At 39.3% G+C, this 144,179-nt stretch overlaps 1 protein-coding gene across 5 annotated transcripts; it reads right to left on the reverse strand.

Moving 5' to 3' along the window:
- Nucleotides 1-3,572: 3,572 nt before the first annotated feature.
- On the reverse strand, nt 3,573-89,549 carry EFR3A (EFR3 homolog A). 5 transcript variants are annotated; one of them, XM_071803788.1, is made up of 26 exons: nt 89,415-89,549; nt 84,309-84,362; nt 79,200-79,289; nt 65,946-66,022; nt 64,034-64,161; nt 62,171-62,321; nt 51,410-51,531; nt 47,363-47,512; nt 41,198-41,335; nt 35,304-35,382; nt 34,306-34,441; nt 32,566-32,730; nt 28,840-28,951; nt 26,948-26,999; nt 25,209-25,381; nt 24,693-24,768; nt 21,801-21,962; nt 20,435-20,566; nt 19,855-19,922; nt 18,559-18,686; nt 13,164-13,252; nt 9,016-9,064; nt 7,949-8,052; nt 7,295-7,344; nt 6,462-6,556; nt 3,573-4,766 (listed from the first exon to the last, which is right to left on the reverse strand). In XM_071803788.1, exons 3-26 carry the CDS (start codon nt 79,210-79,212, stop codon nt 4,762-4,764), a joined length of 2,454 nt encoding a protein of 817 aa, XP_071659889.1. In that variant the 5' UTR covers nt 79,213-79,289; nt 84,309-84,362; nt 89,415-89,549; the 3' UTR covers nt 3,573-4,761. The 5 variants fall into 5 exon arrangements, with proteins under 5 accessions (XP_071659889.1, XP_071659888.1, XP_071659887.1 ...); XM_071803787.1 differs by having other exon boundaries at nt 3,573-6,556; nt 41,198-41,332; XM_071803786.1 differs by having other exon boundaries at nt 3,573-6,556.
- Nucleotides 89,550-144,179: the final 54,630 nt, after the last annotated feature.

Consider the following 144,179-nt stretch of genomic DNA (forward strand, 5'->3'; position numbering starts at 1 on the left):
GAGATAGCATTAATGAGGCCTTTGAATAGGGAGGGCTCAAGGAAGAGACACATTTATTACGAAGACTTTATCTCAAAGACTGACACCAGTCTTTGATTCTTACCCATAGGCTTTCAGCCTACTCGTGGCTATTCTTCAGAGGCAGCTCTTCATAGTCTGTCCATTTCTTGATGCAGCAGATAACCCCTCCACCTTCCTCACCTGTCGCTTCTGAACAGCTTGTAACCATCAATCACTGTTGGTTCCCACAGGTGTGGGGGCAGCCACAGTTGCTCTGGTAACACCGGGGTATAACCAGCATCTCCTACAAGAGCTGTGGCTCCCGGGGGGTGTCTCCACTGCCCTGGTGTTTCCCTGCCCCAGGAAATCCTCATGCATGCCCTTGTAAAAAGCCTTAAAAAAGGTAAGGACAAACTTTTTGATAAGGCCTGCAGTGACAGCGCAACAGGTAATGGCTTTAAACAGAAAGAAGGGAGATTCCAACCAGATATAAGGAACAAATTTTTTACAATGAGGGTGGTGAAACATTGGCCCAGGTTGCCCAGAGAGGTGGTGGATGACCCATCACAGAATGTCAGGGACTGGAAGGGACCTCAAAAGATCATCCAGTCCAATCCCCCTGCCGGAGCAGGAACACCCAGATGAGGTTACACAGGAAGGTGTCCAGGCGGGTTTTGAATGTCTGCAGAGAAGCAGACTCCACAACCCCCCTGGGCAGCCTGGGCCAGTGTCTGTCACCCTCACTGTGAAGAAGTTTCTTCTCAAATTTCAGTGGAACCTCTTGTGTTCCAATTTGAACCCATTACCCCTTGTCCTATCATTGGTTGTCACTGAGAAGAGCCTGGCTCCATCCTCCCGACACTCACTCCTTATATATATGTAAACATTAACGAGGTCACCCCTCAGTCTCCTCTTCTCCAGGCTCAAGAGCCCCAGCTCCCCCAGCCTTTCCTCATAAGGGAGATGCTCCACTCCCTTCATCATCTTTGTTGCCCTGCGCTGGAGACATCCCAGGCCAGGCTGGATGGGGCTCTAAGCAACCTGATCTGGGTGAAGATGCCCCTGCTCATTGCAGAGTGTTGGACTGGATGAGCTTTGAAGGTCCCTTCCAACCCAAACTGTTCTACGACTTTATGATTCACTAACATTTCTCAGAACAAAACCTGTTGCTATAAACTCTCTAGTAATCCAACTGCTCTGCTTTCTTCTCTATTCCCTGTTCTACAGGCTTGAACTCCATCACAAAAGTATTCCTATGCTTTATTCTAATGCTGGACACAAAAACACTTCCTGCGTCCTTCCAAATCATGAGGCAGGTAACTAAACCACATTATTTGATCTTCTTGTGAAAAGTGAATGGTGTGAGAACAGCAGGGGAAAATACCTGTGAATGCTCTTGGATGAGCACTTCATACTCTATAAACCTCTGGCTGCCCCTTCAGTATTTTTCCTCCATTAAACTGCAAAGGAGTAGAGCAGTGCAGAAAACAAAGAACAAAACAGAAACAAAACAAAATAAAAAATAAGTGAGAAATTCTATGTGTAGACAAGACTGTAATTAACTTTTTTTTTCCTCCCACACATTATGCTGTTCAGATAGAAGGCACATTGATATTTAAGCAAAATGCTACAACTCTGCAAAATGTCCATTTTTGTCCAGTGCTGAGGATGAGATCTGCATTACTCGTTTCAGAATTGCGATGTTCATCAGCCTTTTATCATAGTGACGAAAAACTATTTTATATTTTACAGCATTCATAAATAAAAATGGTAATTAAAAAGCCAGATAGTAATTAGGAGGAATGGGAAAAACTGTGAATTACGTGCATTGCTGCTTAACACAAGCTCATTTTTCTGATTGATGACAGCAGGGCTGCTCCACTGAAACCTGCATTTAAAATACACATTTAAGAAAAAACCCACCCCTTTCTGTTTATTATTAGAAACCAGTATTACATTCATGGTTATGCAAATACCACATGCATATATTCACTCCGAGATATGGTGAATTTTCCGACCGCAGAGATAGAGATAGAACATTCCGATTGATCAAGTAACATATAAATTATAATATAAATGTGCTGTTATTCAGCCAATGCCGTCATTACTTCCTTCGCTTTCTTTTTTCACTATCTTGTATTTCAGGAAGAATTTAACACCTATGTTGTTCCATAGAGTAATTACTATCATATGAATGGTCTTGCTAAAGACAAGTCTTATCTAGCTATGATTAGCCATATTTATTAATTCTGAGAGATCACTGCTAAATAATAAAAATAAGCAGAACAAGATGAGACATTGAACACAACTTTTTTCTTCTCTCATTATCACAGACACTTAACACTATATTTTTCAAAGATTTGAGGCACATCTGGCCAAAACTTAGTTGCTGCCCCAAAGTGAACAACTAATCTATTAATCACTAATCTAAAAAGAATTCCTACTTCATTAGATACTGATTCATTTTGACTTTTTAAGCAATTATTCTCTGCTTGTGAGTTGATAAAGCATTAAAGATGTGGGAACATGATTCCATAAATGACTTGACATAATTTAGGAAGACATGAACTCTTCAAAGCAGCCCTGCTCAGGTGTACTGGTTGTCTTGATCATTAGAACTGTAAGCAATGAATGATTTAAGTCATTCGAATAAAGGCAACACTGTGAAGAAAGCAAAACCTTTCAGACAGAAACTCTCCCAGTGCCCAGAAAGCGGCTCTTCACGGGTCACCTTTGTCTTGTCTCACAAGCGCAGTGGCTGCCACTTCTGTCCCTCCTCCTCTGGTCCCATCTGGTAGCTCAGGTGACAGAATCTCTTAGTGACCTCAATACCTTCTCTTTAGATCGAATTTAAAATAATCTCCCAAGTATAGCTACTATTTTCTTCCCGCCTTATTTCGAAGTATCCAACATGCTGCTCAAACCAACTCAGGCAACAAAAAAAGGACTGACGACCACATGTCGTAATAGGAGGTTCTGAGATTCGTGATGGGGAAGGGAGAAGCTGAGAGGGGATCATATCAATGCTTCCAAATATCTCAAGGGTGGGTGTCAAGAGGATGGACCAGACTCCTTTCAGTGGTGCCCAACGACAGGATGAGGCGTAACAGGCACAGACTGAAGCACAGGAGGTTCCATCTGAATATGAGGAGAAACTTCTTTACTTTGAGGGTGCCAGAGCCCTGGACCAGGCTGCCCAGAGAAGCTGTGGAGTCTCCTTCTCTGGAGACATTCAAACCCACCTGGACACCTTCCTGTGTGATCTGCTCTGGTGAACCTGCTTTAGCAGGTGGGTTGGACTGGATGATCTCCAGAGGTCCCTTCCAACCCCAACCAGTCTGTGATTCTGTGATAAGCCACAGATTATATAAAGAAGGCACTTGCTCTCTAAAATCTCCTAAATATACATGAAGTTTTAAGTAATGTCTACTAAAATCAGGATCAGAGGAACAAGGGAAAAAAAGACAATATAATCCTCTTTATATTATGATATATCTCATATGAGCTAGCAGTAGTTTAATAATGCTGCAATGCTGTAACATTTGCAAAAAAATAACTGACACCTTAGAAAATACTTTAAATTTTGATTTATTTTATTGCTTAAATATAGATTGCACAGTGTATTCTTACATTTATTGAAACTGGTTCATTACGTACAGTACAGAATATATGACCATCAGAATGACAGACAAATCAGCCCCACTGATTCTGGAAAACAGGCTGTTTCTACCTTTCAAAATTAACAAGGATTTAATTGACTTCAAAGTGACCCACTACCAAAAGCCATAATTTTTCAAAATGACATAATGAGAAAGAAAACCCAAAGCAAAAGCTAGAACGCACTTAAAGAGCTGGATATCAATTTTTAACCATTGTGACAGTGCTCAGTGTGTTGCAGATAACACAAGGCCAGTATGCACATGGAGCTTTTAAGTTCTGCAACTTGTCTCAAGAACATGAAGAGGTAAGTGAAACGAAGCAGCTTTATAGTGTACAACAGCATTCTTAATTCATTTGGTTTCATTCATCAGCTACATATTATAATAGCTACCAAAACAATCCATTTTACACTCACTCCCATCCCCCAGCTGTCAAGAAAGGCCGGAGTGAACCCATCATCAACTTACAGAGTCCCTGAATTTCCAGAAAGGAAGAAATTAAATATCATGTGAACACACAGAGTGTTTCAAGCTCTTCATTCCCTGCACAACACCTGCACAACACCTGCATTTCCCAAACAAAGCTCATTTGAACAGTGAAAACATGGAAACCTACCATTAGCATAAAAGAAAAATACTTCATAAACAGAAGAGAAAATGAAATGCTGAATCTAGTTATTTTCCCATGCAGCATTCATGCAACAGATTCTAAACAGAAATAATCCTGTATTTACAGCACGGTCTCCAAACTGCAAGAGTGCAAGCGAAAATACATTCTTATTTTTCTTACATACTTATTTTCTTTTCATACAAAAGTGCACAGTGATATTCTTAAAAAAATGACAGAGTGGATAAGTGTTTCACATTGTATACCTCGGTTAGATTCACTGTTTAAAAAATTACACTCTTTATATAGGCCACAAAACTATTATGTCTTACCTTAAAAAAACAAAACCCAAAAAGTGAAAACTAAAAGCTAGAGTCCTATTTTATGTGTAGGCTGTGGTCTGATCAGGCTGATACGCTGCAGCAGTAAAAATCACAACGGAATGCTGTAGATAAGGGGCTGTTTCGTCATCCACTAACAGCTGTGATTGCACTGTTAAACTGAAAAGAAGGTCTCAATTACCTTTTGAGTTTTGCGAATGCTTTCTGAAAGTCTCAGCACGTTATCTCATAGGTTTAAGTAGCTGGTTTTTCCATGATGTTATGTCGCATCAAGCTTCTAAAAGTCATTCAGTGGAATACTGTATTACAGCTCAGATATTAAAATCCGGTTTGCAGTGGGTTTGCAAATGCTCAAGACAAAATGAGCTGAGCTGATAACCATTTTGATCTTGGAATTATGCAAAGATTAATTCAGGTTGGGACTTCTGAAGGTCATCTAACCCAAGCTCTCGCTCAAAGCGGGGCCAGCTGAAGTGAGATCACGTTGTTCATGGCCTGATCATGATTTATCTGAACTGCTGCCTCACTTCAATGTCTTATATTTATTGTAGATATATGAGAACATCCATTCATGTTCATGCTGCATCCATCAGATTCAGATTAAGGAACTTCTTACTATTCATCAATGAAAGTTGCTTTTCTTTTTGCCTGTAGAATTTACTGAGTCATAAAGACAGTCCTGACAATTACGATCAAAAGCTCAATGATTTACTATGTCAATTTTACTTTATTTATATTTGAATAGCATACTCAGATACATAAACCTATGAAAGTTACCACACTTGCCTTATTTCTAGAAAGGTTTGAGAAATGAAACAAAAACGAACACAGACGCATCTCTAGAAATGCTTTTGCTTGAAAACGTATGTAACAAATTCTTTGTCGTCACATGGTTTCATCCAGTTTTCTTTCAATTTCTAAAATATCATTAAAAAGCTGTAATAAACTACTGAGATATACCTCACAGAATATATTTGTAATTTCTGTATTTATGATTTAAAATGCCCTCATTTTCTGCTATACTAAATATATCTCTTGTGTATTTATACTAAAGCAGACAGTAAAATACTACTGCATTTTCAAAAGTACAGTCTGTAAACCATACATCTTAAGACATGAAAAATATTGCACAATTCAGTGCTTCAAGAGGCGATTCCTCTCCTCTTATGCAAAGCAGTTAACTTTTAGCAAGAAACACAGGACATATACGGGGAGTACACATCTAAAAAGCATGTTATGTGATGCATCCAAAAAATACTTAACAAGTGTCCATTAATTCATCTACCATACTTGAACACATGTAAGGTATTGTTTGTTTTCCATATATGTCAAAATAAACAAGCTGACAAGCTATGACAGCATGAAAAATAGGGAGCTCAGGCTCCGTTGGTTACACTTGTTAAGATGAAGCAAGGCAAAAGCATTCTATGCAGATATATAATTGAGGTGGACAGGAGAAAAAAAAAAAGACAACAAACAAACGCTTTAAGAGGTTCTTCAGTTACGATGCCTCAAATTAAAGGAATTTAGAGAAATATAAATTCCTAGAGTAACTGAAATATTCATCTGTACGGCAAGACAAGTTTTTAATCTGACTTTTCCACGTACTCAAATATGAAAATGAAGGAACATATGAAAAAACTAGCTTCAAATATACTACAGAAAACAAAAAACACAATTCAGGACAGTTTCATGAGTTTAGCAAGAGTAATCTGGATTTGGCTCATGTCCATTGTTATTTTAAAGTTAGGTTAGATGAAATACACAATAAAGTTTGAAAACTCCTCTTGTTCTTTCTATTGTACTCTATTCTAAATCATGTCCAGCAGAGTTCAGAAGACACTTAATACACACAAAGATCTGGAAACTTCATCTCATAGACTGGAACAGACTGGTAATGAGCATGTCCAGCAGTAATGGTCATCGTTCCTGAGGGGCTAGGCGGAGGACTGTGTGAGAAGAACAATCAATATACATCATTTATAATTATAAGACTTCTCTCTTTTTGATAGCTTGATAAACGAATAGCTGAGAAACAAGAGTACAAGAGTAAACTACCCTCCCGCTTCTCATAATCTGTATTTTATGCTATCTCTGAGATGCTAATGACATAATCATGTCGATCATCAACTTCACTGATGTCCCAGAACTACAAAAACGAATTTTATTAGCAACAAATACTAATCATACTGCACAACGCTCTATAATAAGGTCATGTACTATTTTGGGTACTAATTTTCTAATTACTTTCCCAAAGAGACACAGCAATGGAAAACCAGCTGCATTCTCATATACTACTGCTATACATGGAAATAATATAAATATAATATGACATGGTTTCTGGATATTCTCCACTATCTAAAAAGATTTAAAATAGTAACAAGAAAATCAACATGACTGTTTTAGGTGAAGATTACTATTTTTCAGTGTACTGGTTTTGGTTGGGATAGAGTTAATCTTCTCTACAGTAGCTTGTGTGGTGCCTTGTTTTGGATTTGTGATCAAAACAGAGTGCCTGTGTGGGGCTTAGATGCCTACCAGGGTTAAACCACAACCTTCACTTAAGACAATTATTTTCTGCCTACTACATGTGTTTACAGACACTTCGACATGACCACTTGAAAGTAGTCACAGATGCTTTAAAGCTCATTTTTCATTCATCATATTCCTCTTGCATAAAGCCTTACCGAATGGTGAGTTCCAGTATCTGTGCGAGTCTATCATGAAGCAAGTTTGCCTAGGAAAAAAAGAATAAAAATTGAATTATTAACGTCTATATGTCAAACCATGCTAAAATGATTGGGCCAGGCCACACTCAGTGACTGTTTTCCATACCACCACATGGCAAATTTAGGCAGCATTTCCTAACTCAATTTCTTTTCTCACTATTGCAAGGATTTCAAGTCGTGAAGATGTGTGAGACTGAGTCAGCCTGCCTTGGACTATGAGGAATTATACAGCAAATTTGGTTGTTGGAAATAGGAGTTTAACAAACCTGAAATACACCTGAAATTCAAAATATAATGGGGTAAATACTGCTCCAGTTATCCCAGGATGAAATAGGAACAGACCATGAATCTAGATTTTACAGATAGTAAGGAAACCATTAAGATGAAGAATGTATGAGATTTCCATCCCTTTTCAAATGATCTAGGAGAAATCAACCCCAAAAGTTCCCAACACTGATAACAGTAGAGACAATAGCAGAAGACAAAGAACTGAAATTATTTAGAAGTAACAGAAGCAGCAACATGATAACCTAAACCACCTTTAGCCAGCACATCCCCATTAACGCTTTTACTGGTATTTTCAAGGCTGTGTAACATCTTCCAGAAACTCACTTTGGTTTCACATTGTGCTGCGATTTCTTCAAATGGAGCTTTTTGGAACTTTTCAATCACAAGGCGCCTTTTTTCTTTTTCCTGTTCTTCAAGTCCATTGTTATCTCAAAAAAAAAAAAAAAGACAAATGTAGTCTTTGTCTATGAAGTGATACCAAACTTTAAATGTGCACTGCAGAAGCAAACAGGTGCTGTATTTGAAGTGATGCAACCATAATAAAGCCTGCTGTGATCTGTCATTGCTTCTAAAGCAAAATGCAGATACAATTTCAGGAAGCTGGTTTGAGGACCTCTGTGCATTTTCTATTAGAATTTGGGAAAAGCGAGTTGAAGCTCCATAAGCTGAGTGAACCTACAACCAGCTGGAACTCTCCAGCATCCAATGAATTTAAGTACCTCAATTATCAGGCAGGTTTGTACAACTGTCAGATTGGATTATCGTTTAAAATGTCAGTGTCTACTGTTTAAAATGTCAAAGCCTAATCCATGCTTTTGACAGGATTTTGGTGGACTGAACAGCGTTAATTAGTAATTACTTAAAATGCTATGAAATAAGGAAACTGGATAATTCTGAGTTGTGGTATGTGGGTCAATTGTCATAAAAACATTCTTTTAAACAAATCAGATAGATGTGTATCACTATAGTAACTAAAAAACTGAGTCTTTTTTAAACCCACAATGTGTACCTTCCCGATCTATTTTCTGAATGCACTGCAGATGTGAAAATCATAATAAATAAAAAATATTTAAGTTGCTTTATAAATAAACACTCAATGGAATTTGAAATTCTACATTTTTTATAGCTTGGCCTGTAAGGGCAAATTTAACAGATGACAGCCACTTCCAGATGCTTTTCATTCAGTCACATTAGCTTCAGGAAATGAACAGCCTAAAACTATCAAGATACCATTTCAGAAATCTAGAAATAACTGAAGTTTTAAATAAATTTGCTAGTTGAATAGAAACAATTGTTATACTTCAACTGTTCTTCTAGCAACCCCTTTTTCTATAGCAATTCCACAGTAATCTAGAACTATGCTGCATAAACACAATTGTAATAAATCTTACCAATTGCTTTCTTCAAAGCTTCAAAGGTGATTTCTTCAGTATTATCAACCTAAACAAAAAGAAACAAAACCCCTTAAACCTCACATATAACAAGCTCCTAAAAAAATAAGGAATGTGATAAATACAGAAGGCTGAAATGGCTGCAGAGCTTTTTCTGCCTAATCAGTTTCTAATAGCTTTATCTGGTGTTTCTGTAACATCCAACAGATCGCTAATTCATATTTTTAAGCCACTGTCAATTAGTGAGGAAATTTATATCAAATGAAATCAAGGAAAACTTTCCAAATGCTGGTCAAGCTGCTCTACGGCACCAGCACTTTGGAAAAGGACTTGGATTTTGGCAGAACCCTCCTTCGGGTCAGGAATATGCTGCAGTGTTTCTACACTGTTAAGCCTTAGTACTGGTTCGTAGACAGCTGTTGTGAATAATAACAACTGCTTCCTGAGACTTAGTTGAGCTACCAGCAAAGTGATGCTAAAATACAAGATGGTTGTGGAGAGTGTGAAATGGTTCTGGCTTTAAGCTGACTTCATACCAGTATGAGCTCCAAATAATTTGGTGCTTATGTTATAAACATGGGAGCTAAAGGGCTCTTCGTAACAAGCTATGTCTGATGCACTGAGAAAATTTTTTCATTTAGTGCTATGAATATCCATGTGCTGCTGCAGATGTACTTCATTAAGAATTGCTTGAGGCTGCAAAATCACTGAAGATGCAGGAACATTTCTCTGAAGAGCTCCAGCTCACGGATCTTTGTGTTTCAGTTCTTTATAGACATAGAGTTTCTATATCAATAAGCACATTTAATGTGAAACTGAAGTGGTAATATTAGGGCAGAGTGCTTAGATGGCAGAACAGCATTCAGCCAAATATAACATGGTTTCTGCCTTCCTTTAACCCTTCAAAACTAACTACAATTAAACAGGCGGCACTTTTATTTTTCCTTATAGACACTAATTGTTTAGAACGGTCTAATATGACTTAAGATGAAAGATCTATAAGGTAGCAAGAAGTTACTTCACGCAATTCATAAGACTCTGAATTACTTAAGTTTTTTAATGCATTGACTTGACCTGCTGTAAATGGAAAGGCCAGAGGAAGCAGCTGTTTCCGTTTTACAACAGTGTTATTTCAGGAGACAGACCTGTAAATGATACTTTTCTGACAGATTTTACTAAATTAGCCTCGTATTCTCTACCTCTTAATATGAACAGCACGATTCCCTTTATGTCAAATATTTGCGGATAGGCCTAGAGATAAAGAGTATTCAGGTTTTGAAATAACACCTTTTATATAGCATTCATATTTGGTAAATATTACTTGTTTATGAGAGCCTTTCATGCTTCTAATTAACAACCATAGCAGTTGCTGCTATTAGCCAGCATTATATTTGGTTATTCACATCACAGAAGCACTGGCTGCTTTTACAAGTGTTTTCATCTTACAAATGCAGATAACTATGGGATAAACCACCTTCCTGAACAGGATTCACCAGTCGCTTTGCCACAACAAAAAACTTTGATTGTACCGACAAAATAATTGCATTGCTATTACATACAATAATAGATATTTTATGGATAAACACTCTTCTGCCTCAGGCAGTGATACCATACTTCATTAATCCTAAAGCTTCCATTAATTGTTTGTCCTCTCAATCATAAAGCCTTATGCTCTTTTTTCTTGCGGTTGAATTGTGCTGAAGTTATGGATGATGTCGTATTTATTAATCTACATAGCAAGAGAATCAGACTTAACATCCTTGTGGACTGTTTTTCTTCTTTTCCTTCTTTTCAACTACATTCAGTGCATCATGTTATGTTGCAAGTGGCCAAAACCACACGTTATGAGGGAAGAAAAATTAGCCAAATTAACAGAGCAGCATTACTGAAGGAACAGGCTGCCAGGGAGGTAGTGGAGTCACCATCCCTGGAGGTGTTGAAGAAACGTGTAGATGTGGTGCTTAAGGACATGGTTTAGTGAGGGACTTGGCAGTGTTGGGTTAACAGTTGGACTGGATGATCTTAAGGGTCTTTCCAACCAAAATGATTCTACGAAAGTTTTTCAGATGTTTACGATTTATGTATCAAGGTGTATCACGTTGGTTTTCTCTTCACATTGCAAACAAACATTGTAAGGTACACAAAAGAGGAATACTTTGTTTCATGTGTTTCTCATTAGTGAAATTATTGTTTTTAAGAGAGACAAATAGGAATTCATTAACCAATACACTGCACCACATTAAACTGAGAACCTATATGAAGATTTTGATCTATCTACAACTGCTATATCCTGCTCAAAAAATGTCTACACATATATGCTTAACATAACACCAGCAGAATCGTTTGAAACCTGAAATCGGAGCTCCTCTCAATTCTACTTTCAAGAGAGATGTTCAATCACATATCACATACAATACATTAAAGGATGCTAATGGTAAACACCCACATTCCTATTAGAAGCATTTACTTTCTTCAGAAAGCTAAAGATTGGGATAATCTGGCTTATTTTTCAAACACTTTTTTATTCTTTCTCCTCAAATTTTATCTAGTTTATCTGCATTCTTGCTAAAGCACAATACCAAGAAGTAAATACAGAATATCATCTGCAGTATCATCAGCACAAAGCAGAATGGAAAAATAATAATGATGCACAACATAAATCACTTCTGTCAGTGAATTTTTAATTGAGGCTTGCTCCTTTGCAACAGTTTAATATTGTATTTTTAACTAAAATTCAGCTTGACTCTGTCCATACATTCTGTTCCATGTCCCTAGCTGGCTTGTGCTTTAAGCTGGTCAAGGTAGGATTTACTTGCAGGAACAAACACCTCAGTTTCAACAGCTAATCCCCATCATAACCTGCAGAAATCCAATTCATAAAATTCAGCAGAACCTTGAAAAAGGTTCAGTAGAAATGGAAACTGAGTTTAAGAAATACCTCAAATGAAGTGTCAAAAGATATGGGATAATTTTAATTACAGTGCAGTCTTACTGAGTGATAATCAGCCTCAGATCCTGTGCCCCACACATGAACTTTTTGTTGCTACCTTACCCTTCTTGGCTCTTTAAAGAACTGTGTGTTAAACTCTCGGTGTAAGTGGCCTGTTTAGTCTTTACCTGCCCCTCTCAAAGACCGCAGGTCTCACAGAATCACAGAATGTTAGGGATTGGAAGGGACCTCAAAAGCTCATCCAGTCCAATCCCCCTGCCGGAGCAGGAACACCCAGATGAGGTTACACAGGAAGGTGTCCAGGTGGGTTTTGAATGTCTGCAGAGTAGGAGACTCCACAATCCCCCTGGGCAGCCTGTTCCAGTGTCTGTCACCCTCACTGAGAAGAAGTTTCTTCTCAAATTTAAGTGGAACCTCTTGTGTTCCAGTTTGAACCCACTAACCCTTGTCCTACCATTGGTTGTCACTGAGAAGAGCCTGGCTCCATCCTCGTGACACTCACCTTTTATATATCTGTGAACATTAATGAGGTCACCCCTCAGTCTCCTCTTCTCCAAGCTGAAGAGCCCCAGCTCCCTCAGCCTTTCTTTATAAGGGAGATGCTCCACTCCCTTCATTATCTTTGTTGCCCTGTGCTGGACTCTCTCCAGCAGTTCCCTGTCCTTCTGGAACTGAGGGGCCCAGAACTGGACACAATATTCCAGGTGTGGTCTCACCAGGGCAGAGTAGAGGGGCAGGAGAACCTCTCTGACCTACTAACCACCCCCCTTCTAATACACCCCAGGATGCCACTGGCCTTCCCGTCTCCCTCCAGACTCCAATCTCTGAGCCCCATACTGATGAACAAGACTCTCAGATACCTCAAATGATGCAGAGATACAGACGGAAGAATTTATTCGATCCCTCAAAATGCAAAGAAAATATTCTAGATTATTTATGCATAAAATATTACTTGTTTGGCATATAAATGTATTGCTTCCCCATATTCTGCAGTACTATCTGTAAAACACTGACAAAATACTCTACATTTTTATACAGCGAGATCAGTACCAGTGTCTTTGACAACCTATTTCTACAAATATATCAAAACCCCAAAGAACTTAATATTGCTAGATCAATTAGGTATTAGACTGCCTGGGAAAACTTTGTATTCCCCTCTCTGAAGATGCTGCTTTAAAATATCCTGTGATTTTCATACCTTATCCTCTGGGTTGTTGCCAGGCAGAATATCCACCTGAATAGATACCGTGTCCACAATGCTTTTCCTCCTGGAGAGTCTGTCCTCGTCTACAAGAAAAACAACCTTTTGTATAGCACTTGAAACATGATCAATCACATTTCTGGACATCAGATGCACCTTTGTTTCTATATGTCTGCTTAACTCAACATAATCTACTTTATCATTTGGATTCTCATGAAAAATGATCAGTTACTGCTCTAAATTATTAAATATGAAGGAAAACAACCTTTTTATTGTCCCTTCCCCCTCTCATCGCAGATCTTGCCAATTTTCCCTTAAATGCCCAGAATGGAAAAGGATGAGATGAGATCTTATACAAACACATATTAAATAACAGCGCATTATGATGTATTGCTGCAGAGTAATTTAAAAAAACCTAAACTTTTTTTTTGGCTGTGAAATTCGAAGATTAAGGACTTAATCTGAAAGTACTCTGAAGCAGAAAAGGGCTTCTTGGAAGAGTGACAGAAGAAAAACCATTTTCTGAATGGAAATGAACAACAATCCTCCTTTGTCCTTGTTGCCGCAAGTACCATATTCAGCGAGCCTAAAAATCTATTATTTGGAGGAAAAAAATATCTCAATTTCTAATTACATACAAACATTTTAGCAAGTCTAAGAAGTTGTCTTAACAAGACTAGCTGTGCTGATGCTAAAAGTCACAGAGCAATTTCATTAACACATAAGCAGATTATGATCAAATGATCCATCAGTTGACGAATCTTCCTTTTGTGACCGCATCCCTGAGACAATACACCAATAATCCTTTCTCTTTTTTGTCATTTAATATATTAACATAAGATTAAAACAAAACAGCAGAAATACTTTCACAGATGTGTCGTGAGGATTCTTGGACAAATGGAGACTTGAGTGACTTTCTCATTATCTCATTTACAAAACCACGTATTGCAATGTCACAGACTTTATCAAGATCAAGCCATTATTATTCGCTGACTTGCACTGCATAGATAGAAGTACCTACAGGCACTTGATACTAAGATAAGGACTGTAAAAGTCCTTTACCACGAGGTAATTTATGCTGGTTCTTCTGCAGCCTTTGTTTAAACCACTTCCAGCAAAGCGTTTTTGCAGTGCAAATATTGAGCGTGAACAAACAGAATTCATTCCAGCAGAGCTGAACACATTCAGCTTTCAAAACCCAAGAAATAACTTTCGGCAATCATACAAATGAAATGCCATTTTAAGATCAAGAGGTAGTGAACGAACAAGATTAGTGAAAAACACCTGAATTCGTGCTATCTTTGCCAGGTTCTCAGAGTCCCTGAGCATTTGAAGTGGCATTTTGAAGGATTTACTTAATTTTTAATCCCTGATGGCTCGTTGGTACATGGTGCAATACATACAGAGTCTGAGGAAAGCATCTTAGTTTTCAAGGGTAAACACAAGAAAAAAGTACATCTTTGCTGCCATCTCGCTGCTGTCTCTATAATTGACGTGCAAACACCACGAGACACATTTTTGGGACTGCTTTGGATAGAATTCATTTTTATAATGGACGCCTCATTATACTTGCCTAATAAAAATGCCCATTCTTCTCTAATTTCAACATATTGAGTGGGTAAAAAACTGTGAAAATGGTAATTTTTTTTCTGTTATATAATACAAAGACTGTCTCCACACACATGAAGGAGCCCAGAGGCACCAGGGCAGTGGTGGAGCCCCAATACCCACTGCCCCAGGTCCTACATCAGGGCTGTCCCAAAACTCTTGGCCTCATTGTCCAGGAGTAGCACCCACCCCATGGAGCAATGGGAGAAGCTCTCTGGGTCACCCCATTGGTGGGATGCAGGGGAAGAGCATCTTGGAATTGCACAAGGCTTACTATGGGGTGTTTAGGGTGGGGAAAAAGAGGATTGAGATGGTTTGGGGATAAGCAAGGGATAAGGGGCTAAAAGCATCAGACCAGGAGGACCAGTCCAACTGTGAGAAAGACTCTGGAGCCTGGGGGATGGACTGAGACCCATTTACCAGCAGCTGGACTGGGGCTGTGGGCCTTGGGGACTCATATGCCCAGGTGCCAGTGACTGGGGTGACTGGGAACCAGAGCCAGCTGGTGGGATGCACACAGGACGTATGCACATATACATGTCCCGCTAATGCAGCTTTACCCTGAACAGCCCGTGAGACTGAATCATCATTCTGTGAACAGCCATGAGCTTCTTCCAACTTTTTACCAACTTCTTGTAATTTCACTCAAAGAGCAAGTGTGCTGGTTTGACTGAAAATGGGTTAATTTTGTTTGTGCAGGTAGAGACCTTTCTTTTCCATAGCTAGCACGCTCATTATTTATATATTTATGTATTATATATTGCTTGAGAACAAGCAGATAAAACCCCAGAACAGAGTTAATGTTTTTAATCGCTCTGGTCTGAGCGCCAAGGATGTTCTGATTGCTCTGCCCACCGGTGTGAGGCATCGAGGAAGGGGGGCACGGATGGGGCAGAGCTTGACTGACACCCAGACTGATCAATAAGAGTATTCCATCCCATCAGCATCATGTTAATTATTTAAGGAGAGTTGGGATTTGCATCCTTCCGGTTTGCCTCTTCTGCTCTTTTCCTTGCTCTCTCTCTGGGACACAGCCCAGGGAATTTTTGGAGCAGGACTTCTAGTCCAGCTGTTTTGCCATTTTGCGGAGGCCTCTGAGCCTTTCTGCCTTTTTCCCTCCCTTTTCTCTCTCTCTGGGATCAGCTGTGGGACCAGGGGCTGTTTCCTAGGACTGGCTGCTCAGTGTGTTCGTGAGGAATTGCCTTGAGTATCTTTTATTTCTACTTAGATATGTATTTACTAGTAGTGTATTGGTATTTTGTTATTTTATTAAACTGTGTTTATTTCAATCCAAGTTTCTCCCCTTTTGATTCTCTCCCCTATTGGGGGTGGTTAGAGGAAGAGGTGAGTGAGTGGTTATCATGGTTGTAATGCTAGCTCAGGTTAAACCATGACAGTAAGTTAGTACCATGACAAAAACTATACTCATAGCCCTACTACCTGCTCTGGAAATTAAACCAGGAAGCTACCATATTGTAGAGCTCCAAATCAAGAGTAAACACACAGGCAAACCTTGCAGCAGCTAACATTGCTACAGGTATATCAAGGAGCTAAATAAAGACAAGCGGAAGGAAACACTAAGTACAACACAGTTTCTGGCCTAGAGGTCTAAAGGCCTTCTAAAAGTGAATTGTTTTTGGGCTGCACACGTCCCATACGCACATCACAGCTAGCAGGGGAGCAGGCTCATCTACAACTCATTTTTACCTTTTGACTTGTGTCTGTATTTATGAGGTTTTTTGCCTGATGGAAATAGAGTTACATCAAAAACATATATATGTGTATAGACAAAAAAATGAATAAACATACATTTAAATTATCAGCCTCCCTCCTACCCCAAATAAGGAAGAGAACAGGATACAAAAAGCTGCAAATATGAATGACTTTCAGACTGAAAAAAAGTACCAAAAACTGAATCACAGGCAGTATGATGGTTTTATGTCTGAGTCATTGATAAGCATTACCTCATTAATGTTCAGAAATACTAGAAATAAGTAGGATAAAATCTGGCTTTTTGGGTTTAACCATAACTTTTACAGCAGTATTAAAAAAATCCAGATCCATCTTTTACTAAAACTATTGTTATATTTAGAAAAACTATAGCATTATAATATGATAGAAATTCAATTATAGTAGGAATTAAACATTTAAGTCAAAACAAAAAGTTTTAGAATTCCAAAATATTCATTTTGGTCCTGATTTAAATAAAAACTTTGCAAGCCCAACATCTCACAGATCAGAGATTAAAGATCCTAATCAGACATGAAATCAGTTTTGGTTACTGTTCTTTGCAAAAGACTACAACACGAAAACCCCTTACCCATCTGATTCATATACTCTAAGGTATAACATCAAATTTGGCCATTTCTCATCACCTGAAGGGGCAGTTAAATCCACTTAACCTTGTTGGAACTTACATATCTGCCTGTGTAGGAATGCGTTTTTATGACAGCACCCAAGAAAACCCCAGGAAGGTCATTTGGATACAAATACACCTCATGTTCTAACATACATTTCCAACTTTTTCATTCCATTCTCATTCATTCACTCAAAGACAGTGAAAATCAAAAACATAACACTTCCTTGCTCGCTACCTACCTCTTCTGACAATGCTAAAATATAATGCTAAGTGTTTTTTTAGATGCCGGAAGAAATAATCTGTCAAATATAGCAACATTTTCCTTTTTAGAAGACGACAACCAGCAGAAAACCCAGACATCGCTGCTGTGTCTCTGAATATCTCACTATCTTGCCTGCGAGCACATGGAACAAAACCACATCTCTGTTCCGGAGAACTCATTCCCTCCCAGGCTTAAGAGCAAGCAGTGATTTCTCTGAATTGTATTGCAAGTGTGACAGATCTGGCATTTACTATCCATATATATTATGTGTCATTCTATGTGTGAGCTAAAAAAACCCCACAGGAATCACATTTTCCTGTTAGGGACTTTTATTTCTCAAAAAAGTCATGCTTCAGACTGGGATGTCCTATAGTCTATTATAATAATAACCAGTAACATACACCCACAAAACATGAATGGTTAGTAAAACAAATGCTTCAAATTTTTTTTTCAGTAAGTTGCTCGATTGGCTGTTGAAAATATATTAAAAGCAGAAAATACAGCATGTCACATACAAAGCTAGACATTCACATACTATTCATGCATCCTGGGTAGCAGAAACTCCAACCAATCTTCCTCAAGAATATGTTCATTGTATTACCTAACATTATGCTAGCATAGTTAGCTAATACCTGAAAACATGAATATTCTTGATTAAATTAACATCTGCTCATGGAGAATTTGACTAAGGCAAATAACAACTCAGCGCAAGGCCATGTGGCAACAGGATGGGATATATTTCATCCAGTGAATACCTAAAAAGGATAAAGTATGCTGACTTGTAGAATCCTTCCTCACCTGCTAACTCAAATTAACAGAGAAAAACACTAATAATCACTACTATCTTCTTAGGTATTTTTTTTAAAAGCAAAGACTTACTGAAAAAGAGTCAAAGTGGGTTTGAGATTTTTCTGCCTCAACTCCCTAATTTAAGCGAAAAAATAAATCTGGAAAGGACACAAAGTTGAAACTTCTTAGCAATAATACTGTAGCTAATATGAAAACAAAACCAAACCCAAAAACCCATCTTCAGCAAACAAAATTGTACTATGATTAAATTTTGTTGCCAAGTAGTAACAATAAATTTCATTGGTATGCAACACTTTAAAAAAAGCTCTCTTAATAACTGGTTCTTAGTAGTTTTGCAACTAATCATCACTTACCTGTTACTTGGGGTACATATGGAACTGACAATCTTTCCACACTGTATCCACTGCCTCCTAATGATTCTGCAATCTTGTTTGTCAGGAAAAACAAATTTTTTTCATGCTTCTCTAAGGATTTTGGAAGACTGTCAAAATACATATTTGAAGTTACTTTCTACCAGTAGAAATTTGCTCATTAAGTAAAATATTTTCCCAATGTCTGCAAGCAACCAAAACAGGTCAATGGTAATGATTCGATTAAATAAAACTTGCTTAGTTTTTTTCAGGAATGGATATACACCCCAAAATGAGTTCATTGAGTACCTCTGCAATATTTTAAATTACATTAAAACTTCTTGGTTATCTGAAATATGTTTCTCACCTGTTTTGCTATATCTTGAGAGATACGGTCTCTGTTAAATAGAAAAAACTGCCAAGTGACAGTATTTGCCATTTGCCAGCAGTGTGCCCTTGTGGTGAGAAGGTTAATGGCATCCTGACCAAGCAGGTGGAGGGAGGAGATCCTTCCCCTCTACTCAGCACTAGTAGGACCACACCTGGAGTATTAAGTCAAGTGCTGGGCTACCCAGGACAGGAGAGACATGGACTTATGGTCAAGGGTCCAACAAAGCACCACTAGGGTGGATTAAGGGACTGGGACATCTTTTGAACGAAGAAAGACTGAGAGAGCTGGGATGCGTCAACACGGAGAAAAGAAGGGGGTTATCAATGTGCACAACTACCTTAAGGGAGGGAGGGTAGAAAGACAACAGACCCAGGCCTTTGTCAGTGGTGCCCAGTGACAGAACCAGAAGCAATGAGTGCAAACTGAAACACAGCTGGTTCTGTCTGAACATCAGGAAACACTTTTTTACTGTGAGGGTCACCGAGCACTGTCACAGGCTGCTCAGGTTGGTTCTGGAGTCTCCATCCCTGGAGATATTCCAAAGCCATCTGGACATGGTCCTGGACAGCCTTGCTCTTGGTGACCCAGCTTGAGCAGGGTGGTTGTACCAGGTGGACTCCAGAGGTTCCTTCCAACCTCACCCACTCTGTGATTCAGTCAAAATGCATTCTCCTGTGGTAGCACTTACATCAAGCATCGTATTGTGCAGATGTAAGTCCCTTGGATTACAATAAAAAAGTCTGAAAAACAGAATTTTTGCATATACACAAAGCCTTGTGGTGTTCTGCCTATCCAGTACACTATTAAAGGCTGAATGGTTTTTCCCATATGCAACATATTTCAATGTGATTTTTAATAGTAAAATAAGTACTTCACTGTTCATTAAGTCACATTCTACACTTACTTACTTGCATTTGTCTTTGAAAATTGTTTCTGGAAGAAAATAAGATGCTTCCAGACTGCGAGTTTCAATCACCTGAAAAACAACCAAGACAAATGGAGTAGTCCCATAGCTATTTTCTCCAATGACCAAGTTGCTTAAAGAGGTTCTACTGTACCAGATTACCAGTCCTTCACTAACTGCTATCTCAGAACAAATGATGCCCTTAGAATGTCTTTTAACCACAGAAAGAGATTGTGGCACTCACCCTTTAGACTAAAAATCTGGTTCTCATGGGCTCATGCATGTCAGTAGTGTTTCACTAAGGCCAGTGAGGTTGTAAAGTCTTCTACCAGATGGGGATTTAGCCCATTATACATGTTACTATAAACAAAATAAAAATGCTATGCCTTGAGAGAAGAACATTTCGTATATAATTTCAGGAGTCAGCAAGTAATGCCATCAGAGATTGTAGACAAAGAGCAACGTGGGTGGACACAAATACAGGAGATAACACCACAAGAAATTATTTGACAGAAGTTATTTACCCATTTTACAGTCGAATGTGTATTGTTCTAAAGGACTTCAATAACTTAATCACATGTTACCTTGCTGACATGCTGACAAAAGGCAGGAACTGCAATCATCTGACTCAGAAAGTTTAGATATGCTGCAACCAATGCCATGACACCACAACGATTAAACATGGGCAGATTATCCTCGTTGATAATGGCAAGGTCCTGAAATACAAAGGACAGCATTATAGTCTCCAAAGTTAACAGGCTGTTCCAAATATATGGAACTCAAAATTATTAGTAGTAACACTAGCTGACATATGACAAGTATGTGGTATTACTTAGCATTTAATACCTCTCATTTTAAAATCTCAGTCTTTTAGCTCACCCCAAATCAGGTATATATTGATCCGAAGTTAGAGAGCTTGGAGGATTCAATCCCTACGAAGAGAAATAAATCTACCAAATGCAAACTTCTGTTCCTCAGAAAAAGAGTACAGGTTAATGACTGGCAGTCTCTTGTCCTTACCACCTGCTCATCACAACTTTATTTTACGAAGAAAGTATTTTAATAATAAAAATCACTCTTGTGAATCACAGATACAGTACCATAAAGGGAATTATTTAATGCTTATTAGCATTTCTATGTTTATTTAGATTGCATTATTTTTGTTCTAATAAAACGCATCATGACATCTTTATTAAGTAAGGATTTGGTTCAGTGATATATTTTAAAATTAAGATCGCCCTCTGCATTTCAGAGGTTTCATAATGCAGGTTCACATTAGGGTTATTCCCTATCAGGCTAATGACAGAGAGTGAACTGGGAATACAGGATGCAATTTCATCAAATTGCCATGGCCCATGCAAGCATTGGTTTTTTTGAATAATTAAATTTCAACACAGATAAACCTACTAAGTTACACAGTTTCACTGAGGACTGTATATAAGTATGAATAATGTTCGATCCTGTAATGGAAATGTTAAGGAATAAAGCTTGTCAACACACCGATAGGATTTTACTCTAAGATAAGATTAATTAGCTTACTTTGAAAAATATTTCCAACCAAGCAGTTAACCAAAAGCTTTCTTTCAAGGTGAGGACAGGCCATATATTTTATATGGAACACTAATGCAAGATTACAGGTTATAAAATTACCTTGTCAATCTGATAATGAATATATCAGTGAATCTAAGGAGTATTTCAACAAATCTCCACAGCTGTCTGTTTCCTGAAGTGAACATGCTGTAGAAGTTTGTAACAAATCTGATTAGCTGAAGCTTCCTTATTAATAAGTGTTATGTATAAAGTGCATTCCTTAATGGATCAGTCCAATTAAGACAGAATGGTGCGATTTCCCACTTTAAGATCGATATGGAAACAAAAAAAGTTACCCAAATCTCCAGTAACAAATATAAATTGTCAGTCAATGAACTCAACACTGATTCAGACTCGTACCTGCAAAGCAATAGCTAATCGAATGAGGTCAATAACCACTTCTTCATTGGCTAGTTCAATTGTGATCAGAGCCAGAGATGTAAACAGCAGTTCAAAGTTTTTTTGGACATTGTCTTCTTCTTTACAGCCCAAGTAGATGTGTCTGTACAACTGCTGACCATGCTATAAAAGACAAAGGAGGTAAAATGAGTATCAGAACCATAGATAATTTAGGTCAGAAAGGATATTTAAAGGTTCTCTAGTCTAACTCCCTACTCCAGAGAGAGTCAACTTTGATGTTAGATCATTTTAGACAGAGAATTAAAAAAAAATTATATATATATGTATACACATACATACGCAAACAAGTCCATGGTTAATCAAGAAGACCACTAGTGAACTATTGTAATAACAACTTCTGTATAAATACAGTACTGTTCTATGTAGAAAGGTACAGATGGGGAGGAAGATGATACAGAGAACTGCACATAAAAACTGCACCGTGTGTCAGACACTGGCATCTATTTGCTATTGTAAAACTCAGAAAGAAAATTGTCCATTTATGAAAAGGAGAGAATAAAAAGTAGATCCTGAAGCATTTTCAAGATTGTTCAAGTAAATAACTGAGGAGCGTCAAGGGTTCTGCTTAAGATGTTATCAGATGTGTTTGTTAAGCAAGTTTTCTTAAAAAGCAAATTGAGAAATAAAATCTATTATTTCAACACAAAAAAAATGAAAACACAGAAAGGCACACCAAGAAGCAGGTTTTGTGTGAAACACATGACAGTGCACCCCAGCATTCTTAATCTGCAGAGGATACAGGTCTGTATCAGCTGACACAGTTAATTTTCAAGATATAAAGGACTGATGCTCTATCTCTGGAAGTATTAGTTGAGCTCTAAAAGAAGACTCATTTTTAACATCTATTCCTCAAGCAGGACATACTCACTTAAGAAATAATGAAGGTGCTGCTTCTTATTAGACCTTATAAGCTTTTCTTATTACTTCTAAAATCATAGTTGTTCAAATATATATTTAGAAAAGATGGGTACAGAGCTATTAGCAAAGCATAAGCTTCTATGGAAGAAGCACAGTAAAGGTTAGTTGTTTAAAGAAACTGTATATTTGGAAAATAAAAGTAATGAAATTATTCATCCCACTGATAAAGAATTGCATCTAGATATGAAAATAAATTATTATGTGGATTTTCTTGACACGTAGTATCTTTCTAGAAGATTGCAAAACGTAAGTTCATTTCCTTGTAAAGAATCGACAGAAATAAACCTCCTGGCTTTGAGAAGGTGGACTGAGATGAAGAGAGTCTTGTGTCCATGCTTTAATTTGATCTTATTTTAGGTATTGAAAATCATAAGTACGATACACAATTGCCTTAGGATCCCCATCTAACATCAACCAAGCTGAGATAGTCATTCAAATCTTAATGGACTTCCGGATGTGCTTCCCCCCTCTCCTTTGACAACATGAGGAATCCATGAGGATCAGGCTGCCAACATACACATCTGCTCTAGGTGAGTAACATTAGGCTTACGATACACACCTGAAACAGTATCACATAGAAAATTATCGAATGGCTTCATTACACAGAGTTAATACATTTTTTCAGAAGAGTCTATAACCTCTTCCGGACCTGAGAAGAGTCTCTTTTCCTCTCCTGCTCTCTTTTCCAGATGACGATGTTAACAATTCAAATATTTAGTTTGACAATAAAAATGCTAATCTAGCAAAACCAGTAAATACACCTTACCTACAATTTAAAGTAGTTTGGATATTAAATTAATTAAAATTCAATTCAGTTTTTACAAAGATACATTACTAACAATTGCCAAAGCTGAAGTATTCTTTACATTTGTGTTATTCCAGTATTAACAAAAACAGGTATAAATATAGGGCAAGGAATAGAAACTGTACCAACTTAGCAAGAACATGTATCTTGCAATGTTACTTGAAACTTGCACGACTATTTTGCATATTATAGTATATGTAGTATTTTTGCCTGTGGACAAGTTAAACTGCAATTCTTCTGATTTTTATAATTAGAATATTAACTGAAGTCAACACTGAAGACACACATTTCTTATTTCACAGCTAAAAGAGAAATCAGCATGGAATAGCTGTGAGAAATGAATGTATTTTTTCAGGCAGGTAACAGTGATAAATGTTCTAAAGCCTGCTTGAGCTGACCTCACTCATATTTTTTACAAACATACGTAAACAATTTAACTATATTCAGGAATAACAGAACACATTAATAACTAGTTACATTTTTTTCACATATAAAATAAGGTCTTTATTATTAAGAATTAATTTCACTCCACATAAGTGTTCCTGCTCTGGCAAGGGGATTGGACTGGATGATCTTTTGAGGTCCCTTCCAATCCCTGTGATTCTGTGATAAGCATTATCTAAAAAAAATACCTAATTTTCTTCAGAACCAAACATACTCGAAAGCCAAAGAACACAGTGTCCTGTAAAACCAACCTTTTAAGAAGGTTCATTTTTTCTTCAAAGTTAACTTTCCCTGGCGTCTTTACTTAAGACATAAGACACAATTTCCTGTACCAAGACTTTGAAAAAAGGATTTTAAAATAAAAGATTATCTGAAAATACAACAACACAAAAAAACATACAAATGAAAAACTACTACTGAGCATAAATGAAGTATCTTTTCAGAATCATGGGGGTTTTCCCTGAAGGTATAAATGATAATTTTATCCCATGGAACCACCTCTTGAACATCTAGAGCACTGAAGTCAATGTTACCCAAAATCAAGTCATTTGATGGTGATCTCTGCAACTTGTTGCAAAAACACAGTTGTAGGAGAAAAACAAAGCAACTGGTTCAGTTACTCGATCTTCTCTCTAAATAGAAAGTTAGCTTTTTCATTCTATTACCTTTTTCATGAAGCTCACGTCTTGCCTTGAAATTTTGTCTCGTTTTATCTTTAGATCGGAAACATCTGGTATTATTCTACAAAGCAAACAAAAATGTCATTTCAGCAAAAAAGTTTAAAAGGAAGAGGATGTGAAATATATATCAACAATTCAAACAAATCCTGAAGCAATTTCCATTTTAATTATATCCATGTTTAACAATGATAATCAAATTTCAGTCGAAGAGGAAGAACCATAAGCAGAATTATGACAGCTACATATTTTTTTCTCCATATAAAATATCATATTGTGTCTTCCACAGTTAAACTAGCAGATATTTGGCATGGTTATTTAAGGTATCATGCATTGAGGTTTACCTGTAAAACTCTTGCCATTGAAAAATGACACTGAGCACTGTGCTTTTATTAGAAAAGTACATCAACATTTTGTATTAGGGAAATATTTAAAAATCAACAGTACTCATCATTCAGGTACTAAACCAGAATTTAAAGTAGGTCAAAGCAAACAAAGAATTACCGTATCCCTCGGAGCTTTGCTCTGTTGTCGTGCCGATCAATCAGATTATGCAGGATTTCCAACACCAGCTGCCTGAGCTCCGAGTCTTCCATGAGGGAAGGAGACAACAGCGGGTCCAGAAACGGTGGAGGAAGCGCGTTCGTGATCGTTGTTGCTTTGAATCCCGAAGTCACCTGTTCATCATTGGAAGTAAAATTGACGTGTCATTATTGCATCGTAAGAATGACTTACAGTTGTCGCTCGCTTTTCAGTGGGCACACTTTGGCACTCGAAAAGTGGATTCAAATTCAAGTTTTTTGGAAAAACAGCCATGAAAAGTTGCAGGGCATAAAAAGAAGATGGCAACGATTCCAATAGAGACTTTTTACTTTCAGAAATTGTTCTTTTGTACTATTATTTTTCGTAAAGAACACACGATGTACAGTGCTCTGTTCAGTACACGGAACAGGCAGGGTTCAGCAGTTTCTAATTCATTATTATGTGTGCAGACCACACTCGATACACCACAGCAAAAGCTTTGCTCTGAATACAAATTCATTCCCACATTTCTTCCACAATATTTATCAATGTCTGAGTAATTCATTAAGCATCAAAACTGAATTCACTTTCACATCTTTGTGCCATGATGGGATTTTACTTCTATTCTGAAAGAGGATCCAAAACAAAAATCAGTGTCAAGAATGTTAAATTCCTTCCACATGTACAATTTAAATCCCTTAATGCATATTTAAAGGCTATGCAGCACCCCAAATAATTACAGTTCTTACCGAATTCAATGAAAAAGTTTTAAGATGGCAAAATGAATACTGTCAGGAACAGTTCAGGCATAGCTGAGTCTATATTTAACAAAGACAATGTGCAAAATGACCCCCTGAGGTCCTTTCTAACATGTTTGCTGTCCTTAAATTGCAACTGTGAATGCTCAGCCCTTCTGCAAGCCAGAAACTAGGATTTCACATTCTGACTAGCAACGAACAGTTTAACTGATTTGCCTGACACCACATACAAATTTCATATCAAAGCAGGATAGAAACTCTTTTTCCAGGAAGGCACTCTACTGCTTTAGTCATGAAATCATTCTTTACGCTATTTCCCGTGCTTCAGTCACTGAACAGTTTTCAGCTTCTGCAACAAAATAGGTCAGGATTCTACAGGCAAGAGCCTCCTTTACTACCTACCTCTGATTCTTACCATGAGGATGTACTTCCAGAAAAAAACTCTTGGAATGTTTACAGTTGACAAATGTATTTGTGATAAAATATTTATTTATACCTTACCAGAAACTTGGGAATAATTAAAAAGGCAAGAACGACGTGGCCTGGGGCTCTAAGGGCTGCGGGGTAGGCCTCCATTCCTATGGTTTTGAAAAATATTAGCTGTTCTACTAATTGCAGTTTTTCTGGTCTCAGGGACAAAAGTGATTTCACTTTGATGTTGCCAGCATTGCCAGCAGAACTAGTCAACTCAACATACTCTTTGATGTCTTTTTGGACAGCGACAACTGATATTCACTGAAGTGCGCTAAAAGATGGAGGAAGATTTCTTGAGTTGCTTGTAGTGTACATTGGGAAAACAATGTCACAATTTTACCCAGTTGAACTGGTATTACATAGGTGAACTATGTAATATGATGATACCTTTAATTTCATAATACACAGTTGTAATACTATACTTATATGTATACAAGTAGAAATAAAGTGATACATTGTATGGTTATATACTGAACATAGAAGGCTTACCATAAGTAAAGATCTCAGTAACATGATTTGAATCCTCCTAGTTCCCAAATCTCTACAATTGGAAAAAAGTTGAAAGTCAGTTTCTCTGCATGTCTTCAAAATATTATTCTATTCCAGACATCATTGTAACAACAGTATTTTTGACAAGCGAATACAGCAGTCTTGGAAGGGATGCTGCAGGATCACAAAGAAGGGGCAAATACCTCCTACAGAGGTGTAATAAGAAAATGGTTTTGAAAGTGACATTTATAGAAACGCTTAAAAAACAAAGCACATAAAACTGAAATAACAGTGAATTATATATACATGAAGCAGATATAAATCTTCACATTTCTTTCAAAACTCTTTTTGTATCCAAGATGTTCAACTGCTAGATGCTAGATACTCAACTGAAGCATCACTCGGAATTTCTTCTGAATTAAAACGTGATTGAGTCATTTAAGAAACCAGGACACTTCTTGTTTACGTCAGGTCCCTAATATTTGAGACTGAAAAAATGTTATCTGCAATATCAGCAAGAAAACTGACAGAACCCTCAGTTCTCAGATCGCAGGAAGGTACACAGAACACCACTTAGCCTGTTCTTCATCTCATTTCGCACCTGCTGGTACTAAAAGAACTGAAATACCCATCGGTATATAGTCACATATGCGTTATTCTAGCAAGATCTTGCAAGATAAAAGTGCACTTGGAATAAATTGCACCATTCAAAGAGACTCTTTCAAGAAAATAATAAAGGTACAAACCCTTTTGTTCACCATATAGTGTAAGGAAAGAGAAAACCTCTTCACACAAGACGGCCCCTACATAACCATGCAAACTTCCAGTTTCACGGGCTGTAATTCTGGCTACATCCAGGTGGCAGCGTCAGCCAAATGTCTTGTGTAGCACAGAGTAAATTAAGTAACACAAGACTATCAGCAGGTAGAACGTCTGCTTTATTCAGAATGACATACGCACATAATACTAACATACTACTCAGTCCATGTTTACGAAGAATCCCATAGAGGAAAATTGTATAGATAAAAACCAAATGCCACCTCACAACTGGTATTTCAAGTACAGAACTCCAAATGGATCCACGTTTCCTTTCTAATGAGCAATAACTGCTTGCACAGATGGATTTCTATTGTCCATGGAACACTACTGCCCATACTGAAGGGACACAATACTACATGAACAATTACTAAGTCAAGAGAATGACAGGGACTTCCTACTTAAACTAGCAGGGGAGATCAGACATACCTGGTACAAAGTATCCATACACACCTGGAAATAGCTGCAACCTTTTTAGTGACCTTTCCCATAATGAGGAAAATCAGCCTTTAAACATAATTATTCATGTTACAGGAAAAAGTTACTACTTCAGAGGATGGCAGCTTTTAATTATGGGTTTATTACAGGAGTCTGCCCACCTATAGCTGTTTCCTATTTCTAAACAAATAAGCAAAATCTAAACCAAAAGAATTTCACTTGAATTTCTGCCATTTATTTCTAACCTGAAGTTAGCTTGTATAGAATGAAGAAAAAACAGAAAAACATATATAAATTATGCAGTTATTTGAAAAAATGTAGTATTAATTCAACTTCCCTCATTCACAAAAACACATATAAAAAGTTACAGAATCTACTATTAAGTAGATAATTTCAGAAACATTTGTACAGATGCGGAGAGAATAAAATCAGATATTTTCTAATCAGTAATGTCTTCGGAGATTCATTTCATACTGCTGACACTGTACCTGCCTTGATTCTGCATGGTATTTAATAGAGCTCCTAATGACTGAGAATTTGCATTTCAACTTTCTTATTTATTTAAAAACCTTTTTAATGTATCAGGATTCTAAAACCTAAATTTTTAATTGGAAATTTAAAAGGTAGTATATACAAACCCAAGGTGACTGGTATCCAGCGACTGTGAAGTCCCGAAAACAGGTACTTTTCCCATAATGAACATCATAATCTCTGACCTCTGGTAATCTGGGAGATTGCTTCCAAAAAATCCTAAATAAAATGGAAAGAAACCACAAAAGGAAAGAGATAAAGGTTCCTTCTCATTATAAGAAAAGCCTTATAAATACAAGGAAGACATTTACAAGGTCCAAATAGATGAAGAATCATAGAATCATTTCAGTTGGAAGAGACCCTGAGGATCATCGAATCCAACCATAACCAAACTCTAGCACTAGACCACATCCCTAAGAACCTCATATAAATGCCTTTTAAACACCTCCAAAAATAAAACTATGATTTGTTTTAGGGCATAATACTCTCATGTTCATCTCTGCTGAATCGCTTTATGGAGTCTTTTCATGACACCCACTTTCTTCTTCATATCCTAAAACTTCCTAATTTATCCTCCTTAAATGTTAAATATGTGGCATCTGTTAACTAGTGAGGAATGGGAAGTGTTGTTCACAGAACACAGTGTTGTTACTTTTGTTTGTCCTTGAGTCACCACTAAATATTACTGGTGTGCAAACAGAAATCTCAGAGCTACATGAGCATGATGTGACTATTACTTAGAGGTTGAAGGGACGAGCAGCTCCGGTACTGGCACGAGGGGTGGGAAGAGCCCTGTGGCTGGGGTTGGATTGTACGGTGCTTGGAGCTGGCAACGGCACAGCTCAGAAAAAGCAAAATGAAAGTGGATGCTGCTCTGGGAGTCTACTATTGATCATCCAGCCAGGATGACAACACTGATGAATTGTTCTTCAAGGAATCAACTGCCCTTGTCTTCACAGCTGATTCTAACTTTCCAGACACCACAGAATCGCAGAATCACAGAATGTTAGGGATTGGAAGGGACCTCAAAAGCTCATCCAGTCCAATCCCCCTGCCGGAGCACGAACACCCTGATGAGGTTACACAGGAAGGTGTCCAGGCAGGTCTTGAATATCTGCAGAGTAGCAGACTCCACAACCCCCCTGGGCAGCCTGGTCCAGTGTCTGTCACCCTCACTGAGAAGAACTTTCTTCTCAAATTTAAGTGGAACCTCTTGTGTTCCAGTTTGAACCCATTACCCCTTGTCTTACCATTGGTTGTCACCGAGAAGAGCCTGGCTCCATCCTCCTGACATTCACACTTTATACATTTGTAAACATTAATAAGGTCACGCCTCAGTCTCCTCCAAGCTAAAGAGCCCCAGCTCCCTCAGCCTTTCCTTACAAAGGAGATGCTCCACTCCCTTAATCATATTTCTTGCCCTGCGCTGGACCCTCTCCAGCAGTTCCCTGCCCTTCTTGAACTGAAGGGCCCAGAACTGGGAATATCATACAGCAGACACAAACAGGTCCAGGAAATTTCTGAAGTACGTTGAAGATAACTTCTTGGTGTAGGTACTAAAAGCGCCAACTAGGAAAGGTGCCCTCCTACATTTGTTTGTAAACAGAGAGGAACTCATTAATCACCACTCAGTGGTGATCGGTGGCTACCTTGGTCACAGTGACCACAAAGTAGTTGAGTTTCAAATTGTTGGAAATAGAAAAACTGCCAGCTAAATTTCAGCCCTGGAAATGGTGAAAGCACATTGCAGCTGCTGAAGGAGTGAGTTAGTAAGGTCACCTGGGAATCTCCTTTTGAAGGTATTGGGATCCATGAATCCAGGTCACATTTTCAGAGCCATTTATTAAGGGCGCTAGAGCAGGCTGTTTCTAAAGTGTCAGAAGTCAAGCAAGCAGGGCAGAAGGCTGGCTTGGCTGAGCAGGGACCTGCTCCTAGAACTTAGGCAGAAAATAATGGACATTGGAAGGAAAGGCAGGCAACTCAGGACTACAGAGATGCTGTTTGCCACTGTAAGGATAAAATTTGTGTGGCCAAAGCTCAATTAGAATTCAAACTGGCCAGCACTATGACGGATGAAAAAAAGGGCTTTTTAATATATGTTAACAGCAAAAAGAGGATCAGTGATAACATTGGTCCTTTGCTTGATGAGAACATTTACCTCACAAGTAGGGATAGACAAAGTAAACACATAAAATGCTTTATTCACCTGTCTTCAACACCAATGATGGGCCCTGAGATCCCCAGAGTCCTGTGCTGGAAGATGTGACTGGGGGGATGATCAAGTCCCAGCTGACTCTGAATTTGATCAAGACTTGCTGCTCCAGCTGGATGCACATAAGTCTCTATGGGGTCTGATGGGATTCATCCCAGGCTACTGCAATAGCTGGCCAATGTCATCACAGGATCTCTTAATTCTTTTTCAATGGTCTTGGGAGTCTGAAGAGGTCCCAGTTGATTGGAAGGTGATTGTTTCACTCTACACCACACTGGTGCAGCCCCACCTCAAGTACTCTGTGCAGTTTTGGGCGCCTCAACAGAAGAAGTCATGAAACAGAGGAAGGCGACAGAGATGGTGAAAGACCCCAAGGGCAAGGCTTAGGATGAATATGTGAGGTCACTCAGCTTGTTCAGTTTGAAGAAGAGATGGCTGAGGGGTGACAGTCTACAGCTTCCTCATGGGGGGCAGCAGATGGGGAGGTGCTGATCTCTTCCCTCTGGTGATCAGAGACAGGACACAAAGAAATGGAATGAAGCTGCACCAGAGAAAGTTCAGATTGGGACATAAGGAAAAGGTTCTTCACTGGTGGTCAGTCACCAGAACAAGCTCCCCAGGGAAGTGGTCACAGTACCGAGCTTGTCAGAGTTCCAGGAGGTTCAGACGACGGTCTTAGTCATGCGGCTTATTTTTAGGCACTCCTGCTAGGAGCCAGATGTGTTGACCCTTGTGGGTCCATTCCAACTTGAGATATTCTAGTCTAGTCTAGTCTATTATATTCCTGTGCACTAGTATAAATGTAACTTTGATAGAATGAAGCTTTACTTTAAATGGTTGAGTTGTGGGTTCTTTAGAGTGTTTTTGGGGGCTGGGAATTAACATCTTAATTTGGAGTTTTACTGTAACAGAGAGAAGTAATCTATTTCCTATTTGCTACTGCTCTAGAAAGCTTCAAGTCACAAGTAAAGGTATAGATTAGCGAATGTAACATTTAAGTTACATTCCCACTTATTCTTTAAGTAGAGGAATACACATCGTAAATGCACAGTAATATATATAGTTACCACAAAGAGAAAATCTGAAAAAAGGGGAGAGGCTATTGTAATTAAATCATTTACAGAAATTTCAGAATTGTGTTTTAAAAGTACTTCAGTTAAGTAATGGTAGCACAACTGGCCATTAGGTGTCATTGTTGCTGCTATGTTTTTAATATTGGCTTCTCCACATTTCCAAGTAGTACTGATTAAAACATACTACTGTATATGATTGCTTGCAATATGATTTTCATAAAAGGACTAATATTAGTTCTGTACAAAAGGTACAGAATGAAGTCTGTATTTCAAAGGCCCTATAATAATACAACCAACAAATTTATTGTAACTCCACCAGCATTTTTAATTTTCACTGAAGTTCTCGGCTATCTGCTCAGTTAACAATTGAAAGAACAGTCTTTCAGAAGTCAAATCTGTAAAATGAGCCTGAGATGTAACAAGTACAATCAGACATACCACACTTGCCATTATTCGTTTTTGATTCAAGCTGTTTTAATACCATCTCATTGAGGAAGGGGCAGAAGGGGAGGAATTTTAAGTGAGCCTTTGTTACTATCATTACTCACCAATTGTTTGAATAATAGCATTCTGGACAATCCTCTCATCACTCTCCTTGGAGCTTGTGCTGAAAGTGGCACTTTCCGCTGAACTGTGTCTGTCACCCAGCTCGAAGTCAACACTGATGCGCAAGTGCTTCAACAAGGTATTAAAAACCTCCAGAACTGTTGGGCCTGGAAACAACACATAACAATTATTGCACCTGCCAAGGGAAAGATGCCTTAAGAAAGCTGTTTCAATCCCTTTTCAGAAGAAATCAGATTAAGCTGACAAGAACAAGTGAAATACACTGTTTGAAGGATGCAGCCTCAGGACAAACTTTTGAAATGTGCCTGCTCTCTGATGTTTTAGAAATTATTTTGGAATACGGAAATGCAGTCAGATAAATAGGCGTAATCCATTACTATCAATTTGCACAGGGTATGGCTGAGATGGAGTTAACTTGCTTCTTTGCAGCCCAGGCGGTGCTGTGCTTCAGATTTTTGACTAAAATAGTGTTGACAACACATCAGTGTTTCAGCTGTCACTAAAGCGCTAGTAAGTGTCAAGGCTTTTTCCTCCTCTGTCCCTACAGAGAACAGGCTGGAGTGTGCAAGAAACTGGGGGGAACACTGACTGGGACAGATGACCCAGTGACCAAAGAGATATTCCATGCCATATCATGTCATGCTCAGCAATAGAAGGTAAGGAGGAGGAAGGGCAGCATTTGTTCATATGGCATTTGTCTTCCTGAGTAACCATTATGCATGTTGAGGTCCTGCTTTCCAAGAAGCGGCTAAACATCTGCTTGTCAAAGGAGGTACTGAATAAATTCCTTTGCTTTCCTTGTGCAAACAGCTTTCGTTTCACTCATTAAACTGTCTTTTATCCTGAACGGTGAGACTCCTCACCTTCTACCTTCTCCCTATCCTGTGGGAAACAGAAGTGAACAAATGGTTGTCAGTTGGAGTCAACCCACCACGCAGGTTTTGCATAGAAAATATAAGTGGTTGCTTATTAAGCATCAATAATGGATTAGACTGCAGGTCTTGCACCTGAATTTCAGTTATTTCAAAATCTGCTATTAAAATCCAGTTCTATATACTAAATCAAATACCGAGCTCTTGTTGTAATACAGTAAGACTTCACCAACCTGCGCGAGTAAGTGGGTCTTATATAAAATACAGGCTCAGACTGAAGTTAATGAAGCAAAGCAATAATGTTTCATCAGGAGACCACAGAAAAACAACAGCAGAGCACATGTGTGTATGTACCTTCCTAACTGCTCTTATTTCAAGGAACTACGCTACCTTAAGTGACATAATTCAACTTGTTTCAGTTGCTTCACAGTTACTAAGGCAAATATTCTCAAAGGTCATTCTACTCTTGAGTCCTGTATTACCACTCATCTCACAGCAGCTGTGTCACAAACTGATTCTTGATGTTTTTTAGTCACACACAGTTTTCTTGGACTTTGTGACTTCTCAGCAAACAGAAATTTCTGCCTTTTCACAAGGCTCTAAAAATACATCTACTCATTTATTCAATGCAAAGGACTATAAAACAGTCAAACTATGAAGTAACTACATTTGAGTAACAGTAAACCAAGGAACATTTCAAGTGTTTTATCAGCACAAAGGAGATAAAATGAATAAATACAAAACCTTCTCAAAACATATTCTTTCACTGAGTCTGAAAACAAAGCAAAAATGAGCACCACCCTGCAATTCTATCCTTTGATCTGATGCCTTTAATTTAAGAAGACTTACCTATTGATCCTTTAGCTGCTATTGCAACTGCTTCCAAAAGAACCTGAATAATGCCAGCACGAACTCGTGGTGAGTCCCTTTTGCGAACATCAAGGTGTCCAAGAATTTCTTGTATTACATGATGGGAATACTGTGCCTATTAAAAAACAGACAGAACAAAAGGCTTAATCTGTGACTTTCGTAAGAATAAACTCATGCACCATTCATATACAGTCATGACTGTGTTCCTACTCTAAAATATTCTGACTCATAAATTCACCTAAAGCTCAATCAATTAATGATTAAATACAGATTAAAAAAACCTACCATGACAGATGAAGCCACATGGGTCCATCCAGCCCAGTATACAAACGCTGACAGTATTAAAATATCCAGGAACACCAACAAGAACAGAGGAAGTGTGAAGTGGTACCTCATTCAGTAAACCTTACAAAAAAGTGCCACCGATATAAATGCTGAGAAAACTCAACTTTCTTCCATAAACCTGGAATTTTACGACTCTCTCTCTTAGGTGTCTGTGCTTGATGCAAACCAAGAATCAGACTTAGATTATGTTTAAAACAGACAAAAGAGGTTGTCCACTAGTAAAAAAATGAATTAACACAACAAGCTGGTTTCTTGGGTTGTAGATACAAACCAGCTGTACTGGCACAGAGAAATGACCAAATTAAGAGAGATTCATTTATCAAGCACAATGTTAGATCAGTATAGATATCCTGTTCTGGAGCTTCCTGAAGGGCTTTCCATTGAGATTTCCTTAATAGCTTTTTTCTTCTAGAAATGTACAGTAATTGAAAGTAAATCAGATAAATTCTGATCACAAACCACGATCAGGTTATTATTTGAAAAGTTTAAAGAATAAGGTTAACAAGTTATAGAAAGGGATTTTTTGGATTCTTAACTTAATCTATTGTTGCTGTGATGAGGTGAGAATTTAAACCTGTCTCATATGCTCGAAACACGTATATGAGGAAAAAAAAACCTAGAGAAAATCCTACCTGTATAGAATACATGATGATTTTGAAGCAGGAAACAGCAAATTCATTGGGATCCCATAGTCTATGATGGTCTAAATGCCTGTAACCAAAAATTAAGAGATCTGAAATAATTACATTCCACAGATATCATAAATGGCACCTGACAGGTTTTTTTCATTATTCACCTCAAAAGGATTATTTCCTTACACAAAGCTTCTAAACAATCACTTAGCAACTAGGTGAGAAAACTAGAACTTCAGAAAAGCAGCCGTTTTCAAAGTTTAGGATGTGATCACAATTCTTTTGGCTGTAACAAACTCCTGACCCTCTAGTTTCAGGAATTTAAGGAACAGCTATAACAAAGACATACAGTTAAGAATATACTGTTTCCATACAAAGTGCATGCATAAAAACTGCTGTGACATTATATGCTTGTTTACACGAATGAGACACACTAAATAGGATGGTTATATTGTAATAACTTGACAAACTTCTACTCTAAATAAGATAAAGAATTTGTTTTGAATCAGGAGCTACAAAATCATTATGGTTGAATGTTACATCCAGAATAGAGACTCTAAGGACTATTTTCATTTTCACAGTGGTTTCATGAATAATATATATGGAAAACAAAAGTGAGCTACTCTTTGTGTATGTACTCCATTATCACTCTGAAGCAGTTTACCATTTTCTGTAAGAAATATTAAAAGAGAATCAGAAAGATAAATCAATCAGTTTCTATTTAAAAGGGATAGGAAGCACTGATGAAAAACTTCTACAAGTTTTAAGCAAAGACTAGAAATTGTGCTAAAGCACTATGCTGAAAGATACGAACACAGCACATATCAGATTTTCCAAAAAGAAGATCTGGGTACCTGGAAAAACATGACAAAAATAAATGGTTTTTTAAATCTAAGATATTGATACAAGTAATTCGTGATGCCTTTTTATTGGAGTGATTTATGTAAGAGAAAAAAAATAATCGCACCACACACACACCAAAAAAAACCCCAAAACAAAACAAAACCAAACCCAACCAACCAACAACCAACCAACATAACAACTTCCTTACACAAACTGAATTTAGGCAGTGTTTCTAAATAGGGGACTCAGCTACAGAATCACTACTTGTCTGCCTTTCCCAAAGAAAGGCAAACATATAAATATGCTTCAAATCATAAATTTGCAAGCATACAGGCAAAGGAGTCAGTATCCTGAACACAAGAGGACGACTGGATGCTTCATCTTTGCCTGGAGTCTGGAGGTCTCCATTAACTCAAGGGCAGCTGCTCCCAGCGCACTGAGTGCACAGGTCTCCTTCAAGGTTGATTAAACCAGCTGGCATAAAGCTGCCCTCTCCTGTGCCCTAAATTATCTTACAGGCCATTTTGCTGAGCTAAAACAACACACTGCCATTTTGACACATTACTCACCTTTCAAAGAAATCCCTACAGGAAAGAATTTCAGGAATTTTAAAAGTGTTTGGTAAGATAACAGCATATTTGCATCACTAAATATTAAACTGGACTAGCTGTTGGGGACAGCTGCCTTTCTTGTGCACATTCCAAACACCCAGGTATATTTAATCCTGCCTCGGGGTAGAAAGACAGAAAATTACTTCTTTAAATCCGTCAAGGCTTAGAGGCTCATAATACATTATTCATGTCTCCTTTCTCCCTAATATCATTCCAGTACAGTACATCATTTCTTGTACGTGATAGCTCATTTTAGCTAACCTATTTTCTTTTTGTCTCATCAAATAGAAAATCATATTCTCCACTATCTTCTCCTGATTGGAACTGATCCTTTAATCTTCCAGGGTAGCATGTGCTCTCTGTTATCCTTGACAGCTCCTCTTTACGTGCCCCAAAGATTCATTCAGGCAGATTATGGTCAACTACATCTTAGATCAAGTTGTTTTGTTTTGTTTTTACATTTTCCTTTCAAAACAAGACATAGAAATCTTCAGGTAGCTGAACTGATGGGAAGACAGCAAGGGGAAGAGGACAGCTTTGGTTAAAGTCTTCTGTAATAGCTCAATGGGTGGCATACTTTATATATGGGAATTTTCCTCCTAAGGAAAACAATATAGGTTGCTGTAGGTGACATATTTTACTTATCATAATGCAGGCAGTCGATTTAACGTAGTTTTGTTTTTGTAAAAGATGGTAAATGGTATTTTCAGCTTGGCACACTTAGTTCAGTTAAAATTAAGTCACATCTTTCCTATTTTTTATCCCCATTTGTATTTCCTTTAATAAAGAAAACCTAAATAAGATTGCAAAACATTTTATTCCTGGATTAACAAATGCCAAACTCTGCCTTTCATTAAGAATTACTGCATATATGGAATAAATGTGCACAGTTAGGTTTCACAAATCAAAAGCAGCAGCACTGGTGCAAATTACTACTTTATGGAGTAAGAGCCACTAAGAGTCCCTGAATTCACTCATATTGTCACACAGGTCAGCAATTCTTACAGTACAAAATGATAAATTGATACTCATGATTAGAAAGCAGAACTGGGGCATGTATGGGATGATATAAAACAATCTCATCATGCATCGTGTTTGCTGAAAGAATCTTAAACACCAGTCTTTTGATATTGAAAACCCTTGCACAGATGACATGATAACTCACAAGAATGGAGATGCGGTGAGATGAACAGGGTGTAACTTGCTATACTTGGGAAGTTGTTTATATTCACTAGATTTCTGCATCCTTCTGGATCTGCCTAATGTATTCACCATTGCAAATTCATGCTAAGTCTGGATAGCTTGTGACTGTTGACGCAAAATACACATTTTTATTTCATACCATATTAATATAAAATTTTTGACTTCCATTAAACAGTTTGCCAGATTGATCTGTCAGATGTAATTAAAAATGAGAATCTGAGAGTTTCTCACTACTAAATGTAGAGACTCTTATAAGCATGGAGATTTTCTGCCAACAGCAAGGACAATTAAGGTCAATTCAAACCCATACCAGGAGACGAGCCAGATTTCAACTATCAGATTTTAATCCCTCCATCTTTCAATGTACTCTGACTCAGGATGCAAGCAGCACTATTTTCTCTGTTTTGCAAGGAAGCGATAGCGTGTGAACTGATATTCCAACGCCACAAGCCTTCAAGTGGGGCACTGAACCTGCATCTTCAGTGTCAGCGCTGTAGTAAAGTGGCCTCATCTTTTATTTCCAGAGCTTTCTTAAAGGCTGTGGAACTGTTGAAAACTGTTAGGAAAAACTGTATTCTAATCAAGTCAGGTTTTTCAATCAAATAAAGCGCAACGGACCCACTATCTCAAACCTTCATTGTACCAGTTCTGCTCATTCACAGTGAAGGTGATTAGATAGAGCACTCCCTTTTTGTTTAGGAAAAGTAGATGAGAAATTGCATTTTCCACATTTCTTGTTCTTCAAAAATACTAAGCAGCAGTTATTTATCAAAAAATACAGCAGTTATTTATAAAAAGTAAATTTATTTGGCCATTTTTCCTCAAAACAGAACACAGAAATGATGACCACAAAGACTCTCTATTCATAGAAGAGAGAATATATTCTGAATAACTGGTCATTATCTACTGATTTCAGCATACAAATGCAGCATGTAGCACACAGAGGTGCACAAAGACTCCAGCAGTTTTTCAGTATCATACTGAGTAAGAAAATAAATTAAGCTGGAAATTATATTTTGAATACATAAAGCTTTGAATCTTCCAAGGGAAAGGCAAGTATGACACCTTTTCAACTCCCAAACCAAGTGCTAGATCTATTCTAGGGAACTGGGAATTATTTGTAGGAAACTTCCCTGACACCAAAATTATTTAAAAGACTGAAGTAACGGCACACACTGATAAAAGTTTTCAAATAAGTCTCTAAAAGGAATTTAGAAATGGTAAGAAAGCAGCTACAGAAAGTCCGTCCAGACTGTGTAGCACAAAAACATTCATTTTATTCCGGTATTTTGGAGAAATACAAATTTTAAAAGTAGTAAAGTATCAAGGTTTTTTAATAAAACACAGAACTTTGTAACTGTTAAACTCTTATCAGATTGATATGATAGGTGGACTTGGAAGTAAAATAACAGCACAGTTCTTTGCATTTAATGCTTTGGGGTGAAAAACAAGGGGCTATGAAAGTTTTCTGGTTTGAATATCTACCTTAACTTCCTTTTGCATTTCTGTTCTTACTTAACAGTAGTAACTAAAAAATGGCTTTCAGTAGCTTGAAAGCCTTTCAGTGTATGAATGGAATATTTAGCTTTCATGGGAAGAACCAGGTCATCTAAGAGAAGACACTCCCCTAAGAAGTATCTTGAAAGATCTACGAGGAACAAGCAGCTCCTCCTCATCACCAGGAAAAGCCACAGTTTCAAAGCAGTACCAGAGTCCAGAGCTTCCTGCAAAGATTTCTCCTCGGAACACACCTACTTTGTAGACACCAGCAGAGGTGAGAGAAGCAGATGTAAGTTATTGTCTCAATGCCTGTAGCTTTTTTCACATCTTATTTTTTAAGTAAGCAACTGGGACAACGCGGAGAACTGAAAACGCTGGACCTGACAGTTAACACATCAGCTGTAATTTGTATTGTGTGCAATTTGTGCATAACGTGCATGCTGTGTGCACATCTGCTATTCACTACTAAATGAGCTGTTAAAGATATTCCTCACAGAATATCAAAACAGGTCTTGGAAGAAAACTGCAAGAAAATAGAAATTTTAATTTTATGCATTCATCTTTGCACAATATTCCTTTGTGTTACTTGTATTTTTCTTGGTTTCTATTTTTCTGGGCAGAGAAAAACTTAATGAAATATAACGAGAGAAAGTGTACAGTCTTACATCTGGGTAGGAACAACCCCAGGTCCAGTATAAGTTGGGGAACGACCTATTAGAGAGCAGTGTAGGGGAAAGGGACCTGGGGGTCCTGGTGGACAGCAGGATGACCATGAGCCAGCACTGTGCCCTTGTGGCCAGGAAGCCAATGGTACCTGGGGTGGATTAGAAGGGGGGTGGTCAGTAGGTCAGAGAGGTTCTCCTGCCCCTCTACTCTGCCCTGGTGAGACCACACCTGGAATATTGTGTCCAGTTCTGGGCCCCTCAGTTCCAGAAGGACAGGGAACTGCTGGAGAGAGTCCAGCACAGGGCAACAAAGATGATGAAGGGAGTGGAGCATCTCCCTTATGAGGAAAGGTTGAGGGAGCTGGGGCTCTTTAGTCTGGAGAAGAGGAGACTGAGGGGTGACCTCATGAATGTTGATAAATACATAAAGGGTGAGTGTCAGGAGGATGGAGCCAGGCTCTTCTCAGTGACAACCAATGACAGGACAAGGGGTAATGGGTACAAACTAGAACACAGAAGGTTCCACTTGAATATGACAAGAAACTTCTTCTCAGTGAGGGTGACAGACACTGGACCAGGCTGCCCAGGGAGGTTGTGGAGTCTCCTACTCTGGAGGCATTCAAAACCCGCCTGGACACCTTCCTGTGTAACCTCATCTGGGTGCTCCTGCTCCGGCAGGGGGATTGGACTGGATGAGCTTCCGAGGTCCCTTCCAATCCCTAACATTCTGTGATTCTGTGATTCACTGACTGCATCTAGGAGTCATCTATGAGACATGAATATCTTGAGTAAACAGTCTCACATTTAAAAGGCCAGCTGGGGCGATAACCCAACCAAATCATTATATTGTACTTCTAAAATCAGTACAATGTGAGACACATTTCTCCATTACTATCTTCAACTCAACAGACTAGCAACAAAGAGGTGAGAATAAAAGAAGGGCAATTTTTTGAAGAAAGATGAATAACTGTTAATAGAATAATTTGGGCTCAAAAGGAGGAATTTAATGTAACAAATATAAGGTGAAATTTAAAAACAATGTCTTAAGACTTTCAATGAATTTTCAACTTACGCGAAAACTGGTCTGACTGCATTGTTCATATTTCCATAGGTTGCTCGTCCCAGCAGTTCTCTGAAACAATTCTCAGCCAGCAGAGCAGGATTCTCCTCTTTCTCTCCTCCTGTAGGAGAGGATGGAGGGCCTATTCTGCTGAAATAAGACAAAAACATATTGATTTTACTACTGATTAATATTCAGCTTCCTTAATTTACAGCGTTCCTGAGTCACACTCTTATCTAGGCAAGAATCATATCTCAAAAATGCATCAAAGTAGAATTCAGAGTAAAACGTTTTATTCTCATATAGAAGCACTATATAGCTTTATCTGTTCATTCAGTACTGACCACTGTATTAGTAAATACGGATGTGGCAAATAGTATGGCTGCTAATACTGATTTGACTTGTTGACCACTACATTTTGACAAACTATTATCCATTTCTAATAACGAAGGAAGGCCATGAAGCCATGCAAAAAGTTAGGCAGAATCTTAGTCACTTTGTTCAGACTAATGATCTCATTCACCTGCCCACTACTGTGTGGGTGAGTGTTAAATAAAACTCTAATACTTCTGCAAGAAACAGATGGCTTGTGAGTTGAAAAAGATTCTGATTGAACTAATTAGAATGTTATCACCCACATCGGTACCTCTGACTTGAGGTGTACAAGTTAGTCACCTAACTGACTGTCTCCCAACATCACTATGAAGAGGATTGTATAGGGTGCTGGCAACAGGGGTTGCAGGGGCCTCTGTGAGGAGAGACAATTGTCAAGAAATTAAATGAATTTTCCATAAGTTGAGTTGGTTTCCCTGTGACAATAACCAGTGGGTGATCTCCCTGGCTTCATCTCCACCGATGAGTTTCTTCATCTGATTTTCTCCCTGCTTCTGTTGAAGGGGAGAAGAGTGAAAGAGCAGCTGGGTGGACATTTGGCTTTTACCAAGGCTAATCCACCACAAGGGCTGAAAAGATTATAATGTCTGCATCGGTACATACAAACCTCTAATTTGTAACCTTATTAAAATGTAACACTTGGTAGTATTCTTCACCTCTGTATCACTGGGCAACTGGACTCCCATAATTATCACATAGTATGTTACTAATCACTAGGAGAGCGAAAACAAAACAAAACAGCCCCCAAAACAAAACAAACCCACAAAAAACAAACAAACAAACCCCCCAAAAAACAATAAAGTCAAAACCAAATTACAATGACAACAGAAACAACAACAAACACCTTTCAGATTTGGAAATATATTTTTATATGCAGGTATCGATGTTAATCTCCCCATACTGTATTTATAAAGGTGGCCCTTGCTGAAGGAGGAATCTTCTTTCCCTAAAAGCATTACTCTGAAAAAGAAACAGGGTGACTGATTTCTTCAGTCTCAGAAAATAGTAACAATGAAAAAGCACAGACTGTCAGATTTTTAATCAGATAAATACACCATGAAGAGTGTTCAACTGTGGAAATTTTGCTGAGAAATTTGTTCTTTAACAAGAAGATTACAGTTATTTCAATCACAGAAATGTACTACTGATAGTAAAGAACAACAAAATAAAAATTGATGACACAATGGGAGGCAGAGAAAAAATACCTTGGAATAACTAAATATCTAAATCAGCACCTGCACAGTAAAAAGTGAAAGGTGGAACCTTGCCAGAAATCACTGGTTTCCCAGTTCTCATGTTTGATGCAGACCTTGGTAATGTTTTTTGGTTCATTTTTGGGCTGTTTCTGTGGGTTTGGTTTGCTTTGGAGTTTTTTTGCCTTTGGCCAAAGCCACCTCCCTTTCAGCAAACAGTAACCTGAATTACTAGAGCAAATTAAAGGCATTTGAAATGTATTTCTGAATTGAAATGCTTTCTACGTCACACCATTAAGCTGTTACTAACATTTCATTTAAATTGAGCAGCAGAGAGGAGGGAAACTGAGGAAGGAAGAAAGAAGGAAAATAGTTCCCCTAACGTGCAATATAACCCATCAAGGAATACTGTACCTATAGGTGGCAAGTATTTTTGTTGCACAAAACATATTATAGAAAGTGTGGATTCATGCATCTGCATTAACATGATGCAAAAATGCATTAAGAGATTTATTTTAGTTTGCAGAAATCACTACACTAAAACACTGATCATACTTTCAGTTCTGCAATGGAGGCTTGTGTGTGAAATCTGCTTAAAAGCATTCACTGAGAGCATCACCTTTAGTTGATGTTTGCTCTTCAGCATCATTAAACCATAGCTTTAGAGCATTATAAAAAGTCAAAAGCTGAAATGTCACTAGTCAAATGAACACATAACATCACAGTTGTAATATCTCTGATAGCAGAAGATCTTCTAGTGTTTCAAGACTACTGTAATCTAAAAGTTGCAATATCAAAATCCCATTGCCTCTGGTAACAACAGTTTTTCAGGAGTTACCATAACATTGCTAGACTGTCAGATTTTAATAATAAAAAAGCCCCAGGCACCCTGTTATATAAGTACAGAAAACCAGTTTTACAAATGATTAGACATTTAAAAGGCATGACAATTTGTATATAATCCACCATGAGTACCACGAAATTGCAGCTTTATCCGAGCGCTGTGCCCCTCAACCTCCCTGTTTCTTTTTTCCTCTACTGCCCAGACTCTGCTCCAGACAGACAGACGCCCCTCTCAGCACAGAGCAGGTACAAACCACAGCACAGACTGTCATTCTCATCGCTGTTTTGACACAAATTCCCCAGAACGCAGCAGCATGACAAAGGTGGGTGGGTGGGAAAAATCAGGCTGCAGAACACACACACTGACTTAGTCTGGCTGGAAGAATTCTAGTTAAAATGCAGTAAAAATAAGTTATCTTTTAAGCGTTTGTACAGGCAATTCAACAGAAGGAGACTTGTTAGCTTTGCTTGAAGTCTTATTTTAGAATAAACAAATGAGTTGCAACCCAGTCTTCCTAGTCTAAAATGTTAGACTGCATCAGAATGTTTAAAATTATCTCCTGTTGTCTGCAGCAATAACATTTTTGTTTTGAACTCTAACATCACATACCTCTAAGTATTTCTCTACAGGTTCCTCAGCATTACCAGATGAAAGACAATGAATATAAAACTACTCTTTTAACTTTTTATTTCTAAAGGAAAGCTTTGTGCAGCCTCTCAAGTTCCTAAATAGAAATGAACAACTCATACTCATTTGGTTTTGCTGACTTGGTTTTTAGACAAAAATCAGAAAACCTCTGACAAATCCACCTGCAACACTTACAAAAAAAAATTACTACTATTCCTCTGCATCCAGACTTTCTCTACTACCTATCACAAGTCTAGAGAAGTCAAACACGAAATGCATTTTGCAATGAAATGGGCAAGAACTAGTCCCTGTAACTGCTCCACCAACTTCCCTACGGGTCATCTCTATTGGAAAAGGTGGCAACAAGGATCTGGAAGGAGGGACATTTGGAAGTACAGCAGTTTCCACAGCAAACATTTAATCACAGGCTTAAACTGGCTCAGAGCAACTCAACATCTCATGCATGAGACTCCTTTATTACCACAAAACCAGGATTGGCCAACACAATGGGACAAGTGAACTAAGACTCAACCACTGCTTGTGAGCAGAGTAGCTACAGGAATGTCTGACTATGATTCACTCACCCTGAGAAAGAAATACATTCTAACCTAACCTCTAAAACAGAATGTATATAACATTACAGATATATTTGAAGGATTTGAAGTCTACAAGGGTTAGACTGTCCTTCTGCCTTAAATAAGGCTGGTACCTTACCCCGAAAAAATGTTACATGCGAAAAGGAAACATCGTTTCAAGGTCCAATTTCATTCATCCCTTCCCCATTTTAGAGGTGCACATATACTGACACATATGACTGACTTTTCCAAATTTCCTTCTAGAAACCTCAAAGCAGGGAGGGAGAGTCTTTCAGGCAATGCCTTATTCTATTCTGAAGTATGTACGGCAATTATATGATAATAAAGAACCATAGTGAAGTACAACTAAGAAAAAAAAAACAATCTGATTTTCAAATGTTACAGTTGTGAATTTGTCTGATAGTCACATAACTAGAATGTGCATTCAGATAAAGACAAGTAACATCCACAAATATAGTAATCTTTCAAAAATGTTTAAATATTAAATTCTTAACTCCAAAAAGTGTCTCATCTGACACGTACTCAGAAGAATCTTGAATTACTCTATTAAGGTTCCACAAGTAAACATTATACTGCTCTTTAAGGTAAGCTTTACCTATGTGTACTTCAGTTCTAACCAAAAATGATTATTATCTGGAATTTCTCAAATGCTGCTTTGATTCCATCTGCCAGAACAATATGCTTCTTACTCCTACTCTTCAAGATGCCTCTGTGCTCCACAAATATGAAGTCACATATAAAAGAAGATGAGAAATTCTTTGTAACATTATTTAAGGCCAGCAGATGAACAATTTAAAAGTATTGTTTTCAGCTTTTTTTGTCATATGTGCATCACACAAGGCCCCTACTTGCCACTTGGAAAATCATTAGTCTTTTCTCCAGTTCAATGTGAACTATAGAAAATGTTTCAAGTGGCCTGTTCAGCTATTTAATTAACAGTTGTTTTTTGACAGATTGGTTTTGCTACCACCACTACTGCATTGCTCAACAAATGATAAAAATGAGTCATGCAGTACGTATAAACTGATCTGCTGCAAGTGGTTGATCCAAATCCTATTTCAGTCAGTTTTTCCATCAGTAGTTAGTTTAATTTCGCTGTATAAAGTATATGCTTGAGGGCATGATAGAGAGTAACAGAAGCAAGGGCCCACCTGCACGTTGAAGCCCTCTAAGTGTGAGCAAAGGCTAACAAGGTTCTCCTTGTTCAAACAGCACTTTCAGAAATCTCTGTCTCTTATTCCGATAACTCTTCAGATGTAAAATCCATCTAGATATTTCTGTACATACTGTACGGGCCTTTGGTTATATGTAGTAAATATATAAAGAGTAGACAGATAATTATTGATTTTAGTCATTTTGTCCGAAAACTTACTTTAGAGAACAGACAGCTACTAACAGTTCGAAATAAGAAAAACAAGGCTGAGGAATGGGAAAAAAAACAGCAAACCAACAAATCAAAAAAGAGAAACCTGACAGATTTAGTAAGCTGAGTGTCATGTGACAGCACAAAAAGCGTGTTGTTACAGGAAGGCTGCTGAGCCTACTGACCAAGCAAGTTTTGAAGCAACAAGGGTTGGAGCTGAAACAATCACCTAAGCTAGTTTTGCGTGGCTGAAGTTGGTTTTATGGAAATTTCCCAGTGTTAGCAATAAACACTTTTTAAACCTACATAGTGTTTAGCTACAATACAGACATAGTCCAAAAAAATAGTGACTTTTCAATTGTACAAGGGGGCATGGGCTTAAACTCTGTCAGGGGAAATTTAGGCTGGCTATTAGAAAGCAATTCTTTGCAGAGAGAGCGGTCAGGCATTGGAATGGCTGCCCAGGGAGGTGCTGGACTCACTGGCCCTGGAGGTTTTTAAACTGAGACTGGACATGGCACTTAGTGCCATGATCCAGTAAAAGGACTGGAGTTGGACCAAGGGTTGGACTGGATGATCTCTGAGCTCTTTTCCAACCCAGTTGATTCTGTAAGGTAACTGGCATTTTCTCAACATCAATTATAACAGAGGCACACCTGGCAGGTAGGATAACCAGAAGCCACTGGAAACCAAAGAAGAGAAAAGCGTACACATATAAAAAAGTTTTAAATCCACACCTTAAGTAATGTTACAAACTGGACAGACAGTTGTTACTAATGGCTAAATAAGGAATTAAAATCTCAATTTTTAAGAAATGTAACTAGCAAAACCATTTGAGTAACCTACAAAGCTGTGTTTGTTGATCTCTCTACCTAACATTACAAAACTGAGTTTGCAATTTTTAAAATGTCTAAATATGGATATACAATTTCTGGAGCAATTTTTATACTGATAGAACCTAGAATAAGTGAAATGTAGGGAGTTGAAAACACTTAAAGAAAAGCAATACGAAGAACAGTCAGTGCAATCAGTTTTGAAAAGACTCAGCTAGTAAACATCAGTAGTTATTTCCAATAAAAAGCAAAGAAAAAGGTATCTCTCATAAAAACTAAGCCCAAAGATTGCTTAAAAAAACATACCAGTGACCAGGAATGAAAATACCTGTCAACATCTTCTATTTTGTGCATGTTAAACAGCAATGATGGTACTATCTTGTCCATGTGCTGAGGTTCCCATATGGTTGCTCGAAGCTCATCATTAACTGTTTTTCGAACCACTCCCTGGATGCCCCTGATTCCAGCAATTCGGATCCTAAGGAAGGAAAAAAAGGAGTTACTGAAAAGGAGAAACACAGCACCTCCCCGTCTGGCTGTTTGTTTGTGCAAGATTCACAAGATGAAAAGCAAAGGATATTTCTATCAACTTAAGCCTGATGCACAAAAGGAACAAAAGGAACCACGACTCTTATCCTAAAACTGTTTGAAAAAAATGTACTGAGCAACAGCAATAAAATGAGAAAAAAATTATCATTTTTTAAAAAAGACAGTCTCACTGTTGGATATTTTCATTATTTTGTTAAACAAAAATCACAAATCATAGAATGGTTTGGGTTGGAAAGAAGACGTTGAAGATCATCCACTTCGAACCCCCTGTCATGAGCAGGGACACCTTCCACTAGACCAGGTTGCTCAAAGCCCTGTCCAGCCTGGTCTTGGACACTTCCAGGGATGGGGCATCCACAGGTTCTCTGGGAACCTATTCCAGTGCCTCACCACCCTCACAGTGAAGAAAAATAGTTTGCAGGAGAATCTCTGCAATGAAATGAATAGCAAAATATTCTTTTTTGACATGGTAATAGTAAATCAACCATTATAATAAATGGTAACAATAGAATTTTACCTACTGAAAACAAGTAGAAGGGTGGTACAGCCATCAAGTGAAATAAGCACAAGCTTTACTAATATTTGCAATTATTTCTCTTAAAATACATTCCTCATTTTTTAAATGCTAATTTTTGTATGGACAACACATAACTAGCTAAACTAACTCTAAAATTTGTTTAGATTTGCATTTGTAAATACATAAATCCATAGCCTTGCTGTTTTCCAGCTATTTCTGAACAAAGCCATGTGCATTCAATATGGATCCAATACCATTCTAGACCTTCTAAGACAGTTTTAATAGGGTTGCATACAAAACAGGGATGAAGAGGGATGTACGAACAGCTAGAAAAGCCCTTGCTTTTGTTGTACTGCAACTACAGTGCAGTATCCAATATTAAGTTTTCAATATTAAGGATTTAAGATTAACATTTAAGACATGGAGCTTCCAAAATTCCATCACTGAAACATTTTTTTATCTTTTTAATTATTAGTCCTTAACGTCATCAAGTTTTGCTGACACTGTGGCTCTAGATACATTAAGTAACAGCTTCAGCCTCCCCTGTTGCAAGGGAAATCTCACCAGGTGAGATTCAGTTTCAGACTTGGAACTCTACATTATCTGACTTCATGTGCGGGTGATGCTCGAGTTTTCAATCAAGTCAGTCAGTTCTGTGGAACCTCAAGCTACACCAGTGAATGGCAAATCCAGATCACACAGAAACACACTGAGTGGTTGCAGTTGGAAGGGACCTCTGGAGATCATCCAGTCCAACACACCTGGTGAAGCAGGTTCACCAGAGCAGATCACACAGGAATGTGTCCAGGTTGGTTTGAATGTCTCTAGAGGAGACTCCACAACCTCTCTGGGCAGCCTGTTCCAGGGCTCTGGAACCCTCAAAGTAAAGAAGTTTACCCTCATTTTCAGAAGAAACCTCCTGTGCTTCAGCCTGTACTCACTGCCCCTCATTCTACTGTTGGGCACCACTGAAAGGAGTCTGGTCCCATCCTCTTGAGATATTTATAAGCATTGATGAGATCCCCTCTCAGCTTCTCTTCTCCAGGCTGAACAGACCCAGCTCGCTCAGTTTCTCCTCATAAGAAAGGTGCTCTAGGGGCCTAATCATCTTCGCAGCCTGCCGCTGGACTCCCTCTAGTAATTCCTTGTCCTCCTTACACTGGGGAGCCAGAACTGGATGCAGTACTCCAGATGTAGCCTCACCAGGGGATGTCCGGCTTCGAATCAGCTGAAGTACTCCCTATCCCCCATCAATGGTATCAACTGCTTGTGATATCTGCATATAGAATTGTAATCTGCAGTCACAGCTCATCTGTCTTGCTGAATTACCTCGGTACCTACAGTAAACCTGGTAAGCCAGTTCCAAGAACGATTGCTGTTCATAAAGATCTCTTTCAAAAGAGATACATTCAAACTGTCCAGGATGATATGGAAAAAACCAACATTCCTATACATTCGGTTAATCTGAGTAAAAATATTGGTCCACATGGAGGAAAGTGACTACATTTTTTTTGTACTGGAGTGCCATTAGCACTAATTTCATGTTCTTACCATTGTACAATAGATTGAAAAATGAGGGTCAAAGTACTGATGAAGGTCCAACATCAAATTTCAACACATACAAGAAAGGTTTCACTCCTCTGAAGAAGGCCCAGGTAGATACTAAAGCGGAGATTACATTCAAATCAAGGTCATGTATAGTCTTATGTCACTAGGACAGAATTCCTCCCTAAGGGTACATCAACATTGCAAACTGAAGCACAGGTAACACTGCAGGCTGACAATTTGAAGAGCAAAAGATTAGCACAGTTCTCTCACTCCTACAGCAATCACTGCTTTGAGGTATTTTACCTTGGGGTATCTTTATGTGTGGTAGATCATACTAGATGAATGAATCAGGGATGTGCTAGTCTCTTAATTCATTCCGTGTTCTAGTTCATGACCAATATAACCTCTCATTTGCAAGGGGCAATAAAAGTGAAAGTAGTATTAAAAGTCATGGGCCGAGCTTCATACCCTGTTTCCTTATGAAATGTTTTACAGTAAGTGAACAGTTTAACATTTTTGGTATAGTTTCACCAAGCCTAAAAAGGCAAAAATCTGAAAAAGCTCATTAAAATACTTCTGAATACTATTTGCAACCATCAGCTCCAGGTAAATATACGGCACCTGAGAGAAGTCCAAGTTCTGAGGTAGGTGCACACACGGGCATCACTCGTGACACCTCCTTAAAGAGTTTCCACCCCCTTTGCTCCCTCAATACAATTTACCATCCCTTCATTTCCTCCCCAAACAATTCACAACGTCATCCTGTAAAACCAATCATGGGAATAATCTTCCTAAAGGGAAAGGGGGTGGGACAGGAGGGAAAGTACAAAGGAATGAGGTGGATTTAATCCTAACCCTTTTAGGGACAACGTTTACTGCAGAACCCTACATATAGCAACAGGGCAACAAATAAGATGGCAGCAAATTAAAAAAACCAAGGAGGAAGCAACCAGGACACTAAAGGAGGAAGGAATTCTTTGTTCTGTTTTCCTAAGTGCTTTACACAGTATGCATTCTTTTTGAAAATACAGTTCGCAGATTTTTAAAGCTGCAAATTTTAAGAAAAATCCGTATGCATTGCAGCTAACATAACAGCATTACACCCAAAGGGTTGAATAAATGTTCAGCACATGGATTTTTCACAGTTGGCTGAACAATTTAATGCACAGAAATAGAAGGGGTGAGTACAATAGAGATGCAAACCATATAATCTGAAAAGCCTTGAGTTTTCTAAGATGCTCAGGAGTTAAATTGTGATTGACAATCCATATAAAGAACATATCACTAGGGGGAGCTGAAGTAAAAAAAAATCGTGGTGCTTACATAACTGTAAAAATTTGAAGTACTAATTTGTGAAGGCTTTTCAGTTGCACACACAGTATCATACTGCAGACATCTAAGAAAACTCAGTTTTTATAAGTAATTCTCAAATAGCAGATTCAAAATATGCTCTTGTTATTTGTATAAGTAGCCTCATTGAGTTCTCAAATGCAACTTGCACACATTTACAGTAATAAGTAGTGCCTTTCTGGAGTGAATCAATGCAATCCAGCAGGTATCATTCAGGTAAAATTTCACTTAAATATTCTAGGAGTTCTAGCCACTTAAGATGTACAATATTCAGTGCTATATAAAATGTCAGACAATCATTTTCTTCCTATGGAATGAACTATCCCATTGAATATCATAATAAAAGCTGCATTACAGACTGTATTAATGTGTTCAGATGGTTTTCTATAATACATACAGAACAGCACTTACTCGTTTTGTATTTCTGGATCGTGGTCACATGAATGACACATGGCACTGAATCGAGACACAAAGAAGTCATAGCGTCTGTGATATGAAGGTGTGTCTTCCTCAATGTTGGCAAATTTGACAAACTGGAAAATGAAATACATTAAAAAAACCTTTTGATATCAACTTTCCAAAAAAGAATAACAAATCCTAAGCTTCATTTAAGAGGTAACATAAAACACTGCATTAGGAAAGAATCCAGATTTGACAATACTTAAATATTTAGAGAAGAAAGAGTTAAATTAGAGAGTTTTCTTTTTAAAGCCTTTCCACTAGAACTTCATTTTAATTATGAAAGGGCGCAACTGTGTGAAATAAAAGATCCTACAAATTACAGAAACATCTAACACTTGAACAGTGAGTGTCATCAATTCACAGAACCACAGGATGGTTGGGGTTGGAAGGGACCTCTGGAGATCATCCAGTCCAACCCACCTGCTAAAGCAGGTTCACCAGAACAGATCACACAGAAATGTGTCCAGGTGGGTTTGAATGTCTCCAGAGAAGGAGACTCCACAGCCTCTCTGGGCAGCCTGTTCCAGGGCTCTGGCACCTCAAAGGAAAGAAGTTTCTCTTCCTGTTGTTGGACAGCACAGGTCCCACCTGCTTGACACCCACCCTTGAGATATTTATAAGCATAAATAAGATCACCTCTCAGCCTTCTCTTCTAAACAGACTCAGACCTCTCAGCCTTTCTTACAAAGATGGTCCAGTCCCCTAATGATCTTTGTAGCCCTCTGCTGGAGTCCCTCCAATAGTTTCTTTTTTCTCTTGGACTGTGGAGCCAAGAACTGCATGCAGAACTCCAGATGTGGCCTCACTAGGGAAGGATAGAGGGGGTGGATAACCTCTGCTGGTTACACACTTCTTAATGCACCCCAGGATACCATTTGTCTTCTGGGTCACAGGGAACATTGTTGACTCACGGTCAATCTGTTGTCCACCAGGACTCCCAGGTCCTACTCTGCAGTGCTGCTTTCCAACAGGTCAACCCCCAACCTGTACTGGTACATGGGGTTGCTCCTCCACAGGTGCAGGACCCTACACTTGCCTTTGTTGAACTTCATTAGGTTCCTCTCCACCCAACTCTCCAGCCTGTCCAGATCTCGCTGCATGGCAGCACAGCCTCTGGTGTGTCAGCCACTCCTTCCAGTTTTGTATCATCAGCAAACTTGCTGATACACTTAACAGAATCACAGAATCATTTAGGTTGGAAAAGACCCTCAAAATCATTGAGTCCAACCATCAACCTAACACTGCCCAGTCCACCACTAACCATGTCCCTAAGAACCTCATCTACACGTCTTTTAAACACCTCCAGGGATGGTGACTCCACCACTTCCCTGGGCAGCCTGTCCCAATGCCTGACAACCATTTTGGTGAAGAAATTTTTCCTAATACCCAATCTAAACTGCCTCTGGTGCAACGTGAGGCCATTTCATCCTATCACTTGTTACTTCAGAGAAGAGACCAACATGCATCTCGCTGCAACCTCCTTTCAGGTAGTTGTAGAGTGCGCCCCAAGCAATCACACAGTTCACTGTCACTAGTAGGTTAACTAGCAGTATTCTGACTTATCAAAATTCAGGGGAAATAAACTTGGAGGCATCCTGCCAATTGTATATTTACAAAAAGGAAAAAGGAATCAGGGAATTATAACCCAGTTGACTTCACTCACAGAAACACATTCTGGAAAAAGATCCAATTTGCAAACATGTACAAAGTAACAAAAGGGTAAGTAACAGTCAACATGGATTTGTCAAGAAGAAATCACATCAACCCAGCCTAAATTATTCCTATGACAAGGAAATAGATTTTATGAATCCAGATGAAGCAGCACCTGTCATATCTTAACTTCAGTGATACTGTTGACAAAAAAATACACCAAATTCTTAAAGGGAAGCTAAAAAAAAATCCCCACTGTTAAAAGAATACTCCCTGCAAGATAGATGCAAAAGGGTTTAGAAAAAAAAATGTAGAAGAACGTGTAAAACATCAAAATACAATAATGTATTGAGTGAACTTCTGAAAAGGCCTGTCTGGAATACAGTAGTATTTGAGTTTCACTATAGACTTAGATGACAGAGTGGGCTTGTCAAATTTGCCAAGAACATTACACTGGCCAGAGCTTTAGGCACACTTCATGCCTGGAAATAGGACCTGAAAAATCAAAGTAGCTATTTAGGAATAACAAATGAAAAACATCATTTAAAGACAGTTGTACAAATACAAGCCAGATACAGGAAAATGCAGAAAAGAAACTTAGAGTTATAATAAACTGCACATTCAACAAAGCTGTTATAAACACATGAAAAAGAAAACAAGACGTGATACATCTGAATTGCCCATGACACCTATGGAGAAATCTTTGCCATCTAACTGGCACTAATAAGCCCTTCAATTAAGTACTGCATCCAGCTGAAGCATCGCAGCTGAAGATGGTGATTAACTGATACAGACCTTCAATTATTCAATGGATGAACAAAGCTTTAGATAAACACCTGTTACAAAGGACTGAAAGACATTAAATTATCTAGTCTAGAGCTGCCTAAAGATGTAGCCCTACAATGTACAGAAGACAGCTATAAAAAGCAAAGAAATAAATTGTTTTCTTTGTCCAATAGTAACAGGAAAAGCAAACATGGGCTTACACTGAAGCAAAGGCTACTGATGTTAGATATTAAAAAAGAACCCAAAACATTGACATACTGCATAACAAACTTTCGGATTCTCCATCACTGACAGTCCACGTAGGGATGAAGAGAAGAATTAGAAAAGGTTGTCAGGAAAGGTGTAACATGATGCCGGTTCTGCCCTGAAGCGATGTCCCATTAAGATCCCTAGTATCTAGTGGCGTCCCTCAGGGGTCAGTACGGAAACCAGTACTATTCAATATATTCGTTAATTACTTGGATGATGGACTAGAGTGCACTGTCAGAAAGTCTGCTGATGACCCCAAGCTGGGAGGAGTAGCTGACACACCAGAGGCTGTGCTGCCATCCAGAGATCTGGACAGGCTGGAGAGTTGATCGGGGAAAAATGTAATGAAATATAACAAGGGAAAGTGTAGAGTCTTGTATCTGGGCAGGAAAAACCCCAGGTTCCATTATAAGTTGGGGAATGACCTATTAGAGAGCAGTGTAGGGGAAAGAGACCTGGGGGTCCTGGTGGACAGCAGGGTGACCACGAGCCAGCACTCTGCCCTTGCGGCCAAAAGGCCAATGGTACCTGTGGTGGATTAGAAGGGGGGTGGTTAGTAGGTCATAGCAGTTCTCCTGCCCCTCTACTCTGCCCTGGTGAGACCACACCTGGAATATTGTGGCCAGTTCTGGGCCCCTCAGTTCCAGAAGGACAGGGAACTGCTGGAGAGAGTCCAGCATAGGGCAACAAAGATGCTGAAGGGAATGGAGCATCTCCCTTATGAGGAAAGGCTGAGGCAGTTGGGGCTCTTTAGTTTGGAGGAGACTGACGGCTGACCTCATTAATGTTGATAAATACATAAAGGGTGAGTGTCAGGAGGATGGAGCCAGGCTCTTCTCGGTGACAACCAACGATAGGACAAGGGGCAATGCGTATAAGCTGAAACAGGAGGTTCCAACTTAAATTTGGGGAAACTTCTTCTCAGTGAGGGTGACAGACACTGGACCAGGCTGCCCAGGGAGGTTGTGGAGTCTCCTACTCTGCAGACATTCAAAACCCACCTGGACGCCTTCCTGTGTAACCTCATCTGGGTGTTCCTGCTTTGGCAGGGGGATTGGACTGGATGGTCTTTTGAGGTCCCTTGTAATCCCTGACATTCTGTGATTCTGTTTTTTCCCACCCCAGCATTCTTAATTCTTCTTACCAACTGCTAAGCACAGGTTGAGGCATTTCTAGTTGACTTTCTGAGATGCAGAACCTGTTTTTGTCAGCACATTATCCACATACACCTAGGCAAGCCCAAAGCACTTCAGTGTAACCTAGAGCATACTGATTTGTGGATGTTTTGAGGTAGTTTTATTGCTCAAAGAGAAAGCTGTGTATTTCAGGAAAAAAAACCCCACTTTTTCTATTCTTTTTTTTTTTTTTAGTCTTTTTTTCTGTTTTATCTAGAACACTTATCCCTTTCAGCTGCACTATCGCTTCACTCACTGAATGCTACAGGTGCATCTGAAAATGACACAGCTTGTAAATCTAAATTCTCAGACATTACTGAAAATGGAACAAAATTGTATAACAGTCACCCATTTGATATGTCCTTCTGTATCTTGCATATAAGGTGATAAAAAAAGTGACATATAGTAAAAAAAAAAAAATAAAACTACAGTCTACTGCCACAGCTTGGAAGACCATCCACAAACAGAAACCTTTTTATTTTTCAATATAATAAGTTATAAAAATGATTAATTTCTGTCCCAAGAGACCCTGGAAAATGCTTTACATGTCTTATGTCTCGTTGATTTGTTCCATGGAATTGTTAATTACAAAACAGAAATAGGTTTTCTACAGTTTTTGGAAGACAGAAAGCTAATTATTCTTACAATTTAATAAAGCATAAAGTCTAGGGTTATAAAGAAAATAAAGCCAGACATTCAAAGTCTACATTGAAGTCTAAAACTGATTTGCTCCACAAACTACAATAAAAGAATGTAAAAGAATGGAAGCAAAAAGTTTCAAGAACACTGAACACTATGGGAGTGGCTGTGAGAATATTAACTCATCTAGCATTTCATATTAGCATGTTAATATTATCTAAATTACTAAATTAATTGATTGACAGGATCTTCCAACATGAAAAGTTAATATAACCCTAATAACTGTTGTGCTAGAAGAAAGATTTATTGTCCCAAGAAATTGCTTTGCAAGAATAAACGACAAATTTAGGTCAAGAAAGTGCCAGGGACTCTTATTCTGGACATTTCTCCTACATCATGATTTGTAAATTTGTAGCAGGGAAGCAAGTACCCAGAAGTTACACTTCTCCCAATGGCACCCACTGTAACATGTCCAGAAAGGGCAATTTATTTTTATTTCCTCATGTGTATAACACAACAATTTCACTCACTGAACATCAAGCACTTCTGAAGCACATTCCAGGATTAGCATTCACATGACTGACCATGCAGGCCACAGGAAAGCTGTGGCAACAGTTGCACTCTCCTTCAATAAAGTATAAAATTCCATTTCATTACAGCAATTTAAAGTTTTTACAGTACACCTTAGCCTATACGTTCCCCTCGTTTAGCAGGGGTGCTCTTAAGCTGTTATTGTTGTTAAATCAAGACTCTTAAGCATCTAAGATATTTTCAAGCATAATTCAAATATAAAAATTATTCAACCTAAAAACAGACAGAACTCTTATGGAAGTCCAAGTACTTGCCTGGGATATACTTACAAAGTTCTTTTTAAAGTAAACATGTCATTCAGAGATAGTAAATGCTTACAGTTACCAATTGGTAATTTATGGAAGTTTTACCAGTACATGTGCCTTCTATATTTGTACAAAACAGAAGACACAAGAAAGAACTTACATTGGTAATGTCATATTTCCATTAATTTTTAAACTAAAATAATTCAATCAGTATAAAAACATATAAATCTATCATGAGATAACGAAGGAACATATTATCTATTCAGAAGATGTTTGTTCCAGACTGAGTCAAGAAGTTGGATCATATTACCAAGGACAGAGAGACTGAAAGTCCTGTAAGTAAATCATGCAAGTTCTTCAATTAAATTCCTAAGGACATAATTTCGTATATATATTTATGCTGTCTTATCACTCTTACATAGCAAGTATAGTAGGAGAAAGATTCTAACTTTTAATGGACCCTGGATATCTTTAAAGAAGGGCAGGTTTTGGTAGTAATACAAGAGCAGACAAACTGCAGGCACTGTGTTTACACTTGAGTTTCATTACTTAAAGTATCTCCCTGTAAAATCAGAAGCCTGGATCTGAGCAGTGACTTTTTTATATCTGAGCTCCCAGTCCGCAATGTTCTCATGTTTCAGATGTGCAAAAGGGGGTGTCGATACTCAGAGTTACCATATTTTACAGATAAAGCTACTGTATTTCATTATTAGAAAACTATCACATAGGAAGACACGATATCCTATAAACCACACAATATAGCATTAATAACAAGAGTGTGAACGTATGTAAGCACATCACCAACCAAATGCAAAAAGGACAAAGACTTCAACTTTTCTGAATAGAAAAGTTTCAAACACTGGATTCGTACATTAACTTTACAAACACAGTATTTAAATGATCAGAATAAATAACCACAAGATTGGTTCCAGTGGCAGGAACTGGAGATTTAGTCACCTGAAACTTCTCATTTTGAGTTTTGTCAGAATGAGATGGATCATTTCATGTTCTATTTTGCATCATGCTACTTGGATAAATATTCTCCTGAACGCCACGTGTGCAGTTGTGTAACTGCCTGAAGTGGTTTATTCAGCATCACTCAAATTCTAATAGATGCAGACATAGAATTAAAAGATAATTTAATAACCTACAAGATGAGAAATAATGTTTTTTTGTAATTCTGTCTCTCTATACCTCCAACTCCTCTGACAAAAAGATGGAGCAGGTATCCTAGAGATTAAATAGTACTATTGTATATAAAATCACTATTAGCATATAATTCTGTATTGGTAATAGAATGAAAAAAGCATCTTGTAATAAAGATAAGCTTCCATCACATACTTCCAGATTAGCACGCTGCAGACAAGCAAGATAAACAAGTAGTCTGCTGGGAATATTAATTCTGACATTCCTTAACTTCACACTCTTGACGTTCTGTACTATTTTTACATATACATGCACTTCAATTGTGCCAAAACCAACTGCTTTTGTAAGTCAACAAACATAAAAACTTTGTTCTTACATCAGGCACTGACTGGCCACTTCTCCATCTGTGATACTGCTTGTATCCTTTTAAATAACATATGGCTGTCACTGCTAGTATCGTTACTTCACTGGTCCCAAGAAGAAACCGCCCTTCTAAAATGAAGCGTCCTATCAACTAAAGGACTCATTTGTGGCAAAGAATTTAAAATGTGGTTATACCAGGTTCTACAAATATCTGCTATTATTCAGATGAAAAACTAATATTTTACTATCAAAATACAAAGAAGAATTCACCCCATCAGCATTCTAAATTACCTTAAAATGTTTTGTATTCAACTGAGTTTTGTCAACATAGTTTAAGATGAAATTTGTACTAAATTACAGATCTCGTCGTTTTTGACCAGCTCCTCATTAAATAAATTTTCCAGACTCTCTTTAACTCCTGCCTGCAGCTCTGTGGTAGAAGCTGTCATCGTTCTACAGCCATCACGCGTTGCGTGTTTAATTTTGATCATTGTTCGGTCCATTTCCAGAGTTGAGATGACCAAAATCAGAACCTTCCAGTTACTACAGTAGTGAGACTCAGAAAGATTACCCTGCACCCAAAAAACATAAGCTGAGCCCTGAATACTCTCAAGTCCAGCCAGAAAAGCTGCTTTCCACTGCGCTGAGCCTGGAGCAGCCAAGCATCAGGAAGCAGAACTCCAGCTCCAAGCAACCTGCCACCGAGACAACCAGCCCCAGTGAAGGGATAAGGGACTATGACCAGGAGCTCTCCCAGCACATCCCAGAAGCTACTGGGTACCGAGGCTCTGGCAGCCAAGCAGGCATCAAATGGAGCCCAAAAGCCTCCAGATTCTCTCTAAAAAAAATTGTCAGAAAATTAAAAATTTTTCTTTTTTTAAATTATCTCTTGTGCCAAAAAATATTTGACCAGAAGTTAAAGATTTTAAAGCTTTTCATATCTAAACAGGAAGAATAAGGATAATAATTCATTCTATCCTAGTAATATAACGATTATGGATCTAAGCAACATACTGAATTATTTGTACATGACAGGTAGAGATGTTTTACGTGTTACTCAGTTACTGAAATTCTGCAAAATGGTTAGAGAGAGAAATTAGTATTGCCATAAGTTTCTAAGTAAAAGCTTATTGCAATCAACCTCCAGATTGTGTAACATTTGAGCCAAGGAAAACTATTTCCCACCACATTTTTTCAGTTTCCTCACCAGCATATGCCATCCTAGCACGTGGTTAGCAAAAATACCTTCCATCACAGAAAAAAACATTTTGAACTTCACAGACATTGCCAGTTTGAAATCTGTTTTATGTATATTTATATATAAACCTATTCAACATACTCAGTATTAAATTTCACCCATTTCCAAGTATCTATCTATATAACTAGACTCACAATTGTTATTAAAAAAAAACACCAAAAAAACCATTGCTGCTGTAGGAAGTAAGCTAATATAACTTACAAATGCAACACAGAAAAAGTCCTAAGAATTAGCTATATGTAACCTGAATATCAGGCATAAAAGCATATAAATGAAAAACAATGATTTAACTAAAACAACATTCAGCATTTGCTTTTTAGAAGTAAATCTACTTAAAAAGTGAAATTTAACTTCAGAAAAAGAATGTAAGACAAACTGAATGAAACTTTTAGGTTTTTTTTAAGATTTAGAGCACCAAATTGAATAAGTTCTGCAGCCAAAACCAGATATTTGGAAGTGAGGGGAAAAAAAAAAAGGCCTTGGATAACAGTGTGAGCTTCCAGATCTTTCCAAGACTTTAAAGTAGTCTGAGTCATTCAGTACACAGATTTGTTTCATTTGAAACCCTGACTTCCGAGAAAAAGAAAAAAGTCCCCACAGATGAAGCAAAATTTGCTTGCTTGAATCTTACAAGAAAGACATTGCTGCCTTTGTATCCCAGCGAAGCTTTGAAAGTCAGCTCTGGGATGCAAAATAATCAAGATCTACTTATAGCCACAGCCAGACTCCATTTAAGCGCAAGCAGACTGTACATTTGTATTGGCCTGAAATTGAGTTTAACCTAAAAATACAATGGAAACTTTTCCAAAAGCTGCCTGATTTTTTACCAGTTTAAAGACATTTACTTCATACACAATTTATGCTTCTTTTACAGACAATACTAGTTCCTGCTCCAAAGTGGTACCATCAGAATAACTACAGCACGTGAAACATTACTCAGTTGCTTTACCATCTCAACTCTTTTTGGGTTCTTTGTTTGTTTATTATTTCCTTAAGAAGCAGAAGAAATACTAAGAGAGGCTTAAACATGATGGTAAACTTCCTCCATCTCTAACAAGATATATTGAAGAACACAGTAGGTCAGTGTCCTTGGTAACAGCCAAGCTGTCAGTGCCAATACACTTTGTTCGTCTTGAGTCAACACAAAAAGACCCTTGTTTTGTCTTCACTGACTATAGGAGGCAGCGAGGGAAATTAGCATAATTAGGCTAAAATTAGCCTTTGGAATACTGTTGAACAGTCATATAGATTCACTCTCCTCACAGAATTTGACATTTTATTTACAAAAAAATATCACTTTTGGTTACTGAGCTTTACAAGAGCCAAACACAAATTATCTCTTAATTTAGGAAGTCCATTAATCTGCTTTGCTCATAAAAGGCTTCATTAGGAACTGATAGCGACATCAAACGAGTTCTGTTCAATAACATTCGTTTGGAAGTGATGTACATCAAAGTAGACGTTGGCACTATCTGTTGGGCATGAAGGATTCTAAATAACTGGAAAACTATTTCCCTAAGAGGTCTCGCCCTGGCATTACTATACAAACTAATCAAAAGAAGCAGGGTGTTCTGGCTCAAATATATTAAAATAAATAAATAGCTATATTGATATATTTGTCTCTCATTACCCTCAGTAAAGCTGCCCTGTTAGTTTGGGGCACAAGAGGACACTCCTTCCCTACATGAGAGCAAGAATTCTACATTCCACCATAATAAGAAATTCTACTCCAGAGTGGCATCACTCTGCTACACCCTCTTGTCTCCCTGAACTGCAACTCCATTTAATTCCATAAACATCCCCCAGACAGAATCCATAAACATCCCCCACTCTCCTAACAGCGGCAATGTACACAAGCATTACTCTTAAAATTACACGTAAAAGCAATCGCTCTAAGTGAAAACAATCCATATCTCAAACCTGGAATTTATGACATTCCTATTGTACCAGCTGGGAAAAACAATGGTTAGAAGGTAAATATGACCAAGCTATAATATTGTTTGCAGTCATCATTCTACTTGGAAAACTAGATCTCCAAATCTTTTTGGAGATCTCCAAATCTCTGTTTTGACACTTTTAGTTATATCCTTCAAGTCTGGATCTGAATCCTGAAACACTGAATTTAATAAGATGGTGATGTTGTCATACTTAAAGCCTTTGTCTCCTGGCTGCTTTTCAGCTCACAGAAATCTTTCAGTGTAGTGTTGGTGCTGTGGAGCAGGATGTTACTTCCTCCTCCTCACACCATCGCTCTCATTGCTGGAGAGAAAGAAACCAGTGTTTTACCTATACCATGGTTTCTGGAGGTCTGTTTAAAGATTCCAAATATGAACCCAAGAACAGCTTTCCTGTTCCTTCCAGAGGAAGTTATTTCTGCAGGCAATGAGCACAGCCATCAAAAGAATTTCGGAGACTGAAAGGAAACAGTTTCTCTGCCTCCAGTTGGTATCTGTTCTGTGGTTGGGCCCAAATGCTATGTGCCTTGCCACATCCAGAATCTTTTCAGTTCATGTGAACCAGCAGATACTTCGTGACTTCCGAAACTACTTTCCCATTCCAAATAAGCCAAGACTCATTCTGATTTGATTTAGCATCTGAGCTTACTCACAGAATTAGTTCCAAGAACTTGCAGCTTTGGTTCGCCTGATTCCAGAAGCTTGGCCACCATGTGAAGGAAACTTTCCACAAATGGTTTTATGCTTTGAGAATGGCAAGCCATTAGAAGCTGGTCCAACGCCTCCATGGCAATCAAAACATACCTGTAAATTAATTACAGAGACTCACATAAAGATGTACTACACTTATCATCACCTCAACTGTTCAATTTAAGTTCTTATTACTACAAAAATTAGAAAAGAAGGAATGGAAGGTATATATTCCCCATTGTCTAAAAATGGAAGTTATTGCGATTCCCTACATTCCTATTTTTTTCTTTTTTGGGGTAGGAGCCGTACATGGAATTGAGTGTTTTTAGAAAGGATGTCATAATACTTGGTAACAGAGTGAATACAGTTCAATTTTCTTTCCTAGCACATTTTATTTTCAATTATAAATCCCAGCTTTCTAGTCTACTGATCCTCTGTCTACCTAAATCCCAGTACAGAAAGCTAGCGACTTACTCATGCTCCTGCACAGTCTGATAACATGCTAAGAAAATGAAAAGAGTAAAGAAAGCAGTGACCAAAATTAATTACCCTAAAGAACAGCCATTTACTCATTCTATAAAGTTATAAAAATAGCTTTTGACACCACGAAGGCCAAAAATGATGGCCTGTGATGGATGTTGCCTTTCTTTTCCAACTTCTGCCATTTCTTAGACTCAATATTTTCCTATTCCATTTCCCTATTCTTTAAAATCTTTTCATTCTTTAGTTTGACTTTCTTTAAAATTCCTAGCTCAAATAGGACTCAGGGTATAACAGAGTTTTAAAGTTCCAATTTAAATACAATTTAGCCAAAAGAGCTAATAAGAAAGATATCCCCTCTTCTCAACACCCTGAATGACACTGAAAGGTATATTGGGTTTACGTGGTAAGGTTTTGGTAGCAAGGGGGCTGCCGAGCTGGCTGCTGTGAGAAGACGTCAGGAGCTGCTCCCATGTCAGACAGAGCCACCTCCAAGATGGACCCACCACTTCCCAAAGCTGAGCCCCTCACTGACACTGGTAGCACCAATGAAGGACCTCAGGGGAGGAGACACCCGCACTGCAGTCCATGGAGGACCTCACGCTGGAGCAGGTGGATGTGCCCTGAAGGAACCTACAGCCCATGGAAAGGCCCTGCTGGAGCAGGCTCCTGGCAAGAGCTGTGGTCCCGTGGAGAGGAGCCCACACAGGAGTAGGACTGCTGGTGGGACCCACGGAACCCACGCTGTGCGGAACCCACGCTGCAGCAGTGTGTTCCTGAAGGACTGCACACTGTGGAAAGCACCCATGCCAAAGCAGTTCTCAAAGCGCTGTCTCCCATGGGAGGCACCCAACGCTGGAGCAGGAGAAGAGTGTGTGGAGGAAGGAGCAGCAAAAACAAGATCATGGAATCACAGAATCACTTCAGTTGGAAGAGACCCTCAGGATCATTGAGTCCAACCATAACCTAACCCAACTCTAGCACTAAACCATGTCCCTAAGAACCTCATCTAAACTTCTGGGAAGAAGAGCAGCTGGAGGGATGGTGATTTTAGTTTTGTTTTTATTTCTCCCTATTTTACTCTGCTATTAATCAGCAATAATTAATCTTCTACAAGATGAGTCTTTTTTGCCCATGATGCTCACTGCTGAGTGATCTCCCTGTCCTTATCTTCACCCATGAGCTTTTAATGAGCGAGAGAACGGCTGGGTGGGCATCTGCAGCCAAAGTTAACTCCCCACAGAGGGACTGGGTCTGTCTTGCCTCCTAAACTTGATCAGAACAAACAAGACAAAGCGCCACTACATGTTGGCATCTATTTTTAATGCTGTGACTTATTTCCTTACCCATAGCGATGTCTGACAACATCTCTGCTCAGTCTCTCTGCCAGGTAAGCACCAATTCGATCCAGCTTTTCTGGTGCAGAAACTGCATAGAAAGTCAGTTTCTCCATATCAGCTTTAACAAGACCATCCTAAAAACAGGCACACAAAATACAAAGTTCACAGGAAGTATAATGCTTTTGAAGTTTTTCTCCTTTTGTCTATTCAACATTTGAAGATGGGAGCCATACAGATGGGAATAAGATAGTGAAAAAAAAAAAACAGCAAACACTTCTGAGCAAAACAGTCATTAGCTCAGCTGCAAAAATCACCAACAAAAAATTAAGTAAAATATTTTTTAAAGAAGTGAAGCAACTATCTTCCCATCCATTTCTTTTTTTGGGGGTGTGGGGAACAGATATTCCAAAAGAAGGTATTTAGTGAGATATGTCACCAATTCTAAAACACACTATTTCCCCAAAAATATATACGATGCATAATTTTGATACTATATGCAAACAAGATTGCACTTTCAATATTTTTAATTGCAGCTTGAGTATCTTATTTGTTCGGTGGCACATCTCAGACAAGACTGACACACGGGGTACACGTAGGCTAATTGTTAGAAATAAGATCAAAGATCAACATATTAGTTCCAATGTGAACTGTGATTTGGATCTCCTCAGATAAGGTTATAGTTATAACTATCAGGTAAGAAGGATAAAGCCTTTTGTCTTTTGTTTGCTGGTTTGTTTGTTTGGTTTTTTAATTGTTGTTGGTTTTGTTTGGTTTTTGTGTTTGTTCTTTTTTTTTTCTAGATGTTCTTTTTCAAATAAATTACTTTGACGCTTTTAACATGCCCATTAATAATGAATACATTTTATCAAACAAGTCCTCTCCTACTTTAAAAGTGAAACACCATGCACTGGCTTGTGTCCCACACTGAGCCAACGAATAATAACAAAAGCAGAGCCTAAGGAGGGGTCAGCTCAGAGTTACTGAGATCAAAGCTTAAAACTACAACTGTAGCAATTCTGCCTGTATCAAACAAGTAGAGTAAAACAAATAAATCTATAAAACCATATTGTTCCATGCTTTCAGCATACTGGATACATAGAAAACATTTCCTTTCAAGCCAGTAACATACAATTGTATAGTAACTAGCACTCAATAACAACACATTTTAAAGAAAAGCCCATGTACTTTGCAAGATATAAGCCAATATTATAAACATACAGACTGTTCTGCTTACTTCTACTATGATACAAGGCAATAAAATTTGGTAAAGCATTTAAAACAATACAGCAGCAGAAACATAAGTTCTTGATCAGCCTGAACCGTCACATGATTATGTAGAGATGTAAGTGTGACTGAATGGTAACACAGAAGTTCTTTCTTTTCACAGAGAGTAAGAGCCAAGGCTGTCCCAGTGAAAAGAAAATATACATGAATAACTGGAGAAATTGAAAAAATAACAACAAAAATCCCTTTTGAATCACAACAGTCTGCCAGAACTATAAAAACTTACACCATCAGTACATCAAGAGTTAGAAAATTAAAATCTTGTAGAAAAAATGTTCACACCTGCAATCATAACAAAACAAGTTTTTGTGGCTCTAAGTAGTTATGAAGTGCTGCCTCTGCTGCAGAATACCCTGTTTAATTAAATCTGTATTTCTCTAAACATAACATACTAATTTTACTCTTCAGTATGCACAGCCCTGTTCTGAAAAGCTAATTAGACTAGATGATCTGTAGAAGTCCCTTTCCAGCTAAATTATTCTGCTAATCTCTATTAAAGCCATGAAATGCTAAAGCAGAATTTACTGTAAAAATGTGAAAATAGAAAAGAATTTTTTTTTAATGCCTAAAGCATTAGTTATTAACCAAATATTTTCAAATGCCAATCCCTTAAAATTCTGAAGTCATCACTTACTTTTGGATCTTCAGGAAATATGTTGTCTACCAGACGCTTGTAGCGAGGTCGCAAAGCAGCACAGCAACAGCAAACTCCTGCGGAGAGATTCACCCGATAGAATTGGAATTCAGTTTTAGGAACTACAGTATTTTCATTTGAAGTGACTGGCTGACAAGCAAAGAGGAAAAAGATACAGTGAATTCAGATGCTTCTTACTATCAGCAACAAAGCAAAATTAAAGTAATTGAATATGACTGAGATGTCAAATAAGTAAAACTACTATTATAAGGTAATACATGAGGAAATATGCAAGCACCTTGGGTACTAAAAATGCCCCTGTCATGCAGTCATACTTAAAACATGCAGAAAAAAAACAAAATAAGAAATTTCAAAATTTAATACTATTAAACCAAAGGCTACTTCATTTGCTGTTTTATCTTCATTCTGAATGATCATTTCCAAACGTATCTAAACATGCATTACATTCACTCTTCTACAAAAAGTCAACTAAAAAATCTTCAGTTTTCAGGCACCCATGCAAAGCAACATAAAGAGCAATAAACAAAACAAGCTCTGCCTACATTGCCCCACCATTTTACTGGGCATAGGACAAAAGACAGTCACAAAGTAAAGAAAGGTATTTTTCTGATCTCATTTCCACTCTATTAGGAATACTGTATTCATATGAAGATAATCAGATCAATACATGTAACCTGTAATTTTATTGATTTCAAAAGTCATACTGCCTTTTCTAAGAAGATGGACAACTACAAAGTATAGTCGTGTTTGTTTTGTTTGGGGTTCTTTTGTGCGTATGTGTGGTTTGTTGGTTCGTGTTGTTGTTTTTCTAGTATTCAGAACTACTAGAACTCTGGAATAATTCCAGCTTACTTGAAATAAAATCTCAGGAAATAAAAAGTAACAAAATGTTCCTAATGATCTGTCCAATTGTTTTATCAGTGCAGATTTATTCCCAATGAATTTAAATGTTTTGACACATCAGGTTTGAAATGTTTCAGTCAACGTATTATCAAACTGAGTCACTGGTCAGGCCTCCCATAAACACTAAAGCAGCTCTGATGCATAGAGGTCACTAAGTTGGAAATAATATACTGAATAATATCCCAGCCAGTATGCATGCAGTTCAGTGGCTGTCTGGTCTTTCAAATCTCAGTACCTAGAGCATTCAGAGCAGCTAAATACCTTAAAAATACCTTATGAAAGGTGTCCATATATGTGCTCCAAAGAAATCATAAAACACTTTGCTAAAAATAGCAAAAGCTGCAAAAACTTTTACTGCAAACCATAATAGGGAAAAGAATAAAGGATATCTTCGTAATTTTGATGATTGCAATTTATCTGCAATTGTTTCAAGATGTGAAGAAGTACTAGACAAACACATCAGGATTTGTATTTATTAAGGTATCAAGTAAGCTTAGTTGTTTTTACCCATATTTAACAGAATATCTGGGAGATGCATAATGACCTCCCCTGCTGTACTTGTTTTTATTACAAGACTTTTCCTGATTGGACACTGTCCCTCTATTCCACCTGTTTTCAGATACTTGTTTTTTGGACAAAAAAATTGAATTGTGCTCATAGTCTGACAACTTAATTCTTGCAATTCATTTAAACAATTAATACAGATTGGTCTGTGATTTTAAAGCACATTTTAACACTAAGTTCTCCTCAGTAGTCTTTTAATTCATCAATTATAGAGTCATATATCCCCACTGAGATGAACACAGAGTTACAACTCCAATACATAAATACAAAACCAAAAACCATGCAAGGAATAAACAACTGACATATTGAGAATATTTGTTACTACTTTTAAGTCTTTATATGACTCATTCTGTTGACATCTCCTACTCACAGAAGTCTAACCGATGAAAGCTGCTGGTCCTAAGTAGCTAAAATCAAAGTTATTTTATATGCCACTGGAAAATGCAGGTTTCAGAAGCGGTTAAATCCTACTAGAATTAAAACAGATGTAATTCCGACAGTGGCACAAATATATTCTATTAACAGCAATGTTGCGTGACATTTTAAAAGTCAGTAAAATCTTAATAAGGAAGAAGTACCTCATTAGAGTCCAGTATATAATTCACTATTCAGAAATTCAAGTGACAAGATCTAATATTGTTAAAGTCCCTTGAGTTAAGTGTGCAGCTCCGTACTCGGCTCAACACTCTTGGTACTTGTGTTTTCTTACTTGATTTTCTACCTTACGGACCAGCAACATTGGTCAAGAGTAAACGGTATGTTTGACTACTGACAACAAAGTATTCTTACAATAACTATAGTAAATATTTCACTAGAGCTATCTGTAGAAAGTACTGTAAAATACTGTATGCAAGACAGAGGCAACTGAAAATACTTCCAGAGTTAGTTCTCCCTCTTCAAGTGAGAGGAGAGAAAATCCTTGCAAAGAACTCCAATTTAAGTTTTCAAACAGTGTTTCAGAATTGTGGTAATTACATAAATTGAACATAAAGCCTGCATACAGTCACTCCTTTGAGAAGGATGAAATATCAGATAACTGCACCAGCTCATTCTGACAGCCTCACCAGGCAGCTCCAGTAAATGGAAACTCAATAGTGCTCAAATGCTCCTCTTCAAATTTATGGAACACTGAATCTTGGCATTACAAAACCAGCCTAACAATAATGGTATTCCATAAGATTTGAACATTTTTCTATTCTTCCCATCCTGAATTTTCAGTTGAATATTTACATTGTTATATATTTAATTATAGCACAGTTTCAATTAAAACAAAACAAAACACATTTTTTCAAACAGTTTCCTATCATCAAAATATAAAACTAAAAGCAGCATTTATTTTAATGTCATTAAAAGAATTTTCTAAATTAAAAAGGACATGCAAGTATTAGAAAGCTAATCTATTAAGCCTCCAAAAGATATTTTGAGTAAAGAAATTCAAGCATAACACTATCAGGAAAAAAATAAAATCAAAAGCAAAAAGCAAAACAATTAACAGTCATAAGACACACTCTGTAGGAAAATTATTTATCGTTGCTTGGTGTTTTGATATAGCCAGGAAAAATTAGGAACAGAGTTTAAAATATAAAGTATGAATACAAAAAAATAAAAAATAATCAAGCCTTATCATACATTAAAAATATTGAACTTAAAAAATAAAATGAAATCTAGGAACATTTCACTACATAGACCAGAAAAAAAAAAAATCAATGTTTTAAAAGATGAAGAGAAGCTGAGCAACTGAAAATGGATTCTCTACTTCTTGGTTACAAATTTAACCCAGATAAAAGCTGAACCAAATAGACGGATTCTTTTCACACAAATAAGCTGTTTTGTAGGTCTACGGAATGCAGTCACTAAGCCAGGTGAAAAGAACCTGTTCTACTTTCTGCAGGTTTATCACCAAAAAATCCTGTGACAACTTCCTCTTAGTGTCAGGCAAAATTTGCAGTTTAATGGTCTCCCCCTTGAAGGCGTCTTTATGTCACTTTATACAAGTAAATACGAAGGTTAAAGTGGTATCTACAGAGAAGTTCACACTGTTACATGATAGTCAACATAAAAGGTTTAAACAATACTTATTATTTACTTAAACAATAGTGGCATTTTCCAAGTTTAAACATGCAGGTTCTCTTCTGCCAAAGGAATCCAATAACCTGCATTTTACATGTTAAAACTGCACATATTTCCCAGCTGTAACTTATTTTTATGCATGTTCATTCTACACAATAGCAGGAAGAAGGAACAGTCCACGTTACCAGCAAACGGTAATTTCACCTACCCAAACACATACACGGTCTTGGCTCAAAAGGAGAACTATAATCATAGGCTTTTTCTTGCTCAACAGTTGGAACCGGGACATACTGCCTCATCCTGCCGGTGATTTCACACCCTGGTCCTCTCTCCTTTTTCAGATATTCCCTCTCTCAAACTAGCACAGCAGCAGTTCCTCCCCGCGAGGGCTCTGCGATACTGTCAGCTTATCTGATTAGCTCTGTGACATCTACAGAAAGCCACCAGACACGTGAAAAACTTCAGGATCAAATTCTGTTAACAAGGCCAGGCATGAGAAAAAAAGAATTAAAAGATACATTGTCAATGTGTCATTCGCAAGTCATCGAATGAAACTGCATGGAGCCCGTTTCATTCCTTCGACCTCCCCAGAACACGCAGGTTATTATTTCTATGACTGGAAGCAAAAAATCAGAATATTTTCATAATGTCCCAAGCTTGGATGTAGACATGCATATCTTTGTTGTCTATCTTCCAAGATGCATTAAAAAAACCCCTTGTTCTACGAAAAAAGAGTATAATTAACATAAAAGTTTGAATTTACAGAAAACTAATGAGTGCTTTGCTATGAAGAAACAGAGGAATATTAAAATTACATTTGGTTACTCAATGTACTTAAATATAACTATGTAAAAATTAAGTACTTCACTTCTATATGTTAAACTTTCATTTTAGTTTTTTTTTTCCTATAGCTGAGATAAGAAATATAAACAGAAATAAATTTGTTTCAAATATCCAGAGAAAAATACAAAAAAATAACAATTCAACCACTACATTATCTAGACCTGGTTAGTTTTGAACTGTTAATATCAGATGATGCCTTTAATTCAGAACTACAACTATTTTCAAGGACATTCCCTTTGCACTATTAAAAAAAAAAAATAATATCAAATATTTTGGAACAAGACAATTATTCTGGCCAGGGAGTTAATTAAAAATATTCTTCAACCTGCTATAAAAAGAACAAGTGCTGTAAGGACACTCTCATCAGCCACTGCAATGTCCCTGTAACACACTCCCCGAGGGAGCAGAGGACTCATCATGGGATGAAGCCCCCATCCCCCAGACACCCCCCTTCTCCTCCACCTCTCACCCCAGGGCTATTTTTGACTCCTATGCAGCTGGTATCTGGCAGTAAAGAAAATATCCAACACCGAGATGAAATTTCTGTCTTGAGAACACTATCTATCTTCACCTTGATGTCAACCACAAGAGCCAATTCCCAGTAACAGCCAACTTGGAAAATTCCATCCGCTACACAGGCTTGGTAGTTTTACATTTATTTTTTTAAAAATATTTTGTTTCTCAGTCAACTTGAAACAAATAAAAAACTAACAACTTTCTCCCTAGAATTCATTCTTACAGCAAAGCTGTAAAGCTAATTATAAAGCTAGTTGTGACACGATACAACTTCAAGGTGTGTTCTTCTACACTGGAATCAACATGGAGAGATGCAGAGCATGCTACAGCAAAAGGCATGTGAAAAATAATTTGAATATGAGCTTTTTGTGACAACTAGAAATGAAAATGCATGTCAAGCTACTAGTAAGAAGCAGGAAAAAAAAAAAAAAACTAAACACACAGAACTTTGTCAAATAAGGCTTACCACTAAGCTTCTTCAATGAAGTATTCTTTTCAGAAGCATTAGCAATTAAAACAAATCCCCAGGGAAGATAATATCGTTGGGATGGTGCTGTTTAAAGACTCCTAATCCATTAAAAGGAAGTTTTCTATTACATGCAGTCTCCGGTTGCATCCTTTTTCACCAGTGCCACCCCTGCAATGTTTCCATACTGTCTCTTCTTTCTCCCACCTTTGTTGTTCTCACACAGTAACTTTGTTTTACTTGCTCATTTCTGTTCCCTTCAACACCGCCTCCTCCTTTCCGACTCTGAGATAGTACCAGCACTCTCTATTTTTAATACAGCATTAAAAATATCTAAAATTAATCTGGTTCCAGTGAAAAAAGCTCTACAGTTTATTACGAATTTTGTTTCTTAGTTCTTGCCCTTACTTATCTTTTATCTCTTAAGGTGACTGTAACAAGGTCATTTACTTCTCATCACTAAAGCAATACAAAACCAAAATGTTGTCACTCCAACTTGAGCAGACACCTGGAAAGATACATCGACATAAATCTCCTTGACCCCTCTCTATCACAGCAGGCACTGATAACCTGCTCGCAGCAAAAAAATTGGGTGAAGTCCAACTTTCATTCCTGATATCAATGTTCTCTTCACAGCCAGGAAACAAGTTCTAGGTGATAAACCCAGAAGAGAAAATTAAAAGAGGGTTTGTGTCATAATAAATACTCCTATTTCTAAACAAATATAGGGGTGCTTTTTGTAAATCAGTGAAAAATGGGGACATAAGCAACTCATTGGACTGAAGGAGAAATGGAGAGAAAAGGAGGCTCATAGTGCTTCATGTAACCTCTGGAGCACATGAACTGGCATTATTCCTCCACCCAGACAAGTAGTGGAACATAGAGAAGATTCATGACGGACAAAATACCCACCACACTTAAAGGCCTCATCCAATAACACACTGAGACAGAAGGACATCTCCTACTGACTATTTAATTCAGAATTAAAAAAAAAAAAAAAATAGAGGAGGATTGACATTATCACAGCAGCACCCTTCTACTCTCACTACCCAACACAAGTACTTCGATCTGTCTCTCATGGTCCAAACGCCTGGCAGGTCCAAGTGAAGGGAGTCTCCCCAGGACAGGGATGATGATCCTGGCACAGAAATAAGCTCCCAGTACCAGACAATCCTGTTCAAAACCTGGCTTTCCCTTGACCCTAACCTATCCTCTAAGCCAAATGAGGAATTTTCAGAATACTGCATCCTTGAACGCTTCACAGCTGCAGGGAGCAGCATATAACACAGAAGACCATCCTACAGAAGATGCTGCAGCACCTCAGGATTGAGATGGACACAGTGCTTGAAGGAGAAGACACACACTGTGGAAGGTAACAGGACAAGCAGCAACACTTCACCGATCTCCTGTGTGGCCAGAGGTCGGTAACAAGCAGTTCTTGAGGGGTGCCAGGGGCAAAACGATTCCAAAAGGGTCACTGTCTCCCTCTGAAGTCTTCAAACAATACTTCTGATCAGCAGGTGGGTCAGGTACAGGTAAAAATATATATACTTGGCTAAATAGCTCAATAAGGTTATTGTCATCAAGTAGGAAGTCACTGGGGATGGGGCTCAGTCCTGGAGGTGAAGGACCAAGGGCTTGTAGGGCTTAGCTATTGGTTTAAGGACAAACCTCTCGATCGAGCTGAGGGTGACCCCGTGCCTCAGCTTCCCCACTGAAAAATGGGGACAGTCCCTCTGTTTTACATTGAAAAGTGTGTGGGTTCAGCTGTCACAGCAGTGGGAGCTTTTCCCCATCCTAAGCAGCAATAGCCTTGCTTCGAGTTGCTCAAGTTGCACCAGAGGAGGTTCAGATTGGATATCAGGAAAAACTGCTTTACAGAAAGGGCTGTCAGGCATTGGAACAGGCTGCCCAGAGAAGTAGTGCAGTCACCATCCCTGGGGGTGTTTAAAAGATGTGTACATGAGGTTCTTAGGGACACGGTTTAGTGCCAGTGCTACATTAACAGTTGGACTCAATCTTAAAGGTCTCCACCAACCACAATGATTCTATGATTCTAAGCTTGCTACAGAATCCCTCCTGGATATTCAAGCTGGTCACATCTTTTCTTCCCAGTCCTAGCTCCACTCCCCTTACATCCAGTTCCAGTTTTAAAAGTTCTAAACTAGATTTTCCATGCTCCCCTTCCCATTGCATTTCCTCACAGATCACTGGACAAAGCCCTCTTGCCCAGCAAGGAAGGAAGTTATTTTGTTGTATTAACACTTGTTGATCTCTTCTGTATCACTACAGGCACTCAAGTGCATTAAGCCATTGTCTTTAAAGCAACATCCCTTGCATATGTGCTTATTTTGAAGGATGAGATGGGAGAGGAGGAAGAGAGGATCAACAGGAACCTGGGACAATGAGTCTGGATACAACTCTAGGCAGAGCATTAGGACATGGTATATTGATAATGTGCTAAAGCAAAGGAAACCATCTCACAGTGATATTGCAAATTACACAAGTTCCCACTGTAAATGTGGTAATGTTAAAATTAATGGCACATTTAAAGTTTCGGGCTTATGGCAGTAGCACATACAGATTACTCATCATTTCTTCAAAACACAAATGGTCACTCAAGCATTACGAACAGTTCAGCCTTTCAGCAGATATCTTGATTCCAAGGTCAGTCAAGAAACTGGAAACGCTCCTGATACACAGGAAAGTTGCCAAAATGTCTAGAGATGGACCTTGCTCGTCAAATGAAATTTGTATAACATAGTGGCCTCTTCTGGTTTTGAAGTTGTGGCTTCCCTACACCAAGCAACAGACAGAACAGCATCAAACACTCCCTACTTTTGGAAGGCCAAGAAGACTTAGTCAATATTACACATTTGCAGTATTTGAAGAGAGCTTGAAGAATGGCACTGCTAAACTTTGACCAACACCTGCCCTACAGAAGACAAGCTCACTTCAAACCAACAAGAACTGGTCAGCAAGTCCCCAAGGTTGCAAGTCTTCTCAGGACGATAAACACCTGGAACTTTGTGCATTGAAAAATCTGAATGTAGAGAAGCACAAAGAAGTTTCCTCACTACTGCTACTTCTCTCGTTTTCTTAAGATGATGCAGTTTGTTTTCTTGATCCAATCCGGGAGGAACACAGCTACAGTGGTAAGAACTCCCAGAATCTTACACTGTTGCCTATCTTTTCATCAGAGGAAAGGATGCTCAGAACAGTTCTGTCACTTTATCACAGGTATCCTATGACTGCAGTATCTAGGCTGGGAAGATTACATTCTCCATGCCTGCCCGACGATGCCTTGCAGCACACATTGCCCAAATGCACAGAGCTGAAGTAGATCAGGTAGTAGGTACCACACTGTCACTTGAACTGCACCATGAAGAAAAATAAGACATAAGAAGCTTCCTGTGAGCGAAAACAGCATGGGCATCATGTTTAAAAGTCCTGAAGATGAAGACACAGAGGTTCACAGGTCTTTTTTTCTGGAAGCCTCAAAGCTAATGCAGTGGGAAGGTTTAGCTCAGGGAACTAGATTTTAACTAGTTCAGAGTTAACCACAGAACTGTGGTTTACATGTAAGAGTGTGTTGATCTACGTATCTTTTTTTGTATTAAAACACCCAAATGCCATTTTGTATTAAAACACCCAAATGCCAATACAAGTATGGTCAGAGCTTCAAAAAAAAGTTTTACCCTCATTTGAGCACATTCAGCTATAGACTTCAGTACATACACACAAATTCTGAAAAACATTTCCCACTTAAAACCAAAACTTTTTGTATACAAGTAGTTCAATACCACATCACATACATTTGATCCCTCTTCACCGATCCCCATAAACAGAAAACAACTTACGAAAGAGAATGGATGAAAACTTCTCTGAATCTAGAATCATGCTGTGGTATCTACATTAAGAAAACTGGGAGCAGCAATCCTTCTGAGGCACATACACAGGGCTCAAAACATGACAAAATATCTGTTCGTGTTCAGTAACAAAGTGTTTGAATTGTATCGACACTATCGAAAAATAAAATGCTAAATAAAAATGGTGTAATATTGCTTCAAAAAACAGTCACAGAAGATAATACAAGTTTAAGAATTCAAATTCTTGTTTGAGTCTCACCAATGTTCAATTAAGTACCTTGTTTGTGTCTATATCAACACATTTGATTTTCCCAGAAAGTACTGTGGGATACTGCAATTTGGACATAAGAAGATACATACAGAAGAATATAAAAATAATTTGGAATCAAAGATATGAAAAAAATCTCTTAACTTATTACCAAGAACAGGCCCTCAGAGCTGCCAATACACTCCATTTCAAAGACCTTCTTTCCTCTGCATACAGCTTTACTCGGTTTGTCCTGTCCTCACACAACAGCAGCTTTGCACTACAGAAGTTCATGCAGCTTTTCAGTACTAATAGTTTTAAACACAGACATGAAAGACAAGTTACAGTTAAAAAGACTCCTTCTAGGTTAATCTGTATAATAAAATATTATTGTAGTTATCTTTCCCATTAGTTCTAAAAAGTGGTCCAGTTTGGATTCAGGTTTCCCAGAATACTGAAAAGCAGCTGTTACAAGGCTCTGAATCATTACAAGGTTTTGAATTCTCCTCTCTGAAACACTGAGATTTGAGGGTAGAACACATGTCTTTCTAGAACCACATATCCCAGCTAATTAAAAAGTAGTTTCCCCACTCCTGTGATTTCTAATGAGCCACAGAGTGCACCAGGACCACGTATGCAGCCAACTGCTCTTCTGTGCATCTCCAGTACCTACAGCCAAGACCCTTTGCTACCGCCACTCTGTTTCCCACCCAACTAACCCATCAGTCCACGAGATGGTCAGTCTAGGAGACAGTTTTATATTTACACACAAACAAGCAGTTATATATACACAAGTTGTTAATCAGCAAGTCTAAGTTGTCTCAGCTTTCTGTAGAAACCAGACAGGACATTCGTGGGCACATTTCTACAGCAATCCAAGCATTCTTCCCCGCAGTTCGCTCTTCTCACGATGCTGCAATTCCAACATCAGATTTAATTTGCAAAAGTAATGTTCTGGCAGTTCTGAAGAACCTCAAGCTCCTGTCTAAACTACTGCCAACAGATCACAAACTCAAAACCGCTGCATGTATATAGAAAAAAATCTTAGATCCAGCTTGCACTGCATTTATTAAAAGAGAACTCTGCTGGCTGAATCATATCAGACACAGATCAATTATAATAACTACTTATATGTTATTACCTAACATGTTCAACAGTAGGGTATCAGCATCTTAGATTCCTTTCCTAATCATTAAGAAGTTACGTTCTAGTTTAATCTGTTTTAATCATATAAATCGTTCTGCACTTGTTAGAGCCACAGAAGACAATAAAGTATCTGTGAGGATTTCTCTTCACATGTTTCCATACATACTAACAGCTTTACAAAAGCATCAGGAAGGTGCACTGATTTAATATAGTGATATAGGCAAGTGTTCAGCTGCAATTCCTTACTCCTCTTACTAAGGAATGAGTAACCATTCTCCAGTCACAATTAAAAGATCCTGGGTGCCCATTTGGACTCAAAGTACAGACCTTAATCGATAAAATACTGCAACATGTCCAAGTAAAATTTAAAATCCCAATTGTGCTCTTCTTGAAAACTGAAAGGACTGAGACCTTTAACAGATCCCAAGTTGGACAAGAAAAGGAAGCCTGAGTCATGCAGGTGCCAACTATTCTTAAAAATCTTGGAGTCTAGAATTCTACTCAGACTTTACACAGTATAAATATATATATAATTTTTTAAGAGCCACTGAATTTAAAAGCAACTAAAAATGTTTAAATTGAAATCAAATATTGACCTTTCCTCACATAATTGTTGGGGATTTTGCACATCTTTACAAAAGATTAATTCTTACTGCCATGTTTCTAGTTTAGAAAAACAATTCAATATTTGAAAGAAGCTAAAGTTCTTAAACACAAAGTATCAGTATTTCAGTAGTGTTCATTTCATAAGTTTGGTTATTTGCACATGTAAATTATTCAAGGCTAGACAGTTCTTTAACTACAATGAAACCTTCTTGCTCTGAATTAACAGCTTGCAAGTCAGACTACTGCAATATTCACTCTACACAAATAGATTTACTGCAATATTCACTCTACACAAATACATTTACTGATTTAAACTTCTGTTGAAAAAAACACCAAGATAGATTTAATTAATTTGTTTTTTATATTTTGTAATTAGGCAAATTAAAAATTTTCCTTATTTACAAATCACTTGCTAGTATTACGATTCTTAAATACACCTGTGCAAGACACAGATTCTGTAATTGCTTTAACTTGGGTAAATGTAAACAATTAGGACATGTCCCTTACATTAGAGAACTTAACACTGACTACATGAGTACCAAAAGGTTTGTAATCTTTGAACCAGCTGGGTGACCAGTAAGAGTCATTCCCTTGACAACATCAGCTACAAACAGAATTTGCGAGGATACTTCATAGACATAAATTCCAGAACACAGAATCAAGCAGAACTTTGGCTCTTCAGCTAAGCACTTTCAAAACAGCAAAATCCAGAACTCTTCACCTTTGGACATGATCATTAGCGGAAATGTACAAGTTCATACATAAGGAAGAGCCTCATTCATCTACTTACCCCAGCTTTCTACTCATTCCCACCTAATTCCTGCATGAATTAGAATCACAGAATAGATTTAGAATAGATTAGCTTGGAAGGGACCTTCAGACATCATGTAGTCCAACCCCTTGCCATGAGCAGGGACATCTTGACCCAGATCAGGTTGCTCAGAGCCCCATTCAGCCTGGCCTTGAATGTCTCCAGGGATGGGGCATCTACCACTTCTCTGGGCAACCTGGGCCAGTGTTTCACCACCCTCACTGTAAAAAATTTGTCATGTCTAGCCTGCATCTCCCCTTGTCCTATGGCAACAGACCCTGTTAAAAAGTCTGTCCCCATCATTCTTACAGGCCCCTTTTAAGTACTGAAAAGCTGGACATAAGGTCTCCCTGGAGCCTTCTCCAGGTTGAACAACCCCAACTCTCTCAGCCTGTCCTCACAGTAGAGTTGATCCAGCCCTCTGACCGTTTCTGTGGCCTTGTCTGGCCCTTTTCCAACAGGTCCATGTCTTTCCTGTGCTTAGGACTCCAGAGCTGAACGCAGGACTCCAGGTGGGGTCTCACCAGAGCAGAGGGGCAGAATCACATCCCTCGACTTGCTGGCCATGCTCCTTTTGATGCAGCCTAAGATATGATTTGCCTTCTGGGCTGTGAGTGCACATTGCCGGCTCATCTCCAGCTTTTCATCCACCAGTACCCCCCAGTCCTTCTCTGCAAGGTTGCTCTCAATCCCTTCATCCCCCAGCCTGTATCGATACTGGGGATTGCCCTGACCCAGGTGCAGGACCTCGTGCTTGGCCTTGTTGAACCTCATGAACTTCACATCGCCCCATTTCTCAAGCCCATCCAGGATGGCACTCCTTGCCTCAGGAGTGTCAACTACACCATGATTAATCTTGAATGATGTAACTTTCTATAAACATAATGGCACTCTTTGAAAGCCAAGAGTCATCTACCACAACTCCCATCTTCAGCAACTCACAAGGTATCTGATTCTCCAGAGAGCCACTGGGGATGCCAGTGGTCAATGATGGGAAAGAAAGTCTACATACCATGTCAGGTCAGTGCCAACATATTTTCAAACATCGTTTAGCCTGCTCTTTCCACAGAGACACGTCTTTAATCACATAATGAAAAACTTATACCCCTCTCCAAAAAAAATCAATTTTTCTTTGTCGTCATGCATAAAAAAATAGGACACTTGCATGCATAACCAGCAGGAGCCTTCTTACCCTTTCGTCCCATGATTGAGAAATCAATAGCAAACAATGCTGCACGTGAAGGTTAATCGACTGATAGGAAAACCAGTTGCAAAGCGATTTCTGTAAATAACAATGATGGCCATATTTTAATAGAACCTGAAAAAACTGTTAAGCTACATTTTAACATTCAGTAAACTGTCCATGTGTAGTTTAAAAGCACATAAAGGCTTGGATATGGACAGACTTAAGTCAGCTCTACAGCATTGGATTTCCTATGTTATATGCCCAGTTTGTGTGCAGATAAATGACAACAGCTAAAAAAATTAATTCTTTGGGATTTGATAGAACTGTTCATTTCTTGGCTATACTGAAGTAGAAGGAATGCAAGGAGGAATGATGTCAATGATCTAACCAGTCATGATTTGCAATGTGTTAATATGAGTGATTTTCACTTTTTATGGAACTGCTCCTAAATATTAACATTCCCAAATGCAGTTAAAATGATGCATGCCTAGAGAGAATTAATAGCTACCAGGAAACAACAAAACACTGGCTCAAAATTAACAAGTCTTAAAGAACTCCATGGAGATTCATTACAGAATACCGAAGCAACCACCCCACCGGCACACAAAGTTGCTTATGGTATCACCAGTGAAACAAACATGTACACGGAGCTGCAGCTTTCCAGTTACAAGTTTCTGTTTTTCTTTATTGAAAGGATATACTGAGACAAGTTCCTACTTTTTCAATTTAGAAAAAAAAATCACCTAAAAATCAGATGAAAAAAACCTAAGTGCTTGCACATCAAAAGTATTTATTGTATATTATTACATAAATAATCCATTATACATTCTGTGACCACAGTTTTACAATAGTTACAGCTATTGTGAAATACAATTATTTTCGTTTATTGGTCTAAGTCTAGCAAACGGCAAATTGCCAAAGGCAGCCCAAACCATGACATTCCCCTGGCAGCTGTTTTTCAGATTGCTGTATTGGTTAAGTCAGTAGTTCAGAGATGGATTTGATACAGGGCTCCTGCATTTCTCATCCTCTAAGGTACTAGAATGAAGCAACAGGTAATTATTTGAGATAATCCCTCATGTACCTCTTCTGTAACAGCCAAAATATTAAAATTTTATAGATTATAACGCATGTATTTTAAAACTACTCTAAGTAGTCAACAATACTGTCGGAAAACTAAGAGGGTTTCTACTGCATATAAAAGAAATTAAAGTGATGATGAAAAAGGCTTCATTAAGTGCAAGGCCCCGTTTAGGGTTTTAAAGTATCAAGGGTACATGAGAAACATACTCCACATGGTGGGGAAAAAAAGTATGTTAAATAGAAAGAGCGGAGAAAGTTATTAATTCAAACTATGGCTTAATTTTCATTATAAATATGAGAAAGCGTAGCTCATGAAATATTTACATAGATAGATTTGATAATACATCTCCAGCCACTATCAGTATTTTCAAACTGTATTTCACAGTGAAATAAATCACCCTTTCTCATTAACAATCTTGCTATTAATTACTTACTATATAGAGAATAAAAAAATTGAATTGCAAACTATATGAATTTCCCAAAATTGTTGTGAGGGAAGAAACCCAAAAGGAGGAGATTATCTGCTTCTTAAAATGTGTTAAGAACATTAAATACCAGCTAAGAATTCACTCATTCCAAATTCCATTTCAAATGTTGTTTGCCTTCCTACACTTGGCAAGGAAGCTCTAATCAAGAAGAAAATTTTGATTGTAGAAGTGTGGGGTGGTTTTGGTTGGTTTGGGCTTTTTTTCTTTCTTTTTGGATTGGGGAGGAGGGGTGGATTGTTTGCTTAAGGACCATGAAGCAACTGAACTGAAAGCAGCAACATCCAGGAACAAAGAGGATTCCTATTCAGTTGTTCTACCTTCTATTTATTTTCATCTCACACAAACTAGAGAAGCCACCAATACACACCAACTGCAGACTCATCTCTGCAAAGACAACTGGCAAAAACCTACACAGCGTCTGGAAAGCTAAGGGAACAAAATGTTCTGGAGTTTAATGAGAAGCAATCAGTGCACTGAGTACACTTGGAGACACAGCCTGAAGTTACCAAAACAGTCACAAGTCTTCCAAATCATGGAAGATTTTCCACATAACTGATACATGCATCTCTTAAATCAGTGGTCTCTTTCTAACTGGCAAATATTTGACAGAAGGGTAGGATTCATGTTATCGAGTTTCACAGTAGTAACTCGAAGAATGTGGGAGACTTATATTTGTCAAATTCCTTATTTTTATTTATTTGTTCTCTTAATTTGCAGGTTACTGTTCATCATAAAAGGACCTGCTAATCAGCAGCTAAAATCAGTTTAATGTAACTACCATTATTAACAAGATCTTGAAAAGATATAATTATGTTAATGGATGAGAAAAAAAAAGAATAAAAAAAAAAAGCACACACACTGCTACCACAAGTAAAATACATTCTTATAGTCAACAGGTGTTCTCACCTGTATCACACGTAATTTTTTAGTCCAAGTAATTTCATTTTAGTATAAGATATGCTTCTAAGTTAAATATTAAATTGAAGTCAGGGAATATAGCCAGTAAGTAGATTAGCTGTTTCTGAAAAAACTCATTATCTACAAAACTATGTTTGAAGCATCTGATTAAGTGTGAATATCTGGAACATAATGTCCAAAGAGAAAAGTGTCTTAAACAAATGTTTTGATATATGATTTAGCTCTGCTTTTTTCTTTAACAGAAGCATTTGTAACATTTCAATCCAAATGCAGCCAACAAAAGACCTGTCAAAACCGCCCATGTTCCGTAACTGATAACAAATTATTGAATAGGGAAACTGACAGCACACTTGTGACAAATGAAAAACATATACTGCCTGTACTGCAAAGGTTATCTGGTTATAAATCAGTTAATAAAATAGCTGTGGCTCAAATCCACCTAGCCCTAATATATTATAATAGCAGTGAGAAAACACATTTGCTTTCCCAACATCTCAGAGCTCACATTTCAACTTCAGATGAAGACACCATGCTACAGACTGGATATTTTGCCATGCCAAAAACTAAGCGCTTAACATCTTAAGCTTTGGTGAGCAGAGTGAATTTTTTCTATTTATGGGCTATTACTGTACTCAGACTAAAACCTTAACATGATTTCATTAAGGAAACAATGCAGCACTATATCCCCATATTCTTAAATGGTATCACTAAAGAGTAACATCAACAGAAAATTTCATAATCTAATATGCAATGACCACTGCAGAAACCAGCAGACATGACTGAGACACGGTTAAATTAAAAGAACATGACCTTTGGTTAACTGCCTGTGTTCATTTCTCTCCATCAACACCACATTCCAGTTCTGACCACATATGCCAATTTTTTTTGACAGTTAATATTCAAGGAGTATATAGTCCTGTGAATGTTTCAACCTACAGTAACTTCAAGACTGACTTCTGAAGTGTCTCTGGGAACAGCTGAAGTCCCCAGAAAGACTCAAGAAGTCTCCTTGCCCAGTCTTTCCAAAATACCAGTATCTTGGCCTCTCCTGACCTTCCAAACCACCACTTTTAGACCTAGACATTCTCTAAATACTGTACAGAGAAAAATATTACCAGGAATTAATACAGAGACTCAAGAAAGCAAGCAGGATAACATGGGAAGAGGAAACTGGTCAATATGACCCAAGAACTCCAAACTTTCCCTTTAACTAGATACCATTATTCCACTTCGTTTACAAAGGATTCATGAAAGAAAACATTTTTGGAAAAAATCTCACACTAACAGCCTTTTCCACTTTTTATTCCAAAAGATGTTTAATGTACTTGATGTGTGGGATGAGAGAACTCCATCTGAAAAAAAATCCCAGCCTTTACAAACAACTGAGCTTTTCGGATTTCAAGGACAAACACTTTAACATTTCAAAGTAACACTAAATAGTAGCAACCTGTTTCATCAATATGGTCTGAAAGGAATCCTGTGGAGTCTTTACAGAAGCCTAAATTATCAGGCAGATGCTTTCCCCATCACATGCAACAAAACTGAAGTCTTGAACACTGTCCCTATGCACATCGATAAATAGTAAAACTAGATGCAAAATGATGCTTGCTTGCATTAAAATCTAATCATACTTCCTCATCACCACTATTTTTGGAAGGAAAATGTTAAGTACTGTTATTTCATTAGAATTGCAATACACACACATCTGTTAGGTTACCTTCTCATCATACACTTTAAAATGTCATCTAATATACACAGAAAATAAATAAATGGCTGCGTAGTTCTGTATTTTCACAGTTACAGAACAGCCATTTGTAGAAGTGTGATCATGTAACACAAAACCTAGAATTACTGTAAGACATTTTTAAGTACCCAGTAGTCAAAGCTTACAAGAAATGCTCAAACATTTCCTCACAAAATTAAACATTTATGGAACTCATTATCAATCTATAACAAAAGGACACTCAATATGACTGGTACTATAACTTTACGAAGTCTGCTTTAGCTAAAGACTGTTGCTAGTAATCTTATTAGAGACCACGCAGAATTTTTCTAAATATAAAAATGTAAAAAAAATAGTTGGAATTAACACAATTGTAATACTTTTCACAGCTTGAGTCTTTGTGTTAGAGAAATCTGCTACTCTTCAAGGTAAATAATAATTTCTTAGAAACAACTGCCTCAAAAATCTCATTTACCTTAGAATGTTAAAATTTTAAGTCTTATCAATTTATATCTTAAATAGTAATACTATCTTCTATAAGCAATATTTGTAATTTTCCAAAGATGGGATTATAGCTATATCAGAATATCTTTTTACTTTCTGAATACAACTATTTCAGTGCATACCTAAGATCACAAAATGCATCAGTGTTAAACTGTGAACTTCTTATTGGAAAGGAAAAGGCAGAGCCCAAGCTACATTCCTTTCAAAAATATACAGAAGTTTACAAAGGTAGAGTCTGGATAATATTGAGATCTTAAATATCTTAACAAACACAGTAAGTATCATGCTTTTTTTTTTTCCCATTTAAATTTTGGTAGAATTTTTAACCCCCAAAGACAATATTGTAGTACTAAACACCCCTAAATAACATCTTAACGTACTTAAAGTAACAGTACTTACTGCCAGGCATTGTTAAGCAGGAATCAGTCTTCAATTTTGCAATAGCAAAATAAGCTATAAAGAAAAAAAAAAATCAAGTCAAAACAAAAGCTTTAGATAACTTATGTCCAAATATACGTAGAAATTAACGCAGGAAGAGTCAAAGTCACTTTCTTCAGCTCAAACACAGTAAGAGGCTGTTACCACAGAAACCCAGATATCATTTTATCTGACCAGACTACATGTAGGTTTTGCCAGTTCTTGAAATTTAGTCGTTCTGTTCTTGTATTCGATGCCTGAATAAACATTTTGCTTTATATTTACTGGGATGAGCTTTCGAATGTTGTACAGCTGTATGTGATACTTGCACTTCTAATGCAAATCACAACAGATTGCTATTAAAATGCCTGTGAAAGGTTTCTACTCTGTCCAAAGAAAAATGATGCTGAAAAATCTGTGTGTGGTACTTTCTAGGACATTTTTCTCCAAGAATCAAAAAATATAATTTTAGATCAGAGAGCGAACTACAACAAATGATAGATGCTCAAAGGATTTTTGATGCATTTATGTATTTTCATACAACTAACTGAGGTTACAACAATCTATTTGGTGGATAAAATAGCCTAATCTACTATTCAATTAATTAGTATTAAAACGCAAATCATTTGAAGATTTTTCTATACTAAACGAGGGCATCTGGGTTTTATTAACTGCCAAACGCAACGTCCCTGCAAACATACCTTTTCAGAAATAATAAAAAAACCCTCAGGTAAGAGACTGTTACTGTTTTCAAAGACAAAATCTTAAAAAATAATTTAAAAAAATCCAGCTAATAGCTGTTTATAATGAATACTAAAAACTATAATCTCAGACACTGATAAAGTGAGAATAAATCTTTTATTTGTTCACAAAATATGTTTTAATGATCATACACTAAAGCAATGCTCAGAGTTGCTAAAAATAAACTTTATTCTCATTGAATATGTATTTCAATCAAAGGCACAAATTTGCTGATAGCAACCCTGATTAAAAATAGTGCTTCAAAGTAATTTATTTAAAATATCCTATCCTATTAGAAGGCTGTATGTCCCTCTCCAAGGACAGAGTTAGAAGTAGCATCATTTCATAAAAGGAAAAATGTGCTGTGGATTGTGATGTTCATGGAAAAGTGAAATCTCTAAATTAGAGAGAAGTTAAGGATTTACCTGAGAGATTACAGAAGACAGATTCACTTATACATTAGAACATATAAGTTAAAAGAGCCTGATAAGATGTTCAAGGAAGTGCCAAAGACTCAGAGCATTTTACTGACCACCACTAGCTATCAGGAACACAAGAGATTTTTCTAGAACATTATCACTGTTTCTGCTAGTAAAGTAAATTAACTTCAAAAGATATCAATGCAGAAATTACTAGAAGAGTGGTATAAGCAACTAAGACGAGTGTTCAAACTGAGGATTTTTTAAGTAGTTCACCGGCTTTCTAATCATGTTACGATCCGTAACAAGACTAAAAATTTAATATGAAGGTGGCCTGGCTTCTACATGCAGAACAGACCACACAATTTCCTCCCTATAAAATGTTCAATCACAGCCTCGTTGGGCCTAGGGCAAAGTTGAGTGCACAGATGCTGATAACTGTTCCAGTAGAACAGAACTAAAATAAAATAAGAAGCTTCCCACCATGAGCCTGCTGTTGTTTGTCACTAAATTAAATTTCACGTATCAAGAGAGGGGACAAAAAAAAATCCCAAATTTGATGAAGTAGAACTCAGCTACAATTAGAAAAAGAGATATGGCAAACCATAAGATATAATTTAGTTCTTCTAAATGGTCTAACACTTACTGCTTAACATACTCCACATCATTTTGTGATATTTGACAGATCACCAAAAGCAAGTTACAGATATTATGTACCTATACAATGTCTCCTACACCAAAGCAACTGATTCCTGGATTTTAAAGACGTAAATCAGAATCATGTCTACTCTTGTGGGAGGGGACTAAAAGTTACTTTGTTTTCCTAAGGATATAATAGCAATTCTAAACACAATTATCATCAAAGTATGATGCTAGTGGATGTACTTTAAAAAGCAGATCAACAATTGTATGACACATAAGGTTCATTTTTCTTAACAAAAATTTTCAGTTTAGTTTTAAGGAGATTACAGATAATTTGTTTAGGATAAGGAAATCCAAGGTCAATTTGTTTTTCTACCTGATTCAAGCAGCACTAACATAGGAATAAATATACACTTTGTTCTACTTACTAGTTCTGATCATGGTCTTTCCAGTTACATGCTTACGTATGTTTTTGTCATGACTTTAAATATTCTAGGATCTGGAACTAAAGGCTAGTTTACAAGCAGAAACTATTTTTTATTATCACAAGGTTCCATAAATGGCACTGAAAGCTAAACAGACCAGCAGACATCTTTTTCCTGTCTGTCTTAAAATAGAACTCTAAAAAAGTTATAAAATTGAAATACAGATATATATATATCTCCTAATGCTACACATAAAGAAACAGATGTTAGCATACCTAAGGTTTTGTGTTTTCTTTTAATAAATCCATCATTATGTCATCCTTTTATGTAACACTATAAATTGTGAATTTGATTTTGAGTATTCAAAATGAAATTGCCAGCTGGGCACCTATCCATTCCTCCAAATTAAGCCAACAAATAGTTCAGGTTTAAGCATCCCTGACAATCAGGCAACCCAGACTGGGTCGGCATGAGCTGAAAAATTAAAAATACACTGCACATAAAGTTTTTACTTCACTTGGTTCCCTCACTCATATTTCTTATTTGAAAAATTCATCAATGTCTTTAGATCTGAAGGCAGGCAAATGGGCAGTGCAATGCAAGATTAATAAGTCATATGGTCATTCCTAAATATAGACAGGCTCTACAATTCCCAGAATCTAAAAACACATAATACAAGATGGATTTACAAAGCACGGTGCAATTCTGTGAAAGTATCTGATTGTAGTTTGAATGAGCCTGGCTATATTAGAGAGGATAACCGGTTCTGTCATCCAGGAGAGCTCGGCTCAACAGGCACATCTCAAAGGACATTTGTCCTGCCTCACCTCAAAGAATTCAGCCTTGAGCAGACAGTCTCAGGACAAGAAAACCCTGCACGTTAGATAAGTATTCCTTAGCAACCCTTCCAACTACCTCAAAGGCTGGTTCAAGTCAATGTCCATTTCACTGGTAAAATTAAAAGCAATGTTCCTATGTATAGGTATACAAGTTTCCAGTGGTGGGTTAAAATCCATCAAATAGCTTTTGTTCTATTCCCTATAGAAAACATAATTTGTTTTTACTTAAAAAAAGAAATCTAATATCTTCAAAATCAAATATATTCAAAGTTGTTTTAAAATAACACAGTAATTTTACAAGAATTACTTCATTACAGAGCCTGGCTTGGCAGTTAAATGTCACTGATACCAACCAAAGCTGTTCATAACCTGCACATTTTACAATTTAGGTTTCATAATTAGAAGTGCAATCCCTTTTCATTACACTTGAATTTCCAAGTCTGATTAGTATTCTAATATCTCCTTCCACTTGCACGTAATATAAAGTTTGTTTATTCTTTTCCCCTGCAGAAGTAGAGAAGCTACTGTTCATCATTAACTGCAAATATTTTCATTAACAGGATGCCAAACTCAAATCTCTAATTTTAAAACAGTTGTTTAATTACAAACTACATTCTGATTCCTAATTTTTGAGATTTTTGTCCTGAATCAGAAATTAATCCCATTCTAGAAGCATTTTTAGACTAATATTAAAAGTGTTATCAAAAGGCTTAAACAAAACTTGTGCATAAGTCTTCACACATATCAAGGCACTACAATCAAGATTTCAACTCCAAAACATAAATTTCTCAGGGAAATTTTACCACATGTTTAAGAGCATCAACGCACTGTCTTCCAGCATGATTCCCTGATTATTAAAGTTAATCAAGAAAGATTTCAAGTTATTTTGAATGCACTGCAAAGGCTTCAGGAAGTAGAATATCACCTATATCTTTCCAAAGCCTTGGCTGTTACCCTTGTTTTAGCTTACCTACTCAAATTGCTCAGCAAACATCTGATGTAGCTTTACAAAGTACAACATTGAGGTTAGCAAAACTAATTTTGATGTAGGAATTGAAACTCTGGTTCTAAGCTACAGGCACTTCTACAAGTTCTCCAACAGTGCACAGAGATCTCTCAGTCCACACCAGGATCTTTTCCTCCCAGTATCTCAAAGTACTATGGGACACCTCCCTGGACATATTAAGCTTAATGAAGGAGAAGTTGTACTATAATTAGTTCTCAGTAATAGCATTTGTGAACCTACACCTCAATTATCTAAAGTATGGCTCTACGCCGCACAATTAACTTCCAAGTAAAAGATGAAGCTCACAGAGCAGCTTTTTGTTTTAAGTTTGAATGTTGTTCGGTTAATGTTTTCATAGAATCACAGAATGTTAGGGATTGGAAGGGACCTCGAAAGCTCATCCAGTCCAATCCCCTGCTGGAGCAGGAACACTCAGATGAGATTACACAGGAAGGTGTCCAGGCGGGTTTGAATGTCTGCAGAGGAGACTCCACAAGCCCCTGGGCAGCCTGGTCCAGTGTCTGTCACCCTCACCGTGAAGAACTTTTTTTTTTCCATTTGCAATACCTCGCCGTGTTATGGACTTTTGGAGGAAAACCAGCTCAGGGCAATCCCAAAGCCACAGTACCCCGTGCTTCGCTGTTCTCACAGTGGTGCCACACGGATGTCTGACGACACACGGACAACAGGGCTCTGACTTATCGCCTCAAGAAAGGCCTCTGCACCACCCACCCTCTCCTGGGAAAGGCAGGGGCGTCCCACTCGCTACTGCAGCCCCCCCGGGAGAGCTTTTGTGCGGGAACCGCGCTGACAGGGTGCGGGGCGCCGGGCTGAGCCCGCGTCCCGCGGCTTCTTCTCCCGCCCCCCGGAGCGCTCCCGCTGCCGCGGTCCGGCCCGCGCCTCCCGCCGCTCCCACAGCGCTCCCGACCGCGGAGAGCGGGGAAGGGAGCGGGAGAACGGGGAAAGGGGACGACTGCGAAAGCCAAGAGAGCGCTGCCTGGCTGCCCCACACTCACCTCAGCCACCGCTCCGACTCGCTTTAGCAGCCGCCATTTTTCCCCCTACCCCCCCCATTAATTTTTGGGGGGGCGCAATGCACGCCGGGAGCTGTAGTTCTGAGAGGAGCTGCGCCGCGTCCGCTCTCCGCCCATCCTTTCCCACAGACAAGCAGCGACAAGGGCTCACGGCGGCAGAACCGGCTCCCCAGGCACGACTCGGCCCTTGGGCAAAGGGCGGCCCAGGCAGCGCGGAGCGGGGCGAGGTAACTCCGCGGGCGGACACAACTCCCGGCATCCTTTGCGGCGCAGACACTCCACCCCCCCCCTCCCCATTCCCTCCTTTCCCCCCGGCGCCCGCAAGCAGGGGGCCAGGGCCGGCGCGACCCCGCCCCATTCTACAGCCCCCGCCCCATTCTACAGCCCCCGCCCCATTCCACAGGCCCCGCCCTATTCCACAGGCCCCGCCCCCACCCTCCCCACCTCATTCACGCTTTCGCTAGGTCACGTGCCCAGCGCCTCTCCGCCTCGGGGCGCGGCGGCCATGGCAGGGCAGGGGGAGGTTGTGGTGGAGGGTACCGGGCACGCTGCCTTTGCCCGGGTGAGCTGAAGCTCTGAAGGGGAGGCTCTTTCCCTGAATCACAGAATGTTATGAATTAGAAGCGGCCTCGAAAGATCATCTACGCCAATCCCGTTGCCAGAGCATGAACACCCAGATGAGGTTACACAGGAAGGCATCCAGGCGGGTTTTGAATGTCTCCAGACTCCACAACCCCCTGGGCAGCCTGTTCCAGTGCTTCGGCACCCTCATTATGAAGAAGCTTCTTCTCAAATGCTAAATGAAACCTCCTGTGTTCCAGTTTATACCCATTGCCATTTGTCATCGGTTGTCGCCAAGAAGATCCTGGCTTCACACTCATGACACTCACCCTTTATAAATTTATAAACATTAATGAGGTCATCCCTCATTCTCCTCCAAGCTAAAGAACCCCAACTCCCTCAGCCTTTCCTCACACGGGAGATGCTCCACTCCCTTCATCATCTTTGTTGCCCTGTGCTGGACTCTCTCCAGCAGTTCCCTGTCCTTCTGGAACTGAGGGGCCCAGAACTGGACACAATATTGCAGATGTTATCTCCCCAGGACAGAGTAGAGGGGAAGGAGAACCTCTCTGACCTACTGACCACCCCCCTTCTGAGGGAGATTCGGCCATGTTGCCGCTACACCTGTCATGTTCCTGGCAGGTGATGTGTGTGTGGAAAGGTGGTGCACTCTGAAGCATGCCTGAGAGGGAGAGGGCGTTTCCTTGTTTAAACAACATTAAGTCAAAGTTGTACCCTAAACCAGTGTGATGGCAGGAGATTTTTGGCCTGTTTCTGTGTTTAAGCCATTATTAGTCAGAACTGGACAGCAGGGGAGGAGCTGTGGTTGTGCTGTGGTTACCCGGGGACTGAAGGAAGTACCGGGCTGGACACGCTGTGCTCTGTGGCTTGACAGACCAGCGTTCAACAGTATGCAGACATTACAAATAACCAAATGGAAATCACGTGAAACGGCTGCTGATCCAAGGCAGCATAATCTCTTAATCCGTTCTCCCCAAAATAATATTACCAGCTTCAAAAGCTGATATATTTGAAGGCTGATTTTCTAGACAGGCAAGGGGAAATCTGAAAAGTTTGTACTCTGTTGTAGATAGTTCCTTCTGAAGGAACACACACCAGTTCAGCTCTCAAGTGAATGAGTCTAAAATATTCTCGTGTTTGAGTCTATGTATTTCACTGACTCCAGGTCAGTGGTGAGATGGTGAAATGTATGGTGAAAAAGTAGCATTTCATTTCCTTACGCTTTTTGAATCGCTTTTCCTTTCTTTCACCAACAGTAGGAGCAGGATCAGTGTTTTTGACTTGCGTTCCTTGAAAATAATCCCTGAAAGTGTGAAACTGGGGAGGTGAGATGTCTCGCACTTTTCAGCAGTATTGGAAACACGTTCTTTTGGGAAAACTGGCAAGACTATCACATGTGGGTGCAACTGGGGGAGCTAAAAGAATAAAGTGAAGTCCTTCTTATTTGTTTATATGATTTCCAAAATACATCTTATGGTTTTGAACTCATTGGGCCCAAAATAATGAAAATAATAACAAAAAGTGAACAGTCTACCCTTCTGATAAGAGGAACAAAAATATTTTAGAAGCCCCTGAGCATAATGTAGCAAGACTAGGCATAATATAACAGAAACCTAATAGAGAAACAATCACAGAACCACGGAATGGTTTAGGTTGGAAGAGACCTCTGGAGATCATCCAGTCCAACCCACCTGCTAAAGCAGGTTCACCAGAGCAGATCACACAGGAAGGTGTCCAGGTGGGTTTGAATGTCTCCAGAGAAGGAGACTCCACAACCTCTGTGGGCAGCCTGGTCCAGGGCTCTGGCACCTCAAAGTAAAGAGGTTTCTCCACATATTCAGATGGAACCTCCTGTGCTTCAGTGTGTGCCCATTGCCCCTCATCCTATCATTTGGCACCGCTGAAAAGGATCTGGTCCCATCCTCTTGACACCCACGCTTCAGATATTTGTAAACATTTATGAGATCCCCTCTCAGCTTCTCTTCTCCAGGATGAACAGACCCAGCTCTCTCAGTCTCTCTTCGTAAGAAAGGTGCTTTAGGGCCCTCATCATCTTCATAGCCCGCCGCTGGACTCCCTCCAGTAATTCCTTGTCCTCCTTAAACTGGGGAACCCAGAACTGTATTCAATGTCCCTAACTGGATACAAATAGCTCTATAGATTCTGGACATAAGGCAAAGTGGGATGTCCTCTTGGCTGGCAAGCTGGGAAAACAGAATGTTACACTAAATGAAGAACGAGCTACGTTACTTTTGCTGAGTAGTTGCACAAAATGACAATATGCATTCTCAAAATATTAGATCAAGGACCTGACACAGGGGGGCTGGTGGGAAGACACTGGGAACCACTGGAGACCCTCGATGTAGACTCTGGAATACCAAAGATGGACTTACAGCAGGGATTATGTAAATAGTTTATGTTTAATGCAGTAACTAAGTGGTAGAAACAAATGAATATGCAATAGGTAAATGTAATAAATACGAAGACGTGCAAATCACACGCATGCTCAATTAGAGGAACAGTCCTCTGAGTGTCCGACACACTGCAGTACAAGTGCCTGCTTTTTAACACTTTCAAAACAGAGTTAAGGGGTCTTTTTGCCGACTTTTTGGAATCATTCCATAGATATAGATATTGAGTCACTGCCTGTAAAGTGTAACCTCTTAGGATTAGACTGCAGTTTATTATTGTTTAAGCCAACAACGGTCAGCGCTGAGATATTCCATGCAGCTACATTCGCCCTTTGTCTTTCAATTATAGCTGGCGATAATAATCCTTTTAGTACTTTGAAATGTAGAAGAAAGTTTTAATAAATTTTTCGTCATCCAAAAATACAAATATATTAGGTTGTCAACACATCATGTTACATGCAGCTTCAAGTTCAGATCATTCTTCTGTCAGTCAGCCCTAGGCAGCCTGCTCTCTTTATTGAAGTGTTCATTCAAGCTATTTGTCTCATTTTTCTATTAGCTGTGTGTAAAGGAGTGCAAGCTCCAACGTGCTTGTCATACCGTATGGTTTCAGGAAAATGTGAGCAAATAGTGCAGTCACTGGTTCCTACTAGTTGTGTGAATGAGACAAGCAGCAAGCCAGGCTGGTGTTCATTCAGGCACTGCTCAAAGACTGGAACACAATACTCTGAGTAATGTGTCCTGATAACTCTGTATTTGTTTAGGTTTAAGAAACACTAAAACAATTTAAAATTGAAGTTTATGTTGCCCTATGCTACAGCTCCTGTGTCTGTGATAAATATATGTTATTCTCTGTGGGTTTTAAAATGTTTTCCTCCATTTTTATTGCATTGCAAACATTTATGAATATGAAGTAGACTTACAAAGCTCAAATCATAAAATAAATAGTGTTGGGATTTAGGTTTGTTTGAAGAGAGCTAATATGTTTTAAAGCAGGCCGTTTTATGACATTGTTACATAAACCATGTGGTATCTAATATTCGATAAAAGTCAGTAAAGCCCTTAGCATAATTGTAGTGCTGTTGTTTAAAACAACTGTTTTCCTAATTCAATTTCCAAACAGAGCAGACAGCTGTACTCTATGAATATGTATTTGTTGATCTCTGCGATTCTTTGTATGTTATGTAATGGGTAGCAAATTCAATTGTAGAACACAAAGATTTTCCATTTAGTGAGGACATCAGTAGAGTCTCCAGCCACCTTTCTGTCCAACACCAATTTTTCATTTACTGTCAAGGAAAGATGGACCTGATCCTTTAACCACATCTAGGGTGGCAATTGAACTACCCAGTAAGATTAAGAAAAAGTTTAATTACACACATATGAAATTGCTGCATGGCTAATTTGCAGCCAAAGTGTCTTTTTTGGGGGGAAGGGTGTGTTTCTTTGTTTTTGTTTGCTTTTTTGTTTTGTTTTGGTTTGGTTTTTTTAACTGATAATCATGCAAAAGCACAGCTTTTAGAGCTTTTACTCTAGAAATATGTAAGGTGTACGATAGAAAAGTCCTGGGTTTTGGCCAGTAATAAAATGTGAGTTGCATTAGTAATTTGGCAGTAGCAATTATATGTTTTCTAATTAGGTTACTAATACACATAAAAGTACAACCAAATAGTCAGTGTCTGCAGCAAGTGGCAGAAAGTACTTTAGTTTGAAATGCTAGTGGAGGCTGGAAATGGTAATGGGAATAGTTAACCTAAGGGTATGAGCTCTCTGCAGGGAGTTTTAAGAGAAAAGAAAAAAAAAGAGTAAAAAATCCCGAAGCAATTAAGTTACCCCAATGCAGGAATGACAGAAAGTTAATGTTACTTTTATACCTGCGTAGGATACAGTTAAGTTTAAATTGTTGTTGGTAGAAAAAAATAGATAAGGAAATGTACATTATTCATCAACAGAACTGAGTAAAGACTGGATTGATGAGTGATTTACAGCTGCTCACCACGTTGTAAAAATCCATTATGGCAATTATATTTGGCTTTGAATAGTGAGGAGACAGCACTTTTGATAACAATAACTCCATGGCTTGCTCAGCCAGGAGTAAAGAAAACCATTCACGGGCATTTCATTGTGTAACTTTTATCTTTATCAGTTGCCAATAAAATCATAGTTTTGTCAATCCTTATTTGGTGGTGTGTTTTTCCAACCTCATACGTATGTGCTTGATTATCTAAATGGGTGGTAATTACAAAATTTTATGAACATCCCAATGTAGGTGGTGATGGAAGATGTTTCTACCAAGCATAGTTAGACTGCAGAGAGTAGAACCTCAGGGCCTGTGTTCAGGTGTTTATCTCCCTTATCGCTCATTTTGGCAGGAGGCACCATGGATGCAAAGTGATGGTCTGAAAGCCAAGCAGAGAGCTCATGCCAGTTCAGCCCCTCAAACTATTGGTTCCTGAAAGATTTTTTCCCCCCCAATCTCTTCTCAAATGAGAGTTGTCAGTGACAGCTGGACTCACTAGGAAGACAGCTGTCAGGGGACAGCAAAAATAGATTTGAATGATTACATTTGTTTTTAGAAATTCTCAGAAAGTGCTGAGCGGACACTGTCAGAAAAGTTCATGTCTTGCAGATGTCTCAGAGCAAGAATTGTAAAATTGCATCCAAAATCCCCAAATACTTTTCGAAAATATGGCCATATATACTTGGAAAATAAATTCCACATCAAAATGAAAGCATTCTACTGGAGAAATTTGCAGCTTATGGCTTGGCCAGGCCTGCTCTTCACTGGTTAAAAACCTGGTGGGATGGCCAGGCCCAAAGAGTTGTGGTGAATGGAGCCAAATCCAGCTGGCAGCCAGTCACAAGTGGTGTTCCCCAGAGTTCAATACTGGGGACAGTTCTGTTTAATCTCTTTATCAATGATCTAGATGAGGGGATTCAGTGCACCCTCAGTAAATTTGCAGATGACACCAAATTGGGTGGGAGGGTTGATCTGCTGGAGGCTAGGACGGCCATTCAGAGGGATCTGGACCAGCTGGATCATTGGGCTGGAGCCAATTGTATGAGGTTCAACAAGGCCAACTGCCGGGTCCTACACTTGGGTCGCAACAACCCCAGGCAGCGCTACAGGTTTGGGGAAGAGTGGCTGGAAAGTGCCTGGGGGAAAAGGACCTGGGGGTCTTGATTGACAGCAGCTGAATATGAGCCAGCAGTGTACTCAGATGGCCAAAAAGACCAACAGCATCCTGGCTTCTATCAGGAATAGTGTGGCCAGCAGGACCAGGGCAGTGATCATCCCCCTATACTTGTCACTGGTGAGACCTCACCTTGAATCCTTGTGTTCAGTGTTGGGCCCCTCACTTACAGGAAAGACATTGAGGTGCTGGAGAGAGTTCAGAGAAGGGCAACGAAGCTGGTGAAGGGTATGGAGCACAAGTCTGATGAGAAGCAGCTGAGAGAGCTGGGGCTGTTCAGCCTGGAGAAAAGGAGCCTGAGGGGAGACCTTATCACTGTCTACAACTACCTGAAAGGAGGTTGTAGCATGGAGGGGGTTGGTCTCTTCCTCCAAGTAGCAAGTGACAGGATGAGAAGAAATGGCCTCAAATTGCACCAGGGGAGACTGAGATTGGATATTACAAAAAATTTCTCTGAAAGAGTTGTCAGGCATTGAAACAGGCTGCCCAGGGAAGTGGTTGAATCACCATCCCTGGTTGTGTTGAAAAGGCACATAGATGAGATTCTTAGGGACATGGTTTAGTGATGAAATTGGCAGTATTAGGTTAATGGTTGGACACAATGATCTTAAAGGTCTTTTCCAACAAAACAATTGTATTATTCTGTGTTAATATGATTCTATGATTCTATGTGTAAAAACAATTCTTGTATATATGCACAGATGTGTGTGTTTGAAGACAAATAATACTTCATGATTCACAGATGGTTCATTTTTAAGTCATTAATTGTCCTAAAGTTAAAGAGACTTTACAAGAAGTTTATTCAAACAGAGAAGGAGACATTCTCATTTCATTGGATTACATACTTTTCATCCTTTCCTCTGGTACCAGGAGTGTCTACAGTTATAATTTTTCTGGCAGGCTGGAGCAACTTTGGTAGATTTTATTTGTAGGGTTGGTAGTGTTTCTATAAAGTAAGTGTGTTCATAATACCATATTAAATGAGGTCTATGTTGTTAAAATTTAGCTTACTTGTCCAGCTGGGGTCAGAAGGGGAACGAAGTGCAGAACTTCTGCCAATACAGAGTGGGTGGCAGTGTGATGTCTCAAATGCCGTCTGTGAAACTCAGATTTCCTGAAGTGTTACCAGAAAAGAGAGATGGCTACATATATGGGTCCTGACTGATGACACAACAGGTTTTCATGCTCCAAATCAGGGGCATTATGAATTAGTCAAGTTCCCAACCCATTCCACTGAGCTGCTGATGGACCTCAGCGTATTCTCTATCTCTTCATTTGAAATGTTCTCTTCCCTTTGCTGTGTAATGGGAAAATAATGTCAAAATTGTTGATTACCATAACATCCAAAAGAGCATCTAATTATTCTCTTCCATTTTCAGTCTCAGCTGGCTGTTTGGGGTTTTGTTTGTTTGTTTGTTTTGAGAATCACTTAAAACTGTATATAAAAGAAAGCTTGTGCTCCAGTTTTTCTGCAAGGGATATTTATTCTGTATCATTTAAAATACTGATAACAAATAATGTGTGTTATGTTCCCTGCAATTTATTTTTGTTTCTTCTTCCTTGGTTTCTAAGGCTTTTGCAATCACACTGGTCAGTCCCTAATAACTTGGGAGCCAAGAGCCAATTTCAGCCACAGATGACCACAAATACAAGTCTCACAGGTAAAACGGTTCTGGTGAAAATCTGTAGATGAGGCAAAAGCAAACTGAATTGGTGACTTCAAGGAGAGAAAAAAAGCATCACATGAACTCAACAGTTTTTTATGCCGCTCAGACGTGCTGTGCACACAAGCTACAGATAGGGCCAACAAGTCAACACAGATACAACACTGAGCCAGGCCTGACGTGTTCTTCTTTCCTCCCAGGTGGCAGTGAGAGAAGGTGGAAGGGCTCCTAAAAGTGTCATGGTGAAAATAAGAGAAGAGTTGGGATTATTACACTGGAGGTACAGGTACGTGGGGTGCAAATCCATGGGAAATCAGGCTTCGCTAGTTCCACTGATAACAGCAAAAACAATTTATGTTTTTCGTTTTAATGACTTCTGTAGAAAGACATATCACATCTATTAAAATAACCGAATAAGTTTCTAAAGGGCCTTTGGGTGAGAGCCTCTACTGAGACAAAAAAAAAAAAAGGGCTTAATTTCCTATCACAGTGGGCCAGATTCTCAGCTTGTATGAACTGGCAGGATTCATCTGAAATGAATTGAGTTGTGCTGACTTAATGCCAATTGGCCTACTGTTTCAGGATGTTAAAAATACTTCCAAGCAAATACAGAAAATAAACAAAAACTTAGGCAGGAATATGTTTAGGGAAAATGGGCATAAAATTACAATATGAGAAGCTGTTACATTGTAATAGGAGATGGTAGGGAGGTAAAATATTAACTGTTTTAAGATCTAAGGGGAAAACTAATTAGGAGATTCGTCACTTTCTATCCCAAAACATTTCTCAGTTTTCTTTACCCTGTTATGGGAAAGGGCATGGGTTTGGGAAGAAGACCCATACTGGGATAAAACCCTGAAGAATGGGATGCAAGGATGAGACTGCACTGTGAGAAGGAGTCAACTTGGTGAAACGCGGAGCCGCATTAGGAGATGGGAGCCTGGGAATTGCTCTTGGCTGAAACACAGAGGATCATCTGTGCTCACCGCAGCATTCCTCTCCTGTTCTGCGAGCAGACTGCAAGGCACAGGAATCCCACCACCCCTCTGCTGTTGCTGATCTCTGTGAGAAATGCTGGTTAACTGGAAATACTGGCGTTAGAGGAAGCTAACAAATGACTTGGTTCAACTCACATACTTTCATTTCTTAAAAAAACAAAAAATCTGCCCTGACTGCAGGGAAGTCCAGAACCTTTTGTTCAGCTAGTTTATAAGTTTTAATTCTTTCTGTCTTTTTAGGTCAATTCTGAAATAACACAAAACCCCTAGTAGATTTCATTGTGAATGTAATAATATAGTTCCAACTTTTTTTTAAATTTATTTTTTCCAGTCATAATTATTTGTAATGTATATCAGATTTGCATTTTTCTGAAAATATTCAGTGTGAGAAATACATAAATAGATCAACGAACTTTGTTTAAGAAATGCCAGAAGATGGCGTCTGCCTACTTAATTTGCTCCATCAGATTCAAGTGCAGTTTTGCACTGCAGATACCTGATCATCTGCATTTGCTTCCACTTGGACTCCTGCCACGTTTAGGTACAAACCAATTAGTGTTTACCAAGTTAGGAACTATTCTGTAATTTATTTGCTCATCGCCTTTCAATGTCTGTCCTGGTGGAGCATTTGTTACCACTTCAGATTTTACTTTTGAAACTTAATTTCCTTGTGGACTTTTGCCTTAATGCTCGTCAATACTTATCTGAGTTCCTCAAAAAATGTAACATGTTAATTTGCTTTAAAGAGCACCTTTTTGAGATGAGTAGGTAAAACACTTTACCTCATTTGAACTGAGGCACAGAGAGATTAAGGATTGAGATATATAGTTTACAATGAAGAAAACCTGTTTGTTGGGTTTTGTTTGTTTGTTGGGTTTTGTTTGGTTGGTTGATTGGTTTTGTTTTCCTGGAGTGTTTGTCTAGAAAGAAATTGCTACTGCTACACAAAGCAGCCCCTTGCAGAAGCAGTCACTGCTCGTACCTACCCACTCCCAGTATCTCCAGTGCTTTGCCATTCCAGTCCTGACTTCTAGGTCTAAAGTCCATCTTTTCCTTTCTTAATCCCTCCACAGCAACATGGCTGGAGAGAAGTGGATGTTGTTGCTTCTTTCCTGGAAAAATACTAAAAAAAGTAATTGCTAAGGGTAAGATTGAGTTTGTGGGTTATGGGAGAGGTGGGTAGTTCCATAGTCTGGGGGAACTAAAGCAAGAGGAGGGAGATTGACTGTGGGAGATGGTGGGAGAGGGGAAGCGTAAGTGGAGGCAAAGACCCTGTGCCCTTTTCTATCTCAGTATCCTCCAGAGCTGTGCTGGCATCGCTCAGTATCCCTCATCAAAAGCCCGCCGAAATTCATCTGCTTGCCTCACAGCCAGCTCCTAAACCCAGGGTCTTCCCAGCCCCTGCATGTATTTCACGTGTTTTTCTTCAGTTGTCTCCTGCCAGCTTTCCTCTTACCCATCTGCCACCGACATTGCCACTGCCACTAGGCTGAGTTTTGCCTACAGAGCTGGAAAGCTCAATAAAAGCCACCATCACCAAAGGCACACATTAGAGAGTATTTCCCAACTTTAGCATCATTAGTTTTTCCTTTCCTTTCCTTTCCTTTCCTTTCCTTTCCTTTCCTTTCCTTTCCTTTCCTTTCCTTTCCTTTCCTTTCCTTTCCTTTCCTTTCCTTTCCTTTCCTTTCCTTTCCTTTCCTTTCCTTTCCTTTCCTTTCCTTTCCTTTCCTTTCCTCTCCCTCTCCCTCTCCCTCTCCCTCTCCCTCTCCCTCTCCCTCTCCCTCTCCCTCTCCCTCTCCCTCTCCCTCTCCCTTTTATTACGCAAATGTGTTGTTTATCTAGTTTATGTTGGATTCAGCAGCCTGGGAGGAGATCATGCCCTGACATGTCACCTGTGACTGTCAAAACCTGAAACCAGTTTCAGATTTTCTCTTCAGTTTGTCAGCTGGTCCTGCTGGCTTGGAACCTGATTCTTTAAGCTTTATGTCCTTCGTTAAGGATTCACATGAGGTATCACACTGAAGACAAAATTCCTTAGGGCCAAATCTGATCAAAAGGCGGCAGCCAGTAAAACCAGCATTTCCAAATGTAGGTTACTGCTGTCAGTGAGGTGGTCTGATACTGTCTGTCATTCAGATTCTTTTTCTTTAGACTCTGAAATTTATTAATTTTGCCCAAAATGATCTAGAACTTGTGCATCCAAGTTCTGTGTCCTGTCACTTCTTAATCCCCGAGAACTCATCTCTGTTCTCTGAGATCAGGTGGGATTCTCAAATTCATCTGACTTTTCCAAGGTAATCAGAACGCCCAATGACAGAGTGAAAGACTGAGTATGTATTTAAATAGTATGTCATCTGACTAAAAAAACCTGGAACGCACAGAAAATCTGAAGAGAACACAGTGTTAAAATGCAACTTTTTGTCATTGCTGACTTCTAAAACCACTTCAAGAAATGCTATTAAGAAAATCACTGACAGGGTTGATTTCTGATGTCACCGGGCCGTATGGGAGTTCACTGAAGTAAGCAAGATTGTATATGTGTGAATGAACAAAATTTAGCTCAGAGTTGTTCATCTACCATGATTGCTATGCAGAAAATATGTGTTTTGGCCATATTCTGTCCTTTATGGAATCATAGAAATGTTTTGGTTTTAATTATCTTGGTACAATTTTGAGAGAAGAACAGATATGACATTTATACTGTGTTGAGCACATTTGAGGAAACTCTTTAAAGTTTTAAATAGAAAAATATCTATAGCCCTTTCTACCCAATCTTGTCTCTACTGAATAGGTAATTACTGAGATTAAACAAGCATCTCTAAATTGCTTATGTATTCCAATTGCTTCTATTTTTTGCTGGCTTTATGAATGTCCTTCTAAAGAAAGCATGAAAGAGATTTTATTTTTAATAGCCTGAAGAAGAAATTACTTTCATTTCAGGAATAACAAGTTCCTGTTTCTGAGGAGTGAAAACTTTGTTTCGCAATACTTGAACTGGTTTCCACTTCAAAGTTTCTGAAGCAAGAGATCTTGTGTGTCTTCTTAATCTTCTGAATTAAAATCCTCGTACTATTGAATACAATAGAACAAACAAACAAAAATTCTAGTGGAGTTAGAATAAGAATGTGAGTCCTTTCTCCCAGCAAAAAATCATTGATGAAAGGAATTGCTGTGCCTGATCCTCAAACCCAGTTCCCAACTCCTGCAGCAATAACAGCAGTTAATTTTTTAATTCATAGCGTTGGAGATGCTCTTTCCATAATCTAGGACTCTATATAAGAAGAAATAATGATCCTGCCAAAAAGTACTCCTCTGACTTTAGCAGAACAATGATTTCATTCACAAATTGCTATCACGCAAATGTGAACAGGACTAAGCACAGGCCTTAGATTTGCTAATTTCCGTTTCTTGTTGAGTTTTCCAAGAGGAAATGATGCATTTTATTCATGGCTGTTTATTCACAAACCACAAAAAAAGGTGCAAAAATACTACACAATATTCGTTGTATTCATACATAAATTGTGAGTACCATGTTTAACGCCTTTTATCCAGAGCAGCTGGACAGATTTTACAAATATAGACTCTGCAAGAATCTCTTCCTATTTACTGGCCTTCCAATCATTCCTGGGGTGCCTCACACATGGTTATAAACTTACTTAAATTGTAAACTGGTCAGTGAGTAAAAGCCAGTAGATCTGAGTCTTTCGTGTTGTTTTTGCGTGAAGAACAGAAAAAGACAAACATCTCATTGCTTTATTTATGAAGTATTGTTTACAGCCTGCTGGTATATGGAGAGAAAGCAAATAGGTGTAGCAACTGGAAGCACCATTCCTTGTTTGTCACGTGAATGGGTTTTGAATGCAGTATAGACTTTATATATTTAGAAGAAAGGAACTGAATAAGTGAAAGTCTCTACTTCTATCTCAAAGGACTCCTAGAAGTAGTATATCTTGTGTAGCTATTGCAGTAGCGTGTAGTCTTCTTACCTTCAATTTATGGCAGGATAACTGGCTTACTCTAATAGTAGTGTTCTATTTCCTTCCACTAAAATAGTTTTATTATTCTGATAACTGGATAGAATTGGCTGATGAAAGTGGCGTCTAACTGGGAAATTTATTACTGTGTGATATTTTTTTACTACAGATACACAATGTTTGGTATGCATTGTTAAAATGTGTGGTTCCAAAACAAAATAGACTTTAATTAATACCAAACATATGATGTGGCAGAAGTCTGTGAAGAAAAAAGCAGGTCGTCTGGAGCTAAAAGTTCCTTCTCAGGACCTTATTAAAATCTTTCATAACATTATGGAAAGGCCTGTTTAAAATGTTCCTGTGGTATCAAGATAAAGGAGTGGAACTCTAATTTATCACATGATCACTCAAGGGATGATTGTACATAATAAAGCCGAAGTGAGATGCCCCTGATTTTTCATTTGTTTTCATTTTACAAATATTAATCAAATCTTCAAAACTTCAAATAAGTTCCATAGACAGATCTGTCAGGTTCACCTCTTTCCCTTACTCCTTCCCACCTTCCCTTTTCTGTGTGTCAGGATATCTTCTCCAGAAACAGTGATGACATTCATTTTGCAACTGGAAAATAATTCCATGATATGTTGCTTCAACATGACTAATTGTGGATGAGACATCTCCTGATGGTTTTTGAAAACCGAAAAGCTGATCTGACAAGAGATAAGGCTTGACAGAATGGAAGTTCTGTCTTGCACTCAGCTGGCCTTTCATGTTATGGCCAATGGATCTTGTGTTCTATATTCCAGTGTAAAAGGAGAAAATTGGTGAAACAAAGTGTTTCTCGCTTATGCCTAATATTAAAATTATGGACATTTAAAAAAAAATCAGTCATTTTAAACAAACCACAACTATCAACATCTGTACTGGAGAGAAACTCATGGCTACAACCAAAACATACTGTGCCATGATGTATTTCTGACCTGTTTTGATAATTTTCTGACTGTCTTCAGAAGTCTTCCAACTATAGATACAAATAAATCAGTCCAGGTTTAGCTTCCGCAGGCATAGGATCAAGCTGTTGGTTGTCCCTGCTCATAGTTGTTCTGCATAACCCACCAGATTTATTAATATCTCATTTACAGTTTAAGCCATCTTCAGTATGATTTACACTGGCAGTGCTGTTGCCTGCAAATGCAGGAGCTCATTTTGGAGAGTGTCCAAAGAATTCATAGCTTTGGATATCTGATCTGATTTCTGTCAGGGAATGTAAGTATGGTCCGACCCCACACAGCCAGGTTCTGGGCTCGGGCATCATCCTTCCATGGCTTCGACATTTCTCTCTTGGCATTGCTCTCTATTTATAAAAAATGCAGGGAGAAAAATCCTTAGTTTATAACTCCTGCTCGTGTACCTGATTGTTAAGTGAAAGGCAACTGTGTGAAACACGTTTTTATTGTATTAACAATAAAATGCTTAATGGCAAGATCAAAGACAAACTGTGTACATTTTTTTTTGCATTGTATAGAAAGCAGAACACTAACCTGTCCTTCATTATCTCCTACTATCTTTAGACAGATGTTCGTCATTGATCACAAAGTTCTGATGTGATTACTCAGTCGCTTTCATGTTGCATCTACCTGTTGGCTTCAAAGATACTTCAGCATTCTGCGTATTCTTGTACACTCTTTCAAAGCGTAGGTAGAAAGCATTGCTGTTTCATAATCAAAACCATCCTGAAGGACTTTGTCTCCTCCTTATTTGACCTTTCTAGAGGCAGAGGCTTGTGTAAACCCCTCTTCCCTCCCAGTGCTGATGCTGTACCTAAACAAGAGACTTACAGCTTCCAACTTCATCAGTCCCACTGCAGAGAGAAGTGGTCCGTAAAATTACACCTTTCCACTTGGCTTGCAACAGATCATCTTTTTACTTTCCTGCAAACGTCTTAAAGTGGAAGGAGTAATAAACATAAATGAAGGAACAGTTTTTCCCAGGAGCTCTGTGTAGGAACAAGAAGCAACTTTGCTTAGAAGTCAAAATAATGTGAGGTAGTAGCCTGTATTTGAAGCAAGTTGAAATTAAGAAAAACAAAACAAAACTACTGTTGTTTGGCAATTATCTTGGCTTCATCCTTAATTTTACTTGGCAAAGAAGACTGAGAAACTGAAGGGATCTGAAACTCCCTTAACAGACTCCATCAACCTCTCGCCTTCAGCTTCTCGGGCTTGTGTTGGGGAGTTTCAAAATGGCTCTCCAAAGCAAGTGGAAGTGATGCAGTGGGGTTTTTGTGGTTTCTTCATCTGAGGTTGCTTCTATTCTCCCATAGCACTCATTAGCAATGGATTCATGTGACTGCATATCTGACTTGAGCTTGAAGAATATTTGCCTCAAACTCTCCTCATCTTTGAAATGCTCAACAGATAAAATTTCAGATCAGAATAGCTTGAAAAAGTGTTTTCTATAATTCTGAGACATCAGTAGCTAAACTGGGTGAAGTTAAGGCAGAGACAAGGTAGGGGCCAGGAGATGAGGTAAAGGTTGGTGGAGAACTTCAGGACTAGGAGTAATTTCTCAGTGCTGCTTTCTCAATGTTATCTCAGCCACAGCATCTCCTCCCAGCTATGTCCCCAGTTGTGATGGCTGTCCGGAAAGTCACCTACTCACATTCCCACCCCGTGCCTTGCTGAGGAAGAACAGCCGACAGATCAGGAGATGAGGGTCTCAGCTGAACAGTCACACTATTTAGATGATGTGGTGGTCGAATTCCTCGGTGGCTGTCAACTAGTGAGGAAAGAATTGAGGACAATTACTGATGTCACCCAAGCTGCTATATTGTCCCTTCAAATTCAAAATGATGAACAGCTCAAAAAGGCCACCTATTAGACAGCTTTTCCCCTAATATGTGAAGTCCCCTTAAGGTTCGAGCTGATTCAGCATAGTGAAAGATGTGCAAACCAACTGTGTGTTTATAAAATAAATTGGTTTAGACTCATTGTCACATCTGTTGAGGTGAAGAGGACTTTTTAATACAGATGGTAAGCAGTACATGATTCCTTACGTACAGTACACTAAACTCACAGTCCAATGTCATGTGAGATGTTCTAGTGTTAAAGAAGATTCCCTTATGCTGACAACTTCTGTCTCTGGAGAGAGCCCAAGTAAGGTGGAGCTGGGGTGAGAGGAGCATAAATGATGAAGAGAATATTAGTACCATTCTTTTATCACCCACTTCTACTGATCCCACAAAAGCCTTTCTTCATATCCATCGGCAAGTTTCAGGAACCAGGGAGTCAGTAAGGCCATTCTCCATGGTTCTTCTTACACCCTCCAGGGACAACTATTTGGTGGAGTAGGGAAGTGCAGGACGGACAGGAGATGGTGCCTGCAAGCTGTGAGGTAGATGTGGAACCGGGAGACAAAAAGCAAGAAAGAGTTGCTGGTCTTCAAATACTTCCATTTCACAGCATGAATCCCTGGTGTTTTGCCCACAAGGAAAAAAACTGAAATTTCAAAAACGATTACGGGATAACACGAGCTCCCTTCCTGCCATAAATTCTGCTTTTGCCAGGGCTGACCCACTTCTGTTCTTCCTTTGGCGAGACAGTATCTCACTAGAATAACAATGTGGTTCAGTTCATACACAATGTCCCTTGCCATTGCTCAGATTCAGAATATAATTCAGTTATAAATATAGCTATTAATTTCAGGATCTCTAGGGATACAATGAGACATTGGTGCCTAGCCCCTGTGTTATGCAGTCAAATTGCAGAAACATTTTTATACATTCTCCGGTTCTGATTAATAAATGTATCTGCAGGAAATAAAGTTTATATCTGAACATTTTGTTGCAGATTTACCTTTCCTGTCAAATGTGTTGGCTGGCTGAAAAATACTCTTTGTGTGAACTACTCTTGTCAGAAGTAAATGGATTCTTCATGAGCAGGCACTCAGGATTTAGACTCTGCCTTTACCCTACAAGACACTTCAACTGTTCTGCTGGTCCCCATATTTGAAATGGGATCAATAATGGTTTCATCTTCTATGAAGAACATTCACTTCCACTGGTGAAAAGCGCTTGTACTGGAACAAGATGTTCTGATAATATTGCAAACTGGCCATCCTCCTGCTTGCTGCCTTGGTCTATTGAAGCACACATAATATCAGCAATCCAAGCACTAAACATGTATTAATCTGTACTGTTTCTCCTCCCAAACCATCATGCTGGCTCAACCATCATAAGATTTAAGCAATAGTAACAAGAATTAGATTTTTTCACATCTGGAATATTGTGTCCAGTTCTGGGCCCCTCAGCTCCAGAAGGACAGGGAGAGAGTCCAGCACAGAGCAACAAAGATGATGAAAGGAGTGGAGCATCTCCCATATGAGGAAAGACTGAAGGAGCTGGAGCTCTTTAGTTTGGAGAAGAGGAGACTGAGGGGTGATCTCATAAATGTTTATAAATATGTAAAGGGTGAGTGTCAGGAGAATGAAGCCAGGCTCTTCTTGGTGACAACCAATGGTAAAACAAGGGGTAGTGGGTTCAGACTGGAACACAAGAGGTTCCACTTAAACTTGAGAAGAAACTTCTTCTCAGTGAGGGTGACAGACACTGGAACAGGCTGCCCAGGGAGCTTGTGGAGTCTCCTACTCTGTAGACATTCAAAACCCACCTGGACACCTTCCTGTGTAACCTCATCTCAGTGTTCCTGGTCCATCAGAGGGATTGGACTGGATGAGCTTTTGAGGTCCCTTTCAATTCCCTAACATTCTGTGATTTTTCTTATTTCCTTCAGATGTTTGAGACGTAAGGTTACGCTTGTGTCTCATTTGAGGCTTTGATCTGTGGCAATCAGAGACTTAATGTTTTATGTTCAACTTCTTTTCTAAAATCCAGTAGTCAGGGCTTTGCCACACAAATAAAAATACTACGAGTTGCCCAAAGTCACAGTACTTGATGCACAGCCTGCTTTTCACCACACTCTAATTTTACATTACATTATTTCTAGTTTTGTCTTTAATGTAAAATTGTAGTTCTTGAAGCTCCACTCCTCCTCGTTTCATCTGAATTCTGGTCTTCTGAATTGGTGTATTCCCTTTGCAACCTGAATTCAGTTCCCCTCGAGAGGATGGGGGGTGAGAGAGCATCTGGGTGGGCGTCTGGCAGCCCAGCACACGACTGAAGAAATTTTGCCTCTCGGAATTTGGTCCTGAACTTTTATCTTGATATCTAGAAGACTTCACATATTAATTACAGCAGCGCAGACAAGCTTAATAAAACAAAACAACTCACTTTTCCAGAAACAGCATGTATTGTGAAACTAAATTACAAACTGCAGGAAACATAGTTTGTAGCACAAATTACACCCTGTAATGCACGTTGCTTCACTTCACCTTCAAATGGAATAATTTAATAAACCAATTAAAGTACTTTTTGAAATAGTATACTAATGAAATCAGAATCACATCTGTAAATGTCCTGAGTAGACACTAATCTTAAAGTAGGCACAGACAAAAAATGTTCTATTCATGTCCTTTGATGATGAACCTGATCCGAAAACAATTCATGTGAAACCGAATCAGCTACACGTTAAGTCAGCTTCTTTCTGTAGGGGATCTGCAGTCCATTCAGCTTAATTTCATACACTGTTGGCAAGTTTAACTTGTTTCATTGTATCTGATTGAGAAAAACTGGGGTGAAAGAAGAATCTCATTCCTTAGTTTCTTCTTGGCAAGTTTCACACCTGGTAATTCCTCAAGCTTTCAGAGGTCACCTTGAATTTATAACCACAACTGATGTGAAGTACAAGTGAAAATCAGCTGGTGCACGCTTTTTACTGCACAAATCTCCCTGTGAGAGTGGATATGAATTCTGCTGACAGCAGTGGGGCAAATGGTATTGTAATGCTCTTGGAGAGAAGTCAATAGTTTGACTCTAACAACCGTGTTGAGGGTGAAGAGCACTTGCTTCCCACCCCTTTCTGAACAGGCACTGAGCATCAGGGAGAATTAACTGTAAAATGAACATACAGCACCACCTCTTGATGGGTTTGCTTTCTGCAATGCGATCGTTTTAGGCTTCCTGTCCTCCCTGCCCCCCTGGTAAGTGGGAACAAGTAACACAGTATGATGGATCTGTGAAAGTCCAGTTATTCTGCTGTCCCTGAAGGCTGCAGAGTCAGTCTGCCCGCACAAGTCCTGTAAAGTGTTTGCATTTAAAACCTTCAGGTTAGACATGTCCACTTTGGACAAAATGTCTGCTGGAGACCTCTGCACGTCAACCTCCCAGTGGTTCTCCAGATATGCCAGGACAGCTGAGGTGGTTTAACCATGGCCAGCAACTAAGCCCCATACAACCGCTCACTCCCTCCCCACCAGTGGGATGGGGGAGAAAATCAGAAGAGTAAAGGTGAGAAAGCTCATGAATTGAGGTAAAGACAGTTTAATAGGTAAAACAGAAGCCGCACACACAAGTGAAGCAAAACAAGGGATTTATTCATTAATTCTCATCAGCAGGTGGCTGTTCAGCCATCACCAGGACAGTCGGGCTCCATTCACGCATAGTGGTTACCTGGGAAGACAAATGCCATCACTCTGAACATTCCTCCCTTTTCCCCACAGCTTTTATTTCTGAACATGACATCATATGTTATGGGATGTCTCTTTGGTCAGCCGGGGTCCACTCTCCCAGCCATGTCCCCTTCCAGCTTCTTGTGCACCCCAGAGCCACTGGTGGGGTGGGTGGGAAGCAGAAAAGTCCTTGACGCCGTGCAAGTGCTGCTCAGCAGAAACTAAAATGTCCCCAGGTTATCAACATGGTTGTGATCACAAATCCAAAACAAGCATCATAGGAGCTGTAGCCCTATCCCAACCAAAACCTCCACAGCATTTTAAATGAAACTGTGTTTGAGCAACTGAGTCAGTTCCTCTATTGAGAGGTGGGAACCCACTTACAAAAGGAGGGGAATGTAGGAGGGATAGGAATCTCTTGAATTTGATCTGCTACCAACAAAAAAGTAATATGAGTGGCAGCCTTGCGCGGAACTGTATTTTTTATATAATTCAGTTGCCCTGATAAAGTAATTTGATCTTAGCACACTTTACATGATTTTTTTTGTTGAATTTCACTACTTTGGTATAGAAGTCCTTGGTTCAGACTGGACTGTTCCTCAATAGATATTAAAGGAGCAAAACCACTTCTCAGTAAATAGGAGCCCTTGTTAGAGAACCATTAAAGTCTGTTAGTATCTAAAAAGTAAAAAAGAAAATGTCAGCATGGATCCATAGTAATCCAGGCACCTACAAATGTAAATAACCTAAAAGGCCTGAAAACATTCAGAAATTTACAGAGATTATGTGAAAATATCTTATAACTTCTATATTTTTATGTAATTTTGTCAAGGACTAGTTCTCTTTTAGCAGCAAAGGTTAACAAGTACATCACAGACTGACTGGCATAAATAGGTATTTTGAGGCAATTTACTGGTCTCATACACTTTCAAATTGCTTAGCTGTCTTGGACAAAACGAAGAAAACCACAATGATGAGGTAATATGTATAAATAATCCAAAATGTGCAGATTAAGGAGAAAACTGATCAGTGTATGGGTCATTTATTTCACAAAGAAACATGAGCTCAGAGATTTGAGAACTTGATGCTTGAGCTAATTCAACATGCTATCTGACAAGATCCTCATAACAACATTATTTTGCCGAGAAAGTCCTAGTGGTAACAGATATTTTGGAGTACCAAATTCTATGCCGACTTTCATTTCAGGAACAGAATAAAAGAATATTTTCTGTCAGTACAGAGCCTGCCATGGGGAAAAGGTAAATCCATGCTTTTAGTCAGTGTGAAATCTATGGTATAATCATAATTTTCTGTTACTGAAACATATGACACTGTAGCAATTCAAAATTCTTTGCATGTTGTCCACCACATTACAATCTTGTGCAGATAACATTGTAAAGTGCCACAGGCTGATTTATGCTTTAGAGGTAAACAGTAGTTTACAGTATATGTACCAAACTTTTGGTCACTGTCTCAAAAAAATAAATCACTTTGTCATTTTTAGTTTGTAGGCTATTAAAAACTCTGACAGCTAATTAGAATGGAAAAATGTAGCTTCATTATGCACTGAATTGAGCTGCATAACAACGCAGTATCAAAGGGATCCGGAGAAGAACAGATGCGTTAAATAAGTAACGCCAAACTTGAAAGTTTCTAAAAAGTGCACATAAATAATTAATCTCAAAGAGGAAGGCAAAAAAATTAGAAGTAACTAGAAACTTCCAAACATGTGCAGCCCTTATGCAATCAAAACTCCCACAGAAACATGAAGTTTCTCTCTGAAAGAAGAGAGGACTGCAGGGCTCAGGAGATGAGATTAGCTGAAGGAAGAACAAGCATTTTATTAAAAATGATCCAATCTGAAAAACTGTTTGTTGAATTGAAGCAGTAATCTAATCCTTTCTAATAGACATGATTATTTTCTGATCTTGTTTTTTTTTTTTTTTCCATCTTATCCTTTGGAACAAATACAAGAATAGTGATTTGCAAAGGAAGATGATACCAAAAGAACTTGCTATTTTTACTTCTGTAAGTTCACTTGACTGCTTTAAAATGGATCCACACTTTAACCATAACTTCAACTATAATCTTCGTTTTGTTTGCATAAAGCAAAAGTGTGGGATGGAAGTAAGAGTGGTCTGAATGACTTTTCTTCTGCTTCCCAGCTCCAGAGAACAGAGAACCACAGGGCTGTGCAAAGGTGATGTGCTCAGGCAATGTGCACTCTGGGTGTTGGGAGGCAGCTGAAGACCAAGAGCTGATGTGCTCTTGAGAGACAGAACAGACCCCTACTACTCATCCAGTTCTAGGTATTCTCCATTTCTGCTGTAATATGTACTTCTACACTTAAATTACAGCCATCTTTCAGTTTTCCCAGAACAGCTCCAGCAAGTCCAGCAGAAGACAAAAGTCAGTTGAAGGAAAAAGGCTTAAAGTGCTGAAGATCATTGAATGGTTTGGGTTGGAAGGGACTTTAACAATCATCTTTAAAGATCATCTAGTTCCAACCTCCTACCATGGGCAGGGACACCTTCCACTAGACCAGGTTGCTCAGAGCCACATCCAACCTGGTCTTGAACACTCCCAGCGATGGGGCATCCACAGCTTCTGTGGGCAGCCAGTTCCAGTGCCCCATGGTAAAAAATTTCTTCCTTATATCTAATCTAAATCTCCCCTCTTTCACTTTAAACCATCACCCTTCGTCGTATCACTACATGTCCTTGTAAAAAGTCCCTCTTCAGCTTTCTTGTAGATCACCTTTAGGTACTGGAAGGCTGCCATAAGGTATCCCCAAAACCTTCTTGTCTCCAGGCCGAACAACCCCAACTCTCTCAGCCTGTCCTCATAGGAGAGATGCTCCAGCCTTCTCATCATCTTTGTGGCCTCCTCTGGACTTTCTCCAAAAGGTCCACATCATTCTTTTGTTGGGGGCCTCAGGGCTGTACACAGTAACATAGCCAGGAGTCTCTCAAAAACAGAGTTGAGGGGTGGAATCACCTCCCTAGACCTGCTGGCCACACTTCTTCTGGTGCAGCCAAGGACACGGTTGGCTTTCTGGGCTGCAAGCACACGTTGCCGGCTCATGTTGAGCTTCTTATCAACCAATGTCCTCAAATCCTTCTCCTCAGGGCTGCTCTCAATCCATTCTCCACCCAGTCCCTATTTGTGCTTGGGATTGCCCTGATCCATGTGCAGGACCTTGCACTTGGCTTTGTTGAACTTCATAAGGTTCATGCAGACCCACCTTTCAAGCCCATCAAGGTCCCTCTGGATGGCATCCCTTCCCTCCAGCTTGTTGACCACACAACACAGCTTGGTGGCATCAGCAAACTTGCAAACTTGCTGAGGGTGCATGAGATCCCACTGTCCCTGTTACCAGCAAAGATGCTGAACAACACTGGTCCCAATACTGACCCCTGAGGAGCTTCACTCATCGCTGATCTGCACTTGGACATCAAGACACTGATCAGCCAATCCCTTATTCACCAAGTGGTCCATGAGTCAAATCCATGTCTCTTCAATTTAGAAACAAGAGTGTCATTTCGGACAGTGTCAGATGCTTTTAGTCTGTTTGCCATGGGGGTAGATGAGCACAGGCTCACTGACTCTTCAGAAATCCTCCAGATCTAGTTTGCTGAATGTAGGAGCAACTGGATACACAAAATAACCTGAACAAAGTTCAGTTTATGTAAAAATCACAAGCCTTTTTGAAGGGGAATACTAAAATTATTTCCCTTCATTGTTTTAGGGGAATGCATAGAAATCTAAGTGGCCTTAAATTTCAGCAGAAGAGCCACATAGTTATCATCTAATAAAAAATGCTGTTCTTCATTAGTGTTTGAGTATTTAGAAAACCTGTAAAGACTTTTGTGTCTAGAAGTGCAAAATAAATTGTACAGAGTGTCAGCAGTCTCAGGCAAAATGAAGCTTTCAGGGAGGCATAATGGCAGAGAATATAATGGTATTTAAATTACTGGGCCATAAAGGATGGAACTCTGAACAAGTGAACAAAAAACATAATCCATGGAGAAAACTCCCAGAGCAAAGTACAGTTATTTCATCCCATTAAGGGACTCGACTTCTTTTCTAATTTTTGAAACAGATGGTATGACAAGATTGGCAATGCTCTGCAGCATGAGCATAATCTAACTCATTCAAAGCTGAGCCGAAAATAACAAAATGAAACTCAGCATGGAAAAAGACTCAAGCTAACACATGCGTGGGGAAAGAAATTCAAAACAAAGAGATTCAAACAACACGAAACCTGGAAAGCAAGTGTGCTAAAAGAGGCCAAGAAACGCGTGGCAGGCGGGTGATGTCCACTCAACCAGGAGAGGGGTTTTAGCTACTCAGAATTTAATTATCCAAACTGGAACATGCCTGGGATGCTGGGACTTAACACTTCTACACTTAGCTCAGAGATGAGCAATTGCATGGCTTTTAGTGATGGGAACTCACTGGAGCTTGAGTGTCTATGCCTTTTCCAAAATTTTCCATACCTTCTTCACCACAGACATGATGCACCGTATTTTATGGTTGAGAAAATCCATAAAACTTGTCAGTATTGCAGATGGCTCTTTTTCCTCCGTCCTCCAGGGAAGGTCTGATTCAGCTCCGCAGTGCCACCTCCTGAACCACCAGCACTGAGTGCTGCATATTCGGATATTTGTCATTAGCAAATAAATATTCATCAGGTCCAGCAAGACCAGACAAAATGACAGAACCACATTTCTCTGACCAAAGTGCTTGAGAGGATCTGTGTCTTTCCTGATTCCTTTTTTATTTATGTGTTCATAGCAGTAGTTAAACACTTACCATACATTTCCACAATACATTCCTTTATAACTGGTTATTTATAATAGTTCAGCATATCCCTGATTTATTTTCACGTGGGTGAAAAATGAAGTTAATTATAACTCATTCAGAGACTAGATGGCTGTGAGCAATTCCAGTTCATAAGACTCTCTTATTGTTTGCTTCTGTAACACCTTGTATACTTTTCATAATGATCTTTTGTGACTATGAATGCATAGGTTCAAAAAACATTCTGCTGTTAAATTACTTCTTAAAAAGAATCAGAGATACTTCATAAAATGTTTAATTTTCCCTGCATGTTTAAATTTTTTTTTTTTCTTTTGAATAATCTTTTGGTCTACCAACTTAAATTTAACATGGATTACTTGGAAATAAAGGCCAAGCTGATCCAGTTTTTCATTAAAATAAGTTCACTGAAATCAATTCAGAAACACTGGTAAATGCTTCAGAGTGCACAGTGGTTTCCCAATGGGTTCATAAGGAATCCTGCATCCTGTTCCCCTTCCCAGCCACTTTGTGCACAACTAACTCAGGTGCTTTCCTTGCTTCCTTCTGTAACACGTGTCGTCTTCTCCATGCAAAATGTTTATAATGAAAATTAAAAAAAAAAAAAGCAAAAAAACCCAGGATTTTTTTCCATGTTGGCTTTAATGTCACCAAATAGTGACACCTGGTTTAGTATAGAAAGAGAAAATTACAGCCATTTTGGGAAATTCTGTTCTTTGTTTCCTTACGGACTGGCTAGATGTCTAGCTGTGTGCACCTCCAGTTTTGGCCAGCAAAATTAGAGGTGAAAGCGTGAACAAACAGTAGGATAGTCATAATGGATTTTTGTATCATACGGTTTTATGCATTCCACTTTTGTTTCCTTAAGCCAAGAGGCTTCTTTCATCAGGGTTGCATTCAAAAGGTGCCTCAGAACATGTAAACTATTATACAAGAATTTTTTATCTGACTTTTTATTTAGGAAAGCCCATCTGCTTAATAGCTACCTCTCCTACCTCGGCCTGTAGAAGGTTCCTATTGTAAAAAGCACATCCCCCAGTGTCATAATTGATTACTGGGATGTCTCACAGTAAGGTCAGGGGTTAAATCATTTTGTTTCCTTCTCCTCAGTCCTTCTAGTGGTCCATTACATTGCTCTTTTGCACATCTTTTCCTGCCAGCTTGGCTTTTCTTCTTGCAGTCTTTTTAAAGCTCAGCAGTATATATGCTTAGCTCGTAGAAATCATATGACTTGAAAAAAAAAATCATTTTGTAATAACCTCATTACATTCATGACATTCATTCTGCCATGAGATTCATATTGAGAGCAGGCACAGCATAACTGATGATGAAGAAATGAAGCAGCACCAGCCCATGGGCACTGTCACTTTTCAGAACACTTGTTCTCGACATTTAGTATTTTTAATTTTGTTTGTTTCAAAAGACAGTTTCTAAACATATGTGGTAAAGAATCTGAGTGAAAATCATTTCCCTTTGTAATTCAAAATATAAGAATAACAATGATTTTTTGGGGTCAGGGTTTGCATTTTCTATTAACACAACAGTTACCAAGGAAAACTTTTGCACTAGGTTTGTAAAAAAATCACTACATGAACAACAGAGATTTGATATTTCCTGAATAATATCTCACATTCCCAGTTAAAAGTATCCTGTTACAGAAAGTATCTTTTTCTGACTTGATTTTAAGTCATTACAGTGACTCATTAAAATATATTGTTTCTGAGAACTCCCTAAGGCAGCAAATGAAATGTCATACAGACAGGTCATCATCTGTAAAGCACTGCTTTGCAATTAATATGACTTTTATAACACTACTCTATTTTTTTTTTTAATTTTATTTTATTTTTACTGACAGTGTGTCCAGTGCTGGGAATCACTTTGGGTATGTACAGAGAGGGATGATCATGGGGATACATCCTGTCAGTGCCTCTCAGCATGGAAATGTTGCATGGCTCCGCTTGTAAGTGCGAGGGTTCACCATGGGACTTGGTGCATCCAAATGTAGGGAACTGTTTGCAAACCCTCCTGGTGCATTTAGCAGAACTGTAGCACGTGTAACACACCGGCTGACTGCACAGATCCTTGTTGGGATTATCCTGTAATAGATGGCCTGTCATGAGGGGAAGGGCCTGGGCAAATACTCCTCTACTTGCAGAGCAGGGCTTGTTTCCAACAGGTGTACTTGGCTGACTAAGAAGTTAGTTGCTTTCACTGCTTCTGCCGTGAAAATCTGTGTCTTATGACATCTTTACCAAGCAGTGATGCAATATCCTCAGGAAACACCATGGTGTCAGGACAGAAGGGATTTCACATCATGATGACTGATGCAGTCTGCTTTCCCTTTCTCACTAACTGCCTGACTCCTTTCTTCCTCTTCCTCCTCTTCTCTTCTCTTCTCTTCTCTTCTCTTCTCTTCTCTTCTCTTCTCTTCTCTTCTCTTCTCTTCTCTTCTCTTCTCTTCTCTTCTCTTCTCTTCTCTTCTCTTCTCTTCTCTTCTCTTCTCTTCTCTTCTCTTCTCTTCTCTTCTCTTCTCTCCTCTCCTCTCCTCTCCTCTCCTCTCCTCTCCTCTCCTCTCCTCTCCTCTCCTCTCCTCTCCTCTCCTCTCCTCTCCTCTCCTCTCCTCTCCTCTCCTCTCCTCTCCTCTCCTCTCCTCTCCTCTCCTCTCCTCTCCTCTCCTCTCCTCTCCTCTCCTCTCCTCTCCTCTCCTCTCCTCTCCTCTCCTCTCCTCTCCTCTCCTCTCCTCTCCTCTCCCCTCCCCTCCCCTCCCCTCCCCTCCCCTCCCCTCCCTCCCCCTCCCCTCCCCTCCCCTCCCCTCCCCTCCCCTCCCCTCCCCTCCCCTCCCCTCCCCTCCCCTTCCCTCCCCTCCCCGTCCCCTCCCCTCCCCTCCCCTCCCTCCCCTCCCCTCCCCTCCCCTCCCCTCCCCTCCCCTCCCCTCCCTCTCCCTCCCCTCTCCCCTCCTCTCCTCTCCTCTCCTCTCCCTCCCCTCCCCTCCCCTCCCCTCCCCTCCCTCTCCCTCTCCCTCTCCCTCTCCCTCTCCCTCTCCTCTCCTCTCCTCTCCTCTCCTCTCCTCTCCTCTCCTCTCCTCTCCTCTCCTCTCCTCTCCTCTCCTCTCCTCTCCTCTTTTCTTCCCCTATGAAAGGATAAACCTCTCTAATTATTTTTAAACTAGTGGGAGGTATTGCATCTCCCAGTTCCATTTAGTTCTCTACTTCTAATCTAAGGAAAACACACCCAAGGAGAGTTTTATCATGCTCTGGAGATCTTTATATGGCTCTAGGGATTAATAATGAATATTCAGCAGCTCAATTAAATACTGTGGAAGCAGAGATGGATAACCCTGGGGAAAGAGAAATAAAAGGCCTCATCAAAGGAAAGAGATAACTCGAAGATAAAATGTGATGGATCTGTGAACAAGAGAAACACAAAAGTCTCTTCCAGATTGTTGTGGAAGGGGAAGCTTCTTCTTGTGGAAGATAAAACACTTTGTGAAGAAGAGTCACTGAGGTCAGGAAAAAATATTCCTGCTGTCATAGTTATGGCCCTCAGATGAAATGATACTTTTACTTGACATTTGCCCCATTAAGATGGAGAGGTGCAGCTGCTGACCTGCTGTCTAGATCTGGCTCGTCCAACCTAGGGCAGCTATTTAGGCAGCAAGAGATGCCCAAACCCTTGGGGACTTCCTTTCAAGCTCAGGAGTGTCCCTGCACAGGGCATATCAGGAGCTAATCCCATGTCTGCTGCCCGGAGAGGGTGACAAAAGGAGCAGACATTGGTTTGTGCAGTGGAGCCACTTCTGGCTGCCACTGCTGGTGCTGCCACATCTGTGTAACCTGCAAGGAAAAAGAATATGCTCCTCGCTCCCCCCCACCCTCACAAATAACATATTTGACCCACTTTTTAAAGCTGTAGAGCTAGATTAAATGAAATGTCTGTAACAAAACCAGCAACAAGTAAAAAGGCTTCCCAGCTAAAACAAAAGTCTGTTAATTTGTTTTCAGTGCTCTTTGCTGTTCCGTAAGGTGTCTGATTTTAATTCTATTTCCTTAACACATTAATAACAGGACACAGCCCCAGGTAATTACTCTTTGCCACTGGAAATGAAATTGGAAGAATTTGAGCCTCCTGTGCCTGTGAAGGGTTTACTTGCTGGGTCATGAGGGACTGCACTGAAATTACTTCGCAGGTTTTTCTTCCTTGGTTTGGAATGATCAGCAAGTGTTTTTGTGACATCAGTCAGGAGCTGTACTTTATCTGAATTATTTAAATGAGAGACCTAAGTTCTTGTCTGGATTTCTCTTAAGCAAAAGCTATAAATGTAAAAGATGCTTTCAGTTTGAAATATAATGTTTCATGGTTGGGACTGAACCTGAGGGGCCTTACAACACACATTCCCCAATCAGCTGCATATCTGGGGAGCATCTCTGATAGATCCTCTCCGAATTTAGTAATTAAAAAGCAGAATCCGTTTACTCAAGTCCCCAAACAAAGCAATTTGGATTTTGATTTCTTGTAGCAGCTTTTGGCTCATTTGCGCTATGATTAAAACTTTTGTTGCAGATGATGCATTATTCATTCAATATCTGATGAAGTACGATCACAGTAGAGTCTAAAAATAGAGTCATTCAAGTATCCTTAAAAGAAAACCTGACATGAATACTAGCTCACACATCAATGAAACTGAGCTGCAAAGGCAGATTCATCCACACCTCATGGAGAATTTAAAGCATAGACACTTTTCTACCATCTAGACCTCAGAGGTGATTTGATTTAATTTAGCTTAATTTAATGAGACGAGAAGACTGGCAAGGTGTACACTGAGTTTTTCCATACATCAGAGGCTGATACTTGTGCCCATTTTGCACTACCCAGTTAATGTGTTGCCCTTGTCTGGTCCTGACTACTCTTGAGCAGACCACTGAGTGCCACCATAGGTCAGGGGATAGTATTTCAAAACAGCTTTTATTTTCTCTCAAATAAAAGAATGAAACAACTCAACCTCATCAACATCAACAGAGCAAAACGTCTTTCTCTCTTTCAAACTAAGCAGCCAGAGCCTAAACATCTGCTCTCTGCCTGAATCATTTATTCTCTCCTTGATTTGAAATGTGCTCAGGAGGGTTCAGGGCTTAAGGCTGATTGCCATACCTTCTTATTGGTGTCCTAGTTGGAGGATCAGATGCCTTCTTGCGTTGTTGAGGACCCTAAACCCTGTTGTACTGTTCCCTTCTCTTGGAAGGGTGAGAACATCACTCAGCCTCCTCCAGGGTGGTGGGGAATGTAATGAGCGAGTGTTTGATCAGCTAAAGAGCTGTACACATTTAAATCTATATGTTCACCAAGTGAACATATCTATGTGTAGATACAGTTATCCAGAACATGATAGGGGATTCACTCATCCTTGAGCAGCACTCACTTCATTTTTGCCCCTTGAAAGGGAAAGAAGAGGGTAGAAAGATCATAGGATCATAGAACAGTTTGGGTTGCAAGGGACCTTCAAAGACCATCTAGTCCAATCCCCCGCAATGAGCAGGGACATCTTCAACCAGCTCAAGTTGCTCAGAGCCTCGTCCAGTCTGGCCTGGGATGTCTCCAGGGATGGGGCATCCACCACCTCTCTGGGCAACCTGGGCCAGTGTTTCACCACCCTCATTGTAAAAAATTTCTTCCTCATGTCTAACCTGACTCTCCCCTCTTCTAGTTTAAAACCATCACCCCTTGTCCTGTCATAACACACCCTTCTAAGATCCTAAAAAGTTACCATAAGGGATTCTTCTAGTTTAAGCACAGAAGAATATAATGAAAGGAACAGAAAACATGAATGATGACTTGAGAAATGGGGATTGTTTGGAAAGAGAAGAGTGATAGGAAAAGCAGTGTGACTTCTGAACTCTTACCCTCCCAGAGCCCAGGTAATCTTCTAAGCTCCTCCAGTGCCTGTTCTAATGTTTGCCTCCATGCTGACATCGCTTTCCTCCTCTCTGGAGTTAACCCTGAATAATACAGGTCTCCCTTTGACGAATGCTTGGTGCGATTTGTTATGTTGTTTGCAGAGTGGTAGTAACTGTGGGCAGCACCTGGGAATTGGCAGCGGGCTTTGGGTTTGAACACAGCAGCTATAAACAGACCTGCCCATAGAGAGCATGGAGTTAACCTTGCAGACACTGTACAGTATTGACGTCGGCTTGCTCCTTAGCGAAAGGATTTATTTGTTTTACCTCTGTATCTTCAGCAGCCAAAGGCTCTGACAGAATATCAATGCAATGGGTTGTTTCTCAGGCATTTCAAGACAGCCTTTCCCTGAAATCGAGTTTTCATCACTTTGAGACTTGAGAAAAAAGCATATATTTTTTTGCTTTCCCCTCTGCAGCATGTAAAGTCTCTCTGGCTGAATCATTTGAGGCACATTTGCAGTATTTAAGCAAGCTTTCACTACTTCACACACACAAAAGATACAGGCTTTTGGTAAGTGTAAGTAGAGCAATTAACCTCTTAACATGCAGCAGAACAGAGATGACTTTAATTATTTCCTTTGCAATTGCTAGGTCTAGTCTGTTTTGTTTTGAATAACACGGCTCTGGTAGTTAATGACTGTAGCACAGCCAGAGTAATCAGCAGTGAGGTAGATGTGCTTGCAAGCAAAGCTATGTCCAGCCTGTCTTCTTGCCACGCTTGATTCTTACCCTTTAAAACTGATCAAATCAGGACTCTGCATTGTCTGCTAGCACCTCCATATTCAACTTCATAAACAGGTGTTTAATACATGCAGATTTACCCTCCCTATGGCGAGAAACAGGGACTATAGCAGCCTGTTATTTAATAGTACGTGACAGAATTGCTGTTTTCACTCAAATTGTGTGGATTTCTACTTTCAGAGCCAAAAGCTCCAGGTTTATTTGCAGTTAATGGCAGCAGCACTAGTGCCTGCGTACATGCATTATTTACATAGCAGCAAAATTAAAACTTTGTCAGAGGAGAATATTTTAGGTAGATTGCTTTCATGAAGCGGTGAGAGGCAGTGATGCCATAGCTGAGAGAATAGCACAGTGAGATCCATCTTGAAGACACCCAGGAGTGACAAGGCAATTTTACCAAGGGTCAAAGTAATCTAGACCCATTCTTGACTAATGAGCTAATGATCCATCTCCCCATCAAATAAGGTACTTCCACACCGTGAACTTTTGAAAATTACATGAAATCCCTACAACATAACTGCATCCTGAGAATCTTTGTTAAATTATTCAAATCTGTGGGAAAGATAAATCCGGCAGCCAGAATTTCATTTATTTTTCTGTGAATCTGATGATATGAGAGTATGCAGCTGAGATTGCAGTAAATTGGATTGCTTGCTGGTTTTGCCCTAAATTTATAAAAGTTAGAAAAAGCTTCTTTCCACAAAAAAAGAAAACACAAAACCAAACAGTTCTTCCCCGCATTGACATTCTTAAACACCAGAGGAAAATATTTCATTTAAGTCAGACAAGACAAGAATATCAAATATCTATTGGTAAAATAAATAGTTTTGGCCCCTGAAATGTTAATAGAGATATGAATCCCTCTAGTATCAAACTCTCATGAAATTTTCAATGCTTTTAGAAGCAACGCTTATGAGCATGCTTACCAAAAAGTCTATTATAGTGAAGGTAAAAAAGATATATTTTATTCACCCATGCTCATATACTCTGCAGATTTGTTATATTTAGACTCGATTCATAAAGTATAGCTGTGTTCAAAGGTTTAAGGTGAAACTTCACTTCTGTTCCACTTCCTTTCCTTCCTGTCAGAAAATGAATTTTTCAAAACAAACATTTTTTAAAGACTATTTCAGGAAAGCTGGCATTTCCACTCAGTTACATGAGATCAGTTCTGCAACAATCCTCGGCGATATGACAACCTAAAGATTATCCTTAAACATATCTGATTCCCACTACTGCTCTATGTTCTGATTACATTTCTCTAGCTTCTCCCCTTCTCCATTCCTTGGAAAAAGCTTGGCTTTATTTTCACATGAATTGATAAAGTTCTTCAATATCTAAAATGAAACGTTTTGAATCCATTTTGATTTTACAGATTACAGACTACTGAGGTCAGCCATCATTTTGCTATACTTTAAAAATACATCCTACAGTTCAGTAACCTAAGGGCAGACATATAATTTGTGGTGAAACTCTAAGGTGTTGAGCTTGTGCTCAGCTTAAATGGATCCTTGTCATGAATACTCCACCAATTTTGACTCCCTGAGTAAAAAAAAAAAAAAAAGAAGAGGCATAATTTGCTGCTAAAAGGCAAAATATCTGAACTGTTGGAGACACACCTGGTTTCTGATGCCCACCAGTCCCCAAAGGAGGGCTGTGTCCTCTTTGACTCCTTCCATAGGAGCCAGTATCTGTGCTTCTGAGGATCTCACCTCTGGCAGGAGGACATGCAGTGGAAGACAATCCTCTTAGGTAGTGGGTTTTGATACAATGAGAGTTTAAACAGCAAATCCAACACTCCACTTGTAAATCCCTGACAGTCGCATCACAGAACGATGGCTTGGTATGGTCCTGTTTGGACTCTTTACCATGCTTTTAGTCTCTGGTGCAGCTCTACTAATATGTGAGGTGCGCAGAGAGAGTGGAAAACCTTATCCTGCGTTGGGACCTGAAGGATTTAGCTAAAACCAATCTGAAATTTGCCTGAGCCCATGGAGTGTTTTAGTACTGTAAAAACACAGTTCTCTGCTAGAATAGAATGGAAGGGAATATTTTCAAAGCTGATCAGGCAGAAAAAAAAGAAAGGATCACCTGGGTATGGACATATTTAGCTATTTCCAGCTCAGGAAAGCACCTGTGTGTGTGATTACACAATAGCAGGTGCTTGAGCATTGCCCTAAATAGGGACAATGCTGCAGATCTAAGGTCTCTATGGGCAACCAGGTTCTGACGCAAAGCTTAGCTCAGTGTTTATGAACAAAAAAAGCAATCAGATATGACAAAGAATAACAAATGATGTTTATCATGGAGGAGGAGATAAATTCACCTTTTTTCAAACCATCCTTCGTTTTTACTGGGGGCTCAGCACAAGTGAAAATTACACTGGAGGGCAGAAGTCTGCTGCTGCTGGATTAACAAAGCCTCTCTAAGTTTGCTAGCTGAATAATTAAGAAAGACAGTGCTTCCGTCAATCCCCTCCTAACCATGAGTTGTTTCAATGCTATATTTACAGCTGTTACATAATCTGAAAGGTTGCTTATAATATAATGAAGAAAATCAGCAGGTTGCCAGCTTAAATAATATTTCGTGTATATGTTAAAATGAGTTATCTGTCCCTATTCATTTATGTCATTACAGTCCCTGAGACTTGGCCTATCTTCATTTTGGTTTATTTACAGTATTATAATACATTTTGGTGCAGTATGGAGCTAAATTATTTTTTAAATAATGATACAGATTGGCTTATTACTCAAAAGTAGAACCAAAAATCAACAGATGTAACAGATATATTTAAACTAATTACCAACACATCACAGCAGAAACAGGCACATGGCGCGTGGATTCTTTTTCCTGTACCAACCATCTGATTCATGCCTGTGATCATTAATTTAGCACATGCTAAACTATATTTTCAAATACATCTAAAAAAAAAAAATAAACATGCTATCCAGTTTTCAAATTCTGATTATTCTGTTGTGGACACCCTTCATTTATAGGTTATCTAGACCTTGATAGCCAACAACATTATTTGTAAATTAAACATCTAATTAGCAGTTCTGCAGATGCTGAAATTATTGCATGACAGTTTCCTCTGGGCAGCAATCACTGAATACCACAGTAAAATTTATCAGCTGCCACAAACTGAACTTTTTTTATAGTAAGAGGTAGGTATGGGGGCAGAGAAGGGGAGTCAGAGCACACCCTTGCCAATGGGTTTGATGAGCAGTGGCCTGTGGGTTGTCTTTGAATCTCCTACCAGCTGGACTTCTAGAAAGTCCCCAGTAAAATTATAACAAAAACAGATTTAACTGAGACTTGCACAGGTAAAAGCTGTGTTAGAGCTTCAGTTTGAGACATGTCATTCTGAAGAACTAGACAATAACAACTCCCAAGCAATGTGGAACAGAACAAGTAAAATATGGACAAATACACTTCCATGAGTTGTCCACATTAGCGAGATTGCTCTTGTGAGTCATTACCTGCATTAACAAGATGCTGCAGTTTGCACCCTTCGTTAGAAAGGAAAATTCACATGCAAGAGTTGCATCTTTTTGCAGTTATCCAAGGTCCTTGCAGAGGAGGTTTCTGAGTCATGCAGCTTTTTATTTCGTTAGCAAAAATACTACCACAATGTGGGATATTAAATCTGCATGAAGAACAGCACAAATATTTGAAACACTAGGACTGGCAGGAAAGACAGGAAACCTGTTACTGCCTACTGCCTATTCTAGAGCCTGAAAACATAGACTGGGTGGCTCTTGCTGAGGGAGATGCTGGAATTTATATAGAGGTTAGTTGTCAGTGTTGGGCAGTAAGATGGACCTTTCTAACAATAGTATTACAGATGCTATCCTGCTTCTAAAACTTCCCTGAGGTTCCAAACTTGTATCTCCAGTGAAACCCAGCTCTTTGTTATCCTCCTTTCTTTTACCACCACTCAGCTTCTGAGATGGTGGAAAAATCATGGGACAAAATTTGGTATTGCAGAGACAAGTAAGACTTTTCTAAAGATTCCTAATGTACCCGTAGTCAATGGCATCACTGACAGCTGAAAGACAAAGTTAAATCCGTTTTAGCCCAAACACAGATGATTGATCTGTTCTATCAGGTTTTTAATATCTATATGGCTGTAGTACTTTAGGCCCCAGCAACTCAGACTTTAACAACTTGATCTTCATAAGGAAGGAAGGAAAGAAGAAATTATTATTCCTGCTTATATATGGAAAATTGAGATATATAAAGATTGCATTGGAAATCTCAAACAAACAAACAAAACCACACACAAAAACAATAACAAAAACAAACAAAAAACCAAACCAACAAGCAAAAAACAGGGGAAAAAACCCAGATCAAACAAAAAACAAAACGAAAACCCTTAAAACCAACAAATTACAAGACACTCAGGCTGTTGTATGGAGCTGGGGAGGTCTTTACACTGCTACTGTCTTATTGCCTGGCAGAAATGTGGTTTCTCTCCTTCCCATCTGACAATCACCCAAAGAGGCATCTGCTCCGATAGGCAGGACCGTGCACTCCAGCTTGGGTGGGCACTCTGTATGGTGCTGGAAATGAGAAGGATCTGTGTGTTCATCAACAAAGTTGGGAATTATTCCTCAAACAGTGCCACAGTACAAAATTTCTTAAGATCACCCATTTCCTACCCTAACTCTTCCCTTGGTCACCTTTGTGAAGCCATCTCATGACCTCAGCCTTACAGAAGCACACACGTCCCAGTTTCCCCAAACCCTCTGTTTCCCTTGTCTCCAGGGAATTGCCATTTCCACAGCTCTCCTTCATCTCACGTCTCCTGGTTCCTCCTCTCCATCACTGCTTGAAATGAGCAGAGAAGAGGCAGAGGAGTGATGGGAACCGTGTGAAGGACACCATGTCATATATCTCCTCTTGGTAAATGATGTGATCATTTCTGATAGACCCACATGGTGCTTATAGCCAGGGTGGGCAGCCAAGCAACACTGGTGAGGATAAACTCCCAGTGTGGTCATTTTTGCCCCTGAGAAAGGCAACCGTTGCTCTTGCTGGCTGCATTTCAGGGACACACTGTCACACGTTCCCTTGCCTCAGACTGGCACGTAGGACTTGGTCTGTGCCCTGCAGACCCACAGCCCATGTGCATCAGGTATCAAAGGGTGAGGGTTGAAGGAATGGGTTATTGCAGACCATCCACAGAGCTATTTCTTCCCCTCAGTCTGAGACAGACACGCCGCTAAAGTGCCACAGGAATTATCTCATTCAGCCTCTGCCTCCACAGGCTCTGCTTATCCTCTGCCTTTATTAATAAAGACCGGTTTGAGACCAGCAGGCAGGAAGGTGGGTGGTAGCTACGGGGAAGATTAAGAACTAGCAAGCTGAGGTTGTGGGAGCAGTAAGAGCAGCAAATGTAAGGTCTTTGATATTTTAAAGTACAGTTTACAAAGAACCTACAAAATCATGGTTTCCCAGGCAGATGCAACACACCACAATCTTTTACAAATACTCTAGCCCATCTGCAACCCAGAGATAATTTAGAAGGAAGGTATATTAAATGTCCCAGCATTGTTTTTTTTTTAACAGCTGTGAAAGCCTCTTTTCATGCCTTCAAAGAAGGGCTTCTTACATGGGAAAACTGAATAAGCTGCCTTTTGTTTTCAAGGGAGAGGCTGTGGAGGATCAAGCTGTGAGGCAAACAACAACCACCACCTCCACATGGCTGGGCTAAAAATAGGCTAATATGTTGATATAACCGTCTCTTAAAAATTCTGTGATACCTGGTGGGATAAAGGCTGCCATCCCCTCGCCTGTAGACTGCTGGGATGTGACAGGTAGGAACTGTTTGTCAGTGCCACAGTCCACAACTTTCCACTAACAGTCCTAAACGTAACTTAGGTTTACCAGTTGGACTCGATGATCTTAAAGGTCTTTTCCAACCAAAATTATTGTATGATTCTCTAAAAAACTCTTCCTTACCTGCCATGCAGACTGAGTAGTGCCCAGGTCTCATCCCACTGCACAGTGGACTTCAGCTCCAGGCACCAAGAACTTGCATCAGTTTTCAGGGAAATTACAACAGGAGAAGAAAATGAATAACCAGTAGTGGAAAGATCTGGGGTAACAAGAATAATGGCAAACATTAATATGAATTTGCTTTACTCTTAATTCCCAGCTAACAGGTTGGGTGCCAGTGCACCAGCAGTTCAGCTGGTTTCTCATGGCAGCTGCTGCTTTAAACCAAAGTGGGTTTTGAGGAGAGGCTGAGGTGCAGACAAGTTGACAGGCTTAAAACTTTTAAAATTATGTTTATCACAGTATCACAGTATCACAGTATGTTTGGGATTGGAAGGGACCTCAAAAGATCATCTAGTCCAATCCCCCTGCTGGAGCAGGAACGCCTAGGTGAGGTCGCACAGGAACATATCCAGGCGGGCTTTGAATGTCTCCAGGGAAGGAGACTCCACAACCTCCCTGGGCAGCCTGTTCCAGTGTCTGTCACCCTCACTGAGAAGAAGTTCTTTCTCAAATTTAAGTGGAATCTCTTGTGTTTCAGCTTGATCCCATTACCCCTTGTCCTATCATTGTTTGCCACTGAGAAGAGCCTGGCTCCATCCTCGTGGCACTCACCCTTTATGTATTTATAAACATGAATAAGGTCACCCCTCAGTCTCCTTTTCTCCAAACTAAAGAGACCCAGCTCCCGCAGCCTTTCTTCATAAGGGAGATGCTCCACTCCCTTAATCATCTTTGTTGCCCTGCGCTGGACTCTCTCCAGCAGTTCCCTGTCCTTCTGGAACTGAGGGGCCCAGAACTGGACACAATATTCCAGATGGGGTCTCACCAGGGCGGAGTAGAGGGGAAGGAGGACCTCTCTCGATCTACTGACCACCCTTCTCACACAGAAAAGGTGGTGGAAAGGAACTTGAGGCAGGGAGGAGAATTCAAATCAGCAATACAGCCACCTAAAAAGCAAATGGAGTCAACCTAATTGCTAAATGATAAGGACAGGTAGGGCAGAAGTAACTGGAGGCCTTTGGAGATCAGGAGTATAAACTGAGATTTGCTGTAGGGAAGGAAGATGTGAGAAGAACTGGCAGACTCAGAGTAGGAAAGCAGGGTGGTAATTGCAGCACTGGAGATAGCACTGGACAAAGGGAGGCAGATCCACAGCAAATTGTCAGCTGTGCACAGCTCCTGACCTGCTGTTCCCACTCACACAGTTCTTCACGTTGCTGCCACCAGTGCTGCAGCCTGAGCCTTGTCCTGCTCATGCACGTAGACCCAGCGTGATGTCCACACTAACTGCATCTGCCGCTGAAAGCCTGTTTTGAACAAAATAAATCATCTCAAAACGCCGAGATGGAACTGAGTCTCTGTGTCTGCTCATCTCTTCTTCCTGCACTTCTGGTTTGACACAAGGCTGTGTTTTTAGAAGCAGGCTGCAGCTTCTGACCAGATTCTGCTTAGCTAAGTGCTGTGTCTGAAGTAAGAGAAAATCATTTAGCAAAGCTTCTTGCCAGAACTTACCTTTAAAAGACTCTTTTAAATTGTTACGTTAGCGTTTAACAGACTTTTTTTCCACACATGCATCCCCAGCCTCATAAGTCTCTGATACTTCAATTTATTATTAGAGAATTAAATTCTGACTTCATTGGAAGCTTTTTTTTTCTCCTCCTGCTGAGGACAGAGAGCAGTATGTTCTGTATAAAGGAAAGGAAAACAGACACACTTCTTAACTAGATAGGAGAAAGGAGAACCTTCCTCCTGCTGCACTCTCTTGCTAAGAAGGTGCATTGCTGATGCTGGGATATGATACTGCTGATTCATTTTCAGGGTGGCAGTTATATAAGAATACACTAAAAAACAAAATGCTTGTTTTGCTGTTTACTCTTGGAGACTTTGCACATTGTGCTCTTTTTCTTGCTCCTATGGACTGTGATTCTACTGTCTTCTCCCCATTTTAGAGTAAACTCTTTAAAGTTGTTCTGTGTAATGTGTCAAGTAACACTTTGTTTCAGGCAGGTGCGATTCTATCTACTTACTACTGGGTTTACTGAGAAAAGACTAATAGCCCCTTTCAGACATTGAAACCACATAATTTCAGCAGTGTAACTTAATGGCTTATTAGAAGGAAACTGTATAGTCCTGGGAATGAGTAAAGGTCCCTCATCCCATCAAGGTTTGTCCAGCCTTTGTACTCCGCTTCCCTTAGGGCAATCTCTAATACGTTTTCAATGATCTCTATATTTTTTGCCTCAGCCACCTTGCTTCAGAAGCACCATGCGCATTTATGGGTCTGTTTACCAGCCTCAGATTAGAGCTTGTTTCTCTTTGTTTTATTTGTCTTTCTCTTAGAAAGAAAATCCCAGGGCGAACCCTTGCTACAAAGCACATCCTGAGCTCTGAAGGTGATCTTTGTCTTCACTTTTACTTGCAGTTTTTTAACTCATGCAGACTCATCAGATACCTGTCCTGCCTCCTTTTTTTCAGTAAAAACAAACAAACAAAACCAACAAGTTACATGTTTCTACACTTTTCTTTCTCTTGTATCACTATTTGGTATCCTCATGTATTGTAAATCTGAGACCTAAGCCAGTGCCCAAGGTCAGAACTGTCATCACAGGGTAGATTAAAAAAAAACTACTAGTATTGAGCTCTGAAGGAGTAAAATGCATTTTTTTCTGGTATTTTCTATTGCCTGAAATAAGTAATTTTACATTGAGCTTTTTGGTTAGGTACTGCTTTCTTCTTTACCAGGTGGCTTCTTTTTAGGGGGCAGATTTTCCTAGAAACACTTTAATTAGGAAACAAATAGAAACCAAAGTCTCATTTTCTTGAATATGGCAGGTCCGCAGCACGTAGTCTGATGAAACCCAGACCTCTTACAAGACACATGAGCCCTGGCAGTCTTTGTCTCTCAGAAGCTTTATTAAGGTCTCCAATTGTTTCTTGCACCAGAACACATCCTATCTCATCTCCTTCAGACTCAACAACTCTGCTGGGCTCCAGGTTGTTTCAGATGAAAAATGCTCACCTTAGAATCTTCCTTCAGTTCAAAAACTGTTAAAAGCTGCTTCTCCCATGACAGAGCATAATCCACAGGTAAGGTGCAACCAGACTTTATGAGGCAAAGAAAAAAAAAGATCTTACCGTATTTAGGATCAGGCATCTCTAGTTATATCAGAAGGTCAGTGTGTGGGTTTTTTTTTGTTTAGTTTTTAGGGGCTTTTTGACACTGGTGAAGAAACAGAATGAAAGAAACAGTGAAAAGAAAGATTTTTGGGATGCCATATAACTGTTCATGAGAAAATTACACTTCTTTAATCAAACCATTCAGTGATGGAGTTGTACTGTTTACCTTATCTTGACCTACGTTTAAGTGCTTTCAGCATGATTGCTAAAGGAAAAAAATTAGTTTCACATTCCTTAATATCATACTGCCCATGTCTTAGAGAAGTACAGAGGCAATTTATCAGGCTGGAAGCATCCAAAGAATTTTAACAAGGAGGTGGAAAGCAGAAGGGCTTAGCTCCACAGTCTGTGTCTTTTCCGTAATGTGGCGCAGCACATATGGCCCAGGTGATGTTAATGGGGAAGGCTACAACTTCCACACACACCTCTGTCAGCCCACTCGATTTATGATTTCATAGGTTAGAACAAATGAAACGTAGAAAGTGATTACAGCCCGTGTGCCTCACAGGAAGCCACTGCCAGGTACTTACAGTCAGGTACAGCGTAGCTGTCTGCCATGCTTAGCATAAATTCACAACTTTTCCTGCTGCAAAGTTCTCCCTTTGTGATGCAGAACAGTTGTGCATAGACCTGCTGACCAAGCTGTTCAGATACACCGAGCTTCTCAGTGTTTTTTCCTGTACTCGTTTATAAGGTTGGTTCATAGGCGCTCACTTCTACTGGTGTCCATTCATGAATCAGCTCATGAACACTGCTGGTTTGCCCTGTTTCCATTCGCACCCGTAGCCCTTGAAATGCAGTAATTAGGGGTGATGCTTCGTGGAGCATTGCCGTTTTCACCTTTGGCTTTAGGAGTACTTGGAGGGAAGCTAATGGATTAAAACTGGCTATGTAAAACCAGCACTATTTGTATAAACAGCTGTTTATACAAAAATGAGAATGGCAGAAATGTTTTCATTAGAAAAAGAAAAAGGTAGCAAATCATATTTTCCAAATTTGGACCACATTTGTCCTGGATGTATCTCTATGAAAAAGCATTGGAATTACATCAGCGAGTTTAATTGTGCCTCTAGCATGGCCCAGTATGTTTCTCTTTTGTCCTTTCTTGATTATTCCCTTGTTCAACATGATTGCTGGTTTTCAATATGCAGCACCCCAGTCGAGCTATTTGCATTCATTAACCTTTCAACTTGAATTTTAGAGTTTGGTTCGACTTTTCAGCTTTGGTTTTACTTTTTCTTTTCTCTTTCTCTGCTAGATTCCTCCCCACACCCCCTAGGCTCCCCCCTGATCTAAAGAGTCACTGACACACTTGGCTAAAAGGAGCAAAGGAACACAAGTTTTAAAAATAAATTTGCTGTGCAAATGAGCCCTCCAAGTGAACATACTAGTCATTTTTAGTTCTTTTATTTCTTGGATGTTGTCAAGCAATTCTTTGCACTCTTGCACCTTCCCTCAGGGCTTCCCCTGACAATGCCCCCATAGTTTTCTTTTCCCACCGATCCCATATTTGACTACCGACTGCAGAATACCCTGATTCTTGTACCACTGCAGGTTTCTTCAGACCTATACCAAAAGATGCCTCTAATTGTAGCTTGGACTTAATCTTTCAGTCTTGTTTCCTCCTCCAATAGTTGCCATCAGCTCTGTCTGTTCAGTTCAAGAAAATGCTTGCCATCAAGCCGAATGGCTCACATCAGTCATAGCTGCAGACATGTAATGTCCTTGCTGTCCTGTTTGACTTTGAACGCTTCACTGGCAATGGGGAAAATTGACTGAGATTGCATTTGGACTTCATGCAGATATTTAATGATGCCCATCATCCTGGTCCTCATAGTTGTACCCCTCTGCCCGTTCACGTATTCAGATTTTCTTCCTTGCAAAGTGTTTCTCACTTCTTATGTTCAGATGAAGTCTCAATCATCTTTGTTGTAGCTACTCTCGTGACAAAGGACTTGATGCAAATCTCAGCTCAGTGGTGAGGTCCTGACTCATGCATTTAGGATAAATCTGTCTCAGAGATGGTAACAGGTAACACATGAAGCAACTACACTAGTTATGGTAACTGAGTTAGTTCAAAGTACCTCTCTCCTAACAAGCAGTGTGCCATGAGGAAGTGCCATGGACTAACCCTAGGTGAGTAACTCCATCAAGCAAATCACCTGTGAAAAATTGCCCCAAACATCTGAGGTTTCTCCTTCTGCTTTGTATAGTTTTCCTGTGTCCCCTGATGTACCAGGTCAAGGTGACGAGACTGGACATGGATGCCTGTTGTGACTTCTCTCTGGGTTGTTCCTTACAGATGGGGAAGAGGAGGGATTGTGTGGGCAAGAAGGGAGGAGATTGGTCATGAAAGGGTATCTGTTAAAATCTAGTTGTTACTTTGAAAACAAACAAACAACAAAAACCCACAAAGAACCTTTGGAAACCTGAAGGAGGAGATGTGGAGACCAAGCAGTATCGACTGATTGCAAGTTTTCAATCTGGAGGAACGCGTTCATACTCCATTTGTCATTTCTGCACTGTAATTCCCCTCTGGCTGGTCCTATCTCGCCTATAGTGGCTTAGCTCCGTTTCAGAAGCCTTGCCTTGATCCTCCTGAGCTCACTTTTTCTTACCTCCTACGTAATCCTATCTCTTCCAGAAGAAAAATAATGGTTTTGTTCCTGTTGCCTTGTAACAACATTCTTATCACCTCCTGCGTGCCCTTTGCCATTGAAATCTGCATTTTCTATATGGCATTATGTCATTCACAAGGCAATGGTAGATATTTGCACATGGCAACCTGGCACTTACTGCTCTGAGAAAGTTGCTACCCTTGCAGTAAAATTCCAGGCCAGAGTGAGTGTTAAGGGACATATTTTAAATGGGAAGAGAAAAAGTGGTTACTCTGGGTTACATTTTCATTAAAAAGACCTTTTCAAATTGTTTTCAGTGGTGGTAACATGAAAGGGTATGACCTTAGTTCCGGTACATCTGGATTGCTGGATGAATTCCTGCTGCACACAGGATCACAGCAAAACTGAAAGCTTTTTGATGTATGGTAACAGGTAGTTTCCTTTTCTGGAAAATCACCTCCTCCATAATATGTCATGGCACAGGAAACCTGTATCAGAACTGAGCAGTGTCCCTGTTGTTTCCCTTTAGCAGTGAAGAACACGGAAATGAAGATGCTGAAGGTTCAAACAAGGCTCGGAAGTGCAAACTTTCTCACACAAGAAGGAGGAAACTAATTTAAGATGATGAGACTGGAAAAAATAGCTTCTCTTTCCTTTTTTTTTTTTCTCTTTATTTTGCAAATGAAGAAACTTGTGCTTAAATTGTCACCTAATCACAGAGAGCTGTAGGAAGAATGATTTGAGTAGCAGGAAGCTGAGGATGGGCCTCTGGCTTTCAGTAATTCCCAAAGCATGTTCCGAGCCTCCTGAGCTCATACCACCTTGAGAGTATTTAGTGTCTGGTGAGAGAAGTTTTAAGGAGATATAACACTCTGGATAACCAAGTATAAAGAAGCAAATAAATCATACTTCATACTTCTGTTAGAAGCTGCTTGGAACAGGAACTGTGGCCTGTTATACACAGCCCTGAGCACAGGACATTACACATGAGCTACTTTTGGGTATTTTTGCAACTGGGTTGGGTAAAATGAGAAAACAACCTTCGGATGAGGTTTGGGTTTATTTTTAGAGAGAGAGAAGCACACTCTTTTTAAACTAAAAGAACATTTGCCTTTCTGCCTGAGGGTGTCAGCAGATATTTGGAATTCTCCTGGAAAACAAAGCAACAAAAAAAAAAAGAGGTGGTGAGTCTATCTTAAAAACAATCTCCACTTTCTGCAGTCTTCTGAATGAAAGAATGTTTCTGCACTATCAAGTGCTTCCCAGCTTCTTTAAAATATTTGTCTGGGAGACTTGAAGGAACATGTGGTTTCCTGAAGGCTTGTACGACCTTGACCCACATTTTCTGACTGCCAGTGGTCACCACTTGACCTAAAATCCTTGCACACTGTGCACCAACTTGCACATGATTTTTGCCATCAATGGTAGTCTCCAGCAGCCTAAGATGTATTTGAAGTTTGAATTCTATGGATTATCTGTCTTTGAATGCCTTTGGCCTTGGAAAGCTTCTGTCCTGAAAGATGATGTGATGGCTTTGTGTGGACAGATCAGGGGATGAGCTTTTCAGGCTCACTAGCTCCAACCAGGAATTGGAAATAAGTCCTCTGTTCTTACCATCTTTTCTTGATAAGAGCTGCTCCTGCTAACAACTGGTGCATGGCTGTTACTTCATAATCATTTATGAACTCTGTGACTACTGTGGACCTTCTGGCTCAGTTGTTAAAGTAAAAAGGCCGGAATATATCCCTGTTACCTGTGTGGTGTGCATGATGACTGTGATTTCAAGACTGATACTCAAAGCACAACTGAGAGCAAAGGCTTTAGTTTCCAGAGGAGGTAGTAGTCTCAAAAAGTTTGACTAGTCAGGTAGCCCCTCTTGTAACTGGGCAAGGAACTACACAACCTGCTTGACAGTACATTTTAGCATATGGATTACTCATCCTGAAGTTCCAGTAAGGCTTTGCCATGAGTCTTGCACAAAGACAACTGTGTCTCAGTGGGGAGCTGCTGGACACATTCGCTGACTCAGGAGATGGTCTGGCTCAAACAGCCACTTGGATCTCCCCATCCCACCAGTAAGTACTACATTGACAAAACAGAGCAGGAGGGTGAGAGCCACCATCATTCATGGGGCCACTGCTATCAAAAGGGAGTTTTGCCTTTCTCTCAAGCCCGTATTGCAGCACTTGGTGTTGACCCTCACCTCTTCAGTTTGCAAGAGAGCGAGGGAGCTGCCACTTTCCCCGAACAAATGGGTTTTGAACACAATTGTCCTCCGTGGTCCACTCATTCCTACCTGCACGCACTGGCAGAATGAAAAACACTGATGTTAACTGATACATACGCCCACATTGTTTTCCCCACATTTATTTTGTATCTTGAGTAGGATGTTACTGTTAGCTTAGATTTTTGCTGAGGAGGCTTGCTGTATGGCTCACAGTATTCAGTAATGAACAGTTAGATACACATGACAATTTCTCCCTGGCACTTATTTTTTTCTTGGTGATCCATTGTTAGCTTTCAAATATGGGCAGAGAGTGGACAGAGAGCAGCCCTGAGGAGAAAGACCTGGGTCTGTTGTCTGATGAAAAGCTCAACATGAGCTGGCAATGTGCACTTGCAGCCCATAAAGCCAATCGTATCCTGAGCTGGATCAAAAGAAGTGTGACCAGCAGGTCAAGGGAGGTGATTCCACCCCTCTACTCTACTCCGGTGAGACCTCACCTGGAGTGCTGCATTTATGAAGGACATGGACCTGTTAGAGTGAGTCCAGAGGAGGCCACAAAAAATGATCAGAGGGGTGGAATAGTTCTGCTGTGAGGAGAGGCTGACAGAGTTGGGGTTGTGCAGCCTGGAGATTAGAAAGCTCTGAGGAAACTTCATAGCAGTCTTCTAGTACCAAAAGGTGACCTGCAAGAAAGCTGGAGAAGGACTTTTTATGAGGCCCTTTAGTAACAGGATGAGGGCGGATGGCTTTAAAGTGAAAGAGGGGAGATTTAGATCAGATATAAAGAAGAAATTCTTCACCACAAAGGTGGAGAGTCACTGGAACCGGCTGCCCAGAGAAGCTGTGGATGCCCCATCCCTTGGAGTGTTCAAGGCCAGGCTGGATGGGGCTTTAAGCAACCTGGTCTAGTGGAAGGTGTCCCTGCCCATGACAGGGGGGTTGGAATCTTTAAAGTCTCTTCCAACCCAAACTGTTCTATGATTCTATGAAATCTGTGTTGGTTCTTTCAAGACATCACCCAAACAACTAAAAAGTCTCTCTGCGCCCTGAAGTTATTTCAGTTAGATGTGCCTTGAAAACTGAGAAAGAAGCATTGACAAAATGTCACATTTCACTGCAATTTCTGTAGCAAATCTGAAGTAACTTGTGTGCATATACTCTGATGCACAGCACTTAACACTGTGAGGAATTGAGCTGCCTGAATCTCATAATAGATTTTCTACCATTGTTGTGCTTTCATTTATTTTGTAATGGCAGAAGCTGACCTATTTTTCTAGAAGTGTAATTTATATGATTTTAATCTGAAATTTTCTGTATTCCAAACTGTACTTAATATCCCTCTTCTAAACTAATATGCTTATTTCTTCTTTTACAACATATTCTGTTCTTCCCCAAAAATGTGGTATTTGACTACATATAGAAATAATTTCTAGTTACATCAATGTTCAAATTGATTTGTTGCATTAAAGTCACAGTGTCCAATGTTGTGTATTTATTCTACAGATGGCTATCTTAAATTCATGTGAAATTTTTCATAAGGTGCTCTTTCTCATATTTTCAGTCAACTGCATGAGGAAAGTGGAAATAGTTAATCAGGTATACAGTCATAGTTTATTTTTCATGTTCAATTGCTAGGGCTGGTTCCCAGAATGTAGCTTGCCTGCTTCCAGAAATAGTTATTTAAAATCGGCTTGAAGCCCCAAATCTGGAAGTGAAATCTGAGAGATGCTCAATGAAACGAGACCATAAAGAGGTTTTCACGCACCTCTGTGAATCTAGCCCATTGCATTTCACACAACAGTCATTGATATTTTCCACTAAGTTTCCATATCTTATTTATATTCAATATAGGAATCTTTTTGCTCTTTGCTAGACATTTTAATTCACTGTGAAGAAATTCAGATGGATATAAATGAGAATTTCCTTTCTCCTTCCTCTCTAAAAAATGTTCATTTGGTGGCAGCACGGTAAATTTCTGTGCTGGACCTATATTGATCTCCTCTCTAAACAATTGTAAAGAGAGTCACGTATTTAACATATGAAGCTCCTCAGACAGAAAATCCTTATTATTTTAATGTGCACTGCGCCTGGTGCGCTGTAGCATAGCACATTACAGTGCTAGTCTGGGCTTTCTGTTGGTGAGCACTCTAGACGTAGAAAAGCAAGCAGACCAAAGAATATTAGAAACCCCTGGTCAGAAGTTGGTGTTCTTGGTCACCTTTAGCCATTTGTGTCTCCTGCTGCCCAGTCATTCCCAGTTTTCCCCAGTCAGCTGTGCTCCTTGAAAGAAATGCATGGGGGCAATACCAGTGTGGAGTTACAGCCCTACCAGTGACACGGAGGGACACAGAAAGGCAAGGAGATCTTTTAGAGTGTGTCAACAAGGCAATGAAAGCAGGACCTTGTACAAAATGACTTACTGTGTTAAAAAACACTCTGGGTGAATCATTATCAGCTTCAAAGGTTGGGAGCATCCTTATTGTAATTCCTGTATCAGTGAATATAACATTTCTTTAACAATGAGCATATATTTGATGTTAATCAGGTGCTGCTACTTCGCATGACAATAAGCAGGAAGAGCTGACAGGCTTGTCACAGCAGGTGAAATCACTTGCCTGATTAGTTTGCAGGGACAGACCTGAGGCTTGTGTTTGTCCATCACTATTGTGGCATCTAACGTACAGCAATTCGTCACAGAAACTTGGAGGCAGGAAAGAAAGTCAACATGTGAAGCATGAAACATAAATAGCAGGATGTGCAATAAATGTTCCTCGGTGTTGCTAAGCAACGTGCCAGGCGTGGGCAAGAGCGATGCCATCCTGGGAGTGCTCCAAGTTGCCAGCCCTTAATGGAATATTCTTCTGTCCGTGATGCCCAAAAAGCAAAATGAATTTGAGAACTAGAGGAGGTGCAGTGGAAAGTGCATTAAGAATATACTAAGGAGAAATAGCAGCTTCTGAAATGCACATCCATTAATAAAACATGTGACATAAGGTTGAAAGGCCCTGGTGGAGTAATTTCTAAAAGCACCTGTGAAGTTTATTGTATTGTTTCTTAGATTAGAAATGCCTCCATGTCTTCTGGCCTTCAGACAATTTCCCGTTTAATTCCAAAACATGGGACAGAAACCACTGCCTCTGGTGGTCTAGGCCTGGAAAACATGGAGTAAGATCACCCAGTGCTCTGAAATCCCACAAGAAGCTGTGGGCAGGAGGAACTCCACAGTGTTCTAGACTCAGCTTTTTTCAGCATTTGTTGTCTTCTGGATTGATATCTGGCATAGAAAAATGAAACACCCTGCTAGATATGGGAATGGAGGGAATTTGGAGGAATATGGTCTGATGAAAGAGCGCCTGTATGAAGGGTATTCATGAGGAAACTTCTCAAAGTGAATGTGAAAAAGGCTGTTTGTTATTTTCCAACAGTTTGAACCATTCTCTCTCCTACTGATGGATTTTAAAAATGTGGAGGCAACGCGGATTTCTGGTTTCTTCAGCCCAGATTAATGTCCTGGCCACATCCTGGCTGCATCTAAGGACAGAGGAGGACTGTCCCTTCCCTGGCTTCCCTCAGTGCTATGGTGGGCTGCAGGGGATCCCTCCTCCAGGCCTGCAGCACCTCCTGCCCTGCTCCTCCTCCTCCTCCTCCTCCTCCTCTGGCCTCAGGCTCCATCCACTGCTGCTCCCTCCTTGGCTTCCTCCTCCTCTGCCTGGGCCGCCCTGTTTCTGTGAGAAGGGAGTCTGCAAACCAAGGCTGAAGAAAGCGAGAGTACAATTTGATGGTGTCTTTGGGCTGGATAGTTGAGGCCAGGACCCAGATCACCTTGTGGAGCCCATCTCCAGTGCATGACTGGTCTTTACAGAGCTCAGTCGGGTATTCTGAAGATGTCTTGGTTATCCACAGCTAATAAAAAGGCAGAGCATGTACACATATGTTCACGGTCCCTCACAGGGGCAATCCAGCTGCAGGACAGACCTCCTACATAAGGCATGCTTGCAGTAATCTACACCACTACTGGCACCCTAAAATGTGAAAAATCTGCACATATTGTGACGAACTCAGCCTGAATTTCAAAGATCGTTTCCAAAGCTCACTGGGGAACAGGTGCCTGAGGGCCCACCTGAGCCCATAGTTCTTGCTGAAGAAGATGAGCAGCAAGCTCCTCTTTTCCGTGAAACAGCTCGAAGTCCGTGGAAGAATCACATACCTGCTTTTCTGCATAATCAGGGAATTTCCAATTGCTTCCTTAGTCCTTTAGTGAGAAACTGCTTAATAAAGAAGATTGAATCTGCAGAAGTATCTGACACATAAAAGGTTAAATGAACAGAAAGGTATAGTAGGATTTGCTTCTGGACATGAACAAAATTTCATGTACGAACAGGTCATTCCTTTTTGCTTTATTCATCAAATGAACTGTACAGAAACAGTAACATCACTGACTTCCCCCAACTCATTTGTTAGCATGTTTACTCTATTGAAAGGGCTTTTCTTCCACAAAGAAAGGATATTTTCAGGAGATTGCAGATAGGCAGATGTCTGCATACTAGATAATACAGTAAATCACAGTGCCAAATACTCCCCTAAGTACCAAACTCTTACTTCAGTTATAATTTGTCTTCAGCATGAGAATACTCATGATGTACATCAATTCAGTAGGACTAAGTACATTCCGATTTTTGTTTCCATTGTCAGTTTGGTAGGTAAAAAAAAATCATCTTGGATAATTGAAGCATGTGTACTACATAGAAAATAATAATTTAAAAAAATATGCAGTGAAAGGGAGGTTGGAATTCAATCCTGGCTACCATAACCTGTATATGCATTTTACATTAGTTGCAAGTTTTTTTTTTTTTAAATGAAAAAAATAATTCCCTGCATAGACACAAATCAGGGCCCTAGGATTTCCTTTGTTATAACAAAATTGCCTAAACATTATCCTATGGACTAAAGGTTCTATCTGGGATTTCTCTTTCTTGTTGGCAGTCGTCACTGGGTAAGGAGGTGGTTTAATCAGGATGGTCAGATATTCTCCAGCAATAACCTATCCACCTGATGCTTTAGTCACATATTCCCAGCGAACATCAAATTGAATCACCTGAGGCTGAGAAAAGGTCTTTTTAATACTTGTCTTTCCCATTTTCCCAGCTAAGTATGCTAAGCCCTGGCTAGCCTTGGCTCCTTGAGTAGAAGAAGGCATTTATCAGAAGAGCAGATAAAACTCAGGAGAGGTAACCAAACTCAAGGAATGCTCCTCTTGAGTATCTCAGTACCTTGGATCCACAGAGGGGTGTTATGGCCCTGAGCACACTAAGAGGCTCAGCATCTCCTTCTCCACTGCCCAGGGCTTTGGCTGCTGGTCCTCAAGGCCAGCTCTGATGTTATAAGTTTGGATCAGGCTGCAGTGGAAAGAGTCTCCTGACCATTCTTTGGGAGCTCCAGTTCTGGATTTTGGATGCTATTCTGAGGGATAAGTGCCTCAAATTAAAGTGTTATAGCATATAGCCTAGAGGAATCTCAGCCAAAGTTTCTATATGACAAATGGCATGAAGTATCTACTACTGAGAATTTAATGTCTTCTTGTTGATTTTAAGAACAAGCAAATGAGGTTCTTCAGAATGACTGTAACTCTATTAGACTTGCATTTGTTTCTCTCAAATACAGGATTTTTTCCTAAGTGGAAGTACTTGAAGAATTCTTGCAGAAACCTTAAGGGAATTTTTCATAAATTGGAAACTATGACCTAAAAGCTGTCTATGCTGAATGGAGTTGCACAATATCCAATAAATTAATTTATGTCCACAGACTTCTACATATTACTTTTCTTAAAAATATATATATATATATATATATCCTGACAGCTGAGTTTACTTGTACACTTTCAGCCCTGTAGTAGAGATTTACCCTTTCTTTGAATATAAAATAGGACTTCATGTTTTTCTTCTCCAGAGAGAACTGGATCTCTCTGGGCTTCCACTAGGCTGTGGAAATATCTAAGGATTGTGATGTCTCTTGACAGTTGATCCTCAGTAAGACATTCAGCAGACTTCAGTTTCATGTTTCTTGCTTTCTTTTGTGAAGGAGAAACCAGAACGCTATGAGGCTGGAAGGCACAATAAGGCATAAATTAGTTTCTGTTTGGGGTGTCCTCACCTTTTATTCCCTCTTACATTCAGGATTCAGGACTCAGCAGTACAAAGGTCACACTAGGTCCATAATCTGGATACTGAGCATGGGTAAAGGGCATAAACATAAGGTAAAGGACGGTTTTGTTCCCAAATCAGATTCAGCTCTTCATAGCTATTTTTATTACAGGTTAGAACAAGGCATAGACTCTGCTGGCTTTTAATGTGCCAAGGTCATTTGGGTGAGGTCTTTTAAGTGTGGAATGGTTCCTTGGTCTCCTATTTATTCTGGGTTTGTGGTTGCCTCTGCTTGTCTTTCCATTTGTGCTCTCTTATTATATAATCTAAGAATATGGCAAAGCAAACTAGCTCTCTTGTTCTGGCACAAGCTGCCTTTTTACAGTTCAGGTTGTCAAAAGCTATTCTGTTCATTTGACTTGTTGCCACACTTATGTTGTTTTAACTTTTAATCTCTTTTTCACATTGACCCATGTTCTTTGATCCATAGATGTTCATGTGATCCCTTTAGTGGGAGGTTAATTGGTTGTATTTTGCTCTTCTCAAAAGAAAATAAAAAGGAAGAGGAGGGTGAAGTTTCACAATGATGCCCAAATTTAGCTTAATTTTAGGTGGCTAAATTCATATGATGTGGAACAAAATTCGGCTACTGAAGTGTGACTTCTCAAAGCTCCTGGTGTTAATATTGTATGAATGCAGAAGTTCTGCACTGAATTCTAAGCAGGCACAGCCAATCTTACTTCTCTGCACGAGATCTATAGCATTTTTTTTCATTCTTCCCTACCTCCTGCAGGTGATTTATCACAAATATTAAACTATCCTGAGCCCCAGCAAAATACTTCACTTTTCTGCTAAGAAGCAGATGCTTGCCAGCTCACATTTGTTATACAGTAATGACATTCTGGAGTGAACTGAAATGGCATCATGCTGCTTCAGCTGGAATAGAGTTAATTCTCACAGGAAGCTGGGAGGCGACACAGCCAGGACAACTGACCCAAACCAGCCAAAGGGTTATTCAATACCATATAACATCATGCTGGCCAGAGGAGGGAATCGCTGCCGCGGGCATTGGCTGTTTGAGACTGGGGTGCTCTTTTTGAGAAAAGCGCAGTCTGTCATGTTCCTTACCCCTCAATTACAACAGCACTGAACTCCAGTTTCCTTCTTGTTGGACAAAATTGCGTCTGCCTTCTGCTGGAGTAAACCACAATGTACCATGCCATACTAAAGACCAAACTATTTTGTTAACTGACTTTATAATGAGTGTTCCTGGAAAGATAATATGAATGATGCTGACTGCTGCAGGAGAAAACTACACAATTCGTGTGTTTTTTTTTCAAATCAGGCTCAAAGCTGTTTATAGAGATATTAATGACAATTGATTAAGAGGCAATCAGTCAGCTGTACATTCAGGATCACTATTAGCAGTACAACAGATAAAGCTTAGTTCTAGACAATTCCAAGATGTTTAAAGATCTAAACTAAACACCCCACTATAAATAATCAAAAGAACTACTTTTGGCAGTGCCGAACCAGAGTCTGTCACAGGTGTGTTAACCTCATTTCTCTCTCCACTGCTGCACATTTTCGTACTATTTTGCTGCGCCAAACAGGCACTGTGTGAGGATTGACTGATGGGATAGCTGTACTTGTGGCAATGGGGCAAAGTAGAACATAATACAGCAAAACCAAAGTCAGTTTTCTCAAAGCCTAAACCCCTTCCTCAATTTTAGTATTATACACAGGCTTCATAGTCAAGGGATACATATTTCGAACTCGCCTCATGGTTAGTATTTATATATCAAAGTGACAAATGTTATGTGCCTCCCATTTGTGAATTCTGCAGATGAATTGCTGGTTGCTGCAGGAGAGAATACACTAAATAAAGTACACAGTGTCAGCTGTTACACATTGTGGAGACTCGTGAGTGCTTGGGAGAGTGAAATGATTATGGATGTAGAAAAGGAACATTGTTTTTTTCAGTCCTGACTTTCTCATTCTTTTGGAACTTAACATGAACATGCTAATTTCTAATTGCTTTATTTTTCTGGATTTGAGATAACAGAAGCTAAGAGTAGCATAAAATTTATAGATGAATTATCTGGTCCTTTTTTGTTGTTGTTTTTTTCCTCACATATTCCCTTCTAACAATAAAAGAGAAGAAAATCCCCAAATCCTGGGATAATAGCAGATTCCTATTGCCAGCAGAGAACAGAGTCTCAGAAGCAGCAGAAAATTCTGTGGGTTCTCTAAAATTTCCAGTGCACAAAAGCCATGTAAAAATATGTCTGCTTAAAAGTGTACCAATCTGGGCTGCAGAGGAAAAAGTAATGGGAACCAGGTACCTCTGATATTTGTCGTATTCCCAAAGAAGAACAGCTATTTGGTAAGAACAAAAATGACAAATAACAGCGTTTTCATGAGGAGGCTTATTTGGGAAAAATTTAATATAACAAGGGCAAGTGTAGAGTATTGCATCTGGGCAAGAGCAACCCCAGGTTCCAGTATAAGTTGGGGAATGACCTATTAGAGAGCAGTGTAGGGGAAAGGGACCTGTGGGTCCTGGTGGACAGCAGGATGACCATGAGCCAGCACTGGGCCCTTGTGGCCAAGAGGGCCAGTGGCACCCTGGGGTGGATTAGGAGGGAGGTGGTCAGTAAGTCAAGAGAGATTCTCCTTCCCTTCTACTCTGCCCCGGTGAGACCACATCTGGAATATTGTGTCCAGTTCTGGGCCCCTCAGTTCAAGAAGGACAGGGAACTGCTGGAGAGAGTCCAGTGCAGGGCAACAAAGATAATTAATGGAGTGAAGCATCTCCCGTGTGAGGAAAGGCTGAGGGAGGTGGGGCTCTTGAGCTTGGAGGAAACTGAGGGTTGACCTCATTGATGTTTGTAAATATATAAAGGGTGAGTGTCACGAGGATGGAGCCAAGCTCTTCTTGGTGACAACCAATGATAGGACAAGGGGTAATGGGTACACACTGGAATACAAGAGGTTCCAGTTAAATTTGAGAAGGAACTTCTTCTCAGTGAGGGTAGCAGACACTGGACCAGGCTGCCCAGGGGGGTTGTGGAGTCTTCTTCTACTCTGGAGGCATTCAAAACCCACCTGGACACCTTCTTGTGTAACCTCATCTGGGTGTTCCTGCTCCAGCAGGGCGATTGGACTGGATGAGCTTTCGAGGTCCCTTCCAATCCCTGACATCCTGTGATTCTGTGATTCTGTACCAGTACAAGCTAGTGATCAAGTTCACATCAAAATACAAAATGTAAGAGGAAAAGAGTCAGATACTCATTCTGTCAAGCAGAACAATGAAAATACAGATGAAAATACAGACAAAAATACAATATTTATTATTTTGGCCAAGGGTCATTAAGAACTAAACTTCTTTCTGTGGGAAATGTTAGAAAACATTATTCCATCCGCAGCTCATTCTAGAAATTTACACATTTGCAGATGTGAAAGAGCAGCTTTGCAGAGAACATTTCTTATATACAGGCACATTTGCACCTTTGATGACAGCAATGTTGAGGTACTACAAATCTTTGCTGGACATATGTCTGAAAAGAGTGTCTCTGGACTATTCAGTTTTCCCACAATGATTTTTATTGTTGTGAGATTTTGTACCATTGGGGAAAGATTTTGGAAAACTTAATGAGTATGAAACACATAGCTGCTA

This window comes from Patagioenas fasciata, chromosome 2 (assembly GCF_037038585.1).
Source record: "Patagioenas fasciata isolate bPatFas1 chromosome 2, bPatFas1.hap1, whole genome shotgun sequence".
Classification (NCBI taxonomy): domain Eukaryota; kingdom Metazoa; phylum Chordata; class Aves; order Columbiformes; family Columbidae; genus Patagioenas; species Patagioenas fasciata.

Coding starts and splice junctions, on each gene's coding strand:
- EFR3A (XM_071803786.1), bottom strand. Junction 64,162..65,945: donor TATTTCCTGAAGATCCAAAA/GTAAGTGATGAC, acceptor GCCTGTTTTTAG/GATGGTCTTGTTAAAGCTGA. Junction 47,513..51,409: donor GATCCAGAAATACAAAACGA/GTAAGTGCTGTT, acceptor TTCCTTCCTTAG/GATCCGAATTGCTGGAATCA.